We start from the raw sequence: 114,815 nt of genomic DNA, 5'->3' as shown, positions 1-114,815 counted from the left end.
ATGTGGGCGTCGGGCGTCTGCCCTGCTGCCTTGGCTGGGCCCCCGCATTCTTTTCAGCCGGTTTGTCTCGCCCGTGCGCCCCTTGTCTCTCCCGCGCACCCCGAGCTCTGTCTTCACACCTGTCCTCGTGACCGCCTGGGCCTCCATTCTTCTCCAAACCGACGCCTTCCCTATTTCTGTCCATCTCCCCACCGGCTGCCCGCCGCTCCCCAGTCTGGGTTGGCTGGCTTCTGCCTGTTTGGTCCCCGTCTACCGAGGTCTTGCACCCTCTCCCCCGCCTGCGCCTCTCTTCCTTGTGGCTCTTTGTCTCCACGCCTGCGCCTCCCTTCCTTGTGGCTCTTTGTCTCCACACATGTCTCTAAGTCCCATTCTCTCCGAATCAGGCTCTAGCCCTCCCCCTCCATCTGTTGGTCTCCCCCGGTATCCCCTCCACTGCACACACACACGCGCGCGCGCGCGCACGGCATCTCTCTACGGATGGGAATGAGGATGGAGCTTGGGGAGGGGGTCCCAGCGGCTCCTACCTGTGCGGCAGCTAGACAGGACCCTCCGGAGAGACACAGAGGAGCCGGCCCCGCCCGGACCCCGCCCCCGCACGCGGGTGACTGGCGCTGTCCCCGGTGCTGATCGCGGAGCGCTGCGGGGCGGGGGCGCGGCCGAATGGAGCCACCCCGGTGTATGTGCGTGTGTGCCTCCGTATATGAGTGTGAGAGAGAGCCTGTGTGTGTGTGTGTGTGTGTGTGTGCGCGCGCGCGCGCGTGCGTATTCCGTAGGTGGAGAGGCCGCCCAGCCCCTCGTCTAGCCCCCTAGCCTGGAACCACCAGGGCGCCCACGGATATTTATCCTGGTCCCGAGGATATTCTGCCTTCTAGTCTAGCCATCCTGGCATCCAGCCCGCTTCTCTCCACCTCAGACTCCGCGGCTGCCCACAGAACCGGGCGCCAAGATACCAGGTTCTAGGACCCAGAAGACCCTCTCTGGAGGCCAGGGTATTCAGATATCTAGACAGGAGACTAAGCCTGAAATTCACCGGCAAATCGGCTTCACTCCACCCTCTAAGTTCCCCTAGGGCCAGGCCCAGAAGGCAAGCCTCCATGCTCCTAGCTCAGGGCACGGAGCCCACACTGCCCACACCCTGGGCCTTCTCGGAAAGACTCAACTGTCCAAACCTACATTTTCAGGTGCCAATTGTGAATCCCTGTAGCTACCTTCCTGGGACCTTTGCCTCAGTACCTATACATCAGGAACCCACCTCAATATTATATTATTTCCAGACCCAGAAATCCACTGTGGGGACGGGTGTCTCTGGGGAAAATAGTGATTTAATAAGTTATGGGATAAAAGAAAAAAATATGTACAGGCGGCAGGGTAAGGGAAAACATCAGATTCTTGAAGACTGATTTGGTTTCTGGAGTAAAAGGTGGGCAGGTCCCTGCCCACCCTTGTTCCTAAGGTGGCCAGAATTCTGGAGCCTCATTACTTCCTTTCTTCCTCAGAGTTCAGCTTGTTTCCTTGAGACCCTACCTTCTCCTCCTCCCTCAAACAAAAGCCAGAGACTCCTGGACCCCATCCCTCTCCTTCTGCAAGGAACTGGAAATCCAGGATCCGGGCTCGACCCCTCTCCAGAAAGTAGGAATCTAGGCTGCTGGTCCCCTCTCTTCCTTGAGGGCCCGGGAGTCTGGGACCCCAACCCTCAGCTGTCCCAGGGGCCCAGGCATCTGGGCTGAAGCAGGGGTGCAGAGTCTGTGTCTAGAAGGGCAGGGGTCTCAGCTCTCCCACAGCTTAGGCCTCTGTAGCAGCTCCATTCTCCATCAGCAGGTTCTCGTAGGTGGCCCCCTTCTGAGCCCGCACTGTGGCTGACTGTTGCAGAAACTGAAGGATGCACTGGTGCAGGAACACGTACTGGGCCTGGGAACAGAGCAGGGCGGGGGGCGCCCTCCTGAGCCTCGGGCCAGCTCTCCCTGCCCACGCGCCCACCCAGCCCAGCCCGGGGATCCCCCTCACCTCGGTCTGCACCATCAGTGGGCGGCTCTCTCGCATCTTCTTCACGTAGCCAAAGGGCCCCACAAGACCCTCGCACTCCAGCTGCCGCAGCAGCACATCCAGAGCAATGAGGGTGCCCGTGCGGCCCACACCAGCGCTAGGCAGGAACAAGGAGGCGTCAGGCCATGGGGGCGCCGGGAGCCCCCGCTGACTGGAGGGCTCCGTCTTTGGAGTACCCAGAGGTCGGGTATTTAGCGGGGCTATTCCAGAGAAGACTCTATACATGGACATCACCAGATGTCAACACCAAAATCAGATTGATTATATTCTTTGCAGCCAAAGATGGAGAAGCTCTATATAGTCAGCAAAAACAAGACCAGGAGCTGACTGTGGCTCAGACCATGAACTCCTTATTGCCAAATTCAGACTTAAATTGAAGAAAGTAGGGAAAACCACTAGACCAATCAGGTATGACCTAAATCAAATCCCTTATGATTATACAGTGGAAGTGAGAAATAGATAGATCTGATAGATAGAGTGCCTGATGAACTGTGGGCGGGGGCTCTTGACTTTGTACAGGAGACAGGGATCAAGACCATCCCCATGGAAAAGAAATGCAAAAAAAGCAAAATGGCTGTCTGGGGAGGCCTTACAAATAGCTGTGAAAAGAAGAGAAGTGAAAAGCAAAGGAGAAAAGGAAAGATATAAGCATCTGAATGCAGAGTTCCAAAGAATGGCAAGAAGAGATCAGAAAGCCTTCTTCAGCAATCAATGCAAAGAAATAGAGGAAAACAACAGAATGGGAAAGACTAGAGATCTCTTCAAGAAAATCAGAAATACCAAAGGAACATTTCATGCAAAGATGGGCTCAATAAAGGACAGAAATAGTATGGACCTAACAGAAGCAGAAGATATTAAGAAGAGATGGCAAGAATGCACAGAAGAACTGTACAAAAAAGATCTTCACGACCCAGATAATCACGATGGTGTGATCACAGACCTAGAGCCAGACATCCTGGAATGTGAAGTCAAGGGGCCTTAGAAAGCATCACTATGAACAAAGCTAGTGGAGGTGATGGAATTCCAGTTGAGCTATTCCAAATCCTGAAAGATGATGCTGTGAAAGTGCTGCACTCAATATGCCAGCAAATTTGGAAAACTCAGCAGTGGCCACAGGACTGGAAAAGGGCAGTTTTCATTCCAATCCCAAAGAAAGGCAATGCCAAAGAATGCTCAAACTACCGCACAATTGCACTCATCTCACACGCTAGTAAAGTAATGCTCAAAATTCTCCAAGCCAGGCTTCAGCAATATGTGAACCGTGAACTTCCTGATGTTCAAGCTGGTTTTAGAAAAGGCAGAGGAACCAGAGATCAAATTGCCAACATCCGCTGGATCATGGAAAAAGCAAGAGAGTTCCAGAAAAGCATCTATTTCTGCTTTATCACAATAAACTGTGGAAAATTCTGAAAGAGATGGGCATACCAGACCACCTGATCTGCCTCTTGAGAAATTTATATGCAGGTCAGGAAGCAACAGTTAGAACTGGACATGGAACAACAGACTGGTTCCAAATAGGAAAAGGAGTTCGTCAAGGCTGTATACTGTCACCTGTTTATTTAACTTATATGCAGAGTACATCATGAGAAATGCTGGACTGGAAGAAACACAAGCTGGAATCAAGACTGCCGGGAGAAATATCAATAACCTCAGATATGCAGATGACACCACCCTTATGGCAGAAAGTGAAGAGGAACTAAAAAGCCTCTTGATGAAAGTGAAAGTGGAGAGTGAAAAAGTTGGCTTAAAGCTCAACATTCAGAAAACGAAGATCATGGCATCCGGTCCCATCACTTCATGGGAAATAGATGGGGAAACAGTGGAAACAGTGTCCGACTTTATTTTTCTGGGCTCCAAATTCACTACAGATGGTAACTGCAGCCATGAAATTAAAAGACGCTTACTCCTTGGAAGGAAAGTTATGACCAACCTAGAAGCATGTTCAAAAGCAGAGACATTACTTTGCCAACAAAGGTCCGTCTAGTCAAGGCTATGGTTTTTCCTGTGGTCATGAATGGATGTGAGAGTTGGACTGTGAAGAAGGCTGAGCGCCGAAGAATTGATGCTTTTGAACTGTGGTGTTGGAGAAGACTCTTGAGAGTCCCTTGGACTGCAAGGAGATCCAACCAGTCCATTCTGAAGGAGATCAGCCCTGGGATTTCTTTGGAGGGAATGATGCTAAAGCTTAAACTCCAGTACTTTGGCCTCCTCATGCGAAGAGTTGACTCATTGGAAAAGACTCTGATGCTGGGAGGGATTGAGGGCAAGAGGAGAAGGGGACAACAGAGTTAGGGTTAGGGTTAGGGCTGGATGGCATCACTGACTCGATGGACATGAGTTTGAGTGAACTCCGGGAGTTGGTGATGGACAAGGAGGCCTGGCGTGCTGCGATTCATGGGGTCGCAAAGAGTCGGACATGACTGAGCGACTGATCTGATCTGATCTGATTCTGGAGGCTACAGTATAAGTGGGGGTTGCTTAAGTAGGAAGTAGTAACTAATGAGTGTGCACAGTTCTATCTGCGAGGCCCCGTTCTGGGTGCCTCGTGTCCTCTGTGCACTTCTCCCACCCTTCAGAAGTAGGAACTGTCAGCAGAGCGTGTCCATTTTACAAACAGGGCAATGTGGCTGAGTGAGGTGAAGCCCACCGTCCCAGGACTCTCAGCTAGGAAGTGACCAGCTGAGGTTCATACAGAGCAGATGAGCTCCCAAGAGAGTCATTTTTCTTTAAACATGAAACGAACCATTTTAATTTTATTATTATTATTTTGCCAAGCGGTGAGACTTGTGGGGTCTTAGCTCCCCCACCAGGGAATGAATCAGGCTCTTGGCAGTGAAAGCACTGTGTCCTAACCATTGGCCAACCGGGAGTTTCCCCAAGGAGGTGTTTTAAACGTTTCTTAAGACCTCTGGCCGTTTCCTGCTCTTGTCCTTCACCCTTTCCTCCCCACCCATGCCGCCTCCTTTATTTCTTTTCCCTCCTTTCCCATCCCTTCATCTTCATCCTCGTTCCCAACCTGCACCACCACCCCTTCACCTCCTGCCTCCATCCTGCATGCCTTCCTAGTCTCCTCCGCCTCCTCCTCAAGTCCTCTAAGGACTCGAGAGGCCGGATTCTGTGGCGTAGGGCGGGGGTCCGACCCCTCCTCACCTGCAGTGCACGATCGGAGGCCCGCCCCCCACCGTCCGGTCCAGCCACTGCCGGAGCATTCTCCAGAAGGCCAGCAAGGGGTCTGGGGAGTGGGGCACGCCGTGGTCTGGCCAGGTCATGTAGTGGAACTGACGCACCGGCAAAGTCTTCTGCTGTTGCACCTAGAGGCAGGGGTTCAGGGGACCTCAGTCCGGGGCCTGTTTCTGATGGGTGCGGGCACCGCTGGGGCACGCGGAGGTCCCCGGTGGAAGCGATGGAAACCGCGACTTCCGGGGGAGCTCTGGGGAGGGGCCGCCGCGGGGGAGGAACTGCCAGTCGAGGGGGGCGGGGCTTACATGGCGTAGCTTCAGGTTCCGGACCGCCCAGTTCTCCGCCACCTCCTCCCCCACCAGCGTCACCTGCAGGTGCCCGTGGGTGAAGGGCTGGGCGTCCAGAGGCCAGTAATGCTCACACTTCACCTGGGGGGAGACAGGTGGGTCAGACTACAGGAGGCTGCGGAGAACCTCCCCCGGAGCACCCCCGCGTGGCTCTGGGTTTCAGCACCGGGGACGCGGCCCCGGCCCGGGAACCAAGGGGAGAGCCACACCAGCCAGGAGGACTCCCCCTTCCTCAGGTCTTCCAGAGCAGCTTCACCCCATAGGAGGCCAGTGGGTGGGCTGGGGGAGGCGGGAGGGGTGGGGTCGTGCTGGGAACCCCAAGGTTGGGTCAGGGTCCACCCCGGGACCCGTGTCTAGGGCAGGATCACAGGCTACAGCCTGGAGGGCGCCCCCCCCCGCCCCCGGGGTCCGGGGCTCCCCTCACCCGGCCGGACTCCACGCAGTTGGTCAGCATGACCAGGGTGTGGCTCTGCTGCTCCCAGACCATGCGCCAGAAGTCTCCCACGGTCTGCGGCAGGGGACCCTGAGCCGCAATGAACTCCCGGGGGCTCCAGAGGCCCTGGACGGAGGCAGACGGGTCAGGGCCCCCCTGCCCCCGGCCCTTACCTCCCGAGGCTCCCGAGCCCAGTCTGACCCCAGCCTTACGGGGATGAAGCTGGCGTTGATGTACTCGGAGCCCGGCTGTCCGAGGAGGGCCTGCAGGGGCACGCGGGACCAGTCGTCTAAGGGGAGATGCCGGCGTTAGCGAAGCGGAGGGAGCGGGGAAAGCGGGGAAGGCGGGGACGGGCAGACACAGGGAGCTGGGAGGGGGCGAGGGGCCCCGTCGGGAGGAGCCGGCCGAGGGGCTCCCCGCTCACTGGGGCAGGAGCTTTGTCTCTCGAGGGGAACAAGGGACGAGGGTGTTGACGACGTCGCAGGCGAGAACGCCGGAGACTCGAGACTCACAGGGCAGCACGTTCCTGTAGCGGTTCTTGGCGCTGTTCTCCAGGGCTGAGGCCACCGTCTGGGACTGGCCGTGGTCCTCCAGGGCCAGTTGCTGGGGGCGGAGGAAGTGGGGGAGCGTGCATGGGTACTGGGTTTCCTCGGCCCACCCCTACCCGGGGCCAGCCGCGTGGCGCCACCCCACTCACCCTGTGCCCCCGGGAATTCTGCAGCACCCACAGAGATAGGACGCGTGCACCTACCGTTCCCGGGGCGCGTCTGAGACGGCTACTGGGAAGAAGGGAGGAAGGGGCCCGGGCTGGGGGCAGGCGGGAGAGGAGGGACCCGGCTACCCGACACCAGTGTGAGAGTCAAAAAGGTGGCCAATGGTGGCTGGGGATTTCTGTGAGCCACCCAGCTGGGCATGCCTGCTTCCGCTCAGCCCCGCAGGGGCAGGAGGGGCTAGTAGGCACGCGGGGCTGGTTCACCCCACCTGGTACTCCTCGGCAAAGCCATAGTTGCTGTCCCTCTGGTTTCTCCAGACGTGCTCGGCAAAGTCTTCCGCCAGGATGTCCCCTGGGAACCTGTGGGGGGAGGGCGGGGAGAAGGGTGAGTCTTTGAACCGCCTTTAACTGCACGTTCTTGGGATAAAAGGAGAGGGTTTTGCTTTGTTTTCTTTTTTTGTACCTCCCCAGGACTTCAGTTCAGTTCAGTTCAGTCGCTCAGTCGTGTCCGACTCTCTGCAACCCCACGAATCGCAGCACGCCAGGCCTCCCTGTCCATCACCAACTCCCGGAGTTCACTCAAACTCACATCCATCAAGTCAGTGATGCCATCCAGCCATCTCATCCTCTGTCGTCTTCTCCTCCTGCCCCCAATCCCTCCCAGCATCAGAGTCTTTTCCAATGAGTCAACTCTTCGCATAAGGTGGCCAAAGTACTGGAGTTTCAGCTTTAGTATCAGTCCTTCCAATGAACACCCAGGACTGATCTCTTTTAGGATGGACTGGTTGGATCTCCTTGCAGTCCAAGGGACTCTCAAGAGTCTTCTCCAACACCACAGTTTAAAAGCATCAATTCTTCGGCACTCAGCTTTCTTCACAGTCCAACTCTCACATCCATACATGAGCACTGGAAAAGCCATAGCCTTGACTAGACAAACCTTAGTTGGCAAAGTAATGTCTCTGCTCTCTAGGTTGGTCATAACTTTCCTTCCAAGGAGTAAGCGTCTTTTAATTTCATGGCTGCAGTCACCATCTGCAGTGATCTTATAATTGGAAGTTTGGACCTTTTAGCCTCCTTCACCCAAGTCACCCTCTGCCTCTGGCACCCACCAGTGTATTCTCTGTATCTATGAGTCTGAGGTTTAATTAAAAAAAAAAATTTTTTTTTTGACCGTGCCACAAAGCTTGCAAGATCTTAGTTCCCTGAGCATGGGCTGAACCCAAGCCTCTGGCAGTAAAAGCACTGAGTCCTAATCCCTGGACCACCAGGGAATTCCCTCAACCGTTTTTACGATTCCGGATGTAAGTGATATCATACGGTATTTGTCCTCCTCTGACTAATCTCACTTAGCATAATGCCCTAAAGGTCCATCCAGGGTGTCACAAATGGCATCATTTCATTCCTTTTTAATGGCTCAGTGATATTCCATTGTCTGTATGGTGCATGTTCTTTGTTCATCATCCACTGATGGACATCTAGTTTGTTACCATATCCTGGCTATGGTGGATACTGCTGCTATGAACATGGGAGGTGCAGACATCTTTTCGAATTAGCGACTTTGTTTCTCATTCATCAAATCTGTCAATGGGTATACACCCAAAAGAATTGAAAGCAATGTCTCAGATATTTGTACACCCACGTTCATAGCTGCTTTATTCACAGTGGCTAAAAAGTGAAAGCAAGCCAAGTGTCCACTGATAGGCGAATGGATCAAGAAGACGTGGTCTATGTATACAGTGGAGTATTATTCATCCTTAAGAAGGAAGGAAATTCTGACCCATAAGGCAACATGGATGAACATGAGGGCCTGATGCTGGGTGAAATGAGCCGGTCACAAGAGGACAAATACCATTCCACCTATATGAGGCAGCTAGTCATCAAACTCATACAACCAGAAAGTAGAAGGGGGTCTCCAGGGGCTGGGGAGACAGGGGAAATGGGGAGTTAGTGTTTACTGGGTGCAGAGTTTCATTTTTGCCAGGTGAAGAGAGTTCTATAGGGAATTTCTCCGCAGTCCAGTGGTTAGGACTCCAGGCTTTCACTGCCAAGGGTGCCAGTTTGATCCCCGAATGGGGAAATAAGATCCCACAAGTCATGCAACTTGGCCTAAATAAACAAAGCCGTGTGTGTGTGTGTGTGTGTGTGTTTTAAGAGTTTTACGGAGAGATGGTGGTGGCAGTTGCACAACGATGGGAGTGGACTTCGTGCCACTGAACTGGGCACTTAAAAACAGTCTGCAGTGGTGAATTACAGCTTATCTATCTTTTTACCACCATCCGAATTTGTTTTTTGGCTATGTTGGGTCTTAGTTGTGACATGTGGTATCAAGTTCCCTGAGAAGGGATCAAAGCCAGGCCCCCTGCATGGGGAGCACAGAGTCTTAACCGCTGGACCACCAGGGATGTCCCTTGGGAGTCATTTTGACTCAGAAAGAGGGAGAGGTGTTCCTTCTGCCCTTTAGGGCCACGGCCCATCTCTAGGCCCCAATTCCCTGTGGCCCTCCCTGGCTCTTCCCTCTCCCCGTTTGTGTGTGAACATGCTACTCTCACTTTCGTACTGAAAAAAGTAATCCTCTGGGGCTTCCATGGTGGTTCAGTGGTAAAGAATCCACCTGCCAACGCAGGGGACACAGGTTTGATCCCTGGTGCCCGGCAACAAGAGAAGTCACCGCGATGAGAAGCCTGCGCTCTGCAACTGGAGAAAAGCCTGCAGGGCAACTAAGACCCGGCACAGACAAAAAAAAAAAAAAAAAAAAAAACACGTCCTTTGACCTCGCGCGGCTCCCGCTCCAGGCGTTTCTGCCTCCTCCCCTTATAGCTTAGTGCTGTCAGCACGGTCAGTCAGTCCAGACTCAGTTTTGAGTCCCTGGCTGGAGGCTCACCAGTTCAGTTCTCCTCTTGTTTTTTCTTTTTTTAACGTAATGGGTTTTTGCTTTATTTTTACACTTTATTCCTTTGGCCGAGCTGTGTGGCCTGCAGGAGATCCCTGACCCGGGACTGAACCTGGCCCTGGTGGCGAATCAGACGCCAAGGAGTTCCCCGGTTCGCCTTCCGGACGATCTGATTAAATTGCACACCCTCACCACCACCCCTTTCAGGATCACACACTCTGGGCCGTCTGCTCAGATCGCCACCAGCGGCAGGGAACAGCCCTCAGGGTCCACTGAGGTGATTCCAGTTGAACCTGTCTGGCGTGCATTGCCCACTTGTCCCCATGAAAACCAGGATACAGCCTCTTCCCCAGGGATCCCCCGCCTCCCAGCTGACGCTGGGTGTGTGACTGCGTGGCCCTGCCTGGTGTAACGTGTAACCCCTCGCTGGGATCTGCGAGTGCAGTAAACTGCCTCTGAACGGTGTCTGTCTCCGGATCCAGTGGCCCCATCATACCTACACAACAATGAGATGGCTGAAAACGCGCGTTTGCCTTCAGTCTTCTCAGGCAAGCTGGTTTTCTCTGCTTCCTTCCCACCCTTCACCACGGCCTGGTGTCTGCACCGCGACTCCAGGGGAACAAGGACTGTTTCAAAGTCTGATTTGCCTCCTTATCTGCAGTTCCAAAGGCCGCCTCTCAGGCCATCCTTCGAGTCAGTGCTCCGGAGCGTCCGGCGCCACTGACGGCACTTTGGTTTTTTTCCGGATCCACCCTCTTCTGAGCACCCTCTCCTGGCTGGCACCACCACTGGCCTCTCTGGCCGCTGCTGCTCCTCCTCCTCAGTGGCCCCTCGCCCTCCATCCATCCTAAAAGGGGGGCGTTCCCGGGAGTCCATCCTCGAGTCCCCCTTTCCCACTGGACACACACTTCTCATGGGGTTTGACCACTTCTGTAGCTTCACCTCTGTCTGCGATTTCTAAATCTCCAGTCCCTACTTCTCCCCGTCCTGAGTTTCAGACCTGTTTCCCACCAGCCTCCAGGAATCTCCACCTGCGAGTCCCCAAGGATCGTCGCTGGGACATGCAAACACGCGAACGGAGGTTGAGGATGGCAAAATGCTCGACGTGTAGACGGGACCAGACTTGGAATCCAGTGGGTGCAGAGATTTGTCGCAGGTGCCGTATAATGGACACAGGGTAGGGAGGGGAGAGGTCAGAGGGTGACTGGGGCAAGATGCTGGCCAGGACACATTCTACAGCGAAGGAGAAACTGGGTGTCATCGCCCCCACACCTGTATTTACTCCTCCTCAGGCACCCACCTCTGGTGGCCATCCCCTCTTTCTTTTTGTGCCCACGAGCCCCATGAACTGCAAGGCAATCAAACCAGTCCATCCTAAAGGAAATGAACCCTGAATATTCACTGGAAGCACTGATGCTGAAGCTGAAGCTCCAATACTTTGGCCACCTGATGGGAAGAACTGACTCGTTGGAAAAGACCCTGATGCTGGGAAAGACTGAAGGCAGGAAGAGAAGGGGACAACAGAGGATAAGATGGTTGGATGGCATCACCAACTCGATGGACATGAGTTTGAGCAAACTCTTGAATATAGTGAAGGACAGGGGAGCCTGGCGTGCTGCATTCCACGGGGTGACAGAGTCGGACTCCACTGAGCAACTGAATAACCTCCCAGCTGGCCTCCCAGCTTTCCTTAACTCCTTGCCCTGACTCTCCTCTGTTAATCCCTGGGGACTGTTCTAACATAGAGATTTAATGATGATTGACCCAGAGTGATGAAGATATTTGCACAAATGTTGTCCTGAACTGCAAGACTTTATCCAACGCTTGTTCATCTTTGTCTTCACCCGCACACCCAACAAGCATTTCAAGCTCAGTGTGTCCACCGCTGAGCTCCTGACACCTTTGCCCCAAACCTTCCCCAACCAGAGACATTCTGCCTCGAGTCATAGTGATTCCAGCCTTCCTGGGGCTCAGGCTAAATGCCTTGGGGTCACCCTTGAGCCCTCTCTGAGTTCCACACCAACACATCCAATCTTTAACCAGATCTGCTGTTTAAACACTCAGATGACATCTTGCATCTGATTCCCTCTAACCATTTCCTGCTCTGAGACTTAACAATGTCTGCATTATTTAACACATCTTGCTGCTTCCCTGCTTTTTGCATTTGCTTCTTAACTGCATCACGGGTCTACTCAAAAGCTTCCAAACACTCCGATCTCCAGATAAAATGCAAAGTCTTCACTCTTATCTGACCCCACCTGGTACCTCTCCAACCTCACTTCCTACCCGCCTCCCTTCACCCACATTCTGCTCAACCTCAGAGACACGCCTCGTTCTCCCAACACCCCAAGAGGGTGATTGCGTCAGGGCCTCTGCCTGGAATGTCTTTTCCCAGGTGGGCACAGGGTTCTTCCCCTCATTTGTTTCAAGTCTGTCCTCAAATGGCTTTCTTTTAGTCATCTGCTTAGTGAGGCTTCTCCTGGACACCCTATTTAAAATATTCCCCTACTCTTGTTAGCCCTATCTCTCGCTTTATTTGTTTCCACGTAACCATCTTGGCCTTCATCAACTTGTTCTGCTTCCTATGTGCTCATGTGTTTGCTTTCGGTTGTGCCTCGAGGCTTGAAGGATCTTAGGTCCCCAACCAGGGGTCTAACCCGTGTGCCCTGCAGTGGAAGCCTGGAGTTCCAACCCCCAGACCAGCAGGTAAGTCCTTGTGCTGGAACGTAAGCGCCACGAGGGCAGGAATCTTTGTTTCCGTTGCTGTTTCCTACAACAGTGCCTGACGCTTTACAGGGTTCGGTGGTCGCGCCGCTGGATGAATGAGCGGGAGTCCCAGAACGGAGACTGAAAGCGGTTCTGTAGCCTCTGGCCCGGAGCACTTAGGGAGCGGGCAGCAGTGGAGGCATGATGGTCTCTGCAGGTGGATCCCCTAGTCCTGCCCTCTGACCTGTCCAGTGGCCAACTGGATTTGACCTGACAGCAAGTCTCTGGCGCTCCCCAGACCCGCTCACCTGATCTCCAGATCCTTGGGTGCAGGTTTCTTCTCCCTCTTTCTACGCCTGGGAAAAGGACAAGGGGAGGAAAAGGTTCGGGGAATGAGGCTGGAGCAGGGGTCCCCGTCGGTCCCCCAGGCCCCCCTCCAGGTGCCCCGTGAGCCCTGCGCAGAGTCTCACCTCCTCTTCAGGAAGAAGAGCAGCAGGCCCACCAGGACGAGTAACAGGAGGACGCTGACCACAGCTCCGGCGATGACCCCTGGGGAAGGCGGGGTGGGGGCTGTTAGAGCCCGGCGCTTCATTCCTGCCATCCCAAGTCCCCCAGACTCAGATCAGAGGCCCACGGGGTAGACTCGAGGGCAGAGGAGGGAGAGAACCCACCCCCACCACCCACCGACCCAACCTTGCCCCACAGCCTCTTAGTTCCCAAGTTGCAGATCAAAAGTCATCACTTGCTCGGGGGCTTCCCTGGTGGCTCCATGGTAAGAATCTGCCTGCCAGAGCAGGGGACACAGGTTCGATCCCTGATCCGGGAAGATTCCACAGGCCTCGAAGCAACTAAGCCCATGTGCCACGACTACTGAGCCCAGGAGCTGCAACTCCTGAGCCCATGCACCACAGCTCCTGAAGCCCACATGCCCCAGAGCCTGTGCTCCACAACAAGAAATGCCACCACAGCGAGACACTGGCGCATCCCAACTAGAGAGGAGCCCCACCCCCAACAACTGGAGAAAAACCCTTGCAGCGACCAAGACCCAGCACAGCCAAAACAAATAATTAAATTTTTAAAAAGCAACGAAGCACTGATTGATACACATTAGAACACTGGATGAGCCTTAAAAACATTACACTAAGTGAGAGAAACCAGTCACAAAGGACCACATACTGTGTGATTGAATTTCTAGGAAAGATCCAGAAGAGGCAAATCTAGAGAGATAGGTGTAGATTAGAGATCATCAATGGCTGGTTGGTGGAGGACTGGGGAAGTCAGGGGGTAACAGGCTTAAAGGAGACTCTTGAGAGTCCTGTGAACAGCAAGGAGAGCAAACCAGTCCATCCTAAAGGAAATCAACCCTTAGTATTCATTGGAAGGACTGATGCTGAAGCTGAAGCGGCAATACTTTGGCCACCTGATGCGAAGAGCCGACTCACTGGAAAAGCCCCTGATGCTGGGAAAGATTGAGGGCAAGAGGAGAAGGGGACGACAGAGGATGAGATGGTTGGATGGCATCACCAACTCAATGGACATGAATCTGGGTGAACTCCAGGAGTTGATGACGGACAGGGAGGCCTGGCATGCTGCGGTTCATGGGGTCGCAAAGAGTCAGACACGACTGAGCGACCGAACAACAACAAGGCTTAAGGGGACAACTTTTCTTTTCTTTATGGGATGATGAAAACGTTCTAAAACCGATGGCAACAATGGCTGCAAATACTGCGAATATGCAGCAGCCATTGGGTTGTACCCTTTCAGTGGGTGAACTGTTGTATGTTATAGGAATCACATCTCAACAGAGCTGTTTTAAAGAAAGCAGGAAACAAAACACAAGCAGAGAGGACCCCCTGGGCAGGTGGGCCTGCCTCAGAGCAAGGCCTGAAGGGGTCTGGGGAGAAGGCCACGAGTCCCCCGTCCCCGGGACCCCACTCACCCGCGTGCCTGCTCTCCGCGTGGCAGGCTACCGAGGCAGATGGGGCCCTCATTTCATCCCAGACGGTCGTGACTGTGGCTGAGTAGGACTGAGCCGGCCTGAGTAACGACACCTTCACAGCATCCCCGCAGGAGGACCTGTTCTGGGGGCCCGGCTGCCCCTCGACCTCCAGTTCAAAGGCCTCGTAGCCTCCCTGGGGGCAGGACCAGGTCAGGATGACCTCGTGGCCCCCAGAGGTGATGACACAGGAGGTGATGTTGGCAGGATCTGGGGCTGTGTGCAGGAGGATGAGAGGCATCAGGAGGCTCCATCTGGGGGGACTTCCCACTGCCCCTCTCCCCACCAGTCAGGCCAGTTCTCTGAGAACCAGCGCGTCCTTTCCTTCCCCCAAACCAGAATACCTCTTCACCCCTCATTCTCTATTGTCCACACGGGGACAGGCCATAGGTCTCCACAGGCTACAACTCCCATGAGCCCTTTGACCATCCATGTCACTGCAACACATGACATCATGACCCCATGGCCTGATTGGATTTGGAGTCCGCTTACCTCTCACTGCCCCCAGGCCAGACCTAACCCCCCACCAGGTTAAAGGGAGCCCCATCTCACCCGTGGACGCATTGAGGCTCTGTTTGTAACCGTGTACACCATAGCTCTCGGCCCACACGTTGAAGCAGTACCAAGTCCCGGGTGCCAGCGCCTCCACCATATAGTGAGTCCTGTTGGTGCTGCCTGTCTGGTTGTCCTGGTGTCCTTGGGGACCTCGCTTCCTCTGGGGATGTCCTCTGCTGGCCCAATGGACCCAGTATACATAGAACTGGGGCTGTGGGTCTGCAGGGGCTTCCCATTGCAGGGTGATGGAGCTGTTGGTCTGATTTTGCTTCTGCAGGGCCGTAACCTCGCTGGGAGCTGAGAAGTAAGGATAGAGACTGAAGGGGCTGGATCCCCAAGGACCCCTCCCCTCCACCCCACACCCGTGGTTCCCCAGTCTCCTCCTCCTCAAAGCAAAGCGGAAGTACCTAGGCATAGGAAGGGGTCTACTTGCTAAGGAGTGTGAACCACAGAAAAGTGGCCAAGGGTGGGGGGGGCCAGGATTGCTCAGGCCCTCTGTCCGGGGTCTACAGCCCTGGGTCCCACCCATCACCATACCCTACATTGTCTGTCTCAAGCTGCCCCAGGGACAGAACCTTCTCACTTCTGGACATATTAACTTTCCAGGTGGAGTTGTTGACTCTGGTCTTTCTGGTGCATGCGTGTGTGTCTCACGTGTGTGTGTCAAGTCGTGTCCGACTCTGTGACCCCGTGGACTGTAGCCCACCAGGCTCCTCTGTCCATGGAATTTCCCAGGCAAGAATACTGAAGTGGGTTGCCATTTCCTTCTCCAGGGGATCTTCCCGACCCAGGGATCAAACCTGCGTCTCCTGTGTATCCTGCACTGGAGGTGGGTTCTTTACCACTAGCACGGCGGTAATTAATAAATTAACTAATCGTGGTGGTGGCATTGGGTCTCCGTGGCTGCGAGCAGGCACTCCCTATCTGCAGCGAGTGGGGTCTACTCTTCGCTGCAGTGTGCAGGCTTCTCACTGTGCTGGCTTCTCTTCTTGTAGGGCATGTGTTCTTTCTTCATCGCCTGCTCGTTGTGGCCCAAAGGGACCCTGGGCGAGGGAGGGTGCCACGTTCTCCTGTCAACTCTCCACCACTGTCTGTCACCTCCCATTAAAACAAACAAAAACAATACGAATAGCGGCTGCCTCTCACCTGTGCTGGCCTTGAGACGCACCGAGCTATTGAATCCATCCTCTACTGCGTACACAGAGAATTCGTACAACGTCCCGGCTTCAAGTCCTTTCACTGTGATGGTGGTATTTGTTGTGTTTTGAGACACAGTTGCATTACCATCACCAGTCCACTGGACACAGTAGTTCTCAGGCTCAGAGCCTTCAGGCACCTTCCAGCTCAGGGTGATGGAGCTGCTGGTCTGATTCTGCACAGTCAGGTTGCTGATGGTGCTGGAGGCTGAGAAGTTAGGAAGAAGGATCTGGAGTTAGCAGGGGAGCAGGGGAGGGGAGAGTCGCTGGGCGTGTCTGACCCTCAGGGTGAGCTCCCAAGCCTGCCTCAGTGACAGGCTGGAAGACAGATGTGAGCCATGGTCCCGATCAGCGCCTCCCAAACCTCAGCGTTCACATGCATCCCTGGGAGTCTCCTTACAGTCAGGTTCTGACTGACAGGCCCGGGGTGGGATGGAGGCTCCGCACGCACAGTCAGCTCTGGGGGGCCACTGCCCATGCGCGGACCACACTTGAGTGACAAGATCTAGAGCCGCGCTTTCTGGTAGGATTTCTGCAGCAATGCTGGTCTGGGCCTCCGCAGCCAACTTCCTGGCAGGGGCTGGGGGCTGAGGACTGGGAAGGAGGGTCTGGTGCGAGCAGGGGAGTCCTGTCCCTTCTACCACCCCCCATTTCTGCCCCGTGTCCAGAAAGGACCATTCCCATTGGCACCTGCCGTGGCCACTTTGTCCTCCATAGAGACACCCCCCCCCCACCACCACCACAAAGCTCATGGGTGTCGAGGTGTGGTGGCTTTGCGTGGGCTGTGAACTCAGGCAGGGGTCACTCACCAGCCACCCTGGCCCCTGTCCAGCTGCACAGGCCCTGGAGACAGCCCAGAGGGGAGAATCAGACTCTGAGGCTCACCTTGCTTCACCCCAGGTGAGACGGCCAGCCAGTGACCCTCCCCGAGTGCCCCTGGCCCTGTGAGTCAGTGCTCCCGGAGGGCAGGAACAGGGCACCGCACCTCCTCCCCCAGGCTGGGCCCCGACAAAGGTCAGCCCCACGACCTTTCCTTGTCTGCTTTGGGTGTGTGTGTATGTTGGGTGGTGGGGGAGGGGGGAGGGTGGTGAGGCAGGGATGGGACTCCAGGGACCCAGGAGCTGGGGTTGGCTTCAAGCATAAGGTGCTGAGATAAACTGAATGGTTTCACTTCCTGAAAAATATGGCCTTGGAAGATCAAAGGCAGGGATCAACAGACTGGGAATGAAGGAAGAGATTGAGGCTGGGAACCAGGAAACTGTCACCCAATCTGAGCGAGGGGGCTGGGGCCTGGACCCTGCAATCTGAGGGACGAGGGGCTGGGGGTCTGCACCCCTGGGTTTCAGAGAGAAAGGGCTGAGGATCTGGAAGTCTTGGGTCTGAGAAAGGAGGGGCTGGGGGCCTGGACCCCCGGGTCTGAGAGGGGAGGGCCTGGGCCTGAATCCCTTCTATTTATAAAATACCTGAGTCTTGCCAATAACCAACGTTTACTTCCGCAGCAGACACAGCAGGATCTTGAGACCAGGTGTATGTAAGCCTCCCTAGGAACCTCCCCCAATCCCGAAGCCCGGTAAGCCCCGCCCCCCGTGGGGCCGGCGTTCTGGGACCCCAGCATCCCTTCCCCTCGGACCCGGGGTCTGGGGGACTCACCAGCAGCAGCAGGCTCCCCCAGGCCCGGAGGCCCCCGCCAGCCCCGGTCATGTCTGCGGACGCTGCCGAGGGACCCAGGTGTCCCAGCCCCGGGACCTTCCACCTGCTGGACTTTACACGCAAGAATTCCCCTCTCCCAGTCCGACGTGAGGCCACAGGTCAGAGCAGAAAGGGAGGAGGAGGAAATGGAGGCTTGTAGCCTGAGGCCCGCCCCGCCCCGCAGCCTCGGTCCTCACCTCTGGACGCTGGGCTCCGCCTGGCTTCGAGGTATCCCCTTTCTGCCCCCAGGTTAAGGCACCGCTTCCTGCGGCAGGGTGAAGGCGCGACGCAGGTCCCGTGAATGCGGGGCGGGATGGCGGCGAGGGGCCGCTCCGGGGTGGGGAGGGAAAGATGCCCACTCCTCAAGTGGACGGTTCAGCACCAGGCCGGCGTCTCATCGCCTGTCCTGCCTTTGGGCTCTGCCTCCGCTGCCCTCAGAACGTCCCTATTTGCAGACCCACGCGCCACCGTTCTCCCTGGGCCCGAGAGCATGTGGCTTCAATTCGAAGTGGCTCAGATTCCAAATAGACGGAACTGGGCACAATCCCTTGCAAATATGTGGTAGGAATAAGGGAGTTCACATCAAGTCTTGGAACAACGTCCGGCCCTTTGAAGCCATTCAATAAAACTGCAGTCACACTTGCTGTGGGTTCATCCCTAGACCGCCGGTGTCCAGAAGGGCTTTTCAGAAGGGCTTTGCCTTCCTGATCATCTGCACACCCAAGCTGCCATGATCTCACTTATGGTCTGAAAGTGAAGAGAGCGGGTGAGGAAGCCTTCTGGGCAGGGCACGGAAGCGCTGGGCTCCTTCCCCACTTCCTGCCCTGTGCTCCTCTCCCTTCTCCTGTTCCTGAGTGACATCCTAGAAGAAACCAGTGATGCAGCAGGCACGTTTCTCTGCATTCTGTGACCTGATCTAGCAAGTTAATCCAACACAAGGATGGGGTCTTGGGAACATCTGACTTATAGCCAGTTGGTCAGAAGCACAGATAACAACCCCGGGCTTGTGACTGGCGTCTGAAGTGCGGGTGGGGGGCAGGAGGGGGCCAGTTTTGTAGGGCTGAGTCCTCAGCCTGTGGGACAGTGTCAGCACTGAGTTGACTTGCAGGACGCCCAGCCGGTGTTGGGAGATTTTGCTTGGTGGGTGTGGAGCAAGCCCTACGCTGTGATTGCGTGCAGGGTCGTAACTGTTTATCATCATGAAACACTGAAGGATATACAAGGTCCTACCTGGAGAATCCCATGGGCAGAGGAGCCTGGCAGGCTACAGTGGGGCCACAAAGAGTCAGACACAGCTGAGGGACTAAACAACAAGCTAGTGATTGCCTTGGGCTGGAGGCGATGGGTGATTAGTTTAAGGCATGGGGTCTCTTTTTGGGGTGATGAAAATGTTTTAAGATTGCTAGTTGAAAACTCTTCTGAATATACTAAAAACCACGTCTACAGTTTTGAGTGGGCTGTTGGGTGGTAGATGAAGAAAGTGAAAGTGTTAGTCACTCAGTCATGTCTGACTCTTTGTGAACCCATGGACTGTAGCCCACCCTCCAGGCTCCTCAGTCCATGGGATTCTCCAGGCAAGAGTACTGGAGTGGATTGCCATTTCCTTCTCCAGGAGATCTTCCTGACCCAGGGATCAAACCCGGGTCTCCACACTGGAGGCAGATTCTTTATAGTCTGAGCCACCAGGGAAGCCTGAGACTATCCCAGTAAAGCTGCCATCATAACATTTTTTTTCAGGAATTGGGTACAAATGCCTTCAAACAGATCATGGTCAAAGAGTGACCACAGACAACAATGCTATATTATAAATTACAAGGCTGCTAAGAGACTAGATCTTAATTGGTCCCACCACAATAAAGCAACGGTCCTTATGTGATGACTCAAGAGGTGTTAGCTAACATTCCCGGGGTACTTACTGTGACGTATCCAAGTATCAAATCAACACTAGCGTGCCTTAAAGGTACACAGTTATGTCACCCCTAGCTCAGCTTCAAAAAACAGAACATGGGGTTCAGACAGACGGAGGCTGGAAATACTGCTCCTTAGCACTTCTCCCTAGGTGGGAGGCTGTCCTGGGGGCCCTTTAGGAGGGGAGAGGGTGCTCACTTTATTTGCCCTGCAGTTACTCTGTCATGAGCTTCCCACTCTCAATGGCTGACAGAATGATGAGGGCCTGGGCAGCGCAGGAGGCGGTCCACGACCACCAAGCGGGTGTGCAGCTGAAGGCAGGCACCCCGGCCAACGTGGCATCCGAGACTGGGAAGAGCAGGCACCCGCCCCAGGCAGAACACCTGCCTCATCTGACCTCAGGCGGTTCTCTGTGGTGAGTAAGGGGTCCTGGCCTGGAGGTGGGGCAGGGACTAAACACCAAGGGTGGGTTCTGGGGTGGGGGGGGATCCTTTAAAGCACATCTTGGATGTAGCAGTGTCCTGCCATGAGAGTCCCTAAAAAAAAGCACAACACAGGTGTAGAAGTCCCCGTCCCCTCTGCTGTGAGTCCCTAAAAGCATATCATAGCTGTGGAAGTCTCCTCTCTGCTATAGTAGTAGTAGTAAAGCCGCTCAGTCGTGTCCGACTCTTTGCGACCCCATGGACTACAGCCCACCAGGCTCCTCCATCCATGGGATTCTCCAGGCAAGAGTACTGGAGTGGGTTGCCATTTCCTTCTCCAGGGGATCTTCCCTATCCAGGGATCGAACCCAGGTCTCCCACACTGTAGGCAGATGCTTTACCATCTGAGCCACCAGGGAAGTCCCCTTTCTGCTATAAGAGTCCCTAAAAGCACATCAGGGTTGTAGACATCCCCTCTCTGCCATCAGAGTCCCTAAAGGCACACCATGGCTGCAGAAACAGCAGGGTTTGGAGAGCAGTTCTGTTTTCTGTCCTCACATGCAGGACCTGAGGCTCAAAGGGCAGAGGGCTGCCAAAGTCACAGCCAAGACGAGGGCCACACCTGGGTTCTTTCTTCAGTACTCCATTCCCACCGTGTGTTTACCTACCCCCTCCTCCAAGCCCCCTCTGAGTTTCCTCATCTCCTCAGCCCTCTCCTCTCCTGATACTGGGTGTGACTGCAGTCAGCTGAACTGTGGTCCCCCAGAGACGTGTTCAAGTTCTGAGCCCAGGCCTTCATGGATGTGATGTTGTTTAGGAACAGGGTCTTCGGAGATGTCATCAAGTTAAGGATCTCGGGATGACATCGCCCTGGACTTAGGGTGGGCCCCTCAATCCAACTGCTGGTGTCCTCAGGGGAGGGCAGCCTCGCGGAGGGAGACCACTGCGGGAAGCCTGGCTGGGCTGTCCCGAGCTGGGGGGGAGGGAAGGACCCTCCCCCAAGCATGCCTTGGACAGAGGGCACCCCCACTGACACTGGGGATTTGGGCTTGTGGCCCCCAGAACTGTGAGGTTTAACTTCTGTTAAGTCACCCAGCTTATGGTAATTTCTGACAGCAGCCACAGGAAACTAACATTGGCCAGCCTCCTCCTGACCGCAACTCAGTAACATCCTCATCTGGACAATGGACACGATGAATATGATGAATCCCCGCCGCCATCAAAGGGCCCTGGGAAGGGGGGTTACTCTATGCCACCCCCCCCCAAGTCCTGGGCACCAGGACTGGGCCACGAGCAGCCCACTGTGGGCACAGTTAACATCACTGCGTTGTACACACAAACACGTGTTCCCAAGGGAGGGCCCGCAGCAACTGTTCAATGCACAACCCTGCTAATGTACTGTCACTGAATCATGGGCTTAAAAGTGGTTAAAATGGTATATTCTGTGCGGGGGGTGGGGGGAGGAAAATGACTTATTTGCTGTTATTGTGATCAGCCCTCCCCAAATGAACGGTGATGTCGGCGGTTCAATGCCCACTTTACTTTAAGCAACAGAAGAATAAATCAAGGCCACGACATGCGGAGAGCATTTGGAGTCATAGAAGTAGGCCAGGGGCTGGGGGGACCCAGCATGGGTCTGGCTGAGGGCCTGGAAATCAGAACGCAGGGAAGGCAGTGGACTCAGAACTCCAGGAACGGTTTAGTCTCCAGATGAACCGGCACCGGCAGACTGGAGTCTGGGGGTCTTGCTCTCGCCCCCAGGGCTGTTTCTCTGGCTTCACTGGGGCCCAGGTCCTTGCAGGAGGAGAGAGGGTGGACGCCTGCCCACCTCAGCCGGGAATCAGTGGGACTTGAGCCTGGGGTTCTGGAAGGCCGACAGGGTGATGAGCATCTGGGCCGAGTAGTAGGTGGTCATGACCAGCAGGTGGCCGTGGGGCACACGGTAGGTGAAGGTGTTCCAGGCCAGCACAGCGTCCGAAAGCACGAACAGCAGGGCGCCCCAGTGGGCACTCCCGCCCCGGGCCAGGCCTCGCCACAGCATGGCGACCAGGACTGTGGAGTAAGCCAGCAGGGGCCAGACCACTTGGGGCGGGATATGAGGATGCAGGAGCAGGAAGAAGAGAACGGAAACCAGGAGGAGGGGCAGCAGGAGGCCAGGCTTCAGGGGCGTGAGGCCGAAGGCCCGGAGGTAAAGCAGGTGGGCCAGGCCGAAGGCAGCCATGCCTGCAGGAGACAACAGCGAGGGGGGAGGGGGGGGTTGGCGGCGCCTGGTTAAGCGTGCTGCTCCCTGGCTTAACCCTGCCGCCCTCGCCCGGAGGGAGAGGGCGGACCCCCGGCGCCAGCTCCCACCCTGGCCGTACCGCCCCATCTCCCAGGGTGGCCTCTTCGGCCGTCCCTTCTTCTGGCCGTTGGCCTCCAAACCGCCTCAGGCGCGCACCGCGTTCCATGCAGCTCTGCTCCGAACCGCCCGCGGATGGACACCCCAGCTTGCGGGGGCCCCGGCGGCTGCACGCACCTCGGCTCCTGCACCTGCTAGCCCTCTGCCTGCAGGGGCACCTGGCTGGTACACGCGTCCCATTTCAGGCGTCCCTTCCCGGTGAGGCTGGCCTCTGGCAGCGTGCTCGAGACCACGAGCCCTGCGCGCTCACGCGGCCTCGGGGAACGCCGCCTGCGCCCATGTGGGAGGCGCGGGGTCCGGGGTCTGGATGCGTCTTCTCACGGCCGTGGGCTCCCCAGGGAGTTCTGTTGGGGAGTCGCCCCTCCACCACGGTATCCCACCCTCCACCCACTGGGGGGGCGTCCAAAAGGGACAAGGCAACACATCCTGTCACCCGCTCTCACCGTAGAGTAAGGCCTCAGGCCAGACAAGGCAGGCGTCCCCCACGGCCGAGCAAAGCAGGGCCCCTTGCAGGAGCGAGCGGTAGCCCCCGCCGGGGTGCGCGGTCCTCAGGAACCCCGCCAGGTAGAGGACGGGCAGGATCTTGAGCAGGACGTTGACCCAGGGCGGCTGGTCTGCGGAGTTCTGGACGAGGACGTAGACGGCACAGGCGAGAAAGAACGGGAACAGCCCCAGGCCCATGCGCGGCTGTGGGTGCTTCGGGGGTAAGGGGGCCTCTGAGCGGCTGCAACGCAGCCCAGCCCCCAGCTCCCGGGACCAGCCCCCTGCTAGAGCCCTCCAGGCCCCTGGGGGCCAGGCCCAGCCCTGCCCGGGGACCCCAGCCATGCTGCCCAGGGCAAGGGGCAGCCACACAGGCACCAGGACGTTCAGGCTCACAGAACCTGTCCCCCCTCCCCCCACCCCCGATTCTTCCAGGTCACTTGGGTTCCCAGGAGCCCAGGCCCGGTTCCCAGCTCGGCGGCGCTCACTTGAGCTGAGAAGTGAGGTTTCCGGAGCAGCCCCTCCTTCCGGGCGTCCATGTCGGCCTGCGGCCCCCCCAGTGGCCTGCATGTGGGCACCGCTGGCTTTGAGGGTGGTGGGGACGACGTGTGGTTACACGTTAACTCAGGAGCGTCCTGTGGACTCTGGGACTGATAAGAGGCTCAGGGAGATGCTGCCCCGCCCTGGGACAGTCCTGCCTGGCACCGCTAACACGGCCCCCGCGGGACCCCAGGGTATCTCACCCTCTGCGGCCCCTGCCTCTGGCTTCCTCCTTGCCTAGGGAGCCTGGCCGCCACGCCCCTCCCACCGGCTGCGCCTGGCGGCTCAGAGGGAAGGGGGCGCAGAACTCCAAGGGCCGCTCCTCTATGAGAGAGGGGGGAAGGGCGGGGGACGCCAGAGCCCAGGGACAGGCCGGCGGCATCCCCTCCCCTCTCGGCCCGGGCCTGGCCGTCCCTCAGGAGCCCTCAGGAGCCCTCCCCGCCCCACCCCGCCCCCGCTCTGGGAAGGCCTGCCCAGCAGACAGCGGCACTGGGCAGTGCGCTAGCCCACAGGCGGCTCCAGGGACGGCTCCCCGCGTCCAGCCAGCCACAGTGCACAGCACAGCCGGTCTCCGCCAGAAGCCACGGACCCCGGGCGCCTCGTCTGGCTTGGCTGGCTGCCCCCAATCCCCCAACCCCCACTGCTTCACTAAGGGGAAAGGGCTCTGGGCATGCGGGTGATGGGGCTGAGAAAGGGCCGGCAGGAAGCCCACCACAACACCCGGAGCCTGTGTGTGTGTGGACGCGGGTTGGGGCCAGGCACCAAGGAGCGCTCAGCGCCTCCTCCAGGAAACCCTTCCCAGCTGAGCAGAAGTTACCACCACCAGCGGAGCAAAGAGGCCAAGGACCCTAATTCCACGCTCTGAGGGTCCCACCCAGGAGGCCCCGGTGTGGGACCAGCTCAGGCTCCCCGACCCCATGTCCCCGAACTCGAGGTCTGAGCAGCACGAGTCTTAAACTGTCCTTTATTTGTTTACATTTGCGATATGAAACAGAAGCTCAGCACGAACACACGCGCACACTCATGCCCGCCTGGGGAGAGGGGCTGGGACAAGGGCACTTGGCAGCTGGGCTGCACCCAGACCCTCGGGAGGAGGAATGGGACCCCAGCCAGGTCCCCGCCCGGGCTCGGTGGGAGATGGAGATCTCGGTGAGTGCGGCAGGGTCCTGGGGGGATGTCCAGGGAAGGCCCCTGGGACCAGGAACCCAGCTCCCTCCCTCACAGCTGGCTGAGCCGGGTGGAGAGTCATAGAGCTCCCAGCCTGGGTCAAAGTGCAGGGTCCGGGGCAAGGGGGCTAGGCAAAGGCACGACCCCCACTCGGCCCCCCCCCCCCCCCCCCGCCCCAAGATGGACCTGAGCTGAAAGGCCGAGTGTGGGTGTGGGCATCTGCACCGCAGGATGGGGGCACGGCTGGATGGGAGAGTGGTGGTCACCTCGGGACCCCCCACAGCAGCCCCAGTGGGCCTGGGTGAAGGCCTCGCTGCTGCCGCCCAGCCCTGCGTTCTTCCTGGCTCCCCGCGTGCCCACTCTGCTCCCTTCAGATACATATATACAGATACATATATATATATATATATAATATATAATATAGGTTTCTCTCGCGCGCGCTCTCTCCTTTCTAGCCCACTCTATCTTTTACTCTAGGAGACAGATCTCCGTAATCTCTTTCCTCAGTGCAATGGGGGGGTGGGGGCTGTCTCCCGGGCGCCAGCCTCCTGGACTCCAGCCGGGACGTGGGTGGGGCGGGGTGGGTTATGGGCGACAGGGCCTCTGTGGCACCTGCCCGGCCCTCACCCAGACAGGGTCCACGCAGAGCACGGAGCATGTGGCCGCCACCACCGGACCAAGCAGTCACCTTGGAAGTGAGACGGAGATGCTGTGAAGCACCAAAACCAGTGCCAGCCCCGCCCACCTCCATCCAGCCCCCACCTCCATCCAGCCCCCACCTCCGGCCCCGCCTCCGGCTCTGCCCTATTCCGTCCCCAGCGCCCACACTCACTGGGAGCCCGGGGCGGCTGGGCCTCCGGGGGCAGAGCCGTTGGGCATCGGGAGTGGCTGGAGGGCCAGGGCACTGTGGGGAGAGGATGAGCGAGCGGTCAGCACTCCCACGGAACACCGGCTGCCCCTGCCGCCGCACTGTGCTTACCTCTGGCTTTGGGGAAGCCCCAAGGACTCTGGGCTCTTCTCCCCCTCTGGGGTCTGGGGGGGCTGGTGGGCCCCGGGGGCCGGGACAGAGGTAGCAGGGTCTCTGGTTGCACTGCAGGGGGACCACGGGGTTACCGTCAAAGACGCCCTCACATCCCAGGTCCCCTCGGAGCCGCCCAGTGGCGGGAGGAGCTGCAGGTCGGAGCACACCCCCTGCCCTCTCTGATCCGACCGAGCCCTCCCACCTCAGGGCTGAGTGGGAGCTCTGCGCTCCAGGGCCCTGCAGGTGGGGACGGCCAGTTATCAGCACCCCCCCACCTCCCCAGAGGCTAGCTTTCTAGGCCCACCCCCAGCAGTCGGCACCTGTCCAAGGAGCTGGGGGCGGAGCGTGTCCCTCTGAGGCCGGCCTGGAGGTCCCCAACGCTGAGCAGGGCCTGGCAGGGGCCTGTGCGGAGACCGGCTCGCAGTGAGACTCAGAAAGCCGAGCACCAGCGCCCTCCTCAGGGCAGGTGGACAGGCCGGGCACCGGGGCTGAGGGCGGGATGGGCAGGGAAGGGTAGGCAGGCCGGGCACCAGGGCTGAGGCGGGGCGGCTCACCCGCGGGCTCCGCTGCTTTGCTGCCGTCTGTGGCTTCCTGAGGTGCGGAGGCGGGGGCAGGATCCTGAAACCTAGGAGGCAAGAGGAGCCCAAGGGGTGGCTGGGCTGGGCGCTGGCGCCCCAGGCCCCTGGCCCTGTTTCAGGCCTCACCTGAGCTGCAGGGTGCTGGGGGCCGCAGGGCCAGTCGGGCTCGGGGCCGGGAGGTCTGGATGCTCCCCGCGGGGCTCCTTGTCCCTGTAGTCCTGGGGGCCGGCCGGGCCGTCCGTAGGCACTGGGTCAAAGGCAGCTGTCCAGCTGGGGCCTGGGGGCAGGAAGCTGTGAGCGCAGAGGCAGACAGCAGGGCCCTGCCCGCACCCAGGCCGCGCGCTCACGCACCCGGAGGCTGGCGGCCGGCACTGGGGTAGCAGGGGGGCCCGGGCCTGCCGCGGGCCCGGCCGTCCTCGTCGTCATCGTCGTCGTCCTCCTCCTCCTCGCTGTCCGTGCTGCCCCGGCTCCTGCTCCATGGAGCACCTGCAGTCAGCGATGCGCGGGCGCGGCCCGCCCCCAGCGCCGCCCCCAGCACCGCGGTGCATCCAAGGAGCGGGGCGGGAGGAGGGGCGCTGGGCAGTGGGAGGACGCCTAGGGAGAGTGTGCCCCCTGCGGGGGCCTGGCGGGAACGGGCCCCTCACCACCTACCCCCAGGGAAGGCTGACCCCACACGCTTCCTCCACCTGCAGCCTCCTGGGCCCCAAACCTAACGGGCAAGTGCCGACAGACACGAGACTCGACACATGTCCACCGGGGAACCGCGAAGGAAACCCAGAGGCTCGTTAAGACGCTGCCCCACGGTCCGCACAGTGCTCACAAGCCAGATGCTCACAGAAAGGGTGCAGGGAGCTTCCTGACCCTGGATACCTGGGATGGTCTCCAGAGCCCACAAGCCACACTCAACAGCGAGCCCCGAGGCCCCCAAGATCAGGGCGTGATGCGGGGGCTTTCTCTTCCCACTTGGAAAGGAGGGAGCAAAACTATCTCTGACTGCAGCAAGCATGGTTTGTGTGCAGGAAACCAATGAACCCTCTCAGACTGCCAGAACAAACAAGTTCTGCGAGAATCAGTGTACCAGTGTACTTGTATTTTTATACACTTATAACCACTTCAAAATAACTCTGAGGAAAACATTTCTCTCAGAATTGCATCAAAAATGTTTAAGAATAAATTTAAATGTATTGCTTAGGAATAAACTTAACAAAAGCACTATAAAAGTTAATACTCTGAAAACTACACAACACTGTCAGAAGTAACTAAGACCTAAACAAACTTTTGTAAAGACAGCCCAAGTGCATGGACTGAAAGACCAAATACTGTTAAAACGGCAGCACTCTCCAACCGCCCTACAGACTCAAGGCGGTCCCTCTCAGACGCTCAGGCGGCTTTCTCTACCGAAATTAACAGTCACCCGGAATTTCAAAGAACTGAACCCAGCATGATCAACACAATTTTAAACAGAACAAACTAGATGCTCACATTTTCAATTTCAATACTGAATTTCAGAATTCAGTACAATGCAATCAGGGGGGTGGGGTGGGGCTGGCATAGAGATGTACAGACCAATGAGCCAGGAAAGACAGGCTAAAAATAAATGCTTGCACAAACAGCCAAAAAACTTCTGACAAAGGTGCACACACCATCCAGCAGGGAGTCTCTTCAACTGATGAGCTGGGACATGGGTATTTCCATGCCTAAGAATGAAACTGGACCCCCAGCTTACACACCTAAAAAACTAGCTCACAACAGGTCAAAAACCTAAACGTTAAGAATTGATGTTACCAAGAAAACCACAGGGATGAATCACGACCTTGGATTTGGCAATGACACGTGTAAGTGCAAAGCAACTTGGCAGTCACAAAGGGCACACCCAGCAGATGGCAAGTGACGTACAACCACACCTACCTGAGGGACGGGCCTCATTCATGGGATAAAGAGGCAAAAACCCAAAGGGCAAGGGTCAGAAGAGTGTCACCCTCGGAGGGCAGCGGGCAGCCAGCAGGGGCCCGGGGAGGGCTGCACTCTCCCCTCTGGGTGCCACAGAGGGAGGCCCATGCGGCCGACACTCATGGCCTGTCTCCTCGTCTCTGTGCCGGTCATATGTCACAGGAGTCAAGCCCTGAGCTGGTGTTCACGCCGGCAAGTCCGTGCTGCCCAAGAGCAGTCAGTCAGTGCTCCTGCGCCAGCCACTGCCTGCACAAAGGGCTGGACACGGCTCACAGGCCCGCAGCTGGACTGTGAGCGAGGACAATCGCCAAGTTCTACTTCACTGGCGTGACAGGAGGGAGCTGACGGGACACCCCACTGCCCTTTCGGCAAGAACACATGCAAGAGAGCTGCCGCAGGGGACAGCGGAGTAGAGGGTGGGGTGGGCAGACCACGGCCCCACTGGACCAAGCCATGCCCAAAGGACCGCCTCTGATGCCCCCACTGGGCCAAGCTGTGCCCGAAGGACCGCCTCCAGACCGCCTCCTGACGGCCCCACTGACACCTGGACCAAGCGGTTACTCCTTTTGAACCTGAACTCATCTGAATTGGGTTTCTATCACTCAACACTGAAAACGCCCCACATCACACAGGCACTCCATTCTCCTTGTTTTGCCTGCAGGTCCTGCAGCCTGGCTGCGCTGGGGAACCTGCAGGAGGGGAGAGGAAGGGAGTGGGGCGGCGGGTGGGGGGACTCACCGCACGCCCTGGGGCTGGCCCAGGCGGCCTGCCCTGGCCAGATGGCCGCCCTGCCAGGCACCGTCCTCCCCGTCAGACTCCCCAGAGCCCTGGCCCTCCTCCTCGTCCTCCTCCTCGTCGTCGTCGAACTGCTGGATGCGGTCCTTGTAGCAGATCTCCAGCAGGTTGGCATTGGGCTGCGGGGGCGGGGTGGGAGGGTGAGGCGGGCCACCTGCCTGCAGCGAACCCCCGCCCCCAGCAGCAGTCGGGGCAGCTCACGTTGTCGTCATCTGCACTCAGGGAGAAGGTGATGCTGGCTGTCTTGTCAAAAGGCGCGCTGTGGGGGAGGCACAGAGGCAGTGAGGGACCCTCTCTCCTGGGCCCGGTTCCAGCAGACACACCTGCCAGGGCTGCCTGTGAACCGCAGCCATTCCTGGCGCACCCCCGTCAGCAGGCGTCTGCAGGGCGAGGCGCCCCGCCCGTGTGCCCCCAGTCCCGCGGGGCCCCACGCGAGGCCTAAGGCTCCTGCACCTTGTTTCCTCTTCATAAAACAAGGGACACAACTTCGCCGGGCAGGCTAGGCTTTCAGGCTTTGAGAGCGTAACCTGAGTGAGACACTCATTTCGAGGTACACAGGTCCCTGATGCAGGACCCAGGTGGGGGCCAGGGAGCCCAGGGATCACAGGCAGTGCTGTGCCCACCACCACCTCGCACCCCCGGTCTTTCTGCGTCCACACATGCCCACCAGTCTCTGCTCGGCTCTCTCTCCTCCAGAAAGCCTCCAGAAGCACCACTCCTGGATGAAGGAATTGAATCCACGCGCTTTAAGTACTGACACGCACCTTGGAAAGAGCTTGTCCGTGTACGCTCCGACCCACACACTGTGCCACTTTCCAACAGCCCCTACTTGTCCTGCTCGCCTCTCGCCCGGGGCGGGAGAGCGCCGTGTCTGCACTGAGGTCTGGCCCCTCCTGTGACAGGGCTGCTTCCAGCCTGTCGCCTGCTGTCTCCGACCCAGGAAGCATGTTCACAACCCCCGCAGGCTGACTTGGCACACGGAGGACGGGCTCACAACCCCCACCAAGGCAGGTCCCCCAACGCCCTCAGGGGAGGGAGCAGCTGTGGGCGTGGCTGGAGGCCCGGTGAGCAGCGCCTTCAGCCCTGAGTTTGCAAACATATTTTCTGTTCCAGGAGGCTTCATGGCTTTAGGCTTTTTTTTTTTTTTTTTTTTTTTTACATTTAAGGCTTTTCACCTCACTGGCGCTTATCTTGATGGAAGAGGTGACAGTTTTGTCCTAAAAGCGCAGCCAGCTGTGCCCAGGTCACTCACTGAGCCCCCTGGCCAGGGTCTTCTCCGGGGCCTCCCAGCACACACAGGCCAGGTAGAGCGGCAGCCGACACAGGTCGCACTTCTGCTCCCAGGGGTCTCTGTCTGCCTCGAGGCACAACAGACAGCAGCTGGCGCCCTGTCTCCCTGGCTACAGATGTGCTCCTGAGCCACGAGCCAAGGGTGGTCTTGACAGGTAACTGGGCAACACCCGACAGGGGCCCAACACACTACCCACAACAACACGGGCGAGGCCATGACTGGGAAACCCCGCCTGGCACGCCCTGCGGAGTCGGCCGCTTTCCCCCGGGCATCCCAGGCGCATCTGCTCCGGGACACTGGCCACGCTGGTCACTGTGCACAACCCCAGCACCCAGCGTGAGGCTGCGGGCGGCCACACCCGCTCCCCACCAGTCTCCCCTCCGGATCCCAGGTGCCTGCCCTCCCCTTCACTGTCCACCCACGGCCATCACAAGGCTGCTCGTGAAACCAACAGAACACCACAACTCTTAACTGTTTCTCGGTTAAAACAACCAATGTCCACGGCAGAAAATTCGGACAATCAAGAAAAAAGTTCCAGGGCGATATCAGAACGATATCGACGTGCGGTACAACACATACAGAGGATCAGAACTGGTCACTGAAAAGCATCGTCCCCAGTTGGCCGAGGCCTCTGAAGGGGAGGGGAGGCAGACGAGTTCTGAGTCTGTGAGGGTGTGCAGCCAGCCCCGTGTCCCGGGATGCCCACACCGCTCCTGCCCGGGGCGGAGGGTGAGAGGCCGGCAGCCTGCAGGCTGAGCCCGACCTGGGCCAGGTGGGCATGGGGACGCCAGACAAGCACCACGCAAGTGCGTGCTGACTTGCCACCTCGCAGCCCTCTGCGCCCCGGCCTGACCCGGCCTGGCCGGGGCACACTCACTTCACGCTCTCCTCCTGCTCCCCAAATTCCTCGTCGTTGAAGCCGAAGTGGTCGATGAAGGCCGAGGTCATGCGCTGCATCTGGAAGTCCATGAAGGCCTGCGGGGGGCGGCAGTCAGGGCAGGCCTGCACACAGCCTCCCTCCCCTGCCCTCCCTGCCCGCACCTGCTGCAGCACTGCCTCCTCCGGGAAGTTGAACTCCTTGAGCCTGTCGTCCTCGTCATCGCTGGAGGAGTGCAGGTGGTGCGTGTTCACCTGGGCAGGGGCCGGCAGGGGTCAGGGCCTGCGGGGCCCCTGGGGAGGCCTGCGGCAGGCTGGGGCTGCGGGGCTGGGGGTGGGAGGCCTGGAGGAGAACCGGCGCAGGAGACTGACTCACCAGGTCTACCGTGTTCTTCTTGTTGGTCTCCGCCAGGGGGCCCGACACGAAAGCCTCCCAGCGCTCCCGCTGCTCCTGCGGCAGCTCTGCCGGAAGGGGCAGTGCGATGTGAGGACGGAGGCCCCGCCTGCCCCGCCCGCCCCCAGGTGTGCCCCGCCCTCACCCTTCAGGAGCTGCTGCAGCTGCTCTGCATTGGGCCCCTTCTCCGAGTTCTGCACCAGGGCATTGGCCACGCTCGTCAAGTGGCCCATGTAGCCTTTCCGAGGGCCCCCTGCGGACCTGGAGAGAGGAAAGCCAGGGCTGGACTCGGGCCGCTCCGCCCCCTGCCGCCCGCGCCCGCCCCCGCCCCCGCCCAGGACCCCCTGCTCACTGCACTCGGTCGTTCTCCTCCCAGGAGGTCAGGATGCGCTCCACCAGGCGGCAGCGCTGCAGCAGCTGCGGGGATGGGGCGGTGTGCACTGGGTGTGAGCACGGCACTCCTCCCCTGCTCACCTGTCCTGGGCCCACTCAGCCGGCACAGCAAGCCCCAGAGCCACCCTGCCTGCCTCCGCTCCAGCTTCGCCCTGAGGCCAGGGCCACACCCAGGAAGGCACCTCCAGGAGCGCTGGGGCCATCACTCTGGGAGAACCCTTCCTGGTCCCCCCGGACACCCACTGCCCCCGAGGTCACCACTCCACCAGTCCCCACCCTCGCACGACACTGTTTCCCAAGACTCTGGACCTCCAGAAGAGACCAAGACTCTGCCCCTGAGCGGTCTGGCTGCACATGACAGGCAGGAGGAGACCCGGAGCAGAGCCCCCCAGAGACCAAAGGGGATCGAGATCCCAGAGCCCAGCTCACGTGTTTCACGACAGGGTTCTCGGGGGGTGTGTCTGAGCCGCTGTCGGCAGGGGGCCCGGAGCTCAGCATCGTGTTCACGCACACCTCCACTTGGGCATGCAAGAAGTTGTTGAACACGTAGTGGAAGAAGAGGTCCTAGGGGTGAGGGCACAGGCTGGCTCTGAGGAGCTCCCCTGGCGTCGTCCCACCTCCACCCCCTACACCCTGGTCCTTTGCCCCCAGTACCAGCATGGTGTTGGGCACATCCAGGACCAGGAGCTCCTGGGTCAGAGCGGCATCGTTGGCGCTCAGGGCGCTGGCCAGCAGCTTGACCACGTGCAATCGCGTGTTGCCCAGGGGTGGGGCCAGGCTGCCCCACGTTGTGCGCAGTGGCTCCAGCTGCAGGTGGAGGGCTGGGCTTGGTTCCTGCCCCAGCTCTGCCCTGACCCCAGGGCTGCGCCCTCTTCCCCCGAGCACCCTGCCCACCTCAGGCGGCTCCAGCAGGAGCTGGTGGAAGCAGCCAAGACGCGGGCGAAGGGCATGCAGGGCCCCTGCATTGGACACGGCACTGTCCAGGGTCGCCTGGGCCAGGAGCTCCAGCTGCCCATCCACGCTGCTGAAGAAGTTGTTCACGGTCATGGACTCGGACCTACAGCAGGCATGGCAGGGGGCAATGTGAACCACGCAGGTGGCCTGTGCACACATGTACGTGTGCACATGCACACACACCGGGGAGGGAGCCTGGGGCACTCACCTGGGCCTCCTGGGCTCCAGCAGCGTCAGCAGCACCTGGATCCCGCTCACGAGGACAGACGGGCTCCGCTCCCCCTCCAGCATGTTGCTCAGGAGCTGTTCGATGGTCTCCTGCCTGGGGCAGGCGCAGGGGCATTAGGGAGGAGGGCCCGGGACGGCAACCCCGCCCCACGCCTGGGCGACCCCGCAACCCACTTCTCCAGGGTGGCCAGCAGCTGGTCAGGCTCCGGGCTGTCCTGCACTTGGATCATCTGCTCCCGGCTCAGGCGGATGATGTCGCACAGGGACTGGGATGCGTTGGAATGTTGCTGGGGAGGGAGAGAGAGCTGAGGACCCCAGTCCGCCCTGGTGTCAGGAAGCCCCACGCACTGGAGGGGGGTACCCGCCCTCAAGGACAGAGGGCCACAGACCCGGGAAACACGTGGGAGGGAGAGAACACAGACACTGGAAAGGAGAGACTGCCGAAAGGGAAACCAAAGACGACTTCCTGGAAGAGGAGACCCTGACACAAACCCCACACACGCCATCTATAGCTAGTGGCCAAGGGGTGCAGTGACCCACGCATGCACAAACTCGTGACTGGACAGGCCACCGAGGTCCATCCATACAGTGAAACACTGCTTGGCCTTAGAAAAGGATGAAGCACTGAACACGCTACAGCTGGGATGAACACAGCAACATGCTGCTAATGCCAGAGGCCAGTCACAGGCAAACACGCATCACGCGTTGCACCTACAGGAAACCACCAGGAGCAGCAAAGCAGGACGGAAAGCAGACACGTGTCTGCGGGGGCCCAGCCCACACGTGGGGAACAGGGAGCGGCAGCTAATGGGACTGGGTCTCCTCTGGGGCGATGAAGAGCACTCTAAAACCGGCGTCACGAAGGCTGCACCACCCTGTGTGTGCACTAAACACACTTCTGTGTTTTCACTGGGTGAGCCTCATAGTGTGGGTAAGGTGCTGTGAGATAAACTGAGAGAAGCACCAGCAGAACCCTGAGTCCAACCCAGCAGGCGGCTGCCAGAGCCCAGCACGCAGACCCCCAGAGCCCCCCAGGCCACTGCTGTACCTCAGAGCCCGGCGCCGAGCCCTGCCACCTAGCTGCCAGCAGACGCCCCTTGTCCCTCTGCCACGAAGGCAGGGTGGTCCTCACTGCCCAAGGCCTGGCCCTGGCTGAGTGTCTGGGGTGATGACCCATGCATGTGGACTTCTGCTCTGCCAGCCAGTGGGCCAGGAGGACAGATGTGGGGCCCCTGGCATTATCTCTGAAGGACAACCAGGGCTGACCCAGGCAGATGGGAAGAGTCACCAGGCCCGAGGGGAGGAGGGGGGCCCGGGGAACGGCGGCAGTGAGGACCGGGTCAGAGGGCCGTCTTTAGAGCCCTGAGCACTCCTGGGAGGAGGAGCTGGTTCCTGGGGAGCCGTCCAGCAGCGTAACGCTCGCCTGTTCTCAGCAGGAGCCCCCCCACCCCCCACAGCTCCGAAGCCTCCCTTCTCTCATCGCTCATTTACGGGAGCACGGGGCTGAAGCTCGCGGGCAGCAGCACTCACATTGTCGTCTTTCGACGGGTGGATCTGCTCGATGAGCCTCTGGACGATCTTCTCCTCATTGAGCCACTGCGGAGGGACAAGAGGGTAGGGCTCCGCGCCTCGCCCCGCCCGGCCCCGCCCTGCCCTGCCTGGCCACGCCACGCACGCACGTTGACCACGTCCTGCCTCAGCTGCGGCCGCTCCACGCAGGTGAGGAGGCGCAGCAGCAGGTCCATGATGGCCGAGGTGCCGATGTGCTGCAGCAGCAGGTCCACAAAGTCGTCCTTCTTCCGCAGGAAGGACACGAGCTGAGGACACGGGCCGTCGGTGAGCACAGGACCCCCGGGCCCGCCAGCCCACGTTCGCTCGCCCGCCCGCCCTGCCCGCGGCCCCGGCACCTGGTCAGTCTTGCGGTTGATGAGGACACCCATGACCTTGCTGAAGAAGCTGGCCAGCAATGGGTTGAGGCTGCCGCTGCTCTGCAAGAAGCCGTAGAGGCGGTGCAGCAGGGACTCGTCGGCACCCAGTGCGTCGTTGATCTGGGGCACGTCCGACGTCAGGATCTCACAGGCCACGCTGGGGTACCTGTCAACCCAGCAGAGTTGTGTAGGAGGTGGCGGGGACCCGGCTGCTCCGTCCCCCAGTCCCGATCCATGCAAGCTCCCCTGCCCCCAAGACAGCGTCGGGCCCCCTAAGCCTGGACTCCACCCCTACTAACACTGTCCCCCGACCCCAACCGTCCAGGCTGACCCCCCAGCCCTGAGGACCTTTCACCAGATGGGAGGGCTGCCTGCCTAGGTGCCACCCAGGCCCCAGGGACCCCAGCCTGCTCAGCTCTGCCTCTTGAGCTGTCAGGCCCTGGCAAGTGAGTTCCTCGGGACGGGACGGGGAGCGCAGGGCCAGGTGGGCACAGGAGTCAGAACTGAGCAGTGGGACATACTCAAGCTGGTGGACAGGGGACAGAGCCAGGTGAGCAAAGCAAAGGAGGGAGAAGACACACGAGGGGGTAGTGGCAGACAGGTGGACACTGGCCGCCCCCCTGAGGCTGGCACCTCTGCACTGAGCCCCCAATTCACACAGGGCAAACTGAGCAGGAGTCACCCACTGCCCATCTGGCTCGAGGCCTCCAGGGACAGAGGCAGGACCTGTGAGGCCCGGTGTGAACGTCAGTGTGAGGGGCCGGGCAGAGGGTGACCCAGGGAACCAGGAGGTCTGTCTGGGATGGGTGGGGCAGGGCTGGAGAGGGGCAGCAGAGACCAGGGCAGACAGGTGCCCCTCAGAGCGCCTGCCTGCCTCCCCCACCCTCCCTGGCACCCCCTCTGGTGGGAGGGGCACAGCCACACCCTCTAGGCCGGGCACCATCCTGGCACTGGGGATAGGACGTGGGGCTGAGGGACAGTCCTCACTCACGCGCCTGTGCTCCAAGACAGGAACAGAAATCCAACTGAATAACCACCAGGAGATAAAGTAGGGGTGGGACGGGACAATGAGACACATGCCCCCTGCGCCCCTCACTGCTGGGGGAGGGTCCTCGGGGGGCCTCCTCCCACCCCTCCTTCGGGGGAGGTCTGGCAAGTCCCGCAGAAACGGGGCCAACAAGGTCCACGGCAAGTCGGGGGCTCACTTGTAGCGCAGCCGCTCCTCGCCGCTGGCGGGCGGCTCCTGGGTGACCCAGGCCACCATGGCCTGCAGGTGCAGCGGCCGCAGCAGGAAGTCCAGCAGCTTGCGGTTGACGACCTTGCACTCCTGCAGCACGTCCTCCTCGTCCAGCAGCTCGGGCAGACTCAGGTCCTCCCGCTCCAGCAGCGTGTCGAGGTGCGAGCTCGTGTGCAGGTCAAACTTCCAAAACATGGCGCCCTGCAGGCAGTGCTGTCACGCGGGGCCCGCCGGCCTCCTCCCGGCCTGCCAGGCCACTCCACGGGCAACTTGCTGCCCACTGCCCAGCGCCGGGCAAGACCGCACACGGGCCCGGGGCAAGGCCCCAGCACGGTGCACAGAGCCGCCCCGGGCCTGTCCACAGTCCCCTGATCTGGGCTGCACCCGGGCTGATCCTGGAACCTCTGGCCCCAGGCTCGCTTCAACCTGTATCTGCTCAACAAATTAAGTGTCCCATGATGCCTGACATCTCCAGGCTGTGTGCAAGGCGGGGGAGAGGGAGGTCTGCAGGGTCTCTAGGCTGTGTGCACATGCACACACACACGGCCCAACCCCTGTACCCAGTGCCAGGACAGGACAAGGAAAAGTTGGAGGGGAGGGCGCGGTGGGCCCCAGAATAGCCACTGACGGGTCCCAGTGACACCAGACAGGGAAGCACCTCCGCGGGACGACGGTGGCTGTGGCCCGCCCACCCGGCACTGGCCTCAGGAGCATTTCAGGTGGAGCACACGCTAAGTACCTGGAGGGTCCAAGCCCCACGATGAGCAGATTTGGCTGCCCCTCTGGGGATTCTACCGCCCCCAGCCTCGACCCCTGGGTGCACAACTGCCCTGAGCTGGCTGCCAGCTCCCAGGCCACCCTGTCCAGCCATCCCCCCAGGCACTGGGGCTGTGCCTGCAGCCCTGGTGAGGGCTCTGGTCACCCCACGGAATGGCAGACCACCACACCCAGGTCAGCTGGGCCCCCAAGCACCACACTGGCACTGCCCAGCGCTCACGGGTCACCCACCTCCTGAAGACCACCTGAGGCCAAGGCTGCTGCAGACAGACCCGGAGGCCAGGACAACCCTGCCGGCACCATCAGAGCGGCGGAGAGCTCGCCCACCGGACGGGCAGCAGAAGGGGAGAAGGATGCTAGACTCGCCCACCAGCCGAGCAGGAGCCCGGGGCAGAGCCGAGCGGCTGAGGGTGGGCGCCTGCCTTCCAACCGTCAGCTCCCCCAGGAGGCTGCCAACACCCAGCTCTCCCGTCCAGCCTCCTCAGGAGTCTCACACATCTCCCCCCGGCCCCCAGGACGACTTCTCAGCGACAGGGAAAAAATGGCCCCAGATGTGCAATGATCCTGCGGGACTCGGCTGGTTCCTAAGCCCTGGCCACCTGCAGGTAGAGTGGAGGGGCTATGACCTCACGAGACAGCGCAGACACGGGCCCCAGAGAGGGGAGGGGGAGGATATGGGGTCACCTGAGAGCCCCCATGCCCACGGGGCCTGGCCACCAGCGTGCCAGGCCTCACCCCCTAGTCTGCACCCCACACCTCAGGACGCTTTTCTGAAACACAGACTGGCACACCTAGCATGTGGTACCCCGGAAGGCCCCAAGAGGGCCCCCCGGGCGCCCCCCACCCAGTCCTGCCCAAGTCTGCACCCCAGGCTCTCACACCTGCCTCCCCTTGACCAACGATTTGTGCGGGCCAAGCCCAGGCCACAGCCCCTGGACTGCCCTGACTCCCAGTGAGCTCTGGCCTGGCGCCTCACACATTGCCCCAAGACTGCCAAGTCGGGGTGTGTCTCCGTCCCAGCGAAGCCCCCGAGCAGTGCCCCGTGTGCCGTCACCGCCCCAGCCCTAGGCCTCGGGTGCGAGAATGGCAGCGCCACGCGCACAACACGTGGACATGTGCACAACACGTGGACATGTGCACAACACGTGGACACACGCAGTGGGCAAACCACGTGAGCTGCACGGCTGTCACCTCAACTGAGTCCCACAACCAGCCCCACTGTAGAGGGAGGCACCCGAGGTGCACCAGGGTCTGAGGGCCGCTGAACCGTCGAGCGGTGCCCGAGCCCCAGGAAGTCCCTTCTCAGAGTGCAGGGGAGCTCAGCCACCCCAACGAAAGCTAACAGAGCCAGCGAGTGCGCTCCAGCCCAGTTGGTGCCGGCTGCAGAGGGGCTGGGTGCAGAACTGCAGCCTTGCAGATCTGTAGAGCAGGCACCCCGCACGTCCCCCACGGGCTGTGTACAAACCACAGACCCATCCTGCCTGGCGGCCATGACCACCTTGGACAGCACCGCGTGGGGGACACGAGCTTGGAAACCAGGACTGAAGGGCAGAACCCTGCTCCTGAGGCAGGAGGCTGACAGACCTGTCAGGGCAGCAATAGAGGGGACTGCTCCCGCCTGGACGCCCCCAGCCACACCCATGGGCCCCCGTAAACTAGCCCAGGTGGTGTGGGGTGGGGGGCTGGCAGGCTGGGAAGGGGAGGAGGAGAGTGGGCTGCTCCAGGTGCTGAACGCGGGGCCCTGTATCGGAGTGGGGACACTGCTCCCAAAGGCAGGCGGGCAGCGCCCTGAGCCCGCAAGTGCACGAGGGCCATCCCCACTTCTGCCTGGGCCCCAGGCCCACCCTCCTCACTTGGAGAGACAGCGGGCCTGGACGGTCTCCTGAGCTGGGTGCTCATGGGGCCAGAACCACTGCACGGGGCAGCCGCTGTCTGGGCCCAAGGGACAAGGCACACCCACCGGTGAGAACACCACCTCTTTCTAATCGCAGATTTTTGTGAGGACAAAAGAAGAGCAGAGAGATCAAAAGGTCATCCCGGTGGCACGAACAAAGCCAGCCACCAAAGACCACACGTGGAAGGAGTGTGCGCGCACATGCGCTCACTCAGTCATGTCTGACTCTACTGTGACCCCATGACTGTAGCCCACCAGGCTCCTCTGTCCATGGGATTCTCCAGGCAGGAATACTGGAGTGGGTTGCCATTCCCTTCTCCAGAGGATCTTTCCAACCCAGGGACTGAACCCACGTCTCCTGCACTGGCAGGCTGATACTTCATGGTCTGAGCCACCAGGGAAGGGCCCACATATCGCATACTTCCATTTAAACTTCCATCCAGAAAAGGCAAATCTGTAGACACAGAACTGGGACTAGTGTTTTTTAGGAGCTGAGGGGCAAGACAAGGATGGAGGGAGACAACTGCTAGCAAGTCTGGGGTTTCCTTTTGGGAAAGGGGTGTTCTTTTTAAAAAAAAAAGTTCTAAAATCAACTGTACACAATTTTATTTGATACTATAACTCACTTTAAAAAATCTATGGTGGTGACTGTTGGTTGCACAATTCTGTGAATAGATTAGATATTGAATCATGTAGTTTAAATGGCTGTCATATATGACATTACACAAATTACATCTCCCCACACACACAAAAAAAACCTATCATCTAAAACAAACAAAACCAGGACTTCCCTGGTGGTACAGTGGATAGGAATCTACCTGCCAATGCAGGGGAACGGGTTCAATGCTCAGTCAGGGAACTAGATCCCACATACCGCAGAGCCGCTGCGCCTGCCCTCCGGCGCCGTGAGCCCCAAACTACGGGCGCCTGCTCACCTGGAGCCTGTGCTCCTCAACGAGGGGCCGCAGCCCGTCACCACGAGAGGAGCCCGGCTTGCTGCAGCTGGAGAAGGCCCATGCGGCAACAAAGACAGCGCAACCAATAAATACACAACTTGTTACAAAACAAACAGAACCGAAGCTGCCTGAGGCTGCCGAGAGAGGGCCAGGCCTTGGCCTGCTCTGTGCCCAAGAAGCCCGGAGCTGACACGCTGCCAGGGCCGGGCCAGGCTGGAGCGAGAAGGCGCAGACGCGGGCACACGCCCAGGTGCCCCCCACCCTCACTACCCATGGGGTCCCCGAACTAAGCAGGCCCCCTCAGCCGGGGGACGGGCCTGCAGAGAACCTGTGCACCCGCACAGCACTGTGTCCCTCGTCAAGACGACCAGGGACAGCACCGCTCTTGTTCCCATCTGACAGCCGAGGGGCAGGGGGCCCACAGGCGTCAGCCACAGCAGAAGCAGGCCTCGGCACCCTCTCCAGGCTGCAGGACAGCCTCGGGGCTGAGGCCCACCGACTGCGCCCAAAGCACCTGCACAGATGCCACAGGCTACGTCCTCCGCCTCAACCCTGCCACCCGCCCTGGACCACAGGCAGGACTTCCCTCCCAAAGCTGACTTGAGCTGGGGGGCGAGTCAGGTAGGGACTCCAGGGACTTCAGAAACCAGGCGGTCCCTTAAACTCTCAGAACCTCAGGTCCTCCTCTGAAAGTCAGAGGAGGCTGCAAGGATCAGATGCAGCTGAGGGGTGGTCAGTACCCTTCCCTTCCAAAGTCAGTTCTCAAGCTCTACATGGGACAAGATGCAGATGCAGGAGACACAGAATAAAGAAAACACCCCAAAGAGAAAAACACTCTCCCCCGCCACACACTCTCAATGCACCTAGCCTCAGGTCCTGATGGTCAACTTCCCGGAAGCCCTAGATGTGGACAGCAGAGGGGTTTCCTCCTCACTCTCTAACAGTGACATGGCATACCACACTTGTCTCCTTGTCTATGAAACAGAGCCCAGCCGTCAGGAAGGGGCACGTTCTGAGAACAGCGGGGTCAGGCCTGTGGTCCTAAAGGACAGGTCTCCTTCAGTAGGTGCCCCCGGGGCCAGGCTGAAAGCTGGACACTTCTGAGCAGGAGGGAAGGAGCAGCCACCACCTAGGGAGACAGCGCTAAAAACAGGAGCCCTAAGGAAGATGGCCCGTTCGCCCAGGTGGCTGAGCTCACTCAAATACTCTGGTGGGTGCCCCATACCCTGCCACCCCCGTGCTTTGCAACTTTTAGCAAACTTCAAGAAAACGGAAGTGAATACCACTGGCTTTTAGCGACCGTTTGAAAACCCTGACTCTGGCTGCAAACGGAAGAGGGGGAAACTGTAAATGAGAAAGGAAGCCATTAAGAACGAAAACTACCTCTCTCTGCGCCAGCTCCGCACCATCGCCCCAGGTTTCCGGCTTCACTGCGTGCTTCTCAGGCCTCGGACACCAGCGGCCCCTCTCGGGAGCCGGCAGCCCCCGCCCGGCGCGGGCTCAGTGAGGGCCCAGCTGCAGCCCCCACCGAGCGCCCCCACGGCCGCTGCGGTCCATCCACACACGGCCCTGCCTGCCTGGGAGCTGGGGGCTGGTCCTTTACGTGCCGCCACTTTCTCATCCGCCCTAGCCCCACGCACCCGGAAGTGGAGATCCAGCCTGAAGAGGCCGCTGGGAGGGCCCTGGGGTGGCCCCCTGAGATGCCCTGTGGCTCAGGAGGAACCCCAGCCCGGGGAGAGGCTATCCTGGGCCGGCCGCTGCCCTCAGCCACCACAGGCCACAGGCCCCTAACGAGCTGCCAGCCAGGCGTGGAGACCCCGCTGCTGGCTAGCCAGCCCCCCGCCTTCACAGGGCCCACAGGTCAGAGGACAGTGAGACCATCGCCCTCTAACTCCCCGCAATCCATCAGCTCTCAGCCAAATGTGAAATGGGGGTGGGGGGCTTCCAATTCCAGCAACGGGACCATGGTAACATCAGGACCCACCAGAGACTTGGCAAGGTAAGCCGCGGGACACCCACGTGGAAGTAGGGGCCACAGAGGCCAGAGAAGGAGAGGGACCTGGCCAAGGCCTCATGCGACCATGGACTGGGACTTTCCCGGGGACTCGGGAAAGCTGGGGGGTGGTGGCGGCTGTTGGGGGCCCCAGACCACGCTCGCCCGGGTAGGGTGGCAGCTCTGCTCCTACCCAGGGCATGGAACGATCAGACACGTAAGAGAACGGGATAGCGGCTGAGGACGCAGAGGGGCCCCAAAGCTCGCCATTAGGGGTGCCTTCTGGATCAGTCAGGGGTTCAAAGGGGAAAAGAGCAGTGAAGAGATTCTGAAACTGCCCGTCGGGAACAGGGGGCTGGACTGAGTGTTACAGGGAGATTCAAAGTCAGGAAGGCCTACACTCCCATCCTGCCTTGCCAGGCTCTGCGGCCTCAGAGCCCCGGTCTCTCCTGAGACACCTCGCAAAGACTGCCCTGCCCCTGGGAAAATCCATAAAACCGGTGTTCTCGGGACGCCCTGATTCAGCCTGGAAAAGAGAGTGTGTCCCCACCCCCGGGCCTGTGCCTGCCCAGGGACCCTGCAGGAGCTGGGGAGGCAGGGAAGGCGGGAGTCTCTATCAAGGCGTCCAGGCCTCTCTCACCTCATCTCTCGCGGCAACCCGCATGGCGCTCAACACTCCCGCCACACCTGACTGCTCGTCTGCGCCCTCGCTCTGCCCTGGCTCGGCTGCTCCCTCTGCCTTCCCTCCAGCTCTTCGAGCCTGACTAGGTCGGTCCTCCTGGGTCCTTCAGGCTTCAGCACAGACACCACTTCCTCCAGGAAGCCTCCCCTGACTGTGTGAGAGGCCTGCTCCACACTTCCACAGCTTCCGTGGTCACACTGTGATGGCCTCGGAGCGCTCGGTGACAGGACCTGCCTGTTCAGGCACCTGCTTCCCGCAGCAGGACGCCAATTTCCCAGGACCGAGCCTAAGGCAAGGCCCCCTGGCTAGAGTACTTCTGCAATTAAAGTTCCGAAGGGGCCGGTGACCCACTACGGTCACTTGGCCGTGGATCCTGGAAAAAAAACATTGGGTGGGTGGGTGGGTGGGTGGAGACCAGCAGATTCTCCCCTACTGGAGAGAAACAGTAGGCAGCCCCACAACACTAACTACCAAAAACACAAAAGGAAATCGAAGTACACAACTCAGCATACGCACTCACGGTAGCAAAAGAGCAAAAGAGCAGGTGAGCCACACTGTACCTAACACCCGAGCAGGAAAGCGGGCTTGTCCACCGCTCTCAGGCACACTGAACTGGGCTGTCCTCTGCCCTGGAGGCGGCCCCACAGCATCCCAGCTCTCACCCACCACTTGCCAGCAGCATCCTGAGCTGTAACAACTGAAACCATCTCCGCTGCCCTTAGTGAAGGTCCCCTGGGGGATACCACCACCTGCCACCCCCCCACCCCCGACCCCGGCTGAGAACCCAGGCAACAGACAATCCCAAACTGAGTTATAACCTAAAAGCTGCTGACCCTGGAGCACTTCCTGTGCTGCAGGCTTCTACAAACGGCACACGGAATCCCCAGAACCACCAGAGAAAACCCTCTCTACACCCCACGAAGTTTCTTTGCAACTCTGAAGCCCGCCCCATGACTGACAACACATCTTCCTTCCAGAAACATCCTGCCTTTCAGGCTGGTGTGACCGGTAAGTAACATCTGTGTCCTCAGCACGGATGTCCGAGCGTGTGCATCACCGAACAAGACAGACCCGAGGGCCCCGCAAGCAGCCCCACCAAGGCATTCCGCCCTCTCTCCCGCAGCCTGCGGGGCTGGGTTCCCACCTTCACGTTTCTGCATGTGCTGTTCCTTCCACCCGGAAGGCCCTTCTTCCCACTTTCCATCTGTCAACTCCTACTCATCCTTCCTCGACAGAAAAAGCCACCCGCGGAGCCAGTCTCCCCGGTCGCTCCGCGGCGGCCCCCACACCGCCCTGAGGTGCCCCTTCACCACACCGGCAATTGTGACTGTCCCCCCGGCCTTTGTTCCCTCCGCGCTGGCAGCAGGCCTCACCTCACAGACAGGGGCCGCACCCGGGCAGGGTGAGGGGAAGCCCCGCTCCTCGAGTCTCCTGAGCCCCAGGGTGCCAGTCTGAGGCCATGGATCTCCCAGGCAGGCCTCGGGAGGAGGGGTGAGGCAGGCAGAGGAAGGCCAAGGAGGGCCAGGGAGGGAGGAGCAGAGAGAAGGGGGCGCCCCGGGGGGCCGGGCGGGAGACTAAGAAACCAGAGGGGAAGCCCGCAGAATCAGAGGAGGCGAGGGTGGGAAAGAGACACTGAGGCAGGGGTATGGACTGAAAGGGGAAGGAAGTGGGGCTGGAGGGGGGAGCCTAGGGGATCTGGGGGCTGAGGAAGAGACCAAGAGACTTGGGGGGCTGAGGGGGGAGACTAGGAAACTTGGGAGGGCTGAGAGGGAGAGGTTAGGAGACTTGGGGTCTGAGAAGAAGAGACTAAGAGACTTGGGGGGCCAAGGGGAGAGACCTGGAGTCTTGAGGGACCGAGGGGGAAAGACTAAGAGACTTTGGGTCTGAGACTGAATGAGAGACTAGGAAACTTTTGAGAGGCTGAGGGGGAGAGACTGGGAGACTTCAGGGGTCTGAGGGGGGAGACTTGGAGGGCTGAGGGGAAGAGACTAACAGGCTTGGGGGGCTGAGGGGGAAAGACTAAGAGACTTGGGGTCGGGGAGGAGAGACTAGGAGACTTGGGGGACTGAGGGGAGAGACACCTGGAGTCTTAGTGGGCCGAGGGGAGACGGAATAGCTTGAGGGGAGAGACTAGGAGACTTGAGAGGCTGAGGAGGAGAAACTAAGAGGGGCTGAGGGGGAGAGACTAACAGGCTTGGGGAGCTGAGGGGGAAAGACTAAGAGACTTGGGGTCGGGGTGGGGCAGAGACTAGGAGACTTGGGGGGCTGAGGGGAGAGACTAGGAGACAAGAGGGCTGAGGAGGAGAAACTAAGGGAATCGAGGGGCTGAGGGGGAAACACCAGGGCTGGGGAGCCCTCATGGACGAGGGCAAGGGTCCGAAGAAGAAGGGGTGAGGAGACTCGAGGGTACCTGGGCGGTGTTCTCGGGGGCGGGGAGGGTCCCGGGCCGCCCGCTTACCTGCGCGGGGGGGCGGCGGCTCCTCGCACTCCGGGCTCATCGGGGCGCCCCCCCCGCCCCGCCACCGGCGGCTCCGGCCCCGATCAGGGACCCGGTATGTGGGGGCGGGGGGCAGCGGCGGGGGCTCGAGCACGCGTCTCGGGCCTAGGGGGGCCCTCGTGCGACGAGTTCCAGAGTTTTGGGGTTCAGCGCCGGACGGGCGGGGGTCCGGGGCCCGCGGGCGAGGTGGCTGAGGGAGGTTGGTGGGGTCGCGAGGCCCGCGCAGGCCCTCCGCTGGGAAGTCGCCCCGGTTTACCCGGCCTGGCGCCCCGCGGGAAAGCAAGGGCCGGTCAGGAAAGGCGTCCTACTCCGCGGTCCCAACAGGCCGCAGTGCTGAGCAACGGCTGACGGAAGCCGAACCCCACTTCCTCCACCGCCCCCTTCCCCAAAGCGGCGAGGTCCCGGGCCTTTGCAGTCGGCTTCAGGGCCTCCGCCGCCCGGCTCCGTCCGCCACTATCCCACAATCCCCCTGGTACGGGGGCACGCAGGAGGCCCCGCCCTCCCGCCGGCGACTCGGTGCGCAGGTGTGTGGAGGCCGCGCGCCCGGGCCCCGCAGTGCGCGTGCGCGCCCGGCCAGCTGCGGCGGGCCACGCCCAGCCAGAGCAACGCCGCCGCAAAAGCGCTCGCGACGGTTTGTGCCAACGGTCTCTCCCAGAGTAAACCTGGGCCACCCGACGCGCAGGCCCCGCTGCACAGTGGCAGCGTTTCTCTGCGACTCCGTTCCTAAGTCCACCCTGCTCCAGGATTTCTCTATCCCCTCGCCCGCTAGTCTGTCTCCTCCAATCACATTATTGCTTTGGCTCCAGGGTCATTTCCTGAGGAATCCAGCTAGGGTTTTGTCTCCAACCCCGGCCAGTAGCTTTTGTGCCGCCTCGATCTTTCTCGACGCCTGCCTTCTTTGAGCTTCAGGCTGACTTCAGTCCCACTTACAGGCCTTCGCCCAGCCCGTGTCTTTACTGTTGCAGCTGCTGCACAATTAGCCTCTAACATTAAGCCTAGGTTCTAAGTCTAGGTTCTCCTAGACTTTAGATCCATAGTCTTTAAGGTCCCATCTAGCTCGGAGCCTCAGTTTCCTCAGTTTTCATAGTCCTTGCTTTCCATGATACAGGCCAGAATCGGCGCTGTAAGTGCTTGTAAGGACGCGGCTTTAAAAAAAACAACAAAACACGCATATTTACCTTTCCTGTTTCAGGGACATTTTGTTGAATCCTATTCTAGTTTGTTCTGTATTTCAAGGATGTCAATCATGCGTTTGTGCTTCACATCTGTAGCTTCTATTTGCTTTAATCCTTGTCATTTCTACCTGCACTTGCTGATTACCACGTCAGTAAAGTCATTTTCCAGCCAAGTCTCTTCGGTCCTTGCTATTTCCAGTGTCTGTGTTGCATGCAATGTTCTTAGCTACTGCTGATTGACAGGCAACCACGGCCGGTCATGTTCACAGCTTAGAGTTGCAGGTGTGAAGGCTGGTGAGGCTGCTTCTATTCCCCTTTGTCTCTCATACTATGGGCACCAGTGGACAGACATCTCAGGGCACTATCCCAGAGGAAAAAGCCGAGGTGCCTCAGTTGTTCAGTCGCAAGTTGTCTGACAACTCTTGACCAAGCCCAACTGTGTTAACACAATTTCAAGCCTCAGGTTCCCTCACATCTGCCACCATCCATTGGCCAAAGCAATTCACACGGTCAAACCCAAAGTCATGGGGCTAGCACCTACACCTCAGCCACCACCGTGTGGGAAAGTGTACTTCTCTCTTGGAGGTGGCATGAGAGGGAGCAGATACCTGTTAAACTCTCTAATTAATTGCCATGGTCCTCAATTTGTTTCTTTAGGTTTGCTAATCTTACCTTCTCATCTCTGAGGTCTTGTTATAAAATGGACCCAGGTTCCTACTGTTATACAGCTTAAAGCAATTGTGAGACATTTCCTTCTGTTCCTTGAGTGATTTTCTACATCAGGTTCTTTTGTCATAGCTTCCCCCCCTACCCCCGCCCCTGAATGTGGTTGAAGTTGCCATGCTGTTTTAACACATAAACTTGGGAACTGAGGGGCAGGAGGTTGGCCATATTTAATCACCAAATGGAACTTGAGAAGCTGACAGTCAGTCTCCTCCAAGAACCTGGGAAACTGCAGAGGTTTAGGACAGAAGTCTGGGTCTTCACCTTGTCCGAACTCACAGGCAGATGATGCTGTGATCTGTATTAGAATTGGAAGGAGCTTCTTACAAGTTTCCACAGGGAGAAACTTCTGCTTCTTACAGTCTCTTCCCTTTCGTCTCCACCCTTCCCAGGGGCTGAGGACTGATTTACCAGATGGGATGGGCATCTGCGCTCAGCCCTCCAGCTCTCTCTCCTCTTGGAGCCATCCTGCCCAGTGTTCTGGCCTGCTGCCTGCACCTAAGGGAAAGGACTGCTCTTGTCCAGTACTGCCTGTGACCAGTCGGACAACCATGTCTAATGTTGGGATGAATAGGCAGCAAGACCAATGCTGATTTCTCAAATCTGCTCTAAAAATGATACAAGTGACATCTGATTTCCAATTCTCAGATCCTGTAGCTACTTTTTGATTTATTCTGAATTTGGGTAGTGAAAAATATAATCAACCTCTCTCACACAACTAAATTCCACAGGAGAGGAATTAGTCTGGTATTAAATGGGGCTGCTGCTACTGCTAAGTCACTTCAGTCGTGTCCGACTCTGTGCGACTCCAGAGACGGCAGCCCACCAGGCTCCCCCGTCCCTGGGATTCTCCAGGCAAGAACACTGGAGTGGGTTGCCATTTCCTTCTCCAATGCATGAAAGTGAAAAGTGAAATTCAAGTCGCTCAGTCGTGTGTGACTCTTAGCGACCCCATGGACTGCAGCCCACCAGGCTCCTCCCTCCATGGGATTTTCCAGGCAAGAGTACTGGAGTGGGGTGCCATTGCCTTCTCCGTAAATGGGGCTAGGAAACCAGAATACAGGGAGTGACACAGCTTCGGATGTGGCCCAGGTATAAATTTTGGCTATGAACTTGGCCACAAGATCAACCACCCTGGGCGCCACTTCCTCGTCTGAAAGAAACCATCAGTCAAGACTCTTGGTTGTAATGGAAAGCTCCTTTGGTTAAACTGAAAGGAATTTATAAAAGGATGAGGCAGTTTCCCTGTCCCCTGCTTGCTCCCCAATCTCAGAGAAGGCTGGAGAAAAGGCCTAGTGCTTTCCTGTCAGGACGAAGCACACACCCAACCTCAAGCCTGCCCCAGGCACCCAGAGTGGCCTCCATCGCTGGCGTGGGAGGTGTCTCACGGCCTCCAGTACCTGCTCCCGCCTTCTCCAGCAGCAGTTCCAAGCCTCTGGGCGGCAGGCTCTGATTGGTGGAGCAGAAGCCATGCCACACTGCATGCTGGGAAAGAACATGGCTCCCACCTTAGACACGGAAGCGTGAATGTCAAAAGTATATTTCTTCAGAAAAGTTATCAGAGATGGGGGGTGGGGGGGCAAAGAGAAGGACGAGTATCCCACACACTCCCTCTCCAGAGACGCTGGGAGGATGAAAGACAATGGCTTCGGACTTTAGAGAGCAACACTTTTATTATTCCAAGGTTCCGCCCACTGCTGTTCCCTCCTTGGCTCCCTAGATCCCGATTGTGCCCCTCCTCCCCAACCAAGGCACTCTCCAGGCGAGGTGACAAAGATGGCAGTGAAGGAGGTGGAGGAGGAGGAACACCTTTACTGGAAAAGCAGTGTGGACACGAGTAGGGGGAGTGGATTGAGAGTGCGTGAGAGGCGGGATCCAGGGAGCCAGCGCCTTTTTCGGCACCCATCCTGGGGGCTGAGCAGAGACAGGCTGACACGCCCGGGCACGGCACCAACAAGGCCCTTCTCTCCTTTGAGAGAGGGCTTCATGGGTGAGGGGAAGGCAGGAGGCCTAGGGTTCCCATGAAGAGGGGGAGAGAAGCCACCGGGTTTCACCGATCCATGCTGTCATCAGTTGGGGTGGAGAAACAGGTCTGTAGCAACTTTTCACAGAACTCCAGCTCCTCCTGCATTGGGGTGGGAAATTGGAAGCCCTGAGTGTAGAAGCCAGACCCTGCGTCCACCAGCTCTGCACCCAGAAACGGCTCCTCTTCCCACCCGCCCCTGATGGAAAAATGAAGGTTTCCACAGATGTATACATGTCAAAACTTTTCAAATTGTACACTTTCAGTATAGGTAAGTTAAACGTCAATAAAGCTGTTCATACCATAGATTCAGAGAATAGATGCATGGATGCATCAAGCAAGGATGGCTGAAACTTCAGGACAGACCAGGGCAGGGGATCCCCCTGCCCAACCCCAGGCACATATCTCCACAGGTTCATGTGACAAGGTCAGAGGACAAGCCCCTGGGGAGTGGGCACTGTGCCTCTCCCAGTCACCCCTGCTCCTCACACCCAGTACCCAGGACCCCTCTGGAAATGCCTGACAGTGTTCATAGAAGAATGATCTCAGCAGAAGGTACGTCCCAAGAGGGTGGCATGTTTTCTGTGTCCACCTTTGCTGAAGCAACAGCATCTGGGTGGTATCATAAGGGCTGAATAAATTACTTAAGTACAGTTAACTAAATAACTTAGTCATTTAAATAATTAACTACTGAATATGTTATTTGTTGCTCTTATCACTTATTAGTTACTTACCTAGTTAACTAAATATCTGAGTTGTTATTTATCACATTACTATCTGTATAATTAAATATCTGAGTTATGTTATCACTTGTTACTTATCTATTTAACTATATGGTGAGTTATTTGTAATTTATTATTATCCTTTATCTAATGAAAAAGCTAATGAGTTGTAATTTATCACACATTTCTCACTTACCTATTTAATTCAATATTTAATTGGTTGCTATTTATCATTTACTTATTATTTATCAATCTAGTAAATATATTTGAATGATATGATATAAATAATGATATTAATTTGGATAGTAATTAGATGAATCTATTAACTCTTTAAGAAACCCTGAGCTTCTGTTTCTCCTTGCTGTCCCCCTGATGCTAACAGAGCATGAAGCATGTGGGAGGGGTCAATAAATGTGTGCTGAAGGATGTCTAGAGAAACACATGAATTGGAAACAAGGTGTAAACAGAGGCGTGGGCAAATCGGGCTTCCCTGGTGGCTCACTGGTTAAGAATCAGCCTGCCAGTGCGGAAGACATGGGATCGATCCCTGATCCGGGCTGATCCCACGTGCTGCAGTGCAGTTAATCCTGTGAGCCACAACTACTGAGATGGCACTCTAGAGCCTGTGCTCTGTAACAAGAGAAACCACTGCAGTGAGAAGCTGGTGCCCCACAAGTAGAGAGTAGCCCCCGCTCGCCACAACTTGAGAAGAGCCTGCCCAGCAATGACCCAGCACAGCCAAAAATAAATATATAATTTTTTTTTAAAGCATGGGGGACTAGACCAGAGGCCTGGAAGGCAGGCAGCAGGCTGGCCCCACCCCGCCTCGGCAGTACCTGGTACTCCTCGTGCTGCTGCAGCAGCTGGCACCGGTGCCGCAGAAGCTCCTCCAGGCCCAGCTCGGGCTCCCGGCACTCCCGCACGCCCTGGGGGAAGTCTGTCACCAAGCTGCAGGGACAGGACAGCCATCCTTGGGACCTCCCTCTGCCCCGCTGCTTTCCACCCCCCCATCGAGCCTGGGCAAGCCGCCGCCCCCCACTGGGCCTCAGTTTCCCCCTCTGCAACGTGGACTCCTGCCCCCACCCTACCCAAGGGACTTGGATGAGACTTGTACGGAACAGGGCGCTTAGCAAAGTGCCTGGTCTGGAGCCCACTCCACACGTGAGCGTTGCTGCCTGCTCGCTCAGCTGCTCCATTCTGCTGTCTTACGGCTCTAACCTGCCTGTGCTTTACATGCGGGATGGGGAGAATGAGTGGGAGGAAAACTGTCTCCCTCCTCCCCAGGGTGCTGTGTCAGCCCCTACAGTGAGGAGACTGAGGCTCCGGGAAGGCCAGCACCCTGATTTCTGCTCCTCTCTGACCCTAAACCCTTTACCCACCACCGGGCTAGTCCCCTGGCGCCCCATCTGACCCTAACCCTTTACCCGCCACCGGGCCAGTCCCCTGGCGCCCCATCTGACCCTAACCCTCTACACCCCACCTGGCCAGTCCCCTGGCGCCCAGCGCACCTGCACAAGGCTCCGAGCACGTGCTCGTGGAAGGGGCTGTGTTCTGTCCGCACGAGGGCCACCAGCTGCTGGACCATGCCCATTGCACACAGGGTCCCTAGGGAAGGGCCACAGGGTCAGAGGAGCAGCCATCCTCCCGTGCACTCCCCCGGGAACCACCCTAGCTCCCCGCCCAGGCCGCCCCACCTTTGTGTTCAGGGTGGCCCACCAGCAGGTTCTGCAGCAGGAACGCCGACTTGACCTTGAGCTTCTGCACCTGCTGCTGCATGGCCCGCATCAACACGGAGAAGCCGTCCAGGCGGAGGAACTGCAGCAGCCCGGCCTCCTGCTCCCGGACCAGGCCTGGGGAGGGGGGCAGGCAGGGCCTTGAGGTGCCAGTCACCATCACCATCATCACCACCAATATCTTCATCGTTACCGCTGCCATCAGCACTAGAAACACCAGTCATCACCACCACCACCACCACCATGAACACCACAACCATCGCCTGCAAGGCCACCACCGCCATCACCGTCATCGCCACAAACACCATCATTACCATCACCATCACCACCACCACCACAAACACCACAATCATCACCTTCTGGACCACCATTCTCACCACCATCACCATCACCACCATGGATTTCTATGGGCCCATGCTTCGCAGGCATTACCTTTAAATATTTTTAGCTGAGACACAATTCCACAGCCTGTACAATTTACCTTTTTAAACTATACAGTTCAGTGGTTTTCAGTATATTCACAAGGTTGGCTGACCATAACTATCTAACAACAGAATGTTTTTATCACTCCCCAAAGAAGCCCTGTACTGGTTAGTGGTCTCTCCGGCAATTGGCAACCACTGATCTGCTTTCCGTGGATTTGCCCATTCCGCACATTTCACGTGAATGGAATTGTACACTCTGTGGCCTTCTGTGCCTGGCCTCTCTCACTCAGCATAATGTCTTCCAGGTTCATCCAGGTTACAGCATGAGTCAGTAACTTCTTTCCTTCTAATGGCTGACTAGTACCCACTGTATGAATATACATTTTGTTCCCGCATCCTCTGAGGAGCACATTATCTCTTTTTAACTCTCCACACCATCCTAGGAGGTGACTCCCATTTTACTGATGAGGAGACTAAGAGCAGAGAGCCAGACTACAGCCTGAGGGTGCCAGGAACCCTGCACGGCCTCCACGCACGATGAGAACCAGGGTGCAGGGTGCACTTCCAGTTAGGTGCCTACCCTTGGGCAGGGTCTAGGCCAGGACAGATGGGAGTCTCCAGAAACCAGTAGCCACTAAATACCTGACAAGTGCCCCTGAGGACCTGAGTTGTTAATCTCAGTTGAGTTTCATTCATTTCGATTTAAGTTAAGCAGTGAAGCGGTGGTATGGTATTTTCCCGTGAAGCACAACTTTGTCCCTTCACTAGAATTCGCCCCATGCTGATCGCTGAAAATGCAGCCTGAGTTGAGATGCTTATGTGCAGGATACACACCAGGTTTCAAAGACTTAACGTGGGAAAAGATAAAAAGATCTAAAGTAGCTTATTAACATGCCACATAACGATGGGCTGAAACGATAATAGTTTGGCTGCTGCTGCTGCTAAGTCGCTTCAGTCGTGTCCTACTCTGTGCGACCCGTTAAATACACCATTACTCAGTTTAAAAAAATAAAGACCGGCAGATGGGGAGGTAGACGTGATGACCTTCCGCGTCTGCTCAGTGGGCACGGCCTATCGGCTCTGTCAGGCCGTATCCGGGGGCAACGGCTCCCCTCCACCCGGGGCCTCTCCGCTGGGCCCAATCCCTGTGCACCGGGGCTGCGCTGTGCGCTGGAGGGGGTTGAGCGGCACCCCGGGCCTAAGCCCAGCCGGTGCCAGGAACCTGGAGATGCATCTACCGGGACACCCCTCCCCCTCACCACGCCCACTCCTCCGCCATCCGACCCCCTCTTGGTCTGCGGCCAGAGGGTGAACCGCTGTGAGCCTCCGTGCACGGGGCAGCAGGAGCAGTCAGGAGACCGACCACCAAAGCAGCTGGTCGCACCAGGGCTGGCCGGTCCCCGTGCTGGCCGGTCCCCGGCACTTTCCAGATGGTAGCGTACCCCGCAACCACGCCCACCCCCCAAAAAAAGACCACAGATGCTACTGAACTGTACGCTTAAAAATAGTTATGCGAATTCTACATCAATTTTCTAAAAGATAAAAGGCCTCAGCCATAAGAGAGAAAAATGAAATGTCACTTGCAACAGCATGGATGGGCTTGGAGGTTTCACGCTTGGGGAAGTCAGACAGACAAAGAAAGACATTTGTGTACTATCACTTACATGTGGAATCTAAGAAGTAAAACTACAGCGTGTAACAAAAAGAAGCAGACTCACAAATGTAGTGGCTACCAGTGAGGCAGGGGGCAGGGACAGGGCAGGGGTGGGTTTTAAGACGTACCAAAAAAAATGAATAAGAGGCAGTACTTTCTAAGCTCCTGGAGGGGTGGGGGTAAGGGGGGGTCCGGGACTGCGTACGTTCTCTGCAGAAGTGGACTGCCCATTGTCAGGACACTCCCGCAGCAGCCCCCGCCCGAGGACCCCCGTGACGGGGGTGATCAGCCCAGACGTCCACAGCCCCGCAGCCGACAGCCTTGAGGGGCCTCAGAGCGCTCGGGCTGGGCCTCGCCCCGCGTCCCCAGGGTCCGCTCGCTGAGCAGAGCGGCCCCACCCCCCACCCCCACGGCCGGGACACTCACAGGAGATGGCGAAGAGAGCCTTGACGCGCACCGCATCGCAGGGGTCCCGGTCCAGCAGGCGCAGCAGCTTGCGCAGGGCGCCGAGGCCCAGCACCTGCTCCTGGATGGCCGCCACGTTCTGGCTGCATGTGCCGATGAGCTGTGCCGCCCGCCACCGCAGCCCCGCTGGCCCCGCCTCCAGGTAGCGGCCCACCAGCAGGTGCATGCCGGACAGCTGGCAGAAGTCTGGGAGGAGAGAGTAGCAGGCAGGCCAGGTGTGACAGGCTGAGCTGGGTCCTACCCCCAGATTTACATGGAAGCCCCAACCCCCAGGGGATTCCCGGGGGGGTGCCAGTGGCAAAGAACCCGCTTGTCAATGCAGAGACACAGGTTCAATCCCTGGGTCGGGAAGATCCCCTGGAGGAGGGCATGGCAACCCACTCCAGTATTCTTGCCTGGAGAATCCCCATGGACAGAGGAGCCTGGTGGGCTACAGTCCATGGGGTCGCAAAGAGTTGGACATGACTGAAGCAACTCAGGATACATGCATGCAAGGTGAAATAATGTCACAGGATGGGGCCCTAATCCAACAGGAATGGCGCCCTTATGAAAAGAGGAGACGAGGACACAGACACACACAGACGGATGGCTGTGTAGGAACAGCGGGAAGCTCCCCACATACAAGCCAAGGAGAGGGGCCTCAGAAGAAACTGACCCTCAGACTGACAGCCTTCAGAATTGTGAGAGAGCAGACTTCTGGTGTCGAAGCCCCGCAGTCCACACTGCTTTGTTAGGGCAGCCAGAACGGACGGAAAACCAGCTGAAGCTGAGGGAGCCTGCCTCCAAGGGCTGGCCCTCCCTAGGCACCCAACTGGGGGTCTGTCCAACGCTGGCATGTCTCAATAAGGTCAGTGGCCCAGGATCCAGCCCACTAAATGCCAGTTCTGACACCTGGTCTGTGACAATCTGAACATCCCCTGGGGAAACAGACCACAACAGACCAGAGGTCTGCAATCTACAGCCCAACGCCTGTTTTCTGAATTGGTCAGCTTGGCTGTTCTTCAAAAAGTGAAAGAGAGTTATCATGTGACCACTCCAACATATATGTATCCACAAGCCTCAAGAGCAGAAACTGGAACAGATGCTTGCTTGTACCCCAGTGTCCACAGCAGGATTATTTACAATAACCGAAGGGGGAAATGACCAAATGTCCGTCAACTGATGACAGGATGAACGGCACACAGCCTAGCTACACACTAGAGTATTCGCCACAAAAAGGAGTAAATTTCTGATACAGCTATGACCTGTAAGAACCTTGAAAATATCACACTTGGAGAAGAAAGCCCGTAGCAAAAAGGTCACATATTCTACTGTCCCTCGTACATAAAATGTCCAGAACAGACAAATCCACATCCTCAGCAACTACACCATGCCACGCCACTCCAAGTGGAAGTGACGACTTGTCTTTCTAGCGGCTTCTCGGCCTTTGAGATGAAACCCACAGCGCCGGCCTTGGCCTGGGAGCCGCTGTATGCCCAGCACAGGTCACTACCCAGCCCTCGCCCCTCACTCTCTCTGCTCTGTTCTGCCCACCTCACTGCTGTTCCACCCCGGCCAGGCAGGTTCCCACCTCAGGGCCTTTGCACAGGTCGTTCCCTCTGCCTGGGATGCTTTTCTCCAGAGCTGATCCCATGACTCACGGCCTCCCTTCAGGTCTCTGATCACGTGTCACCCCTCGGGGAGGCCTTCTCTGACCATCCCATCTAGGACCACCTCGTGTCTCTTACTCTGGGGAATAGCACGGGGATCCCGGCGGACCAGGGTGAGATGGTCAGCCCCATCAGGGAGGCGGTGGACGGGACCTTGTGCCATCGTAGCCCCTGTCAGCAGGCAGACCAAGCAGCGGGGGACAGGGCAGTCTCAGCTGGGGCCTGAGTCAGAGCCAGACTGGAGGGGGGAGGCCGGGAGGCTTGGGAGGAGGCAGGCTGCATGGTGCCTGAGGCAAAGGACAAAGGGCTGGGCTGCAGCAGGACCCGGGGCGGGGGGAGGAGGAAGAGGCGGCAAGAGACAGAGGCAGACAGGAAGGCAGAAGAGGCAGGACCCTGGCGGCGGGGGGGCAGGCCCGGGCAGGCTGGTTGTACCTGCTGCATTGTCCATGTTCTCACACAGGTCTGCCAGCAGCTCCAGGGCTCCCTCGCGCTCCTGCTGGTCAGCGGCCAGTTCAGCCTCGCCAGCCGAGGAGGGCGTGGGCTGGGACAGCACCCGGAGGCAGTTCTTCATCTGCTCCACCTCCTCCCGCTGGCCCCGGAAGGCTGCGGACATGGCCTCCTGCAGCCACTGGCGCCTCTGCAAGGTGAAGCGGGGCAGGAGAAAGAAGCAAACCTTATCAATCATCGACTCAGGAGTAACAGTCATTACCAATAACAGCCGGGGCGTCCCTGGCAGTCCACTGGTTAAGAGTTGGCACTTCCACTGCAAGGGGCACAGGTTTGATCCCTGGTCAGGGAAGTTCCCCATGCCAAGAGGCACAGGCAAAGGAAAAAATAATAATAACAGCCAACATTGAGGGCCGAGTGTCCTTCAACCAACAGATACCTCCCAGGCACCTTTTCCACTAATGCTCTTTTCTGGACACTGCATCTATGGAGAGACTGGTTGTGGGGCGTGACGGGAAAAAAAGGGTCAGCGACACCTAGGTTCTTGTCCTGAACAACTAGAAAGGGACGGGGCAGATGGCAAGAGAAGCAGGTGTGGAGTGAGACGAGTAGAAATTGGTGCTGATTTTTGAACTTGTTAAGTTTGGGGGATCCATGACATACACAAGGCAAAATATTGAGAAAGACGCCTGAAGCTCAGGAAGGAGGGCCAGCCTGGAGCTGGATTTCTCAGCCATGACCCTACTGACACCCTGAGCTGGACCGTTCTGCAGTGGGGGTCATCTGTGCACTGGAGGACGCTGAGCCGCATCCCTGACGTCCACCCACGAGATGCCAACAGCACTGCCCCCACGCCCACAACCCGCCAGTTTCCAACAACCAAGAATGTCTCCGCCCATTGCCAAAGGTGGTTAAAACCATCCCTCCAGCAGAGAACCACTGGCTAGAGATATAAACTTGAGAGTCGTCAGAGTAAAACCTCAACCCAATGTGAGATGACACAGGAAGTGAATGTAGAAGAGAGAGTGCTAGTGTGCTCCATGGTCGAGGGACTGGAAAATGAGGATGAACCAACCGAGGCGATGGGGAAGAAGAGCCAGTGAGTGGGATGAAAACCAGAAAACCACACTGGTTCATGCTCCAGAAGCCACATGAAGAAAGAGCTCAAGGGGACAGGTTCGTCATCGAATGCTGCTCGTAGGTCAAATAAGATAAGCACTGAGAACTGGCCACTGGGTGTTTTTCTTTTTGGCCCGACTCTATGCTAAGTGCTCAGATGAAGGATCTGAAGTCATAGTCCTGGATAAATGTGGGCAAGATGTTAACCTTCTCCGTGCCTGTTGGACCGCCTCATGGTCCTAGAGGTTCAGTGACTCCATGGACGTGCCTGTATTAACACCACGCTTCACACACTGCAACTGTCACCGCCAAGCACGCATCACGTAGAGCAAATACCGTTCTTGACTTCCAGAACAGCCTTCCATGCTTAAGCATTAACATCACTGCTATTCCCACTTCACAGATGAGAAAATGGAGACACAGAAAAGGGTGACGTGCCCAAGGTCACACAGTCAGCCATCCACAACACCTAAGTCAGATCTAAGTGGTCTGTCCACAGAACTCTTATGAGACTCTGCTCTTAATGAGAATATCCTGCTGCCTTCAGGAGCACAGCTCCTGTGTACCAGGTGTGATGTTGAGACCCACTTCAACAGGACTCTCAGAACTACCCTGTGAAGGGCCACTCCTCCTTATCATCAACATCAACTTGCAATTGAGAATCGATGCTCAGAAAGATGGAGTGATACCCCCAAGGTCACACAGCTATAACATACTGAAGCCATGTCTGTCTCGCTCTGGCGTGCCCTTGCATTTTCTTTTTTTACCATGAGGTTATTCTGCCTTCCTGCACAGTGCAGGGTCCTGGGATCTGACTTTCAGTCTACAGTAACCCTATGGAGCACAAATACAGCCTCCTATGCCTTCACATAGGCACTACCGCCCCTCCCCAGATATCTCTGTTCCCAAACCCCTCACCCCACCTTCTCGGGCCCCCGCCCTTTACCTCCTCACTCATGGGTTCTGGAGGGGGGTCTGGCTCTTCAGAGCCCGCCGTGATAGCCATCTGCAGCAGGCCTTGGAGATTTCGCGGCGGCGGGGGATGGCCCGAGCCGCCCTCGGAGGAGCCGCTGCCCCCTGACGAGCAATCCTGGGAGGCTGAGGGCAGCGCCAGGGGAAGGCGACTGCCCCCGGAGCCCTGGTTCGCCATGGGCAGTTTGCGAAGAAAGGAAGAATGTGTTGGGGTAGGGGGTGGTCACCGCTGAAGTAGCTCTGGCGTCCTGACGGGTCGACTCCTGGGGGTCTGCTGAGAAGGTGGCGTTTTAGGGGAGCTCGGCGGCCCCGCATGACTCCAAACCACGCTGCCCACACCTCCTTTAACCACGGCCCACTTTTCTTCTTTCATACCAACAGGCCCCTTACCCAAAGTCAGCAGTCCCTCTCTCCTCCCTAGCAACAGGCCCCACCCACTCTCCCTAGCAACCCCCTCCTCCATCTCCACCGCGGTCGTTCCCATCTCTTAGCAACCCCAAGCCCAGCCTTCAGAGCAAGAAGCCCTCCCTTTGCTCATCTTAGCGACAGGTCCCCTCCCTCCTGTCCGACGAGGGGAGCCAGAGCGGGCGGACCTCACCTCCCCGAGCCTCGTGTCGCCGCCGCTACCGAAGATAGACTCGCCCGCACCTGACTCTACTGGGCGCCGCCATATTGACCGGAAACACGCACGGTCTGGCCCGGAAGTTCCCGGCGCAGCCACACCAATTGGGGCCGTGAGGCGGATTCCCCGGGCTCTTAAGTTCTTCCCACCTGGCGGGACACCTGGATCGGCCCGGCCCCTCGCCCCGGCCACGCCCGGCGCGCGCACACCCTGGCCGAAGTCCCGCCCCCGGCCAGGGCCCCGCCCCCGATAAGCCCCACCTCCTCACCCTCACTGCAAGCTCCACCCGTGCCCTGTGCAGGCCCCGCCCTCCGGCCTGGCCCCGCCCCTGATAGGCCCCGCCCACGCATTCGCCTCCTGTCCCGGTTCTGCGCTCCGTCCCGCCCCGCCGCTTCAGGCTCCGCCCCTGTTCCAGGGCTTTCGGCCACTCCCAGCTAAGACCCGCCCCGCGGGCTGGAGCACCCGCCGCTCCGCGTTAAGCTTGGGGCCCTTTCAACTCTGCTTGGGCCTCCCCGTGCTCTCAGCACTAATATCTGACCCGGGCGGCGTCTGGCCTATCGCAGCCCGCTCTTGGCTTCTATTTCCCCATTCCTCGTAAGGGGCTCCCCGTTCTCCCCACTGCACCTCCTGTGCAGACCACTCTTATCGTTCCCCCAGCGTCTCCCTCGTGGAATCTTCTCTGGGTCGTGCCAGGTGCACCCAGAGGTGATTCTTGAAGCCTGGAAGTAAAATTCCCTGGGGAAAGGTGGTTTAGGCAGCTCGAGGCCTCCCTGCACCAGATTTAGGGTTCAGATTTGGGACTGTGGGCTAGGCTTAAATAAATCCTAATTCTAGTCTTCCATACAAGGCCCTCCCACTCTAGGAAAAGGTTATACTCAACTTTGGTGGGGCCCACAATCACATGTATATTGAGCGCACTGCTGGGTGTGGGATGTGAAGACCAAACGTGTGTGTGTGTGTGTGTGTGTGTGTGTGTGTGTGTGTGTGTGTGTAGCACTGAGGAGGACGATTGTCAGACATGGATCTGGGCCCCTGGGTACTCCATTTCCTCTCGACTGTTAACAGATTACTGAAAAACTTGGTGGCTTACTTACAGTTCAGAAGCCCAACGTGGGTCTCACTGAGTTCGAGGAGTTAAAATCAAGGTTGTGTTCCTTCCGGGGGCTCCAGGGAAGAATGTTTCCCAGCCTTTTCCAGCTTCTAGAGGCTGCCCACATTCCTTGGTTTGTGGCTACATCATTTTGGCTTTTTTTTTTTTTTTGGCTGCCCTGGTCTTAGCTGTGGTTGCAGCATGTGGGATCTATTTCCTTAACCTCAAATTGAACCCAGACCCCTGGACCACCAGAGGTCCCCATTTTGGCTTCGGTTTCCTTCCTTGTCCTGTCTCCTCCTCTGACTGATCTTCCTGCTTCCCCCTCATAAGAATGCTTGTGATTACATTTAGGGCACAAATGTAATAACCAGGAAATTTTCTGCGTCTAAGATTTTCAGCTCCATCACATCTGCAAAGACCGTTTTGCTGAGTAAGTTGACATATTCACAGGTTCACAGAATTATGACATGGACATCTTTGGGCATTCCCTGATGACTCAGCAGTAAAGAATCTGCCTTCAATGCAGGAGATGCAGGTTGGGAAGATGCCCACCTTGGAGGAGGAAATGACCACCCATTCCAGTATTCTTGCCTGGAAAATACCATAGACAGAAGAGCCTGGTGGGCTACAGTCTGTGGGGTCGCAAAGAATCCGACACGACTGACTGAGCACACACATGCAGCCTACTGTACCTATGTCAGTCAGTCAGTCAATTCAGTCGCTCAGTCGTATCAGACTCTTTGCGACCCCATGAATTGCAGCACGCCAGGCCTCCCTGTCCATCACCAACTCCCGGAGTTCACTCAAACTCATGTCCATCGAGTCAGTGATGCCATCCAGCCATCTCATCCTCTGTCGTCCCCTTCTCCTCCTGCCCCCAATCCCTCCCAGCATCACAGTCTTTTCCAGTGAGTCAACTCTTCGCATGAGATGGCCAAAGTACTGGAGTTTCAGCTTTAGCATCATTCCTTCCAAAGAACACCCAGGACTGATCTCCTTTAGAATGGACTGGTTGGATCTCCTTGCAGTCCAAGGGACTCTCAAGAGTCTTCTCCAACACCACAGTTCAAAAGCATCAATTCTTCGGCACTCAGCTTTCTTCACAGTCCAACTTCTGTGTCTTATGTACATGTATGTAAAAGTCCATCTAACTATAATACTATTTACATACATTATGATACATAATGCTGTATAATATATGTACCTGTGACATGTAATTGTACATGTCATTACACATATGAACATATGTGTAATATAATGGTAGCCTAGATGAAAACTCCCCAGGTACCCTATAAAAGCCATAGCCTTTACAATGACCAATAAGAAGGGTGATCATACAATTTTTCATCCACAAGGCACTTGAGAGTGAAAACAGACCCTACTGATAATTACAGAATAAAAGACATAAACCAGGACATATGGTCACCCTGTTTTTTTCGGTTCTGTTTTGTTTTTTGTGTTACATCATACGACTTACAGGATCTTAGTTCCCTGACCAGGGATCCAACCCAAGCCCCAACACTGAAAGTGCTAAATCTAGCTACTGGACCACCAGGAAATCCCCTGTTCACCCTGCTTCTAAGGCCCTGTTGGGTCTGCATCCTCACCTTATTTCCTCCCACTGCACTCTCCACTGTTCCCCTCCAGCCACACTTCAGCCTTCCCATTACACACCAGGCACACTTCTGCCCCAGGGCCTTTGCACAGCTGCTTCCTCTGTCTGGAAGGCTCCTGGCACTTGATCCACGTGGCCTCATTTTCCTTAAATGTCCCTTCACTGAGGAGGCCTCTCTTGGCAATGTAATTGAAAATCACATAGAACAATCACTCAAGAAGAACCTCCTGGACTTCCCTGGTGGTCCAGTGGTTGAGAATCCACATGCTAAAGCAAAGGACATGGGTTTGATCCTTGGTCCAGGAGATTCCACCTGCTGTGGGGCAACTAAGCCCGTGTACCACAACTGCTGAGCCCATGTTCGAGAGCCCAAGAGCCACAACTGTTGAGGACCATGTGCCTAGAGCTGGTGCTCCGAAACCAGAGAAACCACTGCAATGAGAAGCCAGCACACAGCAACTAGAGAGTAGCCCCCTCTCGCTACAGCTAGAGAAAGCCTGTGCACAACAATGAAGAGCCAGTGCAGCCAAGAAATAAATATATAAAAATTTAAAGAAACACTTCATGTCCCCCTTCCTGCCTTGTTTCCTCTTTGTCATGATCATGACTCTGTAACATACCATATATTTTCCTTTTGTTTGCTTGCTTTAGTTTGATTTTTGGCCTCACAGCTTGTGGGGTATTAGTTCCCCAACCAGGGATGGAAGCCATACCCTCTGCAGTGGAAGCACAGAGTCCTAACCACTGGACCGCCAGGGAATTCCCAACATATATATTGCTTGTTTACCTTGCTTGTTACTGGCCTCGCCCACCTCAGTGAGAGGTCCATGGGACAAGGATCTTGGTTGACTTGGTTCACTGCTGTAGCCTCACCACTTGGATCAGTATCTGGCTCAGATTCAGCACGGAGTATAGCATCATGGAATGAAAGTGGTTGACTAGGAGACTTAAGGCTCATGGGTACACTCTATAGGAGACTTGGGTGTGAAATGGGGACCTAACATCCTTGGGTATCTGACATAGTGGAATCCCAGTCACATGGAAATCCAGCTGTGCACAGGTTCATGGATGACCAAGAGTGGGGATACATGATTGTAGCACATGGATGAGCTAGAGTGGGGACATATGATTATAGTGGAGCCCACATGAAGAGCTAGGGAATCTGATGGTGGACACAGAATAAATAGCGACCAAAAAATTCACAGGGACTTCAAGGGGTTCTGGAAATTTCTCTGTAGGAGGATTGTGGAGTATTCTCAATGGAGGTATGGATACAAGATATTTAAAAACATGCACCTTGATCTGTGGGTGGATATGGGGCCCCAATGCTAGTGGGGAAAGGAGGCCGGGATGGGCAGACTTGGGGTCAAGGGGAACAAAGATGAGCGTTGGATCAGCAACTCCCCGAATTCTTTCTCTCTCCCTGCTTCTGTCTCCTTTTTTCCCCTGTCCCTCCAATCTGCCCTATCTCCCCCAGCATCTAGGCCTCCACCTGTGTTTACCCCCCATATTTTGGGGTTCCTAGCTCTATGCTTATTTGTCACTCTCTCTCTCCATCTGTCTCTCTTCGCTCTCTGTCCACCTCTCTCTTTGCTGTTCCTCCTCCCTTGTCTGTCTCCCTCTCTCTCCCACTTTTCTCCTCTCTCTGACCCTCCACCCTTCCCGTCACCTTCCCCCGGTGCCCCACCTCTGTATCTTGTCTCCTCTGCCCTCGTCCCTCTATTTCTGTCCATTTCTCTCCCCATCTCTCTGTCTCTCAACCACTGTCTCTCTCCTCCATTACTCTCAGTCTCTCCCTGTCTCTGGCTCTGTTTTCGGTTCATCTCTTTGGCCTGGCTGTCCCTCCATATCTCTGTGTCTCTAACCCCCGCCCACCCCCTACCCCGGCCCATTCCCTGTCTCTTCACCTCTCTTTCCCTTCCCCTATCTCTCTCCATTTCTATCTCTGATTTTCTCCATCCCTCTTTCTCTCCCAGGCACCTTCTCCCCTCTCCTCCGTCTCCCTGTCTCTCTGATCCCCCTGGTCTCTCCTGTCTCTGCCCGCCTGCGCGGTCCCCCGACTCCCTGTCCGGCCCCAGCCCCGGTTCTGGCGGTCCCCGTCTCCCGTGCCTCTGTCTCCTTCCCCCACTCGTGTCAGGCTCCGTCTCCCTTTGTGTCGCCCCGGCTCTGCCCCTCCTGTGTGCCCCATTCGTCTGCCTCCATGGTCCCTCCTGCATCCTTCCGTCGCTCCCAGCATCCTCCCACCGCGTCTCCGCGGCTCCGGAGCCCAGGCCCGCCCCCTGCCCCCGCTCCCCCTCCCCCTCCGAAAGGGTTAACTTTGGGGAAGGGCCCGGAGTCCCCGGATGGTGATGTCAGCGTGCCGGAGAGAAAGGACGAGGTGGCGGGGGGAGGCGGAGAGGAGGAGGAGGCGGAGGAGAGAGGGCGCGTGGGGGGGCGGGGGGGACCTCGGCCTGCAGCATCCGCCGGCCCGCACCTCAGACCCCCCCGGCGGGGGGAGGCGCAGGAAGGGGGGGACCGGCCAGAAACGGGCTGGGGAGGGGGGGCCGCGCAGCCCCCCCGGGCCATGCTGACTCCCGGGGCCTGACCCCCCCGGGCCAGCCCCCCCTCCCCCAACTCCGCGGCCCGCCGACCGGGGGGGCCCAGCCCAGCCCCCTGGGGACCCCCGGAGAGGTGGGGGGTAGCCGGGGGGGCCGGGACGGAGCGGCCGCCGGCCCCCACCGGAGGGACGGGGCGACTGGCCGCAGGGGGGGCGGCCGGGGGGCCGGTCGGGCCGGGACCAAGGGCATCATGTCGTCCGGGGGCAAGGATGGGGGCGGGGGCTCCCCCGCCTACCACCTCCCACACCCACACCCACACCCACCCCAGCACGCCCAATATGTGGGCCCCTATCGGCTGGAGAAGACGCTGGGCAAAGGACAGACAGGTGAGCCAAGGGAGGGGGCACCCGGGGTGGGGGCGAGGGGGGATGGGGGCAGAGAGCGGGGCTCCCGGGGCCCCGAGTCCCTCTCAGAGAAGGTACTCGGGGTCCAGACTGCCGGGTCTCCAGGCTGAGGGGGTGAGGGCTCGGACTCTGGGGTCCCGACTCCTGGGGGAGGTGTGGGGCCCAAAGTCTCCCCCGCTTTGGGGGATAGAGGTTGGAGGGTCCGGCCCCAGCGTGGGCAAGGGACCTTGGCCTGCAGCCAGGGTCCCGGCCGCCGGAAGCCCAGGTCCTTGGCGCAGTACAGCCGCAGGCTGGGGTGAGGTGCCGGCATGGGGGTGCGCCTCCCGAAGCGGCATCTCTCCGCACTGTCCTTTGGCCGCAGATGGCCTCTGTTGGGGTGACAGGGGCACTGAGGCTGGAGCGATGGGGTCTCCAGCATCCTGCCCCTTCTCCAGCATGCTGGCTCGGAGTGGGGACAGGGAGTGGAGAGGTGGAAAGGTGGACGAAGGAGGCAAATCCCTCAGGGGTGGCTGTGGACTCGGGGCGGGGGGTGGGGGGGGTGCGGTCATCTTCTGCTGTTGCTTAACCTCCTTAACCTCTTTTCTGCCAGGTGGGCGGTGGGTGGGTGTAAGACAGGAGCTGAACACCTGAGTTCTGGGCCAGAGCTTCGGGGATCAGGGCCCAGGCCTGGGGGAGGGTCAGACTCCGAATCCCAGGGCGAAAAGTGTGAAGGTGTTGCTGACCTCAGTTCCTGAGTTTTGGGGGAGGAAGGGGCCATGAGCATGGACTTGAGGGTTTGAGGGAGAAGGGGCTGGGGGCTCGGACTCCTTGGTCTGAAGGTGGAGGGGGCTGGGGGCCTGCATTTCTGGGTTTAGGGCTTAACCTTGGGGAGTGGGCATACCCTTGGGATGTGCATGCTCCCAGCTGCAGCTGCTGTTTTTAAAAGATCAAAAACAGGGCTTGAGAGGTCTGGGTTTGAGAGGAGGTGGAGGAGGATTGTCTGGGAAGGGGACAATCACAAGATTATATTCCTTGGGAGACATGGTGTCTCCAGAAGATTAAAGGGCAGAGAACTCAAGGAAGTGATGGGCTGAGAGAAAGAGAGAGAGGTTTGTCTGAAGGAGGTAGACTGGAGGACACAAAACTATGGAAACCCAACAAGGCAAGACAGTGTGGAGAGGTGAACTCGAAGGGGCACACGGGAAGGACCGAGAGTCCAGGGTGGCTGTGGAGGTAGGGGGAGGCAGGTAAGTGGATGGCAACCAGAAGGGACAGAATTGGACAACAGGGAGTGGAAAGAGAGTTGTGTCTGGCAGGAATGGCTGCTGTCAGTCCCCAGGAGTTCAGGTCAGGGTGATTCAGGCCACCGTGAAACAAGCCAGGAGGGGAAAAAGGAGGAAGCAGGTTGGCAAGGCGGGGCTTAGGAGCCAGAGGTGAGGAGACTGCACTGGGAATACTCCCCACATTTTCCGTCCCATTCCCCCAGGTCTGGTTAAACTCGGGGTCCACTGCATCACAGGCCAGAAGGTGGCCATCAAGATCGTGAACCGGGAGAAGCTGTCTGAGTCAGTGCTGATGAAGGTGTGTCTGTGAGCTGGGGGACAGGGGACCCTTTGGGGCTGGGGACAGGGAGGGAGGCAAGGCTGACCGCCCGCTTTTCCTTTTCCCCCAGGTGGAGCGGGAGATAGCCATCCTGAAGCTCATCGAGCACCCGCATGTCCTCAAACTCCATGACGTCTACGAGAACAAGAAATATTTGTAGGTATTTATAGACACCCAGCCCTCCATGCATCCTCCCCAAGTTCCCAGGGTGGGACGTTTCCAGAATCAAGGCCTGGAGGGGCCAGGGGAAACTTAAGCTCTCTTGGCTGGGCCACTGAAAGTCCAGTCCCATCCCTACTGCACAAGGACAACCCCCCTTCACACACTCATAATCCTCCGTGTTCCCATGCTGACCTGGTCTGACGCTCTGGGCCGATTGTACCCTGGCAGCAGGGCAGCTAAGCCTGAGCCGTCCCTGTGCCTGATGGGGGACAAGGCTGATCCTCCCCCTTCCTCTCCGGCCCCCGTCCATCACCCTGCTGCGCTGTGGGGAACACTCTGTACTACATAATCTGGGTGCCCTCAGCCAGATCTGACTTGTTAAGGGCAGATCCCCCTGCCCTTCCCATGTGCTGGGGCAATGGAGCTTAGCAAAGCCCCAGGCTCAATGAATCTTGCCTCTTCCCAAACCCTTCCTCTGCAGCATTGGAGGCTCCTTTCCTCCCGCAGCATAACTCTGGGTGCTATGACTGGACACCCCAACAATGGGTCTGCTCAGGAGTTCTGAGTCTGTATCTGGAAGTCGAATACCCCCCTTAGGTTGGGGGTGGGGTCCAGCTGTCCCGGCTCCAGACAACAGGCCTTTGTCTGGACTCTGGTGACCCAGGGGACAGCTGGACTGGGCAGCAGGAGAGGGGACACCCCCGCTGCTCGACCTCACTGTCCCCAGTTTGAACTGACTCCAGCACCCATCAGAGGCTGGATTTCCCCAGGAAGGAAGCTGCCCCGGCCCCAGGGGCTCGTGGGATTTGTAGTCCTCAGGCTTCCCCAGGTGTGGCGGCGGGGAGGGGCCATTGTTGCCAATTGGTGGAGCTGTCACTCTCACTCCACCATCCTTGTGGGGAGGAGGGCCTGTGGGACTTCGTGTCTCACACAGGAACCTCAGCCTTCCACTGAGCTCATAGAAATTGAGCTTTTGTTTTCCTGGGGCTGATGGGAATTAGATGTTTAGCCTCCCAGAGCCTGATGGGATTTGGAGTCTTTAAAATCTAGGTGGCTGATGGGAATTAGGAGTCTCCATGTCCCAGAGCCTTATGGGAGTTGGGAGTTTTTAACCTCTCAGGACCTGAAGGAAGTTGTAGTCTTTTACTTCAGGGAAGTTGACTTAGACTAGTGCACAAGCCAATTTTTTTTTGCCAACAATTAAAGAGAATTCTAGTTTCTTCATCTCAGAGACTTATGGGAATAAGAGGCTTCCCTTCCCAGGGGCTAATGGGAGTAGGTGGAGGTGGCGTGGTCTTTATTGCCTAAAGTCCTGTGAGAATTGGGGGGATCTCTTTCTTCCAAGTGCTAATGAAGTTGCCTTATCTCCGGAAACAACGGGGAGTCAAAGTATTAATACTCTTGAGGTTGACATGGGAATCTGCTGCCAGGGGGCTGATGGGAATTGAATTTTGACTTCCCGGAGGCTGATGAGACGGTCTCTTTCTCTCAAGGACTGATGGGAATTGGAGTCTTTACTTCCCAGGGGCTGATGGGAGTTGTAGTCTTTACCTCACAGATGTTGACCCTTGAATTGGTACACATTGCAAGTGTCATCGGAGAAGGCAACGGCACCCCACTCCAGTACTCTTGCCTAGAAAATCCCATGGACGGAGGAGCCTGGTGGGCTGCAGTCCATGGGGTCGCTGAGGGTCGGACACGACTGAGCGACTTCACTTTCACTTTTCACTTTCATGCATTGGAGAAGGAAATGGCAACCCACTCCAGTGTTCTTGCCTGGAGAATCCCAGGGACGGGGGAGCCTGGTGGGCTGCCGTCTATGGGGTCATACAGAGTCGGACACGACTGAAGCGACTTAGAAGCAGTAGCAACAGCAGCGTCATTGCCCAAGAATAGATTAGAATTCCATTATCTGCATCCCAGACACTAATGAAAATGAGAACTTTGGCTTCCCAGAAAGTGAAGGTGAAATCGTTCAGTCGTGTCCGACTCTTTGCGACCCCATAGACTGTAGCCTACCAGGCTCCTCCGTCCATGGGATTTTCCAGGCAAGAGTACTGGAGTGGGTTGCCATTTCCTTCTCCAGAGTATCTTCCCGATCCAGGGATCGAACCCGGGTCTCCCGCGTTGTAGGCAGACGCTTTACCGTCTGAGCCACCAGGGAAGCCTCCTTATACTTATATCTTAACACAAATATGGTGGGAATGATAGGAAATAAAACTCGATCAGTTCTCCTAATGCACTTCAAAACATCAAAATTATTTTTATTCACAATTTGTACTATTGCAGGATGGCAAGTAGGTGTGAAAACGGGGCTTTATTTCCTAGGGGCCTCTGAGAATTGGGATCTCTGACCTCCAGGTGCTAATGGAATTGCCTCATCTCCTGAGGAAAACTAGTCAGAGTGTTGACCTCTGAAGTTGACAGGGCTAATGGGAATTGAGTTTCTGCTTTCCAGAGGCTAATAGAAATTGGAGCCTCCTCCTCCGGGGGACTCATGGGAATTGGGATCCTCTTCCTCCAGGGCCAATGGCATCGAGGGCTTGTACTTTTGGAAGAAGGAGGTCAGGCTCTTTGGTCCTCCACATGCCCCTTCCAGCCCTCTGCCCCCTCCATGTCCCCCAGGTACCTGGTTCTGGAGCACGTGTCTGGAGGTGAGCTGTTCGACTACCTGGTGAAGAAGGGGAGATTGACCCCCAAGGAGGCCCGGAAGTTCTTCCGCCAGATCGTGTCAGCACTGGACTTCTGCCACAGCTACTCCATCTGGTGAGGGGGCAGCTTGAGGGGAGGCTGGGACAAGCACTACCCAGAAGGCAGGCCCTTGGGAGCGTGTAGCAGAATGACTGGAAGCTAGAGTGCTGCAGCCCGCTTTTCCAAAATTGAGATATAGGTCACACGTCATAGGGAATTCCCTGGCGGTCCAGTGGTTAGGACCCCATGCTTCCACTGCAGGGGGCACAGGTTTGATCCCTGGTCAGGAAACTAAGATCACGCAAGCTGTGCTGTGTGGCAAAAAACCGAAAGAAACAAACAAAAGTTCCTACAGCATGAAATCCACCCTTCAGAGCGTACAGTCGGTAGTTTTGAGTATATTTGCAATGATGAGCATCACTACTATGTAATTTTAGAACATTTCATCAGCCCAAAAATCATTACCCTGTATCCATTAAGCGGTCATCTCCCCCCATCCCCAGCCTTGGGTAACCACTGATCTACTTTCTGTCTCGGTGAATTTACCTATTCTGGACATTTCCTATCAACGTGGTCTTTTGTGGCGGGCTTCCTTCACTTAGCAAAATGTTTTCAAGGTTCATCCATGTTGTAGTATGGATCAGTACCCATTCCTTTTCACTACTGAGTACTATTCCATTTTATGGCTCTGCCATATTTTGCTTATCCATTTACCAGTTGGTGAACCTTTTGGTCGTTTCTTCTTTTTGGCTATAATGAATAATGGGGACATATGAATATTTACATACCAGTTTTGGTCTGTGACCTATGTTTTCAATTCTCCTGAGTATATACCTAGGATCAGAATTATTGGGTAGGGCTTCCAAGGTGGCTCAATGGTATAGAATCAGCCTGCTAAGCAGGAGATGCAGGTTCAATCCCTGAGTTGGGAAGATCCCTTGAAAAGGAAATGGCAACCCACTCCAGTATTCTTGCCTGGAAAATCCCATGGGCAGAGGAGCCTGTCAGGATACAATCCATGGGGTCATAAAAGAGTTGGATACAACTTAGCGACTAAACAACAGAATTGTTGGGTCATATGGGTGGGTTGCCGTCTACGGGGTCGCACAGAGTCGGACACGACTGAAGCGACTTAGCAGCAGCAGCAGCAGCATGAGAACTCTATATTTAGCCTTTTAAAGAAGTGCCAAAAAATAAAGAAATGCCAGCCCATTTTCCGAAGCAGCTGTGTCACTCAACATTCCCACCAGCAGTCTCAGAGGGTTCCAATCTCTTGCCAACACTTGTTATTATCTGACTTTTTGATTCTGCATCCTAGTGGGTGTGAAGTAGTATCTCATTGTGGTTTTGATGTGCATTTCCCTGATGGCTAATGATGTTGCGCATCCTTTCATGTGCTTATTGGCCATTTGTATGTCTTCCTTGGAGAAATGTCTGTTCAAATCCTTTGCCCATTTTTAATTGAGTTATTTATCTTTCTATTATTGAGCTGTAAGAGTTCTTTATTCCAGGAATGAGGGATGACTCTAGGAATAACTCCCAAGAGTTACTTATTCTAAGAACAAATCTTTTTATCAAATGCATTACTTTTTTCAAGTAATTTCTCCCAGTTTGTGACATGCTTTTGCATTTTTATAACAATATCTTATGAAAAGCAAAGGTTTCACATTTTGATGAAGCCAGTTTGTTGGGGTTTTTTTTTTTCCTTTTACAATTCATGCTTTTTCTGTCCTACTTAAGAAATATTTGCCCAAGGACTTCCCTGGCAGTCCAGTGGTTAAAACTCTGTGTTTCCACTGCAGGGCACACGGGATAGATCCCTTCTTGGGAAACTAAGATCCCACATGCCATGGGTTGTGGCCAAAAAAAAAAAAAAGAAAGAAATATTTGCCTAGCTCAAAGTCATAAGGTTTCCTCCGATGTATTCTTCTAGAAGTTGCGTAGTTTTAGCTCTTGCATTTAGGCTTGAGGTCCATTTCAAATTAATTTTTGTATATGGTGGAGGGTAAAGGCTGAGGGTCATTTTTTTTTTTTTTTGCATAAGGATGTCCATATGAAAAGATCTTCCTTTCCTCATTGAATTGCTTTCAGCTCTCAAAACAAGATATTCAATATGCAGCATTTTAATGATTAATTAAGGTGCAAAATAGATGCCTCCAGGTCATCTTTCAGCCTCATTTGTTTGCACACCTCCCTCTCTGGGATAGGGGATTGGAGATGGGGTGAGGATCAGGCTGAGGGGGTTGAGACCTAGGACCAAAGCTTGGTGATGAAAAGGCAGCCCATTTAAATTGTCAACACCTCTCTATTGACAAGTGTCAGGACTCTGACTTTAAAGACACTGGCCTCCAGGGGGCGAGAGTCAACAGATTTATGAAGTCTAACCCAGTTAAGGACCTCTTCCAACAGAAACTATAAAACCTTCTGCCCCACCTCCCCGGGGACATCATTAACCCTTATATCCTGAGGAGTTTGTCCCAGAGTAGGGAGTGAGCAGGGGGGTGCGAAGGAGGAAGCAATGATGGGCTTTAGTTGACAGTATTTTTTTTTAATTATTCAGTATTGAAATATTTGATTTTTGTTTTGTTTTTGGCTGGGCCATGTGGCATCTTAGTTCCCTGATCAGGGAATTCAACCCCTGTTCCCTGCAGTGGAAGCCGAGAGTCCTAAGCACTGGACCACCAGGGAATTTCTTGAAATATTTGAATTTTTCAAAAAATGTTATTTATTTTCGGCTGTGCGGGGTCTTCGTGGCCACACAGGCTTTTCCCCTGGTTATGTCATGCAGGGTCTCCTCTAGTTGTGGTGGGAGAGCTTTGCACTGCAGTGGCTCCTCGTGCTGTGGAGCCCGGGCTCCGGAGCGCGCGGGCTTCAGTGGCTGCCCCTCTTGGCTCTAGAGCTCAGGCTCCACAGCTGTGGCCCAGGGGCTTAGTTGCTCCGCGGCACGTGGGATCTTCCTGGATCGGAGATCGGACTCCAGTCTCCTGTATTGGCAGCAGATTCTTTACCACTGAGCCACCAGGGAAACCCTGAGATATTTTAATATTTTCAGAACCAGCTCAGTACCAGACCTGCTTACCTCAAAAAAAGATCACTTCGCACATATTCAAATATCTGTGGATAAAATGATACACTGTCTGGAGGTCTCCTGCAAAATCATCCAGTGGGGGAAGGAGAGTGTATGTAGGGGTGGCGATGAGAGAAGATGAGCCTCGAGCTGATAATGCATGAAGCTAGTGGGTGGGTGCATGGGGCTTTGTATATTCTTGTCTCTGCTTTGGAGCGTGTTTGCAAAGGTCCCTAACTAGAAGTTGCTAGACACGATCCCCCTCTGAGAGACAGTGAATGGGGGTGGGGTGGGGGGTTGGTCCTCAGACTCTGGGAAGTGGGCGGAGGCCTGAGCCCCACCATCCTGTCTCAGCCACAGAGACCTGAAGCCCGAGAACCTGCTTCTGGACGAGAAAAACAACATCCGCATTGCAGACTTCGGCATGGCGTCCCTGCAAGTGGGGGACAGCCTTTTGGAGACCAGCTGTGGGTAAGTGGGGGCCCGCCACCTGTGCCCCAGAAAGCGGGTAGAAGCCCGCCAGAGGTTCACACCCCCTCTGTCCCTCAGGTCCCCCCACTATGCGTGCCCAGAGGTGATTAAGGTGAGCGAGGGGCAGGCAGAGGGGGAGAGGAGTGGGCGGGGGTGGGGGGCCTGGGAGAGGTGAGCATCAGAGCCGGCCCTTCTCCTCCCAGGGCGAGAAGTACGACGGCCGCCGGGCTGACATGTGGAGCTGCGGAGTCATCCTCTTCGCCCTGCTCGTGGTAAGGCCATCCTTGCCTCTCCCCGCCCCATTTCTAGAACAGTCCTCTGCCTGCTGGAAACAGAGAACATCTACTTCCACCCTCAACTCAGGGGTTGTCTCCCAGATATTTAACTGGTACCAGGAACGTGTGTGGGGTGGTATTTACCAGTAGAGCAAAATCCCGGGGGCGCCCCTGTCTGTGCCTGGAGCTAACCATCCGGTCACAGAACCGTGAGAAAGTCTGGAGGGTCCCCTGGGAAGGGATGGCACGGCCAGGAGGACTTGGAGCACTCGGGCGAGCAGCTGCTTACTAACTGATCCTAGGGGGTTACAATATCGTAGTGATTAATAGGGGCTTCCGTGGTAGCTCAGTGGTCAAGAATCCGCCTGCCACTGCAAGAGACACAGGTTCGATCCCTGGTCTGGGAAGATTCCCCTGGAGAAGGAAATGGCTACCCACTCCAGTATTCTTGCCTGGGAAATCCCATGGACAGAGGAGCCTGGCGGACTACACTCCATGGAGTCGCAAAGAGTCAGACATGACAGCGACTGAACAACAAGTGGGTTAATAGAACCAAACTGGGGAACATGAGCTCTGACCACAGGGCCTTTGCACCTACTGTCTTGTCCCTGCGAGCCCTGTTGCTCACCTGGTTAACACTAGAGTTCTTGTAGCTCTGAGCTCAATCATCGCCCTTCCAGGAAGCCTCCCCAAGGCCCCCTCCCTCCCGCCATGAGGTCAGATTTCCCAGTGGGAGGCTGTCTACTCCCCAGAGGTTAACAGAGTTGTCATTGTGTGTGTAAGTCCTTGAAGGGTGTCTCTCTGCGCTCGCCCCACCTCTTCCAGACACTGGATTTAGGGCCCCCATGCTGAAAGCCTGGAGTTCACCTCCAGATCCTCAATGAATTACATCTGCAGAGATGTAATTGTAAACAGGGTCACATTCTGAGGTTCCAGGTAGACAGGAATTCTGGGGGGACACCACTCAACTTGCTACACCCCCAGATTCCCACAGGCCTCTCTTGGTCTGGTCTGCCTAGTCCAGTCCAGTGTCACCTCAGGCACCCGGTCACTGTAGGACTGTTTGCTCCATCACCAGCCTCTCCCACTCCGGGCATGAGCTGCAGGCGGTCAAGGGCTTGCTTTGTTCACCACTGGATCCCAGACATGTAATGGAGGCTCGGTCTTTGTTGAGTGAATGAAGATTACCTACCCCTCTCTAACCTGGGGAGAACCATGTTTTTAAAGGACAGGCTCCAAGCTCCAGCCCCAGCCTTTTAGGTGCTGGACACACCGCCCATTGCCAAATCACTGCTCTGCCACTTCAGAGCCAGATGGTCTTGTGCAAATGGCTGGATGCCTCCATGCTTCAGTTTCCCCATCTGTAAAGTGGAGACAGCCCCAGCTCCCCCTCTCCCAGGGCTTGTGGTGAGGCCTGACTGTGTCACTGCATGTGAAGCGCTTAGGCACTCGTCTGGTACATGCTGAGCTCTGTGTGTAAGGGGTCCCGTCATTCCTCATGCAGGGGGCTCTACCCTTCGACGATGACAACCTCCGCCAGCTGCTGGAGAAGGTGAAACGGGGCGTCTTCCACATGCCCCACTTCATCCCTCCAGACTGCCAGAGCCTACTGCGGGGGATGATCGAAGTGGAGCCCGAGAAAAGGCTCAGCGTGAGTTGGGGGACGGGCATGGAAGGACAGTGGGAGGTGGGGACACAGTCCCTGGGGCAGTCATGGGGACAGGTTTCCAGGACCCGTCCCTCCATCCCCAAGGCGACAGCTGGGAGCGGGGTTGCTGGCTGAGCCCCATCCTGGGTCCTGCCCACCTGCCACTCCAGACGGGGAGGAGAAAACACCACACACAACATGCACACACTACACCACACCACACCACACACACAAATGCGAGAGGACACATGTGCATAGTGGACACACACCACACCACACACACACACCACACCACACACACACACACACGCACACAAACATGAGAGGACACATGTGCAAAGTAGATAACCACACCACACCACACACACACCCCCACCAGACCACACCACACCACACACACACACACACACCAGACCACACCAGACCACACAGACACACACCACACCACCCACCCACACACACACACACACACACACACAGACACACACACAAACATGAGAGGACACATGTGCATAGTAGACAACCACACCACACCACACACACACACACACACACACACACCAGACCAGACCAGACCACACCACACACACACACACAAACATGAGAGGACGCATGCATAGTGGGCACACACACCACACCAGACACACACACATACCACACGCACACACAGACACACAAACATGAGAGGACACATGTGCATAGTAGACAACCACACCACACCACACACACATATACACACACCAGACCAGACCACACCACACACACACACCACACACACACACACAAACATGAGAGGACGCATGCATAGTGGGCACACACACCACACCAGACACACACACATACCACATACACACACAGACACACAAACATGAGAGGACACATGTGCATAGTAGACACACACCACACCACACCACACCACACACATACCACACCACACATACACACAAACGCGAGAGGACATGTGCATAGTGGACACACATACCACACCAGACACACAGAGACACACACACCACAGCACACCACACACACACAAACACGAGAGGACATGTGCATAGTGGACACACACACACCACACACACACACACAAACATGAGAGGACGCATGTGCACAGTGGACACACAACCACACCACACCACACACAGACCACACCAGACACACAAACACACACCACACCACACCACACACACACAAACGCGAGAGGACGCATGCATAGTGGACATACACCACACCACACCACACCACACACACACACACACACACCCAACACCACACACACACAGACACACAAACATGAGAGGACGCATGTGCATAGTAGACACGCCACACACACATACACACACACACACACACACACACACAAAGGCGAGAGGATGCATGTGCATAGTGGACACACACAGCACACCACACCACACACCACACCACACACACACAGACACACACACAAACATGAGAGGACGCATGTGCATAGTAGACACACAACCACATCACACCACACACACACAAATGCAAGAAGACGCATGTGCATAGTGGACACACACAGACACACAGACACACACCCGGGAGGCCGCATGTGCATACTGGACAAACACACTGACACACTCACATACCCCACACCAAAAAAAAAAAACCCACACACCACCGCCAACCTGGGAGGGCGCATGCGCTTAATGGCCCTTGCAAGGTGGGGTGGCGCGTGGGCAGGATGCCACTGCGCATGCGAGAGATGTAGCCAGGCACTCCCCCCCACCGCCCTCCGCAATAGTCAGGCTGCGCCGCGAGCCGCCACTAGGGGGAGACATGAGCCGGCGTGCTGCCCGCCCTTTGGGGGGCGCGTTAGGGACCCCCCCAACGCCACCTAGGCAACTTTAATTGCGCACCTGCTGTGTTCAAGCGACCTCACTTCTGCTTCTCTACCAACCACGCCCCTCACAGCTGGAGCAAATTCAGAAACACCCCTGGTACCTGTGAGTATGGGGGAACTGGACACCTGGGTCCTAGGGGGAAGGAGAGGACCCCAAATATCAAGGGCCCCCAAAGTAGGAGAGCCCGCTAGGGAGCGGGGTGCCAAGGGTCCTGAATGAGGAGGGGCTGGGGGTCTGGACTCCTGGATCTGAGGTGGAGGTGTGCTGGGGCCCTGACTCTGGGGTTCCCAATAAAGGAGCAGGCTGGGACGGGGGACCCTGGAGCCTCCGCTTTAGGAGACATAGGAGATGCCCGGTTCCCTACGATTCTTCTCCTCCCCAGGGGCGGGAAACACGAGCCAGATCCGTGCCTGGAGCCAGCCCCGGGCCGCCGCGTGGCCATGCGGAGCCTGCCATCAAATGGAGAGCTGGACCCGGATGTCCTGGAGAGCATGGCGTCACTGGGCTGCTTCAGGGACCGCGAGCGGCTGCACCGGGAGCTGCGCAGTGAGGAGTAAGACCCACCCCAATCCTGACAGACACCCTGGTCGCATGGGGTGAGGGGGTCCCCCCACAGCCTGCCGGGTGGCCAGAGACAAAGACCCTCTTGGGGAGGCCTGGCCACTAGAAGGGGCATGGAGCTGTTCCAGGGGGAACCAGGCAGAGGTGGGTGGTAGGACCAGTGGGGAGAAGAAAGGATGCTGAAAGCTGAATAGATGCTGAGGAGGACTCAGTACCTCACACAGTGCTTACATACAGCAAGTGCTCAGATGTTCGAGTGAAAGTGTTAGTTGTTCAGTGGTGTCCAACCCTTTGCCACCACATGGACTAGCCTGCCAGGCTCCTCCGTCCATGGGATTCTCCAGGCCAGAATATTGGCATGGGTTGCCGTTCTCCAGGGGATCTTCCCCATCCAGATATTGAACCTGGGTATCCTGCACTGCTGGCAGATGTTACTATCTGAGCCACATTCAGTTCAGTTCAGTTCAGTCGCTCAGTTGTGTCCAACTCTTTGCCACCCCATGAACTGCAGCACGCCAGGCCTCCCTGTCCATCACCAACTCCCGGAGTTCACTCAAACTCACGTCCATTGAGTCAGTGATGCCATCCAGCCATCTCATCCTCTGTCGTCCCCTTTTCCTCCTGCCCCCAATCCCTCCCAGCATCAGAGTCTTTTCCAATGAGTCAACTCTTCACATGAGGTGGCCAAAGTACTGGAGTTTCAGCTTTAACATCATTCCTTCCAAAGAACACCCAGGGCTGATCTCCTTTAGAATGGACTGGTTGGATCTCCTTGCAGTCCAAGGGACTCTCAAGAGTCTTCTCCAACACCACAGTTCAAAAGCATCAATTCTTTGGCGCTCAGCCTTCTTCACAGTCCAACTCTCACATCCATACATGACCACTGGAAAAACCATAGCCTTGACTAAACGGACCTTTGTTGGCAAAGTAATGTCTCTGCTTTTCAATATGCTATCTAGGTTGGTCATAATTTTTCTTCCAAGGAGTAAGTGTCTTTTAATTTCATGGCTGCACTCACCATCTGCAGTGATTTTGGAGCCCAAAAAAATAAAGTCTGATACTGTTTCCACTGTTACCCCATCTATTTCCCATGAAGTGATGTGACCAGATGCCATGATCTTTGTTTTCTGAATGTTGAGCTTTAAGCCAACTTTTTCACTCTGCTCTTTCACTCTCATCAAGAGGCTTTTCAGTTGTCTTCACTTTCTGCCGTAAGGGTGGAGCCACATTAGCATCATTATTATATCATTGAGTAAAATGAGGCTGAGATATATACTGAGACCAAGGGACCAACCCTCTTGATACCTAGGAAAATGGAGCCATAGACAGAGAGCCTGATGCACTGAGCCCCACAGAGCCACAGACACAAGGAGGGGATGAGATCATCTCTGGGACCTGACCTCTGACCCCAGTGCTCTCCTGCCCCCACCCCCCACAGGGAGAACCAAGAGAAGATGATATACTACCTGCTTTTGGATCGGAAGGAGCGGTACCCCAGCTGTGAGGATCAGGACCTGCCTCCCCGGAATGATGTTGGTGAGACGGGCAGGCCCAGATTCCCCAGGGAGGGACGGAGGGGCTGCAGGCCTTGAGCTTCTAACGTTAGACTCCCTGACTTGCCCCGAGACCTTTGTCAAAGCCCCTCTCCACTCTGAGCCTCAGTTTCCCCGTCTGTACAAGTGTCATGCCCAGCTGCACCAGGGCACCCTCTGATCCGGATGATACTCTCGGCCCGCAGACCCACCTCGGAAGCGTGTGGATTCCCCCATGCTGAGCCGTCACGGGAAGCGGCGGCCAGAGCGGAAGTCCATGGAAGTCCTGAGCATCACAGATGCTGGGGGTGGTGGCTCCCCAGTGCCCACTCGACGGGCCCTGGAGATGGCCCAGCACAGCCAGAGGTGGGAGCCCCCGCCCCTCCCCTGAAATGCACAGCCCTGGGTGGAGAGAGAGTTCAGGGTTCCAACGCTGTACCCACCTCAGAGGTGCTGTGTGACTGGGACACGTCTCCTCCCCTCTCTGGGCCTCATCTCCTCATCTTGGAGGAGTGTGGAAGGGAAAAGACATCCGAGCCTTCTGAAAGCCTCCCACCTGATTTCTTTCAGATCCCGTAGTGTCAGTGGGGCCTCCACTGGTCTGTCGTCCAGTCCTCTGAGCAGCCCAAGGGTAAGGCCAGGTCCCAGATGGATTAAGGGGGGTAGGGGAGTGAAGACCCTGTGGAGCAAAGCTGAAGCAGCAGAAATTATAATTCCCATGAAGTCCTGGGACATTGCCTCCTTGTCCCTGAAGAGCCAAAGACCCAAGGCCTCGTTAGTATTTTAGTCCACTGACTGACCATTTCCCACGTCAACAGGGTTGGGCTTTCAGTGTGCCTGAAGGCTCCTATTTATTCATTTAACCAAAGTTAGTTAAGCACCTATTCTGTTCTTGTCACTGCTGGGTTTACAGTCCCTGAGCATGATAGAGAAAGTCCCTGCCCCAACTTAACAGTGGGAGTGGGGGTGGGGGTGTTGGGGAAATAATTGGACTACAAGTTCCATCATGCTTTGGGGTACACCCCTGTGTGTGTGCCTGTGGGGCTTCTAGGATGTCCTGGGAGTTGTAGTCCACTCTCTCACTCGACTCCACTGCTCTACAGAGTCCGGTCTTTTCCTTCTCGCCGGAGCCTACTGGAGATGAGGCCCGGGGTGGGGGCTCACCAACTTCTAAAACGCAGACTCTGCCTTCTCGGGGCCCCAGGGGTGGGGGCGCCGGGGAGCAGCCCCCGCCCCCTAGTGCCCGCTCCACACCCCTGCCCGGCCCCCCAGGGTCCCCGCGCTCCTCCGGGGGGACCCCTTTGCACTCGCCCCTGCACACGCCCCGGGCCAGCCCCACTGGGACCCCAGGGACAACGCCGCCCCCCAGCCCCGGCGGCGGAGTCGGAGGAGCTGCCTGGAGGAGTCGTCTCAACTCCATCCGCAACAGTTTCCTGGGCTCCCCCCGCTTTCACCGGCGCAAGATGCAGGGTATGGCGGGGTCCTTTGAGGGTGAAGGGGCTGGGGACGTGGACTCCTGAGTCCTAATGTGGGGTGGGGGCTGGGGTCTAACATCTGGGTCCCCAGGAAGAACCAGGCTGGGGGCCTGGACTCCCACGACTTATGAGAAGATGCTGTTGGGAGCAGAGATTAAGGTGTTGGGGAGGGGCGAGGTCGGGCCTCCAACTCTGGAGGAGGAGCTCGTTGGAAGGACACGCCCGTTCAGTGCTCCTACTCACCTTCCCATTGGCTCATGGCTAGCAAGCCCCACACCCAGAACCAGGGGCCACAGCCCCGGAGAGAACGTCACGCGTGCGTGCCTTTTGGGGTTTAACTTGCTGGGAAGTGAACAGACTCTAGGGTCTGGATTCCCTGGGTGGAGGTCCCTGCTGGTCTGTGTGCTGGACACCAGGTGATGGACACATGTTGACCTTGCTCTCTCTTCCCCAGTCCCCACTGCCGAGGAGATGTCCAGTTTGACGCCAGAGTCCTCTCCAGAGTGAGTCTGACAGGGAAGGGAAGAGAGGGGATGGAGGGGCGATTCCCTTAGCCTCCTCCCAACCTACCTCCAACCCATCTGCTCCCACTCAGGCTGGCAAAACGCTCTTGGTTCGGGAACTTCATCTCCTTGGACAAAGAAGAACAAATATTCCTCGTGCTAAAGGATAAACCTCTCAGCAGCATCAAAGCGGACATTGTCCACGCCTTCCTGTCGGTGAGGGGCCTGGGTCCCCACGCACCCTGGCTTCCACAGAACTACAAATCCCAGCAGCCTGTGGGGTTCACCTCCTTAGTGCTGCCCTGAGTTCCCCCTGGGCCTCATGGGATTTGTAGTTTTCTAGCCAGAGTTGGGTGTGGTCACTGTGGGGACATGGAGGCAGGTATATAGCACCCTGTGGCCTGGAAGTGAGAAATAGGAGACCGAATTACTATTCCCTGCATGTTAGCCTCCACTGAGGACTAGTGAGTTGCCATTCCCTTACCACCAGGTCAGAGATTGGCAAAGGAACTATCAATACTTTTTTTAGTGGACTCTGGGGTTGTCCGCTGGGTCCTGTCGTTCTTTGCCCTAGGGGCTCATGGGCTTAACGTTTCTGAGACAGATGTGACTTTGGGCAGGGTTTGTGGAGGAAGGAAGGGATTTGTTTAATGTGGTCCTCGGGCCTGGGGCTGGCACCAGATGTGAAAGTCCATATTCACATGGGATTCAGTAGTTCAGTTATTTTTCTGATGCTCTGTTTATAAGATAGAGAAAACTACAAATCCCAGCAGGCAGTGCCCCCCCCCCCCATTGCCTCTTCTGTTATCCTTTCCCCCTGGTGGCTCAGGGGATTGGTATTTCCTGGGCCAGAGCTGATCAAGGGCTGCGTGTCTGTGCTTTGGAGCGCGGCCGCTCACATCACCCCGTCCTCTTGTCCCCGCCCCTCTCAGATCCCCAGCCTCAGTCACAGCGTGCTGTCACAGACCAGCTTCAGGGCCGAGTACAAGGCCAGCGGCGGCCCCTCCGTCTTCCAGAAGCCCGTCCGCTTCCAGGTGGACATCAGCTCCTCTGAGGGCCCAGAACCCTCCCCCAGGCGGGACAGCAGCGGCGGCGGCGGCATCTACTCCGTCACCTTCACTCTCATCTCCGGTAAGCGTCCCGGGCCGCGCTGCCCCAGCCGGTGCGTGGGATGCTCAGGACAGCTGAGGGCAGCAGTCCTCTGAAGTTTCAGGTTATCAAAATCTGAAGAGACTAGTTTAGAGAGACATTCCCCAGACGTAATTCTTCCTAAAGAGTTTACTTAACGGCACTTATTTATGTCTATTTTATTTACTGAAAAGTTTCATTGTATCTAGTTATTTTTCTTGCGGACAAACTTTTTAACAGGAATAATAAGATCTTATTTATCTGCTTTCTAGGAAGCCTAGATACAATAAAAATATTTTACTTAATATTGAGGACTCTAAAAACATGTCTGTATTAATTAATGCAACAAACTTAAGCTAAATTTAGTACCAGGTATTAATGCTATACTGAATGTTTCCTAGTTCATGCAAACCTGAAAGTCATTAGGGTTATTTTCTTTTCCCTTTCTGAGCATTTACCTAAGTGCCTATTTTCCTGTAAGCCAATACATAGAGTTCATTTACAGATTAATTCTGGCGGTAACACACATCTACAACACGCGCATATAGATGCATACAGATGCACCAACAGATTCCCCATAGTTTCCATTTCAAAATTTCAGCCAGTGGAGAAGGAAATGGCAACCCACTCCACTGTTCTTCCCTGGAGAATCCCAGGGACGGGAGAGCCTGGTGGGTTGCCATCTATGGGGACGCACAGAGGGGGACATGACTGAAGTGACTTAGCAGCAGCAGCAGATCTTCATTGGTGCTCAGGACTTCTCTGTCTGCGGCGAGCTGGGGCTCCTCTGTAACGGCAGCGCACTGGCTTTTCCATCCTGTGCTCTCTTGATGCAGATTACAGGCTCTGGGGCACCCAGGCTCAGTAGTTGTGGCCCACAGGCTTAGTTACCCTGGGGCATTTGCAGTCTTCCCAAACCAGGTCTCAAACACATACCTTAAGCACTGGATCAAAAGGGAAAACACTCTGGAAGGAATTGGAAATAAACCACTTTTACATGAAAAAAAAAAAAAAAAAAATTCAGCCAGGAGTCAGTTACTATAAATAAAGTAAAACCCAACAGTTACGAAAGACGTTGGATTCAGATCACCTGTCTCCCTTTTGTTCTCTCTTTCAGAGTTACCTTGCCTTCAATTTTCAGTTTACTTTTTACATTTTAAAAAATTACTTTTCAATATTCATTTGCTTATTTCTGTGGCTTTGTCAGGTTTTAGTTGCAACACACGGGATCCTTGTTGCTGCACGTGGACCCTGGTTGTGATGTCCTGGCTTAGTCCTGGCTCCGACGCACATGGAATCTTAGTTCCCCGACTAGGGATTGAACCCCTGTCCTCTGCATTAGTAGGCGGATTCTTAACCACTGAAACCACCAGGGAAATCCCTCAATGAGGCATTTTTGGAATTTGGAAAACTTTGGGGTCTTCTGCATACAAATAAAAATAGGAAAATGTGATGAGAGCTCTCTAAAATTTTACAATTTAGAAGTTTTTCCAATCCTAAAGATCCAAGAAGCTAGCCCTACAAATATTTTCCCTGCTAACCTAATTTTTAAGAGGAAAAACTCTTACCACTGTTGTTTCCAGTACACCCTGCAGGCAGAGGTCCAGGAGACTGCAGGCTTTTAACTGTGTGTGAAAAATCCGTTTTAGGGTGCTGAAGAGACCTATGTTGGCCAGTTCAGGGCAGGATTTCCTTTCATTCCCAATTAAGTAGTTGCAAGCATACATAAGCCCAGCTGGTATTCCCATCAGTGGCTGCCTGTACGGGAGCTGTTTGGCCTTCGAGGCGCAATTTCCCATTATTAATTTCGTAGCCTAGTTCAGATGTGAAATATGATCTAAGCAACTTTCTGAGGGCACTGCGGCAAATCGCCTGCGTGCTGCTTCTGAATCTAGCAAGGAATTACCCTGGGTTACTTTTTTCGACGTTTTAAGTTTTCTAATTAAAAACTATTTTTTGGCTGCGCTGGGTCTTTGTTGCTGCGCGTGGGCTTTGTCTAGTTGCAGGGGGTGGGGGCTGCTCTCTGCCCACGGTCCTCCGGCTTCTCGCTGTGATGGCGTCTCTTGTTTTGGAGCGCAGGCTCGAGGGCTCGCGGGCCTCCGTAGTTGTGGCACCCAGGCTTAGTTGCTCTGTGGCGTGTGGGATCTCCCAGACCAGGGAACAAATGGGCCCCTGCCTAGTAAGGTGGATTCTTAAGCACTGGACTGCCGGGGAAGCCCCCAAGGCTGCTCTTGACTGCTTGTTTCTCCCAGGTCTCATACCCCCTCCCTTCCCTGATTAACAACTGCTTGAATCGGCCCCTTGGAACTCAGGGAAGGTCATGGAGGCTGAATGAAGGCTGTTTTCTATAATCAGAAATGGGGGACGCAGAAAGTCTTTGTGCCCAGGAGCCCCACAGGGCCCTGCTTGGTATCATTAAGAGCTGAATAACTCGGTCTCTCACTTCACTAGCAAAAGTTTCTTTTCAGACCATATAGCAACTTGTTCAATTTTGACTTTAAGTCAAATTTAACAAAAACCCAGCCAGTTATGTTTCCCTGGGCCTCTTGCCCAGACGCCCAGGTCCTGCCTAGGAAATGCACTGGAGCCCCTTCAGATTTCAAGCCTTAAGTGAAAACAGTGCAAATAAAATTTTCAGGATCATCACTCAAACAGTGAGAGCTGGGTAGCAGGAGAACTCATCAGAACACCTGAGAAGTACCGAGAAGCCCGATGGGGCTTCTTAGCTTTGGTTCCGTTGGACTCCCGGTGCCCTCTGGTGGGTGCCTGTCATATCTGGCCAGTTAGGCCAGCACGGCAGATGAAAAGATGAATCCGTTGATTTAAGGAAAAAATGGAGGGACTTCCCTGGCAGTCGAGTGTTGAGAATTTGCCTGCCCGTGCACGGGACACAGGTTCGATCCCTGTTCCGGGAGGACCCCACTTGCCACGGAGCAAGTAGGCCAGTCTCCACAACTACTGAGCCCGTGCTCTGCAACCAAAGAAACCACTGCAGTGAGCACCACAGCTAGAGAGGGGCCCCCGCCCCCCGAAACTAGAGGAAAGGCACGCACAGCAGAGAAGACCCAGTGAAGCCAAAAATAAATAAAACTTTTAAAAAGAAGAAAAAATGGGAAATGTTACTGGAGTCATACTGAGCACTATAAGCCAGGAGCAGCCGCTCAGGAAGTCTGAGAGCTGTTCTGCTCTTGAGCAGTCCACGCGCCGCTATATGCATTTGTGAGACAGAGGGCCCTACGTGAAATGGCGTGTTACTGACGGTTTGCACGATCCACGTGCAGAGCGAGTCGTGGGTCATGGGTCATCGTCAGGATTAAGAAGCTTGCCTCCTAAGCAGGTGTGCTTAGTACAGGCGCACGACAGATACACACCAAGGAGGGGGGAGGAGGCCCAAATGGGCAGAGAAAATTTGTCGTGTTTGAATATTTTCCCCTCTTGCTGGAAAATATGGATCTTGCTTCATCTGTCTGTTGCCCTGCCCCTTGCAGGTCCCAGCCGCCGGTTCAAGCGGGTGGTGGAGACCATCCAGGCCCAACTGCTGAGCACACACGACCAGCCGTCTGTACAGGCCTTGGCAGGTGGGGGCACCCGTGGGGGCGGGGCAGAGGGGGCACTTCCGGTGGCCAAGTGCCTCAGGGGCTTGTGTTACCTGTGAGGCTTCAGCTGCGGGGCTTCCAGGGAACCAGCCCTTCCCAAGCCTGAGAAGGCCTCGCCACGGAGGGAGGGGACCTCCAGGGGTCCCTAAGGGGACCACTGGTCTCTGTGTTGGAGGTGGTGGAGCTCCCTGCCACTGGAGGCTCCTGAGCTGTGTTCTGGAGGAGGGTGACCAGCCGTCCTGCTCTGCTGGGGACAGAGGGGTTCCCAACACCCAGGACTCTCAGTGCTAAAACCAGGACAAGGTGGTCGCTGTCTCGCAGACCCTTCTGGCCCTACTGGGCCTGGCTTTCACGAACTCGGGCCTCTCCCCGGGAGGGAGCAAGGTCTGTGCTCCAGGGGGAAGGGGCTTCTCTGTGCCCACCAGCCCTGGTTGTCGGGAGGGGACTCCCCTAGCCACCAGGGATCAAGGAGGTCGAGGTCACAAACAAACTCTGTGGTTCCAACATCAATTTATTATCATGCAGCCCTGGAGGTCAGAGGTCCCACACAGACGAATGGGGCTAACTCCAAGTGGAGGGCCGCCCCGATAGGCAGGTAGAGGAATTCTGCCCTGTTAGTCTGCTTCTCCAGGGCGACCAGAAGCCAGGAAGGCCCCCTGAACCTCTCTAGACTGGGCTGCTAAGGAAAGGTGGCCTTGACGACCAGAGTTCCTTAAAGGGCACACCTTCAGAGATGTAGGACCCACAGGGACCCAGGGTCCAAGACGCGTGCCTTATAAGGGGAGTGGGGCAGTGCGGGGACCTCCAACTGAGCCCCAGAGAGGGGCAGCCGTGTGGGTTGCTATAGCAGCAAGACCTCCAGCAGTCAGTGTCTCTTAAGGGGTGTTCTCTGGTACAGGACCTCAGCTCTTGTTTTGGGCCCTATGGAAACTGCTGCCTGACCACTGGGAACCAGCCTTGGCCAGGTCTGGCCAGTGGCCCAGTCTGGCCCCACAGAAAGGTGCCCCAGTCATGCAGGCACTGCTGGGAGAGCCAGAACAACCTGCTGGGGGCTCCCCGAGGGTCCCGAAGGGAAGGGGGTGCTTTGGCCACAATCCGGGGCCTTGGAAAGTGCAGTAACCAGAGTCTCTGGCTGTCTCCTGAGCTGGGCCCGCCAGGACTCCCTGGGGCTTGGTCTGGTCTCCAAGGCCCTGGGCTAGAGGGCTGCGCCTGGTTGGTGCAGGGCAGGCAGGCAGGCCTCATGTGGCTGGCATGTGTGAGCCCTGGCAGCCGCCCCCCACCCCCTCACCACAAGAGGTTTGGCACCCCTTCCTGAGGCCAGACCACTTCCTCCCGCACAGACGAGAAGAATGGCGCCCAGACCCGGCCTGCCGGGACCCCGCCCCGAAGCCTGCAGCCTGCGCCTGGCCGCCCAGACCCGGAGCTGACCAGCTCTCCCCGCCGAGGCCCCCCTAAGGACAAGAAGCTCCTGGCCACCAACGGGAGCCCCCTGCCCTGACCCCAGGGGGCCGGGGAAGGAGGGGCGCCCCCTCCACCCCCCTTCCCTGCCCCCCCAACTGTGAATCTGTAAATAGGCCCCAAGGCAAACGTGGGGAGGGGGGAGACACGACACACCCGGACCTGCCCTTCGGGGATGGGGCTCCGGGGGCCATGCCCAACGAGGGGGGGTTTCTGGGGGGACTGCGGGTGGGGGAGCCGTTTCTATTTTATTTATTGATTAATTTATTATTTTATTTATTGATCAATCTCTCTGCGGGGTGGGGTGAGGGAGGGACAGGGGCTGGTTGGGGTGGCTTAGCAGATCCGGACGGACAGGGCCATCTGTCCTCATGTGCCCAACTCCCCGTTCCTGGGCCCCCTCCACCCCCCAGTCCTCTCCCTCTGCCCCCATGACCTTCTGTACGGATTTGCTCTCCGGAAGGAATTCTGATTTCGCGTGATCCTGCCTGCGTCCGTGTCTCTGATTCCGCCGGCGGCAGCAACAACAAAAAATTAACAATAATAATAATAATAATAAATATCCTTGATCAGGGATGGCTGGCTGGCCTTGGCCTCTCGCTTCCTGGGTGGCCCCGACTGCAGGGGCGGAACCAGACGGCAGGGACAGGAGGTGTGAGGATGCTGCTGGCTGGATGGCTGTTCACAGCTGGACGTGCAGGGAGGTGGGGGAGTCCGGCGGGGGGCGAAGGCTGCCAGAGCCCGGCTGGAGACACAGGGTGCAGCCGTCCAGGCGGGAGAAGTCCACGGCAAGGAGGCCGAAGAGGATGAACAGCAGCATGGCGGCGACCCACTCGCAGATGGCGGAGACGGAGCGCATAGACCAGGAGTGCAGGACAACCACTGGGGCCAGGGTCAAGGGTGCAAGGCCACAGGGAGGAGCTGGAGCCAGCGGGGAGCCCGCCCCTGACATGCCCTACCTGCAGCGGCCCCTCTCACCTGACAGCCTCCCCCGCTCCTCAGCCACTCCTCCCAGACACTCTCAAAGGGGCCCTCCTTATCTCCCCTCTGTCTGCAGCTACTTCCCAAATATTTCCGGTCGCACGTTCCTCCTGTTTATGGCAGCATTCCCACTGTCTCAAAAATGCTCCTGCCTCCAACACCGCACGGTGTCCTAAAGATACCCTCCGGCCTCCTTGGGGGCTCAGACAGTAAAGAATCAGCCTGCAATGTGGGAAACCCGGGTTCAGTCCCTGGGTCGGGAAGATCCCTGGAGGAGGGAATGACAACCACTCCAGTATTCTTGCCTGGAGAATCCCCATGGACGGAGGAGCCTGGCGGGCTATGGGCCACGGGGTCACAGAGTCGGATACAACTTAGCGACAGCGAGTGACACAAGTTAGCCTTGCCCCGCCCGCCAGCCTCAGGCTGTGCTTGCAACTTTCTCCCCCTACCTGTGCCTCTCAGGCCCCTCCTACTCACTCCAAGCAGAGCCTTCTTCCTAAACTCTCTTCTTTCCGGGAGCCCCCACCTCCATGACAACCCCATCCACTCCGGTGCCCCAGCAGGCCCTTGGGAATCGCCCTTACCCCCTCCCATCTCTGTCCCCTGGCCAGCTGGTCACCCCAAGTCTTGTCTGTCTTGTTCATCTCTTTCTGGTCTGGTGTCTCTACTGCCCAGCCTTGTCCCTTCTCCAGCTCCACAGTCCCAGCTGTTTATAAAATGGTTCTGTGACCACTGACCAACACACCCCCCCAGCTCCAGCCTGGCAGAGTTGCCCCTCATTTTCTGGGACCACCGCCTGCCTCACTGAAGCGCTCCTCTCCGCCAACCCAGCTCCGACTCACCCCTCCTAGATCAGACTAGACATTTCATTCATTCAAGGGTTCTTAGACAGTGAGGAAGGCCAGTACCATCCCTTAGCCCCACTGATCCTCAGACAAAGTGTGAGCCCCCAAATACAAGTGCTGACCCCAGCCCTGACCGTGTACCTCTCCTGCTCACAAGCTTTCTGGGGCTCCCTGTTGCCTTCAGGCAGAAGCCCAAGCCTGTAACCCCTCACTTTTCCGCTGGAGAGCCTGACCTCTGGGCCTGCCAGCAGCCTTATCGCCTCCCTTGGGCAGCTTACTTTCCCCTCCCCCTCTCCCCCCACAACCATGTACATAAAGAGGCAGTCCCCCAACCCTGCACCAACCTCCCAACACAGGCTAGTTCTGCAAGACCAGGTCAAAGCATGGCGGGTCTCAGACCCCTCCATGGCCATCCAGCCCTTACCACACTCAGCTGACCATCTTACGGTCCTATCTCCCCCTTCCCCACAGTCAAGGGATGTTTGGGGCCCTAGGACGAGGACCCTGTAGCCAAATGGATCCTGAGCACAGGCAGGGTTTGAGAGGGGCCGCCTGTACCTCGTGGTCGGTTTTGCCCACCACTGCAGAGGACCTGTGCTAGTCTGAGTTCAGGAGCCAGCCCTTCCTGCCTGTTTCATGGGATTCAATCCGCTGCTCTGGGAAACTGGATCACCACCTCCAATTTGCTGGGGAAGTGGATCCAAGTCTCCGAAGGGATCCACTGAGGGCAGCCCACCCAGGGCCTCGCTGGTTCCCCCTGGCCTCTTTCGGATGCCAATGACCTCTTGGGCGCCCCTTCCCACCCGCCCCCACAGGGGGCAGCCGTCCCCAGGGTTGACCCCGCTCTCCCTGAGGGCACTCTGCTAATCAGTAGCAATCACTGTTCTGCTAAAAGCAAGGCCATTCCACCGATATGGAAACCGAGGATCAGAGACTGGTTTGGCTTGCCCAGAGGTGTGGCGATCTGGTGGGTTCTGGGATGACTCAGAAGCGGGTTGGAGTCGAGGCTCTACCTAGAGGCATGCTGGTAAATGTGTGACAACCAGCTCTGATTTGTAACACACGTCAGTTTCTGGGGAAGAAACCGCACCCACCTCCACTGTCTCAAGCTGCTAGTGTGGCTTCCCAGGAGGCGCTAGTGGTAAAGACCTGGCCTGCAAATACAGGAGACCTAAGAGAGGCAGGTTCGACCCCTGGGACGGGAAGGTCCCTCGGAGGAGGGCATGCCAACCCACTCCAGTATTCTTGCCTGGAGAATCCCATGCACAGAGGAGCCTGGGGCTACAGTCCACGGGGATCCCAAAGAGTCAGACACGGCAGAGCACTAGGGCACAGTCACAATATTGACTGTTCACCTGTTCTGTGCCAGGCACCCATCTAAGCACCTCACGTGCTCCTTCATTCCTCACATTCCTTACCAACATCCTCATTTGATAGATGAGGAACCCGAAGCACCAGGAAGTCAGGAAAGAAGAGGAGTCCGCCATCCCACCCTCCCCACCCCACCTCCACCCCCGGCTAGTTCATTGAGGTGGTGGGATTCCAACCCAGGCAGCACGCCCCCAGAACCAGAACTCACTGACAATCCTCTGTAGCGCTGCATGGAGACCGAGGCTGAGGAAGGAAGGGGCGCCCAGGACGGCGGAGGGCAGACCCACCCCATCGGAGAGCCACCCCCACTCCAGCGAAGGATACTGGCCACCTCGAGGATGAAGCAGGCGCTGCAGAGCACCAGGCGCAGTGGCCCGATCCAGGGAGCCCCAGGCTGGGGCAGGTTCTTCATCCGCCAGGAGAGGAAGAGCTGCAGCCAGAAGTATAAGATTCCCACGAAGAAGGCCAGGAAGGCGCCTGTCAGGTGCGTGGCCCGCTGATTCTTCTCCTGGGAGGAGGAGGGCGCAGAGTTGAGGGGCGGACGTGCGGAGAGCCAGGGACCGGGCCCCCCTTCACGGGCTGTGCCGGAAGACTGCCCGCCATACCCGGCAACAGGCATGTTGATTCGGTGCACTGGCTGTGTATTGTCCGCTCCACCCACGAGGGCCCCCGTTTAAAGCTGCTGTTTCCTGCTGGCGCCTCTATCCCTAAAACAGTGCCTGGCACACGGTGCGTCCTAAGTGGCTTCAGTCCTGTCTAACTCTTTGCGACCCTATGAACTGTAACTCACCAGGCTCCTCTGTCCATGGGATTCTTCAGGCAAGAATACCGGAGTGGATTGCCATGCCCTCCTCCAGGGGATCTTCCCAACCCAGGGATCTAAGCCTCCATCTCTTGTGTCTCCTGCCTTGGCAAGTGAGTTCTTTACCACTAGCACCACCTGGGAGGCATAGTAGAGCCTTGCAAATATTAGGAGAATAAATACTTCATTCTCAGCCTTGGTGGGAGAGAGCAGATTATTGCCACTAAGCGGGTAAAAATTGGTTCCTGGAGGCTGAAAAAAAAAAGTCTTAAATATTGCAACGGTTTGTGCCTTACTGATATCATTTGTATTATATTAAAAATTTTAAAATGAAATATTTCATGGGTGAAGGGATGATTAGGAGAAAATGTCTAAAAGAGGCTTCTGGAGAATTCCCTGGTGGTTCATTGGTTAGGACTCAGCACTTCCTGGGCTGTCCTGGTGGCTTAGAAGGTAAAGAATCTGCCTGCAATGCAGGAAACCTGGGTTTGGTCCCTGGAGAAGGGAACGGCTACCCATTCCAGTATTCTTGCCTGGAGAACCCCATGGACAGAGGAGCCTGGTGGGCTACAGTCCAAGGGGTCACACAGAGTCTGACAGGACTGAGCAACTAACACATTCACTTCTTTCAGTGCTTCGACCTCAGGGGGCACAGGTTCAGTCCCTGGTGGGGAGCTAAGATCCTGCGTGCCAAGTGGAGTAGCCAGAAAAGAAAAAAAGGAAGGCTTCTGAGTGGAGGGCAATAATGATTACAGAAAAAGAAAGGATAAGGAACACGGGAATACATCAGTGAGTGAATGATTTGCTATGCAAATATGATGTGGAATTTTTACTAAGTTGTAGGCAGCCTCTTGTCTAAACACCATGGCTTCCCTGGCCCCTTGGTAAGAGAAGTTTGGTGTCAGAGGTAACCACAATAGAAAAATAAAATGATAAATAAGAAAGATTTCTCCTATCACTCATCCATCTACTTATTCTACCAATACCTACTGAGCTTCGTGGTTAAGAATGTGGGCTCTAACAGTCAAAGAATCTGGGTTCATTTCTGACCACCAAGAACCTGGTAATAAAGATATCTCTGGCATTTGACCAAAAAGAATCTCCCTGGAGTTCTTGTGGAGATGGATTAAAATAACCCAGCTAGTGCCTCCTACAGAGTGAGCACCCATTTACAGGGCGGTCCAGCGGTCAGGACTCCGCGCTGTCACCCCCAAGGGTCTGGGTTGCATTGGTCTGGGAACTAGTATCCTCCGCTAAGCCGAGCGGAGCGACCAAAAAAAAAAAAGAGAGAGAGAGAGAATTGAGAAATTTCATCATTAAACGGAGGGGTACGGCAGTGAATGACCCCAGACTCCTAGGGGTCCACGGAATGACTACAAAGAGCCTCCTACGCGATCTCTACTTAGAGAGCGGACCTCATCACTGCCTCCACGGCCTGAGAGCCACAGAGAAATACAAGTCCCAGGAGGCCGTGTGGGGAGCATCCCTCCTCGATGAGGACTCTGCGCCCCGGGGGATGCTGGGAGTTGTAGTCCCACACTCCGGCGGGCGGGCCTACTCCGTCTCACCTGGAAATTGCCCACTATGGAGGTGCCCAAGGCACAGAGGAGCCCCGTCCACAGGATCACCTGGTTATGCCACTTTCGGACGCCCCAGTCCCGAAGCTGGTAGTAACGGAGAATGCAGATCCAGGCGGCTGGGAGGAGAGGAATTGGTGAGAGACGGGAGCCCCAGACTTGGGGGTAGGGCGTGGGTCCAGGGGTGGGAGCCCAACTCCAGGATTTGGGGGGAGGGCGGAGGAGGCAAGGACCCCCACGGTCCTGGCTGGGCGGGGCTGGCACCGCAGGAAAGGTGAGCAGAGCGTTTACCCGAAGCGGCTCCGATGTTGAGCACCTGGCTGAAGATGCAGCTCTGGGGGGGCACGTTTCCACACACACTGAGGGGAGATAAAGGCTCACCTCCTTGCTCCCTCCCGACCCCGGCCTCCCCGCTGGCGCCGTGACTACCTGATGTACGGGAAGCCGTCGGTGAGGTTCACGGCCTTGTTAACCACAGCCAGCGAGAACCTGGGGGCGGGGCACAAGGTGAGCCGAGGGCTTGCCACGACCCTTTTCTTTCTGTTTCCAGCACAAACCCGGGATCCTTGCTCCCTCTCTCGCAGGCCCAAGAGACCAGCACCCAACCCCTCCTCCAGACCCAGGGTCCAGACCCCCAGTCCCTCCTCCCCAGACCCGGGGGTCCAGGCCCCAGCCCCTCCTCCAGATGCTCCTCCAGACCCCCAGCCCCTCCTCCAGACCCGGGGTTCCAGACCCGCAGCCCCTCCTCCAGACCCGGGGGTCCAGCCCCCAGCCCCTCTTCCAGACCCGGGAGTCCAGGCCCCCAGCCCCTCTTCCAGACCCCGGGGTCCAGACCCCCGGCCCCTCCTCCAGATGCTCCTCCAGACCCCCAGCCCCTCCTCCAGACCCAGGGTCCAGATCCCACTCTTCCTCCCTCAGACCTGGGGGTCCAGACTCCCAGTCCCTTCTCCAGACCCCAGGGTCCAGCCCCTCCGGCCCCTTCTCCCTCAGACCCAGGGGTCCAGACCCGCAGCCCCTTCCCGCTCAGACCCGGGGGTCTAGTCCCTCAGCCCTTCCTGGCTCAGACGCAGGCATGTCTCCTGCCTCTAACACTCACACAGTCTGTTCCCTGGTGGCACAGTGGATGGGCATCTGCTTGCCCATGCAGGGGACGCGGGTTCCACCTCTGGTCCCAGCAGATCCCACCTGCTGCCGGGGACAAAACCCGCGGGTGCGCCACAACTCCTGAGCCTGCTGCAACTACTGAAGCCCAAGCACCTAAAGCCGACATTCTGCAGCCAGAGCAGCCACCACAAGGAAGAGTCCCCGCTCACCCGCTCACCGCAGCTAGAGAAAGCCCGCAGACAGCAGCCAGGACCCAGCACAGCCTAACATGAGTCAATAAACAGAAGAACACAGACACACTCACACGGTCCAGATGCCAGCAATAGCCCAGAAGGCCAGGCACATGGGCAGCAGAGACAAGTATCCCCACATGCCGGGGTCTGCAGGGGAGGAGAGGGGAAGGGACTGAGGTCAACACTGCCTCTGCGTCTCTGTCTCGGGTGAGGAGCCAGCCCCTAAGCGTTTAGGTGTCTCATATTCTGGGACTGTCTTTGAGGCCCTCTTTGGCTCCCAGGCATGAATAGTGTGTAAGTGTTCAGGATGATAACACCAGCTCTGTGCTTGGGGCACTTTCGCTCTTTTTTTTTTTTTTTTTGTACAGTCCTTTATCCTGATGTCCCAGTATCTCTTAGCTGTCCTTCCCCCACCCAGCTCTCGAGTCTCTCCAGCCCCTCCCCCACTGCCAACCTCTGCCCCCCTCCTCCCCGGCCCCTGCACCCCTCTGCCAGGCGCTCACCGGTCCAGGCTCTCCCGGGCTCTCTCGGTCCTGGGGCCGCGTGAGAGTTTGGGGAAGAAGGCTGAGCTGTGGGGGCGGGACCACCGTCCGCGCCCCGGCAGAGCCAAAGTCCACGATCGAACGCCAGCGGGACACTGTTAGGTCAAGAGGGTGGCCCCCGCTGTCCCGGGACTTCACCCTCAAACTAACTGCACTTTCAGTCTCGGAACGGAGCGGGCCGTGGCTTAGCTCCCAGGGCCCTCCACCTCCCTTCCTTCAGCTTTCTAGCTTCAGCATTCAGACTCCCAGACGGGGAGTCCTCCCCAAGACCCAGAAATCCGAGCCTCCAGCTCTGTGCACACTTCCTCCCTGGGGGACCCAGAAGCCCGGGCCTCCGGCCTCTTCAAGAGCACCTGCCATTGTTTCTAGCCCCCTGCTGTCTAGCCTCCCTGTTGGTACCTCCTTAGGGAGTGAGAACCCAGACCTACGGGTGCCCACTCTGCCGGGTGCCGTTTCTGTCTGGACGCGGCGGGGCCAGGCCGGGACCCTGGTGTCCGGATCCTGCCCGCACTGGCCTCCCAGTTCCCCACAGCCAGGGAGCACGTGGGTGGGGAGGGTGATCCTGCTGAGAACATCCCCGTCAGGAGAACCTCCCTCCCAGAAACCCACTGCTTCCTCTGGCCGTTTTCTTTTCTCTCCCATAGAACAGCTCTCGGCTTCCTGGCTTCCTCCTTTCTCACTACTCAGGTGCCTGGGCCCTGGCACCCTCCTGCGTCCCCAGAACCCGGGAGTCCAGGCCCCCGGCCCGTCTGCCCTCAGACCCAGGGAGTGTATCCTCCCTGAGATGCAGAAGTGCCAGCCACCCGCTCCCTCAGCTCCCCACCTCTTTTGATTTTTTAATAATTGAAATAAATTTCACATGATTAACCATTTCACTTTATTTTATTGTGCTTAACGTGCATTTTATTTGACTTTTATTGCATTATGGTTTGTGGCACGTTGTGGCTTGTGGGATCTTGGTTCCCCGACCAGGGTTGGAACCTGGGGCCCCCGGCAGTGAGAGCACCCGGTCCTAACCACTGGAGGGCCAGAGAATTCCCTAACTGTTTTAAATTTTACAGTTCAGGGACATTTAACTCATTCACAGTGTTTCGAAACCAGCACCGCTACCTCGTTCCGGAACTTTTTCACTACCCCAGGAGGAAGTCCCTTACCAGTTAAGCTGACACTCCCAATTCCCGCCTCCCCACCCCTCAACCCTCTGCTGCTGCTGCTGCTGCTAAGTCGCTGCAGTCGTGTCCGACTCTGTGCGAACCCTCTGGCCACATCCAAACTGCTTCCCGTCTCTATAGATTTGGCACTTCTGGACATTTCATATAAATAGTATGTGCCTTCTCATGTCTGGCTTCTGTCACTGAGCGTGATGTTTTTGAGGTTCATCCATGTTCCCAGGTGGGTAAAGAAGCCAGCCTGCCAGTGCAGGAGACGTCAGAAACATGGGTTTGATCCCTGCGAGGGGAAGACCCCTGGAGGAGGGCATGGCTACCCACTCCAGTGTTCCTGCCTGCAGAATCCCAGGGACAGAGGAGCCTGGCGGGCTACAGTCCCTGGGGTCACACAGAATCAGACACGACTGAAGTGATTTAGCATGATAGCATGTTGTAGCACAGGTCAGTGCTTCATGCCTTTTCGTGGCTAAATACTATTTCATCAACGCCCTCCATCACGGGGACTTCTGAAGCCCGCTTCTCTCGTCCTTTGCACTTCAGGATTTCCAAGTGCCCCAACAGCTAGGGTTTTCAGCTCTCGGATTGCTTGAGAGCAAAGACGAGAGAGCAGAGAAACAGACAGGGATCACGAGTATTTCTTGAAGGCGGAGGCCCAGTGACCAATGAAGAATGAGATCTCTCGGGACTTCCCTGGTGGTGGATTAGGACTCTGCATGTCCACTGCTGGGGGCACGGGTTGGATCCCTGGTCAGTGGTCAGGGAACTAAGATCCCACAGGCTGCAGTGTGCAATCAAAAAAAAAAAAAAAAAAAAGCCAAACATGAGATGTTATAGTAGTGCAGAGCAGGGCAGGGTGGGCCCAGAAGGGGAAGTGGCTAACTAGCAATGGTAGCCAGTGCCTGTCTGGCTGTGGGGGAAGTTTAGGACAATCTCACAAGCCATGCTTAGAGGAGGCAGGCGAGCTACAGGAAGGCTTTCTCAGCAGGGCCCAGGTGGTTCCTGAAACCTGGCCCCTGAGGGTTGAGTGCTTTTGTCTTTCGACCAAAATAGAAATGGCCAACCTGCGAGTTTCCGTTTTATCTGGGGTGATGCTGAGTCCTGTGGCCCACGAGATAGCCTCTCAGGGAGTTCTCAGGATCTGATTCCAGCGTTTCAGTGTTTTTGCAAAAGGGATTTGGGCAACCCAGAAGACATCTCCTTAGAAGGTTGCTGTTAGCCACAAGGCCCAGATACCTTAGTTAATGACTTCAGTGCTTTTCGAAGCAGGAGAAGGTGCAAGAATTTGGGCTGGTAACATTTTTTTCCTGAAAATATCTGAAGGCCTGTTCTTCCAGTTTTCCCAGAGTGCAGAGTGCCTCATTCAAGGGTGTTAAAGGTTAGTGACTCCAGTTAAAGGTGGGTTAAAGGTTAGTAACTCCAGTGGCTAACACCGCCATGCTTTTAGTCAGATGGAGAGCGACATTCCTTAGTGGGCAGTCTGCTGGGTTACAGAGTGCGGGACCCACTAGGTAGGAGAAATGAGCCTGGAGCCTAAGTTCTCAGTCGTCATAAAGGGCTTGGATGTTATCCTGAGAGTACTGGGGGGCCATGGAAGGTTCTTGAGCAGGGAATACAGAGAGGAGCTGACACCAGTGGTGTGTAGACATGAAAGAGATGTAATACGTGTTAACTAATCTTATGTGTCAGGCACTCCCCTGTGTGCTCCGCGGAGGTTAACTCACTAATTGTCACGACAGCCTGAGTTGTCACTGCTCGAGTTATACACCAGATCCCCTAATCCTCATGAAAGTAGAATTCCTGGTTTCTTGACTCACTTCTACATCACACACACACACACACACACACAGCCCAGTGACCTTGAGGAAGAAGCTTCTGGAATAATTCCACACTTCACACCTCTAAGCCATACCCCAGAAGATCCAGAATGTTCAACCCCGCAAGCAGCTCGGAGAGATTGGTTTCGAATCCCACCTCTGCCAGTTAAGAGCTGGGTGCCCGTAGAGAGCCCTGCAATGGTTGTAACAGCAAACCACAAGCGTAGTGGCTTAAGGCAACACAGATTTATTAGCTTCTGGTTCCAGAGGTCTTTGTCCCCGTATGTTGAAATCAAGGGGCGGGCAGGGCTGCGTTCCTTCTGGAGGACCCGTTTCCTCATCTTTTCCAGCTTCCGGTGGTGCCTGCACCCCTTGGCTCGGGGTGCCTACTTCCCTCTGCACGGTGGGTGGTACTTCGTCACCACACCCCCTTCTCTGACTCTGACCCTTCTCGCACTTGTGAGGACTCCTTGATTATGTTGGGCTCACCCTAAAAATCCAGAAGAACCTCCCCATCTCAAGACCCTTAATTTAACCTCATCTGCAAAGTCCCTTTTGGCGTGGAAGTTACCGTCGACACCTGCCCTGGAGACCAGGATGGACACAGAGCCCAGGGAGGGGGCGGAGGGTGCTGGAAACTGCCCGCTGCTCACCCCCCCGGAGCAGCGACCCCCCTCTACACACCTTGCCCGATCTGTGCTGGTGCCTGTCTCATTCCTGCTCCTTTTTCTTTTTTTTGTTAATGGACCTTAGGTTACTAACTTCTCTGTATCCCGGCTTATGACTTTATTTCATTTTTAAATATTTATTCACTTACATGGCTGCACCGGGCTTACCTGCAGCCCGTGGCGTCTTTAGCAGGGGCGTGAGAAGTCTTAGTGGCGGCATGAGGGATCTACTTCTCTGACCAGGGATGGAATCCAGGCCCCCCACCACCACCACCCCGGCATTGGGAGTGTGGAGTCTCAGCCACTGGACCACAGGGGGAGTCCCTCCTGTGTCTTTTTCAAAAGGAAATAAAGATGCAGACCTCCAGGTGACCCTAGGAAAGAACACCCCCTCCCCCCACTTCCCATGCTCTGGGCCTTGGTACCCAGGTCCCCACACTGGCACAAAGGCGAGGCTGACTTGTGTCCCCTGCAGGGACTGTGACAGCGTCAGGGCATCCCTGTGAGCACCCGGGGGCAGGGGGGAAGACAGTTCTGTGGGCTGCTTTCCATGTGGGCACCAGGCTCCTCCCACTGTCCACGTGCAGGCTGGGGACCTGGAATCTTCTGGATCCTTCTGCTACCCTGGTTCAGCTGAAGGGAGGAGGCTGTGGTCTTCCTCTGGGTGAAATGATACTGCACTTTCACTTTCAGGAATCTTTCCCTTCCGCTCTGTGGTGGGATCATTTTCTCCAGAAAAGGGGAACCGCCCACGTAGGGGATGGAGGCCTCCAGGCGTTTGTTTTCTCGTCTGTAAAGGCAAGGGTCATAATGGTGCCTCCCGCATGGGGTTCAGGAGCGAGTCCATTGGGCTTCCCTGGTGGCTCGGTGGTAAAGAATCCGCCTACCAGTGCAGGAGACGCGGGTTCCATCCCCGGTCCAGGAAGATCCCACAGGCCGCGGAGCAACAAAGCCGGTGCGCCACGACTACTGAGCCGGTCCTCTAGAGCCCGGGAGTCACAACTGCTAAAACCCTCACGCCTAGAGCCTGTGCTCGCAACAAGGTAGTAACCTCCACACACACCGCAGCTAGACAAGAAGCCTGCCAGCAGTGAAGACCCAGCGCAGCCAAAAATAAAGAAATACATAAATTCTAAAATAAATAAATATATATATACACACACGCACCCCCCCACACACATATGGGCTTCTCTGGTGGCTCAACAGTAAAGAATCTACCTGCAATGCAGGAGACAAGGGTTTGATCCTTGGGTCTGGAAGATCCCCTGGAAGAGGCCATGGCAACCCACTCCAGTACTCTTGCCTGGAGAATCCCACGGACAGAGGAGCCTGGAGGGCTACAGTCCGTAGGGTTGCAAAGAGTCGGACACAACGACTAAAGCGACTGAGCGCACGCGCGCACGCACGCACGCGCGCGCACACACACACACACGTTTGTATATGAAGAGTGAGATCAGGGAGGGACTTGAGCGGTCCTGGCACATAGAGAAAGCAGCGCACGGTCTGGTCTTCAGGTTGACGGCTCCTCCAGGGGGTGTTCAGAACCCCTCCACAGCCTCCTGCACCCCTGAGAGGCTGTGCTGCTCTGCAGGGTGGGGAGCTGGAGCTCAGAGCAAGACACTGGTGTGGCTGGCTCTTCCAGGAAGCAGAGGCTGCTGCGGCATTAGCGATGCAATGGATTTATTGGGATGACACCGCTGCTTCTGAACTGTGGTGCTTAGACTCTTGAGAGTCCCTTGGACTGTAAGGAGATCCAACCAGTCCATCCTAAAGGAAATCAACCCTGAATATTCACTGGGAGGACTGATGCTGAAGCTGAACCTCCCATACTTTGGCCACCTGATGTAAAGAGCTGGCTCATTGGAAAACACCCTGATGCTGGGAAAGATTGAAGGCAAGAGGAGAAGAGGGTGACAGAGGATGAGATGGCTGGATGGCATCACCGACTGGATGGACATGAGTTTGAACAAGCTCCGGGAGTTGGTGAAGGGCAGGGAAGTCTGGCGTGCTGCAGTCCATGGGGTCGGTCGCAAAGAGTCGGACACGACTGACCCACTGAACAAGTGAAAGATAAAGGTGAGGAAGGACAGGAGGAGGCAGGAAGTCATTCTGCCACCTGTGAAAGGGAAGGCAGGAGGACAGTATAGTCAGGAAGAGCCTGAGACCATGCGTCGGCCCGAGCGGAGAGGCAGTGCAGAGATTCACTGTGGACAAATCCATAGGAACAGAAAGTAGGTTAGTGGTTGCCGGATGGATGGGGACTGATTGCTTAATCACTTCCTCTCAGGGTGGTGAAAATGGTTGGAACTTGAGAGACACAATGGCGGCACAAGACTCTGACTGTACTAAATGCTACTTAAAATACTTAAAGGAAATGATTTTGTGGTCTGTGACTTGTTTCTCTTTTCGTTTTCTTTTTGGCCACACGGCATGCATGTGGGATCTGTTTCCCCACCAGGGGCAGAACCAGTGATCCCTGCAGTGGAAGCTGAGTCCCAACCACTGAACCACCAGGGAAGTCTTGTGTTACCTGAATTTTATGTCAATTCAAAGTTAAAAAAAAGGGGGGGGGGGAGGGGAGAAAGAGAGAGACCAAGAAAGAAACAGGGAGGAGTAGAGGGAGGGGGCCTCAGCCCCCTAGCGGTAAAGAACCCGCCTGCCAATGTAGGAGACATAAGCGATGCAGGTTCGATCCCTGGGTTGGGAAGATCCCCTGGAGAAGGAAATGGCAACCCACTCCAGTATTCTTGCCTGGAGAATCCCATGGACAGAGGAGCCTGGCAGCAGAGTCAGACAGGACTGAGCGACTAACACTTAACTTTCAGAGGGAGGGGCAGAAGGGGTGGGGGAAGGGAAGGAGAAGGAAAAAAAAGAGATTGCTATTAGATGAGCCCCACATTGGATGGAAGTGGCACGGCCCCCACCCTAAGGCTTAGTCATTGCTTGGGGGCTGCCCGGAAAGAAACTTGATTCAAAAAAACAAAACAAACTGGTTTCAGGTACTGCAGCTGGGGGCAGTTGGCCAAACACTCTTCTCACAGTTAAGTAAGTTCTTTCTTGAACAGAGATCCACCTTGGCTACCAGGCTTGTCCAATATCACCATGGGGAGCTGGGGTCAGAACCCAGGTCTGTCTGGTTCTAAAATCTGATTCTTCCTCCTACGCTGTTGGTAGAGAATGTAAACTGGTACAGCCACTATGGAGAACAGCATGGAGGTTCCTTAAAAAGCTAAAAACAGAGCTACCATATAATCCTGCAATCCCCCTCCTAGGCATATATCCAGAGAAAATTAGAATTTGAAAAGATACATACATCACAATGTTCTTTGTAGCACTATTTACAATATCCAAGACACGGAGGCAATCAGCGTGTCCACTGATAGACGAAAGGATAAAGAGTGGTATGTTTATGTGATGGAATATTACTCTGCTATGAAAAAGAAGCAACTGATGCCAAAAAAGAATATATATAATTATATTTTATGTTTATGTTTGTTTACAGTTATATTGAAATATATATATATAAATAATTGAATCACTTTGCTGTACACCTGAAACTAACACAACATTGTGATTCAACTAGACTTCAATTTAAAAAATAAAATAATAAGGCTTTCCTGGTGGTCCAGTGGTTAAGAATCTGCCTTGCAATGAAGGGGACACCAGTTTAATCCCTGGTCTGGGAAGAACCCACATACTGGGCAAGAGCAGGGGCAGGAGGGGACAGACAGCTAGGCCCATGTGCAGCAACTACTGAGCCTATGCGCTTCAACTACCAAACCCCTGGAGCCTGCGCTTCGCAACAGGAGAAGCCACTGCGATGTGAAGCAACGAAGAGTAGCCCCTGACTGCCACACCTGAGCAGCAAGGAAAACCACAGTCAATAAATAAATAAATAAAGCTTTTAAAAATGAAAGAATAAATCTGATTCTTTCCCAACGTGTCATGTTTCCTGCTTGAATACACATCCACAAGTCCGTCCATCCAAACTTCCGCCCAATCCACCTTTTCATCTGTGTATATATTCTTGCCTTTATGCATTCATCCAACTAGCCATTTATCCACTCAACCATCCACTTGCCTATCTACACACCCATCATTTCTTTAGATACTCTTCCAGCTCACCAAAGCTCCATCCATTCAACTATCCATTCATCCACCCATAAAGTCCTTCATTCTTTAATCCATTCTATCAATTCCCTCTTCCCATTTATCCTACAATCCACCCATCACTCCAATCACCCACTTTCCCATTGATCCAGTCCACTTAATCAACCATCTGTATTAGCTTCCTGTGACTGCTGTAACAAATTCCACAAACCTGACAGCATAAAAAAACAGCCAAGTAAGGGGACGGGTGGGGTGGGTGGGCATTTCCAGCCTGGGCTGTCAGAGAAGGCGTCCCTGAAGGGACATTGCAGCAAAGACATGAGCTAGGAAGGGAGTGAACCCTGTGGATATCAGTGGGCAGGGATAGACCTGTAGAGAGATTTGGGGTTTTCGGCATCTGGTAAGGAAGCCAATGGGACTATAACAGAGTGAGCAATGGAAAGAATCAGTTCAGTTCAGTTCAGTAATTCAGTCGTGTCCGACTCTTTGTGACCCTATGGACTGCAGCAAGTCGGGCTTCCCTGTCCATCACGACCTCCCAGAGTTTACTCAAACTCATGTCCATCGAGTGGGTGATGCCATCCAGCCATCTCATCCTCTGTCTTCCCCTTCTCCTCCCACCTTCAATCTTTCCCAGCATCTGGGTCTTTTCCAATGAGTCAGTTCTTCACATCAGGTGGCCAAAGTATTGAAGTTTCAGTTTCAGCATCAGAAAGAAGAACAGTCAGCGATAAGATCAGAGGAAGAAAAGAGGCCATTGTGATGACATTGGATTCTGATCTAGGTGTGCATCCATTGCCTGCAGCTTGGAAGGACGGTAAACACTTATCTCACGTGGTTTCTCTGTGTCCGGAATGGTTTAGCTGGGTGGTTCTGTCTTGGGGTTTCCCTTGAGGTGACTGTCAAGCTCTGGATGGGACATCATCCTCTGAAAACTCAGCTCAGACGGGAGGGCTGTTTATGGGGTGGTTATTCACATGACTGTCAGACTATCGGAGGAAGACTCAGTTCCTCTCTGGCTGCCGGCATGAGGCCTCCCTACCTCGTAGATTTCGCCATGAGGTGGCTGCAATGACCTTTTGACACGGTGCTGAGTTCCTCCAGAGGACCGAGTGATCCCACAGAGGATGGCGTCTCTGATATCTGAGCCATGGACTTGCCATCATTTCTGCAAAATCCTGTTGGTTACACAGCTCAGCCCTGTTCATTGTGGAAGGGCATGGGGGCTGCGGAGTGAAGGTCATCTTGGGGGCTGGCTACCAGGGCATGAGTCCATTGCAGAATTTTGAGCCTGACGAGGATGATTTTACAGATAGATATGGATGTGCATGTGTGCATATGCACAGGCATGCATATCTATATACAGATACAGGAATGTGTATATAAATTAACATATCATATGTACTGCTTATATTTTAGTCAATTATTATATGCATTTTGCTCCTTGGAAGGAAAGCTATGACAGACCTAGACAGCATATTGAAAAGTAGAGACATCAGTTCGCTGACAAAGGTCCATATAGTCAAAGCTATGGTTTTTCCAGTAGTCATATAAAGATGTGAGAGTTGGACCCTAAAGAAGGCTAAGCAAAAAAAAAAAAAAAAAATTGATGCTTTCGAACTGTGGGGCTGAAGAAGACTCTTGAGAGTCCCTTGGACAGCAAGGAGATCATACTAGTCCATCCTAAAGGAAATTAACCATGAATATTTAAATTCAGACTTAAACTGAAGAAAGTAGGGAAAGCCATTAGACATTCAGGTATGACCTAAATCAAATCCCTTACGATTATGCAGTGGAAGTGACAGATAGATTCAAGGGATTAGATCTGATAGACAGAGTGTCTGAAGAACTATGGTCGGAGGTTCATGACATTGTACAGGAGGCACTGATCAAGACCATCCTCAAGAAAAAGAAATGCAAAAAGGCAAAATGGTAGTCTAAGGAGGCGTTACAAATAGCTGAGAAAAGAAAAGACACAAAAGGCAAAGGAGAAAAGGAAAGATACATCCATTCGAATGCAGAGTTCCAAAGAATAGCAAGGAGAGATAAGAAAGCCTTCTTTAGTGATCAGTGCAAAGAAATAGAGGAAAACAACAGAATGGGAAAGACTAGAGATCTCTTCAAGAAAATTAGAGATACCAAGGGAACATTTCATGCAAAGATGGGCTCAATAAAGGACAGAAATGGTATGGACCTAACAGAAGCAGAAGATATTAAGAAGTGGTGGCAAGAATACACAGAAGAACTATACAAAAAAGATCTTCACGACCCAGATAACCACGATGGTGTGACCACTCACCTAGAGCTAGACATCCTGGAATGTGAAGTCAAGTGGGCCTTAGGAAGCATAACTATGAACAAAGCTAGTGTTCAGTTCAGTTCAGTTGCTCAGTCGTGCCCAACTCTTTTCGACCCCATGAATCGCAGCACGCCAGGCCTCCCTGTCCATCACCAACTCCCGGAGTTCACTCAGACTCACGTCCATCAAGTCAGTGAGTGCCATCCAGCCATCTCATCCTCTGTCATCCCCTTCTCCTCCTGCCCCCAATCCCTCCCAGCATCAGAGTCTTTTCCAAGGAGTCAACTCTTCGCATGAGGTGGCCAAAGTACTGGAGTTTCAGCTTCAGCATCAGTCCTTCCAAAGAAATCCCAGGGCTGATCTCCTTCAGAACGGACTGGTTGGATCTCCTTGCAGTCCAAGGGACTCTCAAGAGTCTTCTCCAACACCACAGTTCAAAAGCATCAATTCTTCGGTGCTCAGCCTTCTTCACAGTCCAACTCTTGCATCCATACATGACCACTGGGAAAACCATAGCCTTGACTAGATGGACCTTTGTTGGCAAAGTAATGTCTCTGCTTTTCAATATGTTGTCTAGGTTGGTCATATACACACAACTATGTATAAAATCGATAACTAATCTAATGAGAAAGAATTGTGCAGCACAGGGGACTCTACTCACTGCTCAGTGGTGACCGGAATGGGAGGGAATTCAAGGAAGAGGGGATACATGTATATGTGTGGCTGAGTCACTTTGCTGCCCACAACAAGCATCAATTCTTTGGTGCTCAGCCTTCTTCACAGTCCAGCTCTCACATCCATACGTGACCACTGGAAAAACCATAGCCTTGACTAGATGGACCTTTGTTGGCAAAGTAATGTCTCTGCTTTTCAATATGCTATCTAGGTTGGTCATAACTTTTCTTCCAAGGAGTAAGCGTCTTTTAATTTCATGGCTGCAGTCGCACTCACCATCTGCAGTGATTTGGGAGCCCCCCAAAATAAAGTCTGACCCTGTTTCCACTGTTTCCCCATCTATTTCCCATGAAGTGATGGGACCAGATGCCATGATCTTCGTTTTCTGAATGTTGAGTTTTAAGCCAACTTTTTCACTCTCCTCTTTCACCTTCATCAAGAGACTTTTTAGTTCCTCTTCATTTTCTGCCATAAGGGTGGTGTCATCTGCATATCTGAGGTTATTGATATTTCTCCCGGCAATCTTGATTCCAGCTTGTGCTTCTTCAAGCCCAGTGTTTCTCATGATGTACTCTGCATATAAGTTAAATAAGCAGGGTGACAATATACAGCCTTGACATACTCCTTTTCCTATTTGGAACCAGTCTGTTGTTCCATGTCCAGTTCTAACTGTTGCTTCCTGACCTACATACACATTTCTCAAGAGGCAGGTCAGGTGGTCTGGTAGTCCCATCTCTTTCAGAATTTTCCACAGTTTATTGTGATCCACACAGTCAAAGGCTTTGGCATAGTCAATAAAGCAGAAATAGATGTTTTCTGGAACTCTCTTGCTTTTTCGATGATCCAGCGGATGTTGGCAATTTGGTCTCTGGTTCCTCTGCCTTTTCTAAAACCAGCTTGAACAACTGGAAGTTCATGGTTCACATATTGCTGAAGCCTGGCTTGGAGAATTTTGAGCATTACTTTACTAGCATGTGAGATGAGTGCAATTGTGCGGTAGTTTGAGCATTCTTTGGCATTGCCTTTCTTTGGGATTGGAATGAAAACTGCCCTTTTCCAGTCCTGTGGCCACTGCTGAGTTTTCCAAATTTGCTGGCATATTGAGTGCAGCACTTTCACAGCATCATCTTTCAGGATTTGAAATAGCTCAACTGGAATTTCATCACCTCCACTAGCTTTGTTTGTAGTGATGCTTTCTAAGGCCCACTTGACTTCACATTCCAGGATGTCTGGCTCTAGGTCAGTGATCACACCACCGTGATTATCTGGGTCGTGAAGATCTTTTTTGTACAGTTCTTCTGTGTATTCTTGCCATCTCTTCTTAATATCTTCTGCTTCTGTTAGGGCCATACCATTTCTGTCCTTTATTCTGCCCATCTTTGCATGAAATGTTCCCTAGGTATCTCTAATTTTCTTGAAGAGATCTCTAGTCTTTTCCATTCTGATGTTTTCATCTGTTTCTTTGCATTGATTGCTGAAGAAGGCTTTCTTATCTCTTCTTGCTATTCTTTGGAACTCTGCATTCAGATGCTTATATATTTCCTTTTCTCCTTTGCTTTTCGCTTCTCTTCTTTTCACAGCTATTTGTAACGCCTCCTCAGACAGCCATTTTGCTTTTTTGCATTTCTTTTCCATGGGGATGGTCTTGATCCCTGTCTCCTGTACAATGTCACGAACCTCAGTCCATAGTTCATCAGGTACTCTATCTATCAGATCTAGTCCCTTAAATCTATATCTCACTTCCACTGTATAATCATAAGGGATTTGATATAGGTCATACCTGAATGGTCTAGTGGTTTTCCCTACTATCTTCAATTTCAGTCTGAATTTGGCAATAAGGAGTTCATGATCTGAGCCACAGTCAGCTCCTGGTCTTGTTTTTGTTGACTGTATAGAGCTTCTCCATCTTTGGCTGCAAAGAATATAATCAATCTGATTTCAGTGTTGACCATCTGGTGATGTCCATGTGTAGAGTCTTCTCTTGTGTTGTTGGAAGAGGGTGTTTGCTATGACCAGTGCATTTTCTTGGCAAAACTCTATTAGTCTTTGCCCTGCTTCATTCTGTATTCCAAGGCCAAATTTGCCTGTTACTCCAGGTGTTTCTTGACTTCCTACTTTTGCATTCCAGTTCCCTATAATGAAAAGGACATCATTTTTGGGTGTTAGTTCTAAAAGGTCTTGTAGGTCTTCATAGAAGCATTCAACTTCAGCTTCTTCAGCGTTACTGGTTGGGGCATAGACTTGGATTACTGTGATATTGAATTGTTTGCCTTGGAAAAGAACAGAGATCATTCTGTTGTTTTTGAGATTGCATCCAAGTACTGCATTTCGAACTCTTTTGTTGACCATGATGACTACTCCATTTCTTCTGAGGGATTCCTGCCCGCAGTAGTAGATATAATGATCATCTGAGTTAAATTCACCCATTCCAGTCCATTTTAGTTTGCTGATTCCTAGAATGTCGACGTTCACTCTTGCCATCTCCTGTTTGACCACTTCCAATTTGCCTTGATTTATGGACCTGACATTCCAGGTTCCTATGCAATATTGCTCTTTATAGCATCGGACCTTGCTTCTATCACCAGTCACATCCACAGCTGGGTATTGTTTTTGCTTTGGCTCAATCCCTTCATTCTTTCTGGAGTTATTTCTCCACTGATCTCCAGTAGCATATTGGGCACCTACTGACCCGGGGAGTTCCTCTTTCAGTATCCTATCATTTGCCTTTTCATACTGTTCATGGGGTTCTCAAGGCAAGAATCCTGAAGTGGTTTTCCATTTCCTTCTCCAGTGGACCACATTCTGTCAGACCTCTTCACCTGACCCGCCTGTCTTGGGTTGCCCCATAGGGCATGGCTTAGTTTCATTGAGTTAGACAAGGCTGTGGTCCTAGTGTGATTAGGATTGACTAGTTTCCTGTGAGTATGGTTTCAGTGTGTCTGCCCTCTCGCAACACCTACCATCTTACTTGGGTTTCTCTTACCTTGGACGTGGGGTATCTCTTCACTGCTGCTCCAGCAAAGTGCAGCCCCTGCTCCTTACCTTGGAGGAGGGGTATCTCCTCACCGCCGCCCCTCCTGACCTTGAACGTGGAATAGCTCCTCTAGGCCCTCCTGTGCCCGTGCAACCACCGTTCCTTGGACATGGGGCTGCTCCGCCCGGCCGCCACCCCTGGCCTCGGGCGTGGGGTTGCTCCTCCCAGCCGCCGCCCCTGGCCTCGGGCGTGAGGGCGTGGGGTAGCTCCTCCCGGCCACCCCTGACCTCGGACGCGGGGTAGCTCCTCTCGGCGGCTGCCCCTGGCCTCGGGCGTGGGGTTGTTCCTCCCAGCCACCGCCCCTGGCATCGGGCGTGGGGGCGTGGGGTAGCTCCTCCAGGCCGCTGCCCCTGACCGCAGACGTGGGGTAGCTCCTCTCGGAGGTTCCTGCGCCGTCGCAGCCTGGCACTCTCGGCCGCTGCCCTTGACCTCGGACGTGGGGTAATTCCTCTTGGCCGCCTCCTCTAGGGCATGGGGTTCTCCTGGCTTCTGCCCCTGACTTCGGACGTGGGGTAGCCGCACGCATGCGCCGGTCGCGCGCGCTAAATGCGCCGGTCGCCGCCGCCCGCGCTAAATGCGCCGGTCGCCGCCGCCCGCGCTAAATGCGCCGGTCGCCGCCGCCCGCGCTAAATGCGCCGGTCGCCGCCGCCCGCGCTAAATGCGGCGGTGTGTGTGTAGGTGATGGAATTCCAGTGGAGCTATTTCAAATCCTAAAAGATGCTGTGAAAGTGCTGCACTCAATATGCCAGCAAATTTGGAAAACTCAGCAGTGGCCACAGGACTGAATAAGGTCAGTTTTCATTCCAATCCCAAAGAAAGGCAATGCCAAAGAATGTTCAAACTACTGCACAATTGCACTAATCTCACACACTAGCAAAGTAATGCTCAAAATCCTCCAATCCTCCAAAGTAATGCTCAAAATCCTCCAAGTACATGAACCATGAACTTCCAGATGTTTAAGCTGGATTTAGAAAAGGCAGAGGAACCAGAGATCAAATTGCCAACATCTGTTGGATCATCGAAAAAGCAAGAGAGTTCCAGAAAAACATCTACTTCTGATTTATTAACTACACCAAAGCCTTTGTATGGATCACAACAAACTGGAAAATTCTTCATGAGATGGGAATACCAGACCACCTTACCTGCCTCCTGCGGAATCTCTATGCATGTCAAGAAGCAACAGATAGAACTGGACATGGAACAATGGACTGGTTCCAAATTGGGAAAGGAGTACATCAAGGCTGTATATTGTCTCTGTGCTTATTTAACTCATATGTAGAGTACATCATGAGAAATGCTGGGCTGGATGAAGCACAGCTGGAATCAAGATTGCTGGAAGAAATATCAAGAACCTCAGATATGCAGATGACACCACCCTTATGGCAGAAGGAGAAGGAAATGGCAACCCACTCCAGTACTCTTGCCTGGAAAATCCCTTGGACAGAGAAGCCTGGTGGGCTACAGTCCATGGGATCGCAAAGAGTCGGACATGACTGAGTGACTTCACTTTCACTTATGGCAGAAAGTGAAGAACTAAAGAACCTCTTGATGAAAGTGAAAGAAGAGAGTAAAAAAGGTGGCTTAAAACTCAACATTCAGAAAACTAAGATCATGGCATCTGGTCCCATCATTTCATGGCAAATAGATGGGGAAACAATGAAACGGTGAGAGAGTTTATTTTGGGGGGCTCCAAAATCATTGCAGATGATGAAATCACTGCAGCCATGGAATTAAAAGATGCTTGCTCCTTGGAAGAAAAGCTATGGCCAACCTAGACAGCATATTAAAAAGCAGAGACATGACTTTGCCAACAAAGGTCCATCTAGTCAAAGCTATGGTTTTTCCAGTAGTCATGTATGGATGTGAGAGTTGGACCATAAAGAAAGCTGAGCGCCAAATAATTGATGTTTTTGACCTGTGGTGCTGGAGAAGACTCTTGAGAGTCCCTTGGACTGCAAGGAGATCCAACAAGTCCATCCTAAAGGAAATCAGTCTTGAATATTCATTGGAAGGACTGATGGTGAAGCTGAAACTCCAATACTTTGGCCACCTGATGCAAAGAACTGACTCATTGGAAAAGACCCTGATGATGGGAAAGATTTAAGGTGGGAGGAGAAGGGGACGTCAGAGGATGAGATGGCTGGATGGCTTCACCGACTCCATGGACATGAGTTTGAGCAAGCTCCAGGAGTTGGTGATGGACAGGGAAGCCTGGCATCCTGCAGTCTATGGGGTCGTAAAGAGTCGGACACAACTGAATTACTGAACTGAACTGAACTGATTCGTTGGAAGGACTAAAGCTGAAGCTGAAGCTCCAATCCTCTGGCCACCTGATGCAAAGAACTGACTCATTGGAAAAGACCCTGATGATGGGAAAGATTGAAGGCAGGAGGAGAAGGAGACGACAGAGGATGAGACGGTTGGATGGCATCACTGATTCGATGGACATGAGTTTGAGCAAGTTCTGGGAGACACTGGAGAACAGAGGATACTGGAATACTGCAGTCCATGGGGTCACAAAGAGCTGGTCATGATTAAGTGACTGAACAACAATAACAAATGCATTTTGTTATTACACAAGTAATACGTGAAAACAGAGTCCAGCTTTTTTTCAGGTAAGACTGACAAACAAAAATTACGGATATTTAAGGTGTGAAGCATGGTTTTTCTGATATACATGGATTATGGAATCATCACCATGATAAAACTAATTAACACCTCACAGAGCTACCCTTTCGGTGGGAGAGGTGAGAACACTCAGGACAACTCTATTAACACATTTCAAATGTACAATGTTTTATTACTAACTACAGTCACCACACTGTATGTTAGGCCCCTGGAATTGATTCTTATTTTAACTGGAAGTTTGTACCCTTTGACCAACCTCCCCTTACCACCTCCCAACCACCATTCCAGTCTTTGTTGCTATGAGTTCAACTGTTTTCTGGATTCTACATATAAGTGAGTTCATGCAGTATTTGTCTTTCTGTGTCTATCTTTTCTGACTGAGCACAATGTCCTCCGGGTTCATGCATGTGATTGCAAATGATAGGAGGTCCTCCTTCCTCATAGCTGAGGAACTCTGCGTTGTGTTCATATGCATTTTCTTTATCTAGTCACCTAGATAGTCACAGACTTAGGCTGTTTTCATGTCTTGGTTATCGTGACTCATGCTGCAATAAAGTTGGGGGTGCAGGTATCTCTTTGTGACAGTGATTTTATTTCCTTGGGGTATGTATCCAGAAATGCGATTGCTGAATCACATGATAATCCTGTTTCTAATGTGTTGAGGAAACTCCACACTGTTTGCATAGTGGGCGCACCAGTTTACATGCCCACGGTGTACCAGGTTTCCTTTTCTCCAAGTCCTTCCCCTAATAATTTATACACACACATAAACAGATATACCTTTCCCCTCAAAATATGATCATCCAGGAAATTCCCTGGAGGCCCGGTGGTTAGGACACTGAGCTTTCACTGCCCAGGGTACGTGTTCAATCCCTGATTAGGAAACTAAGATCCCACAAGCTGTATGGTACACCCCCCCACAAAATAAAAGATCATCCTGAAGTTGCTATTTTATAGCTAGCTTTCCCCCTTAGTAGGCGTCCCTGGTGGCTCAGTTAATAAAGAACCTGCCTGCAATACAGGAGACCTGGGTTTGATCCCTAGGTTGGGAAGAAGGAAATGGCAACCCACTCCAGCATTTTTGCCTGGGAAATCCCATGAACAGAAGAGCCTGGTGGGCTACAGTCCATGGGGCCACAAAAGGGTTGGACATGAGTGGGCAACTAAACAACAACAAATCTTATGCAGAAGCAACTGTTTAATTCATTTTATAGACGGGGGACTTCCATGGTGGTCCGGTGGTTAAGACTCTGTGCTCCCAATGCAGGGGGCATGGATTCAATCTCCAGACAGGGAACTAAGATCCCCCATGCCACACAGTGTGGCCCGAAAGAAATAAAAATCCAAACAGGGAAGGATACTGAGGTGCTAAGAGGGTGACTAATTTACAAAAATACATTGCAAAACTGGTCAACGAGGGAATTAGAATTTTAGGCCAGGCAGTAATTCCAGATTCTCACTAAGCTATGGTGGCCTTTTTGACAGATTAAAAAATAAATGCTCAGTAAACGGGGCATCTCAGGTGGCTTAGAGGTAAAGAATCTGCCTGCCAATGGGTCAGAAAGATCCCCTGGAGGAGGAAATGGCAACCCAGTCCAGTATTCTTGCCTGAAGAATCCCCATGGACAGAGGAGCCTGGCGGGCTACAGTCCATGGGGTCTCAAGAGTCAGACACAACTTAGTGACTGAACCACCACCACCCCCTTAATAGTTCACCTGCAACCTTGAGAGTTATCAAGCCCACAATATCTTGCCAGCAGTGAATGTCTGGTCTGAGGAAGCCACCTGCAACAAGGCGTCTTCTAAGGGACGCTTCTCAAACATCTTGGGAATCTGAGTCACCAGTCGGGGAGATTTTGATTTAGGAGGTCAGGGGTGGGGGCCTGAGACTCTGCATTCCTACCAAGTGCCTGAGAGATCCTGCTTGATTTGCTGGTCCACGGTTACACTTTGCGTAGCAACGTCCTGAAATAATTAGTTATTAAATACTTGACCGGGCTCTCTAGTGGGTAAACCTTGGAATCCATATTTTCACAACATTCTCAAGGTGATTATAATTCTCTCTCTCTTTTTGTTCTTTGGTGGGGTTTCTATTTTTGTTGTTGTTTTTATTTGCTTGATTTTTTGGTGGTAGAATATATGTAACGTCAAATTTGCCATTTTAACCATTTTATTTTTTAGAAAATGTTTATTTTTTTTAAGCCGCACAGGCTCTTCTCTAGCTGCCTGTGAGCGGGGGCCACTCCTCTGTGCAGCGCTCAATTTTCTCGCCGCGGTGACTTTTCTGTTGGGGAGCACCGGCTCTAGAGGAGCGGGCTTCAGTAGCTGCGTCACGTGGGCTCCGTAGCCGCAGCTCTCAGACTCCAGAGCAGTCTTCGTAGTTGTGGCGCTTGGGCTTAGTTGCCCCGCAGCATGTGGGATCTTCCCGGATCAGGGATCAAACCGATGTCCCCTGCATTACAAGGCAGAGTCTTAACCCCTGGTCCCCCAAGAAGCCGCATTTTAACTATTTGAAAGTATGCAATTCAGTGGCATTATGCACACGCACGGCACTTGGCAACCATCACTGCTCTCCAGTTCCAGAACTTCTTCATCCAAAAAGGGAAACCCCGCATCTGATATCAGTCCCTCCCCATTCTCCTCTTCCCCAGCGGGGGGCAATCATGGATCTGTTTGGGGGTTTTGTTTGGTTGTTTGTTTTGCTGCGATGTGGCATTGGGGATCTTAGTTCCCCAATCGGGGATTGAACCTTCTCTTCAGGGGAAGCACAGAGTCCTAACCACTGGCCCGCAAGGGAATTCCCCGAATCTGCTTTCTGTCTCTCTGTCTTTCTGTCTATTCTGGATATTTCATAGAAATCGAATCACTCCATATGTGACTTTTTGTGTCTGGCTCCTTTTACCCAGTATGATGCTTTTAAGGCTCATCCAAGTTGTAGTGTGTGTCAGTGATTTATTCTTTTCCAAAGGTGTCTCTTTTGTCATCTGTGGGTGGAGAACAAGCTGGATCCTATCTGGGCAAGGTAGCAATAGGTGCTGAGAGTACAAGCTCTATGATTTGATGGTCAGTTACATCCCCTCGGAAAGCCTCAGTCTGCTCATCTGTAAAATGGGGTTAGCCCATCCCTCGTAGAGTCAGACACGACTGAAGAGACTTAGCTCACAAGCATAGGACTATTTGCAAAGTGACTGGCATGTGTTAAGAGCTCAGTTAACTATTAGGTACTGCTGTTCTTCCATCTTAGGGGTATGCTGTAATCAGTCAGACCAATCTCCTACAGTTGGACATTATGGTTTTTCCTATTTTTTTGCTTTTTCAACAAATACTGAGACAAACATCTTTAAATACTCTAACACTTTCCCATTATTTCTTTGGCATAAAACCCTGGAAGTGGCATTGGTGGGTCAAAATTTTATTTGCATTACGAAATATTTCTGACATGTAGAAAAAAACAGGGAATATAGTGAATTCACAGCTTCCACCTGCCAGCTTAGAAAAAAATAATTGCAGGTAAAAATGTCCTGAGTAGCTTTCCTGACTGCATTCCTTCCATTCTCCCCCAGGGGTCGCCACTAGGGCACCCCACCCCCACCCCATGTCATACCCAGGCAAGTTTGCGTTTTATTACATGTCCACACACAACTCCTGTTTCTTTTTTTTCTTTAACTGTATGCATTCGACTCTGTAAACTTCTGCAACTAGCAGCATGCTTTGGGATTTTCCAGGCTGATATACCGAGTGCTGGATCACCCAGTTTCACTGCTGTATAGCATTCCCCTATGTGAAGATGCTGTAGGCAGTGCTTAGTCGCTCAGTTGTGTCTGACTCTTTGCGACCCCATGGACTGTAGCCCGCCAGGCTCCTCTGTCCCTGAGGATTCTATAGGCAAAAATACTGGAGTGGGTTGCCATGCCCTCCTCCAGGGGATCTTCCCAACCCAGGGATCGAACCCAGGTCTCCCGCATTGCAGGCGAATTCTTTTACTGTCTGAGCCATCCTTGGCGGAAAGGGGCGGGGGGGGGGGGACGGATTTGCCTAAGTTGGGGGTGTCTCAGACCTGAGGTTAAGTCCTAGTTGGGGAAGGGACAGTAAGAACAGAGGGTGAGAGCCTGGAAGCACAGATGAAAGACCCTGGGGAGGGTGTTCAGGAAGATCTCTCAAAGAGGGGTTCTCATTTTATAGATATGAGCCTGAGGCCCGTAGAGGGCAAGCCACTTCTCCACAGTCACAGAAGGACTGTTTGCAGAAACCAGCTTCATACATTCATTCCTTCAGCACAAATTAACGAAGCACCCATTCCAAGCTACACATTGTTCCAAGAGCACAGAATATTTAGCAGTAAACAAAACAAAGACCGCCTGCTCCAAGTGTGGGGCTTATTATTCTGAGCGTAATTATGATGAATTGCTAATTATGTTTGCCTCTAGGATTGTAGCAGGAGGGTGATCCCTATTGGGGGCGTCGGG

General features: G+C 55.4%; 6 protein-coding genes across 9 annotated transcripts; 1 reads left to right on the top strand and 5 right to left on the bottom strand.

Annotated features, from left to right (window-relative positions):
- Positions 1 to 1,302: 1,302 nt before the first annotated feature.
- On the bottom strand, positions 1,303 to 17,759 carry PTPRH (protein tyrosine phosphatase receptor type H). The gene is made up of 15 exons (XM_055551239.1): positions 17,709 to 17,759; positions 16,868 to 16,901; positions 16,009 to 16,266; positions 14,860 to 15,159; positions 14,251 to 14,523; positions 12,782 to 12,860; positions 12,620 to 12,667; positions 6,985 to 7,075; positions 6,516 to 6,606; positions 6,216 to 6,292; positions 5,995 to 6,129; positions 5,529 to 5,651; positions 5,194 to 5,354; positions 2,005 to 2,140; positions 1,303 to 1,908 (listed from the first exon to the last, which is right to left on the bottom strand). The coding sequence occupies exons 1-15, from the start codon at positions 17,757 to 17,759 to the stop codon at positions 1,783 to 1,785; spliced, it is 1,983 nt and encodes a 660-aa protein (XP_055407214.1). The 3' UTR covers positions 1,303 to 1,782.
- A 3,525-nt stretch (positions 17,760 to 21,284) lies between these two features.
- Positions 21,285 to 23,625, bottom strand: TMEM86B (transmembrane protein 86B). The gene is made up of 3 exons (XM_055551575.1): positions 23,444 to 23,625; positions 22,919 to 23,162; positions 21,285 to 22,300 (listed from the first exon to the last, which is right to left on the bottom strand). Exons 1-3 carry the CDS (start codon positions 23,492 to 23,494, stop codon positions 21,918 to 21,920), a joined length of 678 nt encoding a protein of 225 aa, XP_055407550.1. The 5' UTR covers positions 23,495 to 23,625; the 3' UTR covers positions 21,285 to 21,917.
- A 1,586-nt stretch (positions 23,626 to 25,211) lies between these two features.
- On the bottom strand, positions 25,212 to 45,681 carry PPP6R1 (protein phosphatase 6 regulatory subunit 1). 2 transcript variants are annotated; one of them, XM_055551571.1, is made up of 24 exons: positions 45,068 to 45,681; positions 36,276 to 36,508; positions 35,050 to 35,236; positions 34,822 to 34,959; positions 34,673 to 34,738; positions 33,317 to 33,429; positions 33,123 to 33,236; positions 32,855 to 33,017; positions 32,615 to 32,767; positions 32,390 to 32,524; positions 31,920 to 31,984; positions 31,713 to 31,828; positions 31,550 to 31,635; positions 31,339 to 31,428; positions 31,175 to 31,272; positions 29,208 to 29,265; positions 28,950 to 29,125; positions 26,613 to 26,731; positions 26,388 to 26,538; positions 26,238 to 26,308; positions 26,004 to 26,085; positions 25,642 to 25,752; positions 25,495 to 25,566; positions 25,212 to 25,350 (listed from the first exon to the last, which is right to left on the bottom strand). In XM_055551571.1, the coding sequence occupies exons 2-24, from the start codon at positions 36,500 to 36,502 to the stop codon at positions 25,347 to 25,349; spliced, it is 2,595 nt and encodes an 864-aa protein (XP_055407546.1). In that variant the 5' UTR covers positions 36,503 to 36,508; positions 45,068 to 45,681; the 3' UTR covers positions 25,212 to 25,346. The 2 variants fall into 2 exon arrangements, with proteins under 2 accessions (XP_055407546.1, XP_055407548.1); XM_055551573.1 differs by lacking the exon at positions 25,212 to 25,350 and having other exon boundaries at positions 25,491 to 25,566.
- Positions 45,682 to 48,658: 2,977 nt separating this feature from the next.
- Positions 48,659 to 58,969, bottom strand: HSPBP1 (HSPA (Hsp70) binding protein 1). Of its 3 annotated transcripts, none has more exons than XM_055553102.1 (8): positions 58,812 to 58,969; positions 58,188 to 58,484; positions 56,108 to 56,312; positions 53,988 to 54,212; positions 51,444 to 51,599; positions 51,258 to 51,354; positions 50,586 to 50,697; positions 48,659 to 49,129 (listed from the first exon to the last, which is right to left on the bottom strand). In XM_055553102.1, exons 2-8 carry the CDS (start codon positions 58,389 to 58,391, stop codon positions 49,055 to 49,057), a joined length of 1,074 nt encoding a protein of 357 aa, XP_055409077.1. In that variant the 5' UTR covers positions 58,392 to 58,484; positions 58,812 to 58,969; the 3' UTR covers positions 48,659 to 49,054. The 3 variants fall into 3 exon arrangements, 2 of the variants coding, with proteins under 2 accessions (XP_055409077.1, XP_055409078.1); XM_055553103.1 differs by having other exon boundaries at positions 58,188 to 58,487; positions 58,812 to 58,958; XR_008704200.1 differs by having other exon boundaries at positions 49,093 to 49,129; positions 51,466 to 51,599.
- Positions 58,970 to 64,330: 5,361 nt separating this feature from the next.
- Positions 64,331 to 88,105, top strand: BRSK1 (BR serine/threonine kinase 1). The gene is made up of 19 exons (XM_055553085.1): positions 64,331 to 64,466; positions 65,950 to 66,044; positions 66,136 to 66,221; positions 68,853 to 68,993; positions 72,340 to 72,456; positions 72,535 to 72,568; positions 72,660 to 72,728; positions 74,236 to 74,382; positions 76,312 to 76,343; positions 76,624 to 76,794; positions 78,241 to 78,338; positions 78,541 to 78,700; positions 78,905 to 78,965; positions 79,438 to 79,804; positions 80,264 to 80,312; positions 80,405 to 80,528; positions 81,245 to 81,443; positions 84,929 to 85,018; positions 86,377 to 88,105. Exons 1-19 carry the CDS (start codon positions 64,331 to 64,333, stop codon positions 86,532 to 86,534), a joined length of 2,334 nt encoding a protein of 777 aa, XP_055409060.1. The 3' UTR covers positions 86,535 to 88,105.
- On the bottom strand, positions 87,164 to 93,607 carry TMEM150B (transmembrane protein 150B). The gene is made up of 6 exons (XM_055553087.1): positions 93,482 to 93,607; positions 92,503 to 92,562; positions 92,365 to 92,432; positions 92,065 to 92,192; positions 90,019 to 90,202; positions 87,164 to 87,376 (listed from the first exon to the last, which is right to left on the bottom strand). Exons 1-6 carry the CDS (start codon positions 93,547 to 93,549, stop codon positions 87,177 to 87,179), a joined length of 708 nt encoding a protein of 235 aa, XP_055409062.1. The 5' UTR covers positions 93,550 to 93,607; the 3' UTR covers positions 87,164 to 87,176.
- Positions 93,608 to 114,815: the final 21,208 nt, after the last annotated feature.

The sequence above is a fragment of the Bubalus kerabau genome, chromosome 17, assembly GCF_029407905.1.
Source record: "Bubalus kerabau isolate K-KA32 ecotype Philippines breed swamp buffalo chromosome 17, PCC_UOA_SB_1v2, whole genome shotgun sequence".
Lineage (NCBI taxonomy): Eukaryota > Metazoa > Chordata > Mammalia > Artiodactyla > Bovidae > Bubalus > Bubalus kerabau.
The sequence above is the reverse complement of the archived record's forward strand: the minus strand, read 5'-3'. Positions and strand labels throughout refer to the sequence as shown.

Coding starts and splice junctions, on each gene's coding strand:
- HSPBP1 (XM_055553102.1), bottom strand. CDS start 58,391: ATGGCGAACCAGGGCTCCGGGGGCAGTCGCCTTCCCCTGGCGCTGCCC. Junction 54,213..56,107: donor GAACATGGACAATGCAGCAG/GTACAACCAGCC, acceptor CTCTCCTCCCAG/ACTTCTGCCAGCTGTCCGGC. Junction 51,600..53,987: donor GGCTCTCTTCGCCATCTCCT/GTGAGTGTCCCG, acceptor CCCCCTCCCCAG/GCCTGGTCCGGGAGCAGGAG.
- PTPRH (XM_055551239.1), bottom strand. CDS start 17,759: ATGACCGGGGCTGGCGGGGGCCTCCGGGCCTGGGGGAGCCTGCTGCTG. Junction 6,130..6,215: donor TCAACGCCAGCTTCATCCCC/GTAAGGCTGGGG, acceptor GCCTCCGTCCAG/GGCCTCTGGAGCCCCCGGGA. Junction 2,141..5,193: donor CCTCCGATCGTGCACTGCAG/GTGAGGAGGGGT, acceptor GTTCCTGCCTAG/CGCTGGTGTGGGCCGCACGG.
- PPP6R1 (XM_055551571.1), bottom strand. CDS start 36,502: ATGTTTTGGAAGTTTGACCTGCACACGAGCTCGCACCTCGACACGCTG. Junction 26,309..26,387: donor CCCAGCACCCTGCAGCTCAG/GTGAGGCCTGAA, acceptor CTTGCCTCCTAG/GTTTCAGGATCCTGCCCCCG. Junction 25,567..25,641: donor GGGCTTCCCCAAAGCCAGAG/GTAAGCACAGTG, acceptor CTCTCCCCACAG/TGCCCTGGCCCTCCAGCCAC.
- TMEM86B (XM_055551575.1), bottom strand. CDS start 23,494: ATGGACGCCCGGAAGGAGGGGCTGCTCCGGAAACCTCACTTCTCAGCT. Junction 23,163..23,443: donor AACCTCACTTCTCAGCTCAA/GTGAGCGCCGCC, acceptor AAGCACCCACAG/CCGCGCATGGGCCTGGGGCT. Junction 22,301..22,918: donor GCCTGAGGCCTTACTCTACG/GTGAGAGCGGGT, acceptor TGTCTCCTGCAG/GCATGGCTGCCTTCGGCCTG.
- BRSK1 (XM_055553085.1), top strand. CDS start 64,331: ATGTCGTCCGGGGGCAAGGATGGGGGCGGGGGCTCCCCCGCCTACCAC. Junction 66,045..66,135: donor CTGAGTCAGTGCTGATGAAG/GTGTGTCTGTGA, acceptor CTTTTCCCCCAG/GTGGAGCGGGAGATAGCCAT. Junction 76,344..76,623: donor CAGAAACACCCCTGGTACCT/GTGAGTATGGGG, acceptor TCTCCTCCCCAG/GGGCGGGAAACACGAGCCAG.
- TMEM150B (XM_055553087.1), bottom strand. CDS start 93,549: ATGTGGGGATACTTGTCTCTGCTGCCCATGTGCCTGGCCTTCTGGGCT. Junction 90,203..92,064: donor CCATAGTGGGCAATTTCCAG/GTGAGACGGAGT, acceptor TCCTCCTCCCAG/GAGAAGAATCAGCGGGCCAC. Junction 87,377..90,018: donor CTTCATCCTCGAGGTGGCCA/GTATCCTTCGCT, acceptor CCCTGGCCCCAG/TGGTTGTCCTGCACTCCTGG.